The sequence below is a fragment of the Sorghum bicolor genome, chromosome 1, assembly GCF_000003195.3.
Source record: "Sorghum bicolor cultivar BTx623 chromosome 1, Sorghum_bicolor_NCBIv3, whole genome shotgun sequence".
In the NCBI taxonomy this organism is placed as follows: domain Eukaryota; kingdom Viridiplantae; phylum Streptophyta; class Magnoliopsida; order Poales; family Poaceae; genus Sorghum; species Sorghum bicolor.
The window spans coordinates 21876692-22020870 of NC_012870.2; the positions used below are offsets into that span (position 1 = coordinate 21876692).

At 45.5% G+C, this 144179-nt stretch overlaps 6 protein-coding genes, 1 long non-coding RNA gene and 1 pseudogene across 13 annotated transcripts; 2 read left to right on the forward strand and 6 right to left on the reverse strand.

The window, feature by feature from the left end:
* LOC8070518 lies at positions 3415-4649 on the reverse strand. Its single transcript, XM_002467076.2, has 2 exons — positions 4062-4649; positions 3415-3932 (listed from the first exon to the last, which is right to left on the reverse strand). The coding sequence occupies exons 1-2, from the start codon at positions 4586-4588 to the stop codon at positions 3773-3775; spliced, it is 687 nt and encodes a 228-aa protein (XP_002467121.1). The 5' UTR covers positions 4589-4649; the 3' UTR covers positions 3415-3772.
* Positions 8148-9886, reverse strand: LOC8059265 (GDSL esterase/lipase At5g33370). The gene is made up of 4 exons (XM_002467077.2): positions 9597-9886; positions 9371-9498; positions 8947-9189; positions 8148-8854 (listed from the first exon to the last, which is right to left on the reverse strand). Exons 1-4 carry the CDS (start codon positions 9874-9876, stop codon positions 8354-8356), a joined length of 1152 nt encoding a protein of 383 aa, XP_002467122.2. The 5' UTR covers positions 9877-9886; the 3' UTR covers positions 8148-8353.
* LOC8059266 (chaperonin CPN60-1, mitochondrial) lies at positions 12871-19202 on the reverse strand. 2 transcript variants are annotated; one of them, XM_002467078.2, is made up of 17 exons: positions 18942-19202; positions 18372-18503; positions 17944-18103; positions 17035-17210; positions 16858-16953; positions 16352-16456; positions 16173-16259; positions 15993-16082; positions 15844-15924; positions 15686-15754; positions 15510-15587; positions 15333-15428; positions 14345-14444; positions 13879-13982; positions 13693-13798; positions 13501-13579; positions 12871-13284 (listed from the first exon to the last, which is right to left on the reverse strand). In XM_002467078.2, the coding sequence occupies exons 1-17, from the start codon at positions 19008-19010 to the stop codon at positions 13179-13181; spliced, it is 1734 nt and encodes a 577-aa protein (XP_002467123.1). In that variant the 5' UTR covers positions 19011-19202; the 3' UTR covers positions 12871-13178. The 2 variants fall into 2 exon arrangements, with proteins under 2 accessions (XP_002467123.1, XP_021302933.1); XM_021447258.1 differs by having other exon boundaries at positions 16858-17210.
* LOC8059268 lies at positions 23039-39893 on the reverse strand. Of its 2 annotated transcripts, none has more exons than XM_002467080.2 (13): positions 39480-39893; positions 38453-38624; positions 38166-38383; positions 36905-36968; positions 36200-36272; positions 35594-35671; positions 34550-34707; positions 33226-33394; positions 25050-25509; positions 24544-24921; positions 23949-24152; positions 23600-23733; positions 23039-23476 (listed from the first exon to the last, which is right to left on the reverse strand). In XM_002467080.2, the coding sequence occupies exons 1-13, from the start codon at positions 39852-39854 to the stop codon at positions 23299-23301; spliced, it is 2661 nt and encodes an 886-aa protein (XP_002467125.2). In that variant the 5' UTR covers positions 39855-39893; the 3' UTR covers positions 23039-23298. The 2 variants fall into 2 exon arrangements, with proteins under 2 accessions (XP_002467125.2, XP_021306804.1); XM_021451129.1 differs by having other exon boundaries at positions 23082-23476; positions 38488-38624; positions 39480-39676.
* LOC8070519 lies at positions 43260-47434 on the reverse strand. Its single transcript, XM_002467081.2, has 4 exons — positions 47173-47434; positions 45078-45182; positions 44647-44703; positions 43260-43977 (listed from the first exon to the last, which is right to left on the reverse strand). Exons 1-4 carry the CDS (start codon positions 47395-47397, stop codon positions 43648-43650), a joined length of 717 nt encoding a protein of 238 aa, XP_002467126.1. The 5' UTR covers positions 47398-47434; the 3' UTR covers positions 43260-43647.
* On the reverse strand, positions 60730-65640 carry LOC110431823. Of its 5 annotated transcripts, XR_002449288.1 has the most exons (8): positions 65088-65631; positions 64776-64969; positions 64485-64537; positions 64279-64371; positions 62843-62928; positions 61948-62537; positions 61723-61845; positions 60730-61057 (listed from the first exon to the last, which is right to left on the reverse strand). It is a non-coding gene; the product is annotated as an uncharacterized LOC110431823 (long non-coding RNA). The 5 variants fall into 5 exon arrangements; XR_002449290.1 differs by having other exon boundaries at positions 61714-61845; positions 61948-62928; positions 65088-65640; XR_002449286.1 differs by having other exon boundaries at positions 61948-62928; positions 65088-65634.
* On the forward strand, positions 69109-71167 carry LOC8059270 (annotated as a pseudogene).
* Positions 74240-76537, forward strand: LOC8070520 (xyloglucan galactosyltransferase KATAMARI1 homolog). Its single transcript, XM_002464478.2, has one exon. It carries the CDS (start codon positions 74471-74473, stop codon positions 76310-76312), a length of 1842 nt encoding a protein of 613 aa, XP_002464523.1. The 5' UTR covers positions 74240-74470; the 3' UTR covers positions 76313-76537.

Genomic DNA, 144179 nt, shown 5'->3' on the forward strand with positions numbered 1-144179 from the left:
CCAGTATATCATCAATGAATACCACCACAAACTTATCAAAAAACTCCATGAATATCTTATTCATCAATTACATAAAGTACGCAGGTGCATTGGTCAAATCAAAGGACATAACCATCAAGTGTACCACCTTGTACACATGTGTAAGCATATTTTAATAAATATTTTTGAAGCTTATGTTAGCACAATAGATTCTCAATGCATGCAGATGATTAATGACACCTAGTGGCACTCGATGGACCGCTTAGCCAAAGAGTTTCTCTCTTTATAGTACGGCTATCTATCCTAAGTGTGATCACACCCTTTATGGTGTCTTGATCACTAAAACCAAAATTCTATTTATATCTTTGCCTTGATCTCCATATAATTTTTTATTTTTCTCTTTCTTCTCTTCTTTCAAGTTGAGCACTTAATCACCTTGTGGTCACTACCACCATCACCATGGATGATCCTCTAAGCTCCACCACTTGGTATGAGACTTATCATATCAAGTCTACACACTTAGCATAAATGATTAGTTCCTAAGTTTTATCAATTATCTAAAATCAAACTAGGGCTTTTAGTCATATATACGAATCATGCGGGTATCCCTAGCCTATATACCCTACAAGAAGGGAATGGTGAAGAAATCAATAAAGCCAAGATCAAGGTTAGTTGGAGAAGAAGATGAAGCTCATCTCCCTCAAAATTGTAACACCCTAAATTTTGCTTCTTTGAAAATAAAGCTAAAATAATTTATTTTGTATTTCTGTGCTTATGAAAATATAGTAAAATGAAAATTTTCCTTAAATTAAAATTCATCATAGGGTTTAGCAACGTTGTTGTGCATACATGCTGGTACATATGTTTTATGTGATGTTTGTTTGTTGCTCCTTTGTGTGTTGAGACTAAGCAAAGTTTTTAAAATTTCGTTTAGTAGAACAATCTTCGTACATCTTTATCTTTATATACAACCAAATTCCTTGTTTCTAAGCTCAAGTTTTTATTAGGAGCTTCCTAAAATCTTTTCTTTGTCACTCAAAGCACTTCTTTTAGTTCCCCGTCCATCAAGCAGTCTCTACAAACTTTGTAGGAATTTTCCAACTTCCGTTCTCACTTTTCTGTAAGCATAATCTAATTTTTAGATACTCCAAATTATCTTATCATGAGATCCAAATACTTTAATTGGTTTTCTCATGTTCCATAATATCTCCGAGATTTTTCCTTGAATTTCTGGAGTATTTGGAGTATTTTTCATGGCTTAAATCATAATTCTGGACTTTTCTAGGATTATTTTATTCGCCAAATTAATTAATTTTGAAAATAATAAAATCTTTCATTTTATCCCATGCTCAAGCCCATGATCTCAATGGTCAATGTCTTTATTTACTAATGGGCTTTAATAATTAGTTAGGCCTATAGTAAAGATAAAGGTTGCAAATCAATTACTACCATATCGCTAGTTGACGTGGAGGTGGAGAGTTTTTCTCCCTATATATATGTACCAACCCATTAGGCAAAGCACATCAAAAACTATCATATAGGAAGTCTCTAATTTGAGAACTCCTAAGGTAGTAAAATAAAATTTATATTTTCTTCTCTACAACGTGATCGCCATTGTCTCGCCTAATCACGACATCTACGAACGGTCGGCTGCTCCAGCGTTGTTGTAGCTCCAAGAAAGCGTCACTGCCGGTGAACCTACTCCCTGTCCACCAACGTAAGCCCCAATCACTTTGTCTTTCAGTTTGGAAAATACAAACAGCTCGGTTTTAGATTAAAAATACGTTTTCACTATTTACAGAATTGCCACTGACTTTCTTTTGGCCATAAAATATTCATCTTAACTCCGTTTTGACCCATTCAAATTGCGTTGGATTCGTATTAATGAGCTCTACATGTTAGTAACATTGTTTTCTCAGTTTCAAACTTTTTATTTTCGTAACCCTAATTAATTAATTGCTTTTCTATATAAAATTTTAGAAAAATCATAACTTCTCCGTTTTAGCTCCGATTTTTGTGATCTTTACGTCTATGATATCGTAGCGATGCGTAGAATCATTTCACAAACTTTTCATACTGTTTTTATATGATTGCTGTATTGTTCTAATTGTAGCCTTGTTTGCTTCGTGTATGTTGTCTCCGATTGTTTGTGTGTTGATGATCGATGATCGAGTTTAGTCGGTGAACAATTCGTGGTGAACAAGAGTACTTCAGTGATCAAGATCTGAGCCTTGGACAACTAGTGAGACCAGCAGGATAAGCAAGAGCAATTGGATTAAGGCAAGTATAGCATTTGGATTTTATTTCTGTGACCATGATCCTGTGACTAGATTAATATTAAGTAATAAATGATAAAAATGACTTTTTAGCCACTTGATGATTTATCTGTAAGTGATAACTGGGACAACAGTGCAACCATGAGGGCTATAATGGCTCTGGCTTTAGCTCAGTATGAAGACCTTTTCTAGCTTGTTAGAGGTTACCCGAAAGGGCGCTAGAGGGGCTGAACCGACACGGGTATAGTGCGAGCCCCTGTCCCTATGTGTATAGGCTGCGCGTCATTGTGCCATTCAGAAGGGGGGTATCTATATCTGCTCGCGAAGGAAACCTTGCGGCCCTAACATGTTAGACGAACTTTTGAAAGGCTTCATAGTGATCTCTGCCGACCTTCTTTGGAAGTGGGTTAAGAGGCTGATCACCTCGGGCGAAAGGGTAAATCATGACTCATGGGTAAAGATGTGCAACCTCTGCAGAGTGTTAAAAACTGGTATACTAGCCGTGCTCATGGTCAAGAGCGGCCTTGGGGATTCTTGCATCAACGGTGATGATTCTTGTGTGTTAAATATGCTCATTATTTATTATTTAATGCTCTACATTATTTATGTCACATTGATCATGAGATTGTGGGATATATACAATCTAGTTGCTATACTTGTGGAGTTCGACATGGACTCACTCTTGCTATTTCCCCCAAACCTCAGGAGAAGTTTAGGCTTGTGATCAACCAGTCAGTTGGATCCTGTTGAGTGAAGTTAATACCCGAAGTTTGGAGTTGTCTATCCGCTGTTTTCTATCAAAGGTTATCTCTTTTATACTAAGTACGTTATATAATTTATGCATTGTCTTTTGATATTACCCCTTATTTGTATCTATATGTGAGATTTGCCTTTTAAAACTCGCATATGGTGTATATCTGGTTTTGTCCTTAAAATCGGGTATTACAAAAATCCACAATCACAAGTGTAAGCTCAAGTAATCCCCTCCTCTCATTCTCAAGAACAAATTCCAATTATAATCATTGATTTCATCTTGCATGTTGGAAAAAAATGAAATTGCTCCTACCAAATCTACCTCAAGGGGTATCATTCCAGTTCTAGTTTCTCATGAACATTTGATATACGTATAGCTTTTTTTGGTCTTTGTGACGCATGTGTATTTTTGCTAGTATTGAAACATGTGCTTGGCCGCATCATGAAAAAAAAACTGGGGAAAAACAAGGGCATACGGTTCAGCGTCTCGACGCTCTGTTTATGTACTAGATGTCCACCCCACGCGGTAAGCCGAGGTGCCCCAAGTGGTCAGTTAAAAAGAGAGCGGGTGGCGCGAATCACGAACAAATTAAAGCCGGACATTGTTTGTTCCCACCCGCCGGTTCGAGCATGCAAGGATCTAACTGGTAAAATGATCGAAGCAAGCATAGTGTAGGAGCATATGCGCAAGATGCCTAATGTACGTATGTACATACATTAAAACAAGCCTGACCGATCGATCCATGGATCGAGTACATATACGTTCATGCTAGGAGCCAGAAGTTTTTGTGGGTCTTTGTGTTGAGCAGGTATCCGGCATTCTGGCCCTTCTTCTGCACGCTTACGCACAGGCACTTGCTATGCTCGATCAAGAACTCCGCCGTGGTGTCGTGCCCGCGGCTCGACCCGCTCGGGCTCCTTAACCTGATCGATCGATGAGCAAATTAAGTTAAAGATCATTAGTAAATGTGCCTGCCTAATGAGGCCCCATGAATTAATGCGTGACTGTGGAGAACGTTGGTCGCAATGCAAGACGACGCAGCACGTACGTACCCGAGGAAGGACGACACGCGGCGCTGGCCAATGACGAGGACCTCGACGCCGCGTCGCTGGGACTCGGCGAGGATGGTCTGCGCCTTGGCTTCCCGGCCCTCGGTAGCGGGCTCGACGCGCTCCCCGTGCACCCGCGCGCGGGGGTACCGCGCCCTGCACGCGGCGCGCATCGCCTCCACGAAATCCACCGGATGAGGATCCGCGCCGCCGGCGCCCGAGCCACCACCTCCACCTAGGAGCGCGGCGATCGGGGAACCGGTGCTCCCGCCAGACGAGGAGCGTGAGGGACCGGCGGCCCCGTTGTGGGGGTAGGGCATGTTGACGTGGAGGAGCATGATGTCATCGCCCTCGACAATGGCGTGGGAGAGCGCCCACTCCATCGCCGCTGTCGACTCGCGGCCGGGATCGGCGACGATCATCACCAGCCGGGGCTTGGCCGGCGCGGTGCCTGAGCCGCCGCCGCCGCCTCCTCGCCCGAGGTCGATCAGGGCCATGCTGCAGCCGCCGGCCGACGTCGCCGCATGCATGCACGCACGCAGCCTCGCCGGCCTGGCTTAACGGGAGAGAAGCTTTTCGGGGATGGTGCGTTGTTTGCCAAGTTTGGGGAAGATGGGAAGAAGCTTTTCAGGACCACCATGCTGCATGCCGCGTGCTCGGATAATGCTGCAAATGCAGCGGTTGCTTGAAGGGAAAAAACTTGGGTGGGCGATGGGCTCTCCATGCCTTGCGTGCACCCCCCACCTCGATGCTTGCCGCGTGGACACGCTCTTCATCCTAGGACAGCAGCAAAGGACGCGGCCATCTAATTCCCATCGGCTCCATCGGCAGCCGGCTCGGCTCCAAATCGAATCAGTGCTCCCATTCCACGCCCCAGCCGCCGCACTTCCTGCTCGCAACGAGCGCCTCTCCAGCTGCCGCCGCGCTCGTCGGAGACGCTCTTCCGGCGCCGCCGCAGTCCTGTCTCCCGCCCCTCCCTGGTCCCGACTACCGATGCCTCCCCTATCGCCGACGTCATCCCGGCAGGAGCCCTCGCCGTCGGGAACTGCTCTGCCTCGCCTCCGCCTCCCCACCGCCGGAGCACCCCCGCCTGCTCTCTTCGCCGGCTGCGCGGCGCGGTCCGTGGGGCATTCCGGGGAGGAGCTCCATGGATGTGGTAGTTGGGGTGTGCAACCGAGCCTAGGGCTACATGTGCCAGCGGCGGCGGACTCATAAGAGACGAAACGAAGACTTCGAGTGTCTAAATTTTGAGCCGATGGAAGTGAACCCGAGCCGTCGTTCGTTTGGTGCCGGCTGACTTCGAGACGAAGGAATCGTGAAGCGAGTCGACGACATCTATTCCCAGTACTTCCCTATTCCCACGGCCGTCTGATGCAAGGCAGGTCAGGGGGCGCATCTGGGAGGCAATGAGCCCAGAGTCCACCCAAGTTTTTTCCGCTTGAAGCGGCTTAAGGCACGTACAACGGGAGTTTTGAGCTGTCTGTGTCCAGAAAATTTTATAAAAAAGTCCCTCACAAGCGATTGACAGCATAGGGTCGTCGTCTCACGAGACGCCGGCTTCGGCCCGTGCTCCGAGGAATGAAGGACGCACTAATGGATCTCGTGTGGGTGAGGTTTGCTAGCATCTTGTCCTCTTCTAAAGAATACATAAATTTACTAAAACTTATAAAATCCATATAAAATCAAATTTAAATCCAAAAATTATGATTCAAATTTTGTTAGATTCCATCTGGCCAGAACTACAAAACATGTTATATCTTGAAGACTCTATGTATATTTTATTTTGTGGAATTGTTAAAAAAACTATTTTTTCAATAAAATTTTAAAAATTACATTAACCTACTCGTATTAGTATTGCGACACTATGGGGAAAAATATTCATGATTGATTATGTTGCCAAAATTACTAGTCTAACAATATTGTATTAAGTATATTCAACTTAATTATGCTTGATATGTTTCGTATTAAGTAGCAATACACTAGTATACAAGGATCATATTCATATTTAATCATGACTACATACAAGTATTAAACAACTTATAGACGGTTAAATAGACAACCCATTGTACAAGCTGTCTATTTAGCTGTCTGTGCGTGAGTTTCAAAAACTTACAGACAGCCTGCTGTCTGTGGGTTGTACATGCCCTTAGCGGGAGACGCGCCCGCGCGGGGTAAACGGCCTAGACCGTTAAACGCCGAAGCCTATATAGTGGGACGACGTTTCTGTTTAATCACCTATTTAGCCTGTTTAATTTACTGTTTAGTCTATTTAATAGACTGTTTAGCCTAAATAATGGCTAAACGGTAGGTAACCGACTATTTACCGTTTTTTAGAGAACACTAGGTATAACATGGTTAATTATCACTTTTCGGGACATGCTTTTCTCCAACATCGAATCCAACCATGAGAGATTGATTGGGGCCATTCCTAACTCACGTTTTAACTGATGTGGTAAAGCCGGCCCTGTTTGGATCTCATCTTCTAAAATTTAGAGGGTGTTTAGTTTTCCTTCTATTCTAAAAATTTTTGGCTTTTGGTTCATTATTTTGCATAATAGAACTAAATATTATGCAAATTTTTTGACAAAAAAATGGTTATTCTTCATTTTAGATTTTGGCTTCAAGAGACCAAAAAAGCCCAAAAAAACTCAAGAGACCCTCATGAGGGTAATAAATTTTGCATTTTAGATGGAAGTAAACATAATCTTAAAAATTTTGTCATTTTTGCATTTCATCATTCCAAAGTAGTTGGTATTTTGTAGTTTAGATTTTATGGAGAACTAAACACCCAGCTAACTAATATTTAGATTACTTTATCTTTTCATACACTAAACAGAAGGTCTAAACTCTAAAATGTTGTCTAAAATTCAGCTAACCTCAAAAAAATAGACCACATAGGTAAGTTCAAGTGGTCTAAATGTTTTTTTAAAAAAATGATATAAAGTTTTAGTCTCAACTTTAGCCAACTAAAGTTTTGATTAGAGAATCAAACAGGTTCTAAAGCCAGCCACAACACATGTTGTCACTATAATTGGCTTCCGCTTAAAATGTGTTTGGATGCAGGAGCTAGAGTTTAGGAGGTTTTTGGATAAGGTACCGCATGGGGTATTCAGATAGTAATAAAAAAATAAATTATAGAAGTTCTCAGTAATCCACGAGATGAATTTATTAAACCTAATTAATCCATCATTAGCACATATTTATTTTAACACTATATTACCAAATCATGGACTAATTAGGCTTAATTGATTCGTCTTGCAAATTACTAGTATCAGTCTATGCATTTAGTTTTATAATAAATAGTCTATATTTAATACTCCATACATATATCTAAACATCCACGGTGACTAAAGTTGGAGATGGAACCAAACACTCTCTAAGCTGAAGTTTATTCCTCTCACAACGTGCATGCTAATGTTCTAATGCCAAAAAAGGCGACTTTATTTTTGTCAGAACCTCTTTTAGTCCTTCCCTATCAGCTGTGTATGATAGGGTCATAACACCATGTATCACAACGCATAGCAGAGCAAGTCCTTAAACACTACACTACAACCATAAAACAGCGATTGCTTTGGGGTTGTTAAAAGGTCTATACAATGATGGATAGTCAGTTGTTAAATCTTATAGCGACGGACTCCTATTGTTGCTACCAAAGGCATCGCTATAAGTTGGCATGGTCCCAAAGTCCAATTGCCTTGTGATATGGCCACATTAGATTCAATGCTAGTGCTGGCATGGTGGATTTTGGATCGTGGGTGTGCGATGGCAGTAGATTAGGGACTTAGAAAGTTGTTGTTTTTAGTTCAATGATCTAGATGGGAATTGTTTAAAAGTTTATATGCCCAACGTGCATTTTACTCTAATGAAAAATAACACCAAAAATCTATTTTGTTTGACTTTTTCATGATTAAAATATGCTTATCTTTTTAGGATGATGGGAGTATATATTGTGTGTGTATGTATGCTTATCTTTTTCATGAATTATATAGTATCTGAACTCAAATACTATATAATTCATGATTTTAGCGGTCGTTCCAGTTCTTCTCTTTCGACGTGTACATTAGACAGCACTCTGCATTTGACACGTATCGAAGCAAACATGGATATATCAGAACCACACACCCAAACTCACAGTACATATGTTTTTTTAAAAAAAATAATGAACTCATGACAGTATATATTGTTGTTTATATGTGATCATCATACACAAACAAACACACACACACACACGGGGCAGTCACAGTCACAGATACAAACGACTTAGGCATTGGTTGTTTCGTCTGGGGATCGGATCATCAGGCCTCTATCTTGTCCAATGTGGCGTCCATCTGGAGGACGGTGCTGAGGTTCATGGGGCTGACGTAGTCGAGCGAGCCGGACATGAACTGGCTGACGATGAATCGGTTGGCGCGTTCCGTGGGGTGGTAGGCGTCCCAGAAGACGTACTTGCTCCGGTCGGGGCAGAGGTTGGACGCCGGCGTGCACAGCCCCAGCCCGTTGTGGGGGCCCTGGCCGCAGCACGCCTCCTTGGCCGTGGCGAAGCCGAACGCGGCCGGGTCGCTGACGAAGTCGAAGTGGACGCGGAACGCGTTGGCCGCGATGAAGGTGCCGGCGCCGAACCGCGCGTTGAGCTGGTCCAGGACGCGCGCCAGCTGCGGGTTGAAGAGCGACGCCGCGCGCATCAGCTCCGCGGCGCACTCGCCGTTGCGGCTGCGCTGCGCCAGGATCGCCGGCGCGCACCCGAGAGGACCCGTGCCCGTCACCAGCACGCGGCGGCAACCCATCGCGTACAGCCTCTGCATGCAGGTTTGCCGATCATAACGTACTATATATATATGCTATAGTACATATGCAGGCAGTCAGAGATCGAGATGGATCGAGTGCGTACGATGAGTATCTTCTTGTACTCGGAGATGATGTAGCGTACGTAGTCCGGCAGCGAGAACTGGCGGGAGCGCAGCGAGAAAGGGACGAGGTAGTAGTTGTTGACGAAGTCGTTGCCGCCGAGCGTGATGAGCACCAGCGAGCGGCGCACCATCTGCCGCGCCCGGGCCGCGCCCACCAGCGCGCGCAGCTTGCCCTGGTACTCGCCGAAGTGCTGCAGCTGCCGGCTCATCCTGATGATGTTCACCTGCATATATGCATGCGTGCGTGTGCAACCACCTCAAATCAAACATACACACACACACACACACATATATATATATATATATATATATATATATAATCCTGATCCATGCCGTGTATAGCGGCCGTGTGCATGGATATCATGCTTCATGCGCAAGGACGACGAGCAGCATATATATACTCACGAACTGGAAGCCAGTGTCGTTGAGGATCCCCACGCCGGCTGACGCGAAGTTGGCGCCGACGAGCAGCTTCTGGCCGCGGAGCTCGGGGCTCAGGTACGGCAGCGTGGGCTCGGCGCCGAGGTGCTCGCCTGCATGCATGACAGTCGTCGTTAATTAGCGCGCGCGTACGTGGTGTGTGACAGCAGAGCACCACATACGAGAGAGATCGAGAAGCCGGCGGCCGTACTGATGATGTCGGGGATGTTTTTGCCGTTGGAGAAGCGCCCCGTGGGGCGGTGCGTCGGGTAGTCGATCCCATACGGCGGCGAGTCGGCGCGCGCCGTGGTCATGAGGTAGTTGTTGTTGCCGTTGTCCACCAGCGAGTCGCCGAAGACGAAGAAGGCGCGCGCGCACTCCGACGGCCTCGCCAGCATGCCCAGGGCCACCAGCACGGCCGCCAGCAAGGACCAGGAGGCGCTGCTCCTGCTCATCGATCGGTCCTTGGAGTAGGTGAAGCGTTCAACCATGGCTTTCTGCTCGCTTCATGCGCAACGCCACTACCTGCAGGCTGCTGCAGCTCCAGGGCTGTTTATATAGCTAGTAGCATTGGCATTGCCTCATGGCCTCATGATGGGCAGCAGAATGGTCGCATCTGATGGGACGTTATTAATCGAGCCACAATCTTAGATGCTAATCGAGCCACAATCTTAATTAGATGCATGCGCGCCACCGCATGATACTTCATTCATAAACCTCCAAAGCTGCTGCTTGCACGATCCTGCGTACACTCTACCTTTCCCGATCAGTCCATCATCAGCGTTAACGTGGTTGTTTTATTGGTTGTATCTAAGGTAACGGAAAAGTAAATGAAATAAAACTACTTTTGTTACCGGCGGGAGATAATTTGAACTACTAGTTCCCATTTACATTTGTGTTACTGTGCAAGAACCAAACAGCACGTAAGTTGTACTCGTATGCAATCACACATACTCTCTCCCTATAGAATTTAGATGTTGTTTTGGATAAAGTTTGGATCGAACATTATATTATAAATCATCAATAACTTTTAAATTATTGAGTTTGTAAATGTGAAAATTATATGAATAGATTTATCTTTAAAAAAATACTTTCATAAAAGTATACATATATCATTTTTTTAAATATTTTATAAAAATAAGATGTTAAAGTTGTGTTTTGGAGACCGTGTCGCTGTCCTAAACGACATCTAAATCCTATACGAATGGAATATATATATAATTCAGGATTATTTAAGATCGATAATTTCACTCGGAACTTGTGGATTAGAATGCCATCACTCACATTTTTTTATGGAATATAGCAGCTATTTATTTCTACCGTTGCTTCTTTCAGCATTTTTACTTCTTTTTAATAAAATACATGTGAAGACGTGTTAAAAAAAACTTTGGTACTTGCATCTCCTATATATGTCTTTTGACCATGAGATGTGACCGTGGAACAACCCCGTACTACGCACAAATAACCAACTTAATCTCGTGTTTAGCTAAGCATGTTCGTTGATCTGAAAAATCATAGCCGAAAGTATTGTTCGTAGATTTATTATGAAAGAAAAATACTACTAGCTAGAAAAAAATACGACTTATAAAACAAACAAACGGATATATCCCTCGTACGACCCCTCATTAACCTCCGATTGTTTTGTGGTCAGCAGTGATGAGCTTACAAGCGTTAAAGAGAAAGGCCGCAAGATAGGTCGAGGTCCTTAGAGCATCTCCAAGAGACTCTCTATATTCTTCCTAAATGCTAGAAATAGAGATTTTGGTGAAAAACTACCCTCCAACAGCTTCTCTAAATGGTCATCTAAATATAGCCATTGTCTATTCCGGATTTTTCGCTAGCCAAATATAGAAGATGAGAATGACTCTCTAGAGTGTGCATGAGATTTAGCAAAACTGTTGGAGAGTGAAAAAATATAGAAAGCGATTTTTATGTAAATGACTCTCCAAATGATGATTTAGAAAGTGAGATTTAGAAAAGCTCTTGGAGATGCTCTTAAATTAAATACTTGCCAGTTCCGGCAGTACAGACGAGTTAGTTACTCCAGCTTTATCCCCTTAATTTCATTCAGAACACAGAGGGCTTGAGTTCATTGAAAGTGGAAGCACTGCACCACCTGAAGACTGACGGTGCGCTTTCCAAATCCAAGAAGGAAAAGTACGTCGTCACCAGGCGCAAATGGACCAAAGCTGTGATTTTTCATCGGCTTCTCTGGAACTTCATTTTATACTCTGCCCTGCCCCCGGTCGCCGGCGAGGCAGAATGAATGGATCTGGCACGTTGTTGTTGGTGCCATCCATGTATCAGATTCAGATTGGCCCAAATCTAGACGTCCTATAGTACTTGCTAGAGCTGATGAATATTATATAATGCGGCTCGCACCTCAAAAGTGGATGGTGTGAGCATGTCTTGTCGTATTCCTGCATCTCCCAATCTCCCATTTCCCCGAGAAGAGAGGTCTTGAGACGACGGGCATCGGGACATCCGAGCCAGTCAGCCATGCGTGCGTGATCGATCGACAATTGGGCATCCGCGGCCCAGCCTTTTTTTTTTTTGTGTGTGTTTATTCGGAGCAGCTGCTATACCCGGCACAGGCTCGGGAAGGGGTTTTGCGTCCACTGCACCGTGGGCGAACGGAACTGTACAAACCACGCTGCGGCGTAAGTGTAACCCTGTAGACGGCCAGGCCAGGAAGTACTGACGCCTGTCGTAGTGTCGTTCATGGGCATGGCAACTCAATTTTCAGGCCACTCATTTGCGCGCATAGCGTAGGGACATGATCGAACAGGGAAATGGGAGACGTCGCGTTTGCCTCTAACCACTTCGTTTGCCCGCCGCTGCCTACTTGAACCTGATGCCAATTCGAGACGTCGCGTCGCCGACCGGCCGTGACAGCAACACGGTAGCCGCAGCAAGTTAGCCGCATCAGCAGCAGAGATGATCCAGCTAGTTTGGAGACTACTAGAGCCGTAGTTCCTCCTGCTCGTGGAACTGTAGCACATTGTTGTGCAGCGGCGCCGGTCTCGTCTCGTCTACAGTGGATGATTAGGGATGAAAAGTGGCAGAGCCGAAATCATCCACTTTTGAGCTGCATGTGTACAAACCTTAACTCGTACAATACCAGGGCCTCTTACATACTCCAATGCACAATATATTTTTCTTATCAACAAAATAAAACCTTATTTTAAAAAAATGCATGTCATGTTCCTCTTCTCCATAGAATAGGCCTTTCTTTCTCTCCATCCTTTCTTCCTCTCCATCCCGTGTGCCATCGAGGTAGCGGTAATCTTTGTTATGCAGATGCATGTAACTAGCGGTAATCTTTGCTATGCTGATGCACTCTACCAAGTCTAATGACATTGACCTTGTACATGTAGCTCCAAGCTGATCTCTCATCCAGCTTGAAGCTGCTAAATCCGACGTGTCCGACTATTGGATTGTACTCTAGCAAAGAAGCACAAGATCCGGCCTACACTGACAAAACAGAACGGCAATCTGATTTTACCTCAGCCAAAAAATGTAATAATCAGACTACTGTTTGTTCGGCACAAGGTGTCTGAATCCAATCTTGATCTACAGCTTCAGATCTCAAAGAACCTACTGTTCATATATTTATTATTCCCACACTATAGCTCCGTTTGGAGCTATTGAGAGGTCCTACGTCCGCAGACTCAAAATTGTATCCGCCTGACAACCAACTCATCATCGACCAAAATACAGTAAAGATGAACTTGCACCGCCAAAAACGGAAAAAAAAAGTCCCTGCTTTGATGTGTATCATGGGTGTGATGTCTTAGTAATCCATTCCACCCATGCCACCACCCATTGCTGGAGCCGGCGCCTCTTCCTTGGGGATCTCTACAATTATGGATTCCGTGGTGGTCATCAGGGACGACACGCTGCAAGATGTGAGGGCAAACTTGTCAACCAGCATAAAAAGCAAGTTCAAAGTAACAAATTTAGGTCACGTAGACCAGCTGAACAAATATTGTTGCCAATTCAATGGCCATAGAGCAGAGTTTTGAACAATGACAAGCCTTGTGGCTGTTGGCTGAAAGTTTATCCTGGAAACTAGTCAATAACATCCTACTGTTCAAAATAAAAGGTCAGTTTACCTAGCAGCATCCACCAAAGCAGTTCTGATCACCTTTAGCGGGTCAATGATACCAGCCTTCACCATGTCAACGTATTCACCTGTACAATATCATTCATAGAACATATTTAGAATTGTAGAAACATCCACACATTTAGCATCTGCGCACTTTTAACTGTTTGAAAGAATTGGCAGCCATGCTGAGACATCATACCTTTAGCAGCATCATAACCCAGGTCAGTATTTTCTTGCTCCAAAAGCTTGCCCACAACTACTGCTCCCTCCACCCCAGCATTGGAGGCAATGGTGTGTACAGGTGTCTGCTTACAAAATATTCCACGTCAGCTTAGCACACAGGTATGAGTCAAGAAAAAATAATTCCAAGTTTCTTCCCCCAGACCTTCAAAGCATTCTGAATGATTTGCACACCAATCTTCTGATCAAAGTTTGCTGTCTGCAATTTATCAAGCTCCTTGGATGCATAGAGAAGAGCAACACCACCACCTATATATACAATTAAAGATTGACTATCAGGCATACTGACACAACAGGAAATCAGGAGTAATTAACACAAAGGAAATCAGCATAAACATCCCATGAACTCCAAGGTCTTGTTTACTTCCACCCAAAAACCCAAAATTTTTCAAGATTCCCTGTCACATCGAATCTTTAGACGCATGCATGGAGTATTAAATATAGACGAAAATAAAAACTAATTGCACAGTTTAGTCGGAATTGACGAGACGAATCTTTTGAGCCTAGTTAGTCTATAATTGGACAATAATTACCACAAACAAACGAAAGTACTACAGTGTCGCAAAAATTTTTTCCTTCACAAACTAAACAAGGCCTAAATGATACATTACCTGGTACAATACCCTCTTCAACGGCAGCTTTTGTAGCATTCAGTGCATCTGTGACTCTATCCTTCTTCTCACCAACTTCTGCTTCGCTGGCTCCTCCAATCTAGAGGAGGCACACAGGCACAAAATCAGCAAATATCAGACAGCCACAGGTAACAGTTATTACCATAGAAAACAAAACTGTTTGAAACATGTAATCTGTCGTTAGTACTCCCTCCATTCCGATATATCTGGCGCACACTCATTTTTGGTTTTGGCCAAAATATCTGGCGAAGTGAAGATGTCGAGAGCAATGTTTTCCTAAACGCTAAACGCTAAACAGTCGGTCACCTGTCGTTTAGCCATTATTCGGGCTAAACAGTCCATTAAACAGGCTAAACGGTCAATTAAACGGACTAAACAGATAATTAAACGGAAACGGTGTACCATTGTGTAGCGTTTACACGGCGTTTAAACGGTCTGAACGGCCGTTTAGGCGAACAGTGGTCGAGAGTAAATTACTAGTCTGCAGTTAAATGAAGCGGCATGCATGCTAGCTAGCGACGAAGCGTTGCATGCAACCATGTCTTTTTCACCTACCAGCAATGAGATAGGAAGCATTTTCACCTACAGAGGCGCCAACTCTTTTCAGCTGACCAATAGAATTCTTGGCCAGATGGTGTCGCTGTTACTCGACATGCACGCAGTTAATACTTTTCTTGGTCTCTGGAATTAGACTTGTTGCGCCAGATATATAGGACCGGAGGGAGTAAATACTCAATCCATTCCAATTTATAGGACGTTTGACTTTTTTGACACCAAGTTTGACCATTCGTCTTATTCATCTTATATTTAAAAATTCGTGCAAAATTTCATATCGTGGCTTGTTTTATTAATAAAAGTTCTACAAGAATGACTTAAATTTGACTCTGTTTGTACAAATTTTTTGAATAAGACAAGTAGTCAAACTTGAGGTTAATTTGGGATTGAGTACAAAGGTCAATAACCTCACCTTCAGTACAGCAACACCTCCAGAGAGCTTTGCCAACCGCTCCTGGAGCTTTTCCTTGTCATAATCTGAAGTGCTATTCTCAATTGCCGATCTAATCTGCAACATCCATAAACTATCAGAACCAGAAAGTTAGAAGCAATTTAAGTAAGCACACAATAAAAGCAATATTGTATGAACCTGCTCTGCCCTCTCTTCAATAGATTTCTTGTCTCCAGATCCATCAAGAATAACAGTGTCATCCTTAGAGACGGTCACCTGCATTGAAAAGGAAGCATATAAAACAGTATGATCAAAGCACAAAAATAAATAAACATGTCAGAAAATAGAAAATACTATTAAATCCTCTATTATACCTTTTTGCATGTACCCAGCATGTGAGGTTCAACATTCTCAAGGTTCATTCCTAGCTCTTCAGTTATTACCTGAATCATGATAAATGCAGAGATCAGATATGCTATTTTGAATTATACAGAAAGACAAAATGCACAACAGGAACAACTGTGAAACCTACCTCTCCTCCAGTAAGGATAGCGAGGTCCTGTAAGTTTGCCTTCCTGTTTTCTCCAAAACCAGGAGCTTTGACAGCGCAGACCTGAACAGCATTCCAATTAGAACTACAGAAATGGTACCAAACACAAAAACTTGGCAGAACCAACCTACCTTGATGCCTGCACGAAGCTTGTTAATAATCAGAGTGCCCAATGCTTCGCTTTCCACATCTTCTGCAACAATCAGTAAAGGCTTTTGTTTCTGTTCCAAGCAAAGAATGAAAAAAAATGAATCAGTAAAGGCCACAATGATACCAATACTGTTACCACTAAATGAGAGCAAACAGATTACCTTTAGAGCCAATTCTAAAACCTTAACCACAGCATGCATGTTCGTAACCTTCTTGTCATGAATTAAGATCAATGGGTCGTCCAATTCCTGTGACACAAAAAGTATAACTAAGATATTCTTGTGGTGTACACAACCAAAGGTCTCAGTAAAAAACATACATAGAGATAAAGGGCACTTACACATTTCTGGGTTTTTGAGTTTGTAATGAAGTACGGAGAGATGTAACCTCTGTCAAGTTTCATACCCTCCACAACTTCAAGCTCATTATAAAGCGTGTTACCGTCCTATAGAACATTTGAATCAGTAAATTGAAACAGCACAACACAGAAAAGAGCAATTTGGGGAAGCCAGAAAAGACAAGAACGAAGCATGTTGTAGCAATTATCAACATGTACCAAGGATGTGCCTCAAACTTTTGAGAAATATTTCTAAAAACTAACATTGTGAATTGTTAAAAAAGGAAACAATCAAAATGTGCATTTATCAGCACAAGTACACCTCACAAACAGAACCATGTAGAGTTGTAGACAATTAGAATCATTGAAGTTGTGTGCATGAGCCAACTTATCCTCAGTGTTGGACCGTAGATGCTAGTGCAAGTGGATTAATCATTCAGTGGAAACAGAAGGGTGCATAGAGGAATAGCCTAAAAAGGTATCTCAGGTAAGCTTTGGTTTTAACTTACCGCAATAGTGATCACACCCTCTTTGCCAACCTTCTCCATAGCCTTTGCAATAAGCTCACCAATTTCTCTTTCCCCATTTGCTGATATTGTACCCACCTTTACAATATAAAGAAAGAATTGAGAGAGAGAGAGAAGGGATGGACATGATAAGAACAAAATAAATTCTTGCAGATATACCTGTGCAATTTCTTCTGAAGTGCTGATCATTCTGGCCATGTTCTTAAGATTGGTCACAACAGCATCAACAGCCATTGAGATTCCACGCCTTAAATCCATTGCATTCATTCCAGCCGCGACAGATTTGCAGCCCTCAGTAAATATTGCTTTTGTCAAAACAGTGGCACATGTGGTACCTGAAATTTTTGGATATCAGATCAGGTACAGTTAGAAGAAAGCATCAACAAGCTACATACAATTCAACAATACAAGGCATATTTTATTTTAGACCAATCAGACTTTCAACTATTTTTCTCAAAATATATTATTGATAGCTACAAAACCAATATAGTTTGAAACAACTTTCATTAATTGTTGGTCAAAATAGACAAACTTTAACTTATTCCAAGATGCAATATGCCTCTTTTTAAGGAGGGATTATTAGTAGCACAGCAAGAAATTAGATAACCTTATATAATCTTACTATGAAGAAGCAACAAAAAGCTGGTATTCAAACCAATAGAGAAAATAACAGCGTGCACACCACCAGACCTAACAAACTTCACAAAATAGCAAAGGCAACAAGTAGCAATACTCTTGGAATCACATCATACAGTTCCCAAAGACCCAAACAGTCAAATGTGTAGCAAACAGTGGAAGTGAAGAAACAGCAGAATCTGCTCCAGGAACACAGGAATACTTCCACAAGTACTAGCTCCATCCCAAAAATAAAGTATTCCTCTTGCATACCAAGAAGTCAAATGATCTTAACTTTGATCAAATATATACCAAAAAATACTAATATTTGCGATACAAGATAAACATCATTAGATTAATCATGTCATACATTCCCATAGTAAACCTATTTGGAGATACAAATATTTATAAACCTAGTCAAAGTTGAGATTGGTTGACTAAAGGATGCCATACCATCACCAGCAGTGTCATTAGTTGCATTAGCAACCTGTTTCACAAGGCTTGCACCAACATTCTTTACTCTATCCTTAAATTCAATGCTCTTTGCAACAGTCACACCATCCTTTGTGACTTTAGGGGCACCAAAGCTTTGCTCAATAACCACATTGCGCCCCTGCAGAAGGCAGGCAATAAGTTCAAGTACAAAACAAACAACTAATGCAACAGTATTACAGAGTAAAACACACCAAGCAATATTAGAATCAGTGAGTGCAATAATGGGCATTTGTAGCTCCTAGAAATATTGACATCAGGAAGGGAACTGACATATGGAAGTGTTCTGCAAAACTAGAAGGCGATGATGTGTTCTATTAAGAAAATTTGGTAGTCATTCATATTGTTCAGGCAAACTGTTTGCCATCTGTATAAGAACGTGGTTATACCTTAGGACCCATTGTCACTTTGACCGCATCAGCCAACTCCTCAACACCCCTCAACATCAGAGCACGGGCCTCAACACCAAACTTGATGTCCTTGGCAGCATAGTTCCTGCTCCAGGCAAGCCTGCTTCCAACCTACAAAGCATCACACACAACAGCTGAGAATGAGCACATTACACAACAATAACATAACAAATTTCACAAAACGTTGATTTCCGCTGTATCAGATCAAAGTTTCCCAGCTGGCATTCGAGGTCTAACAGCTAACTGGAGCACGGTAGTGACGAGATCACCACCGTAGATTAATGTAAAGCCCCTCGCTAGCGAGCTAGCTTAGATCTTGCACTAGCGAACTACAAATTCCGGCAGATCGCCACCAAAATAAACAGCACCACCATGCAGCAAACGCCAAACCCACTGAATCCTAAGCAATCTAAAGTAGCAGAGAGTCCAAAAGATTCAACTAAGCCCTGCACGCAGAACTACACTAGCAGAACCCTCATTACCAAATCTGAGAGCGGGGTCCTCATCAGACCCATCACAACTTGCGCATCAACACGAGTCTGCTCTCACCTGGCGAGCGGCGGCGCTGCTCCCGGCTTGCCGCGCCTTGGAGGCGAGGCTAGCGGCCGCGCGGTACATGACTGCGGAAGGAGGCGCGGGGACCGAGGCTGTGGTCGGCGAGAGCTTTGGGTGGTGCGGAAGAACGGAGGCGGCGGAGAGTTTGCTTCGTTTCTTTCTTGCGGAGGGGGAAAGGACGCGAGGCGCCGAGGAGGTGGGGGACGGGTGGATTTTAGAGACAGCGCGGGCGAGACTAATGGAGGGTGCGCGGCGGCTCTAGAAGCATCCACTAGGGTTTAGGGTTTTACTGGTGGTTGCTTGTTGGTCGCCTTTGCGGCGGGGTGCGGGCGCGGCAGCCTGTTGTCCAACTGGGCTTTGGTATTTCTGGGCTGCGGCCCGCCATCCGGCGGTGCGATGTAGGCTGCCCATGAAATCTGAATATCTCGGCGTACCCAACGTGCATGCCCTTCTCCAAACTTTAATTGAGGTCTTGTTTAGTTGGTGAAAAATTTTGGATTTAGTTATTATAATACTTTTATTTATATTTAATAATTATTATTTAATTATTGATTAACTAGGTTTAAAAGATTTATCTCATAGATTACAGACAACTTGTGTAATTAGTTAATTATTTTATCTATATTTAATACTTCATGCATGCGTCTAAAGATTCGATGTAAAGGAGAATTTTAAAAAGTTTTTAAATTTTAGAGGAAACTAAAAAAACCTAAAGAAAAAGTCTATTTTTCTTCCTCCAACTTTCATAAAAGTTTCAACTCTAAAATCAGACAAATCACATCTCTCAACTTTTTAAACATGCATTTTACCTCTCTAAGTGATTTCGAAGGCGTTTTGCTACAATGAATAAATCAATGATGGTTTTGTCTTCTTCTTCTTTTAGTTTCCGTTGAATCTTTGAAAATCATAGTAAATCGTACAAAAATCATAAAATAGAGAATCTAATTTACATAGACTCCACATGAGTAGATCTACACAGTAACATATAATATGGTATGCTTTAGTATAAAGTATTTGCTATGAAGGTTTTTTATCTTTTATCTTTTTTATTTACTTGGCTGACTATTTGAAAAATCATAGTAAATTAAATAAAAATCATAAAATAGAAAATCTAATTTTTTGACTTCACATGAATAGATATACACAGTAAAAATAGAATATGGTATGCTTTAGTTTAACAAAATAATTATAGAAGCTGCAGCTATGATATATTTTAATTAATTAAAAAAAGCATCGATATAAAGCTATAACAAAAAAATAAAACAAAGCATATCATATTATATGTTCACTGTGTAGATATGCTCATCTAGAGTCTAACAAAATTAGAATTTCTATTTTATGATTTTTCTGTAATTTACTATGATTTTTCAAAGACTTAGCCAAAATAGATAAAAAGGGAAAAAGACAAAACCTTCATTGCAAAAAATTTCTATTAAAGTATACCATATTATATGTTCATGTGTAGACCTACTCATTTAGAGTCAAAAAATAGATTTTCTGTTTTATGATTTTTTGTGATTTACTTAATTTTTCAAAGATTTATCCAAAATAAATAAAAAAATAAAAAGACAAAATCATCATTCACTATAGCAAAACCATCTTCAAAGCCGCTCTAAAGAGGTAAAATACACAGTCTAAAAAATTGAGAGAGCAAGTTTGCCTGATTTTGAAGTTGAGAGAGAAAAAGCGGACTATTGTAAAAGTTAGGAGAGAAAAAGTAGACTTCTCCTTAATTAAAACTAGAAATTTTACTTACTCTATCAAAACGAGTTACCTATTTGCCTATATTGGAAGCGGTTTTCAAGACTATATTATCTACTCTCTCAGACCACGAAAAAATCAATTTCTAAAATCCATGTCAGTCAAACTTTTTAAAATTTGACTAACTTTATAGAAAAGAGTAACAACATATATGACATAAAATACGCATAAGATGAAAATATATTATATCATGAATCTAATAATACTAGTTTGATATCATAAATCTTAGTATTTTTTTCTAGAAATTTGGTCAAAGTTTAAAAAGTTTGACTTAGGACAACTTTAGAAATTGATTCTTTTATGGATGGAGGTGTATTAATTAAAAATTTTAGTAAATACCTCATAGTCAACAGACATGGCCTTCTTGAAACTTTAAAACTAGACATTTTACCCTATAAAAAATGAGTTACCTTTGCCTAGATTGGAAGCGGTTTTCGAGACTATATTATCTGTTAGTTAAAAATTCAGTAAATACCTTAGAGTTATTTATAAACCGTGAAAATGTCCCTAAGCTTGTAAAAGTTTTGCAAAAAATATTTGAGATTTTTGGTAAACAAAAAAAATCCAAACAAGACCTCCTAAAAATGTTACTATAAGCTTTCAAAATACAGAAAAGTGTGGGAAATTTCCAAAACATTCTATTTGGTGCAACAGCGGGCTATAGTGGCTCACACCAATTACCATTATAACACGTTTTGTACTAAATAATGGGCTATAGTTGGTACTATAGCGGTTGAGAAGGCCTCCGCAAGCCTGCTATTTAGAACATCAATTCTATCTTATATGTCTACATCTTGTGTTTTTATTGTGAAAAGTTTTCAAAACGTGTTAAGATATCAATTAGATTATTTTATGAATTTTCTAGATATTTTTCCTATTTCCTAGAGCTAAATCTAATTTTGTAAGTTGTTGTAGATATATTTTCATGAGCTTTAGATATTTATTTGTTTTGTATGTCCCAATGTATCTTTAGGATTTTTTAAAAAAATTATAAGTTCGAAGACATTTTTGTGGTTTTCAAATCTTATAAGGTATTTTTCATGATTTTTTAAAACAAAAAAATAAAACCACCTTAAAAATTAAACACTTTATAAAAGAGTTAAGGGAGGTAAGATGTCCAATTTTTTTAGTTTAATGATAAACATTAGACCAAAATAATAATTTAGAGCAACAAAGAAACTTTTCACCAACAAATAAGTCAAACAAGTAGAACTACAAAGATTTATAATATTAAATAGACATACTATAAAAGTACATAATTAATAAAGAATCTAATGATATTTATTTAGTATAATAAATATAATTATTTTATTATTATATAAAATTTGGTTAAATATGAGATGTTTTGATTTTCCAAGAAAGTTAATTTGTCTTATAATTTAGAAAAAAACCTACATAACCCCCAAACTATTCAGGTTGGACTACTTCACCGCCTGAACTATAAACCAAATATTCTACCCCATGAACTTTTTAAAACCGGTCAAATAACCCACTTGAGCGGTTTTGGAGGGTGATTTTATCTTTATCTTTTTTATTTATTTCTGTTGAATCTTTGAAAAATCATAATAAATCATAGAAAAATCATAAAATAGAAAATTTAATCTTGTTGGACTCCGCATGAGTAGATCTACATAGTAAACCTATAATATGGTATACTTTAGTACAAAGTTTTTGCTATAGCTTTAGATCTATGTTTTTCTGTAATTAATTAGAATAATTCATATATGCAGTTTCTATGGTCTAATTATGGTGAAATTTTTTTGATGAACTAATAAATGTCTAGTTAAAGCATAGTAAAAAGTTCGCACTCATTGAATCATGTATAACTTAGTTATAGATTTATTTAGCTTTATATTTATTAAATCTATGTTTTATGTATAACTAAGTTATACGTGATCCAATGACTATAAAATTTTTATCATAGTTCAAGCATACAATAATGAGCTCATCATAAAAATTTCACCACAATTAGATCATAGAAACTGCATATATGTATTATTCTAATTAATTACAGAAAAACATATATTTAAAGCTACATCAATAACTTTGCACTAAAGTATACCATATTATATATTCACTGTGTAGATCTACTGATCGGAAGTCCAACAAAATTGGCTTTTTTATTTTATGATTTTTCTATGATTTATTATGATTTTCCAAAAATTTGGTAAAAAATAAATAAAAAGAAAAAGACAAAACCATCTTCCAAAACTGCTCGAGGGGATTATTTGACCGGTTTTGAAAAGTTTAGAGGATAGAATATCTGGTTTTATAGTTCAGGAATAAAATAGACTACACTGTATAGTTAAGGAGGTTATATAAACTTTTTCTTTATAAGTTATAACTTGGAACGGAGGGAATAGATCCTAAGGAGAAGTTAAAAAAACTCTCGAGCTTTTCTCTTGCTTCAACATTCATATAAATATATATTCAACGGACTAGTCAAATACCACACCAGGTATTATACTAACAACTTCGTATCTCCTCTATCGTTGGACATACAGCACCGACAAATTTCCAGAAGCTCAAACGTATGCACTGCATGTGATTTCTAGCGCCACTCAGCAAAAGGCTCGCAGGTCCAAATTGATTACTCCTCTATTGGTGGTGGGAGGACAGAGTTTCCAGACTGTTTGGATGCAAGCACCTTGTCCAAGGTTTCATCTGGCACCTTAAACCCACAAGTCTCCATTTCCGCAACTACTGCAATGGCTGCATCGATTTCTTCAAGATCAAGGCACAGTAGGACTACTTCGTCATACAGTGGGCTGAATAAGGCACAAAGGAAAAGGAAAAAAATGCATTAGCCATGCTACTCGACAACAGCATTGTCTTAGCAAAACCCAAAATTATAGAGAACATAATAAGAAGAAAAATAATCAAAATTTTACCTTCCAAACTTATAACCCAGACTGTGTGTTGTTTGCAATATTGGTATAAAAGCAGATGGGAGTGGTGCTCTCATAGCAGCTCGCAATATAATGGCACAATCACCAATTGTCGGAGTACCACCCAGTTCTATTACCTGAAATTCGATGAAGCAGTGATCGAAAGTTCTAACAACAAATAGTTTAGGTGGAACCCAAAAATACCATCACAATGATAGAAAAATAATGACAAAAATGATATATTTATTCAACTTGAAGGTGATTGAAAAATGTATTTATTTAACTTGTGATTGAATGGAAGAATCTTAAGTCCATACAACAGAACCTGCAGTGGTTATAGAGCTAAGAGTACCTTATGCATTATCTTGATAGCCAACTCAACCTCCCATTCTTGTGACCACTTACGTGGCATTTTATTCTTTATTTCTCTTTCCCATGTCCAACCCCAGGCATCTGCAGTAGTATACATGTCTGATACATCAAACATCCTCTCCTCTCGCATAACTTTAAAGGCTTCAATTGGATCTTCAGGAAACCAGTCTTCATCATCATCAATCTACAGAGTCAGACAGAAAAATGCCTCAAAATCTATAACAGGTACTGAAAAATTCAGCTCTACCGATAAATAAATAAACATAACATAACCAAACATTTTAAACAAAATGGCAAATGCATTCCACTTTTAGGAGTTATCACAGCCTGCATGTTCCAAGAGTATATGCTCCTATCTTCATTAGCCATTTTGAATTTAAAATTACTTAGGATATATACTTGCATCCTGTCCATATTCCAGATCACCCATTTAAGTAATAATTGTTAACACGGAATGCACCATTGAGACGAATGCATGTTTCAAATCAAAAGCAAAAACAACAATAATTTCCCATACCCATGATGAATGCTCAAGATAAAGAAAAATTGCGCATGCCGAAGCATTAATTCCGTACCTCTGGCATCCGCTTTAATTTTTTTGAAGAAACAGGTGTCTTCTCCAGATCCTTCAATAACTGTACCCCTATCATTTGAAGATGATGGTTGGGTCCTTTTGCTGGTTTATCTTTAGTCTCATCACCAACTTGATTTTCTGTTTGCTCAACAACCTCTTCATCATCTATCTCATCTTCTGCTTCTTTTACAGATTCATCGTCATCCTCGTCGTCGTCATCATCATCTTCCAATTCATCATCCAAATCTTGATCGTCTTCTTTACTATCTTCTTCACAAAGATAGTTTCGAGTTTCTCCCAGAAAACGGCGTTTCCAGAACTCTGTGTTCCCATCTTCTGGCTTGATTCGTGAGATCAGCTCATCTAAACCTTGATCAACCTATCAAGAGAGCCATGCTTACAATCTATACATCAAATTTGAAAAGGAAAATGTTGCAAGTGGTAGTAACACTATCGCATAGTGTGCCATTAGAAAAATATCAAAATAAACATTGTCGCATTGCATACCTCTTCCTCATCTTCTATAGGAGGAACCCAAAGTGGTATACCACGCGAACGATTGATTCTCCTAGCCTTTTGAACTCTCTGGTAAAGCACTTGTCTAGTTCCATCAGTAGGTAATCCTTGAGCTTCAAGCTCAGTTTTCAGTTCAGATACTACCATTTTGCTTGCTGCCTTGGGCTTAACAACATTTTTCTTTGGCCCTACAACTAATTTTTTTAGCCTTTCAATAACTCTGCGTACATCTTCTTCAGAGACATCACCCAAAATACCAGGGCCTTCATTTCTCAATGTAATTAGGAGTTTTCGATGATATAACTTCAATTCCTCAAAGCAACGCTGTTTAAAGGATGTTTCTATTGGATTTGAATAAGCAAATCCAAATTCATCTGGATCCAAAGGAGTTTTTCCTCTGCGAGGCACCCAACGTTTGCGCTCTCCTGTAAGACCTCCTTCTTCAATATATCTGCAAATGTAAAGCCAGCATGAGCTGAAGAGCCATTTCAAGTATGCAATACAAAAGGAATTATACAGCAAAACATGGCGTTCATATATTCAGATCTCTGACTATTTACAGCCGTACGAGATTGTCAGGCATTACTGCCGTTGCTTGATAAGGTGGCAGACTATCTACCAGGGTGGAAGGCTTCTCAGTTGAACAAGGCTGGGAGGCTGGTTTTCGTTAGAGTGGTCCTGACAGCTGCACCAATTTACCTCCTGATCGCCATGGACTTTCCTAAATGGTTCTTCAAAGCAATTGATAAAAGGTGGGGTTTCCTTTGGAAAGGACATGAACAGGCAAATGGGGGCAACTGCCTGGTAGCTTGGCAAAAGGTGCAACGTCCCTTAGAATATGGGGGCCTTGGGATCCATAACCTCGAACTCCTTGGCTGGGCTTTAAGGATCAGATGGGCAGGACTCCCAATTCAAGTCCCTCAAAATGCCCAAGCTCTGTTTAATGTTCATTAGATGCCATTGTGGGAAATGGCGAGAACATTCTGTTTTGGAAAGATCGGTGGTTGGATGGTCACGTCATAGCTGAATAGCCCAAGCTCAGTTTAGATGGAAGTTTACACAGTCTGGCTTATATAATTAAGTTTGGTTCCTGGCGAAGGATTTGGAAAAGCTGAGCACCACCACGCTGCAAGTTTTTCATATGGCTGGTGTTTCACAACCAGTGCTGGACAGCTGATTGCCTAGCAAAGCATGGCCTGCCCCACCTGGAGGCTTGTCCTTTCTGTGATCAGGCCGAGGAGTCGATTCACCATTTGCTGGTGTTAGAGTATATGAGTATGAGGCCCATGAGGCTAGGCCCATGAGGCCCATGTATCCCTAATTATATGGCCACCCTAGTTAAGGTTAGCCCAATCAATGAAACCCTAATTCTAACATGGTATCAGCCTAGGCTTTCCTCCTCCTCCTCCTCCTCCTAGCCGCCTGGGCGCCGCCGCCGCCGCCATGGCAGGCCGGGAGCCTCCTTCTCCTCCCTATTTCCAGCAGTTCCCAGCGCTACCCTACCCGACTTGGGCCCAAGCCGCCGCCGCCGCCGCGGGTGGCCAGCCCCGACCTCCCCTGCCGGCCGCGGACCGCCCTCCTCTGCTCTTGGCGGCCGTCACGGGCGCGGAGCCGGCGGCTGCTGCGGACGCCGCAACGCGTGCGGCGGCTGCTGCGGACGCCGCAACGCGTGCGGCGGCTGCAGCGCGCGCGAACGCAGAGGCCCGCGCGGCTGCAGCGCGTGCGGCGCGAGGGGAGCGCGCGCCTGCGGCAGATCCCGCGGAGGACGTCGCGGACGCCCCTGTGCTCCACCTGGGCACGAACGACGACGCGACCGCAGCAGCCTACGCCCGGGGAGCTGCTGCCGCCATTGCTGTAGGCCTTGGCATGCCCAGGACGCTCCTCACAGCCGGGGGCGCCCTGTCCAGGGGGCTTGCTCCCGGCCCACGTGCAACTGTGGGCGCGGCCCCCTTCCCTGCACCGCCTCCGCCGCCCGTGATGCATCGTCCGGACTCCACCCTCATCGCCGCTCTCGCCACTGCTCGTGCTGCGGCTGCGGAGGGCCGGGCCCGCATGCGTGAGGCCGCTCTCGCTTGGGAGCGCGAGCGTGACGAGGCTGACGCCTTGGCCCGCCAAATTGCCGACGCCGAGCAGTTCCTCGGCCTTCCAGCCTCGCCTGACATCGGGACCACGTCCTCGGGATCGGCTCCGGTCGTCTGGCATGATCCGGCCGACCTCCACGTGGTGCAGCTCCACTAACAGGCAGGGGGCGTCCAGAACATACGCCTCCTCGTCCTGGTCGTCCTCGAGCCCGAGTCGCTCTCCTACGCTCGCTGGAGGGACTTGGTCCTCCTCACCCTCCGCCGCTACGCCCTCGACGACCACGTCCTCCTCGACACCACGGGGGCGGTCCCGACCCCCTCTTGGCTACGCCTTGATAGCGTCGTCCTCTCATGGATTCTAGGAACGATCTCCCTGGACCTACACGACCTCGTCCGCAACACCCCAAGTGCTCGCGGGGCCTGGCTGGCACTCGAGGGCCAGTTCCTGGGTAACGCCGAAGCCCGGGCTCTGCGACTCGACGCGAGCTTCCGCACCTTCGTCCAGGGAGACCTCTCCGTCAGCGAGTTCTGCCGCCAGATGAAGGGCATGGCGGACTCTCTCGGCGACCTCGGCTGGCCCGTCGAGGACCGCATCTTGGTCCTCAACGTTCTCCGCGGGTTCAGTGACCGTTACTCCTACCTCCGGACGTGGATCACCCGGCAGCGGCCCTTCCCCACCTTCTTGCAGGTCTGTGACGACCTTGTCATGGAGGAGCTTACTCAGGGTCTACAGCCTGGGTCCACCTCCGCTCCGGGGTCCTCGTCCTCCTCGACTGCTCTTGCTGCCACTCCTCTGCCCCGTCCCGCCACACCACCACAGTCGTCACTTCTTGGTCCTCTTCCCCCCGGGCCGAGCGGGGGTGGGGGGCCATGGCGGCCGCCGTCGCCGTGGTGGGGGACGTGGAGCAGGTCGTGGGGGCCCCACGACGCCGCCACCTCCACGGGGTGCACCCTGGCCATCCTACAACAACCCATGGTCAGGGCGCATCTCCATGTGGTCGTTCCAGGCTTCCGGTGGCGAGCCTCGCCCGCCGGTGGCTATGCTCGTGGGTGCTCCCCCGGGGTTCCCCTCAGTGACCCCGTGGGCGGCCCCGTTCCCCGCGTCCTCGTGGGCTACTCCACCGGCGACCTTGCCCAGGTCTGCCGGCTGGGACCAGGTGGCCTTGGCGCACTCCTTCAGCACCATGGCCCTGACTCCTCCAGTTGGGCCGGAGTGGGTCGCCGACTCTGGGGCTACTTACCACACCACTCCTAACCCCGGTATACTTTCTTCTGTTCACTCTCCATCTCCCTCTCTCCCTTCGTCCATTATGGTCGCAAATGGGTCTTGTCTGCCTGTCACCTCTGTGGGTGCCGCCGGCTCCCATGGTTCCTTTCATCTTCCTGATGTTCTTGTTGCTCCTTCTATGGTTCACAATCTTCTTTCTATTCGTCGTTTTACAGCTGACAATTCTTGTTCTGTTGAGTTTGACTCTTCTGGTCTTACTGTGAAGGATTTGGCTTCCCGGCGTCCTCTGCTCCGATGTGACAACACGGGGCCCCTTTACACTCTTCGCTTTCTGGCATCTGCCTCGCCTCTTTCGCTGGTTTTGTCAGCTGCCTTCGCCACCACTACCTCCACTACTTGGCACCGGCGTCTCGACCATCCTGGACATGATGCTTTGATGCAGCTTAGTCATAGTTCCGATATTCAATGTACTCGGGCTCACGATGAGCATTTGTGTCATGCATGCCAACTGGGCCGTCATGTTCGTCTTCCTTTTCATAGTTCTTCTTCTCATGCGGCCCACATTTTTGACCTTGTACATTGTGACTTATGGACCTCTCCTGTCATCAGTATTTCTGGATACAAGTACTATCTTGTGGTGGTGGATGATTATTCACATTATTCCTGGACTTTTCCTTTACGTGCAAAGTCTGATGCTTTCCCCGCGCTTGTCCACTTTTTCGCTTGGGTGTCCACACAGTTCGGCCTCACTGTCAAGGCTGTCCAGTGTGACAATGGTCGGGAGTTCGACAACTCCACCTCCCGCGCCTTCTTTCTCTCTCACGGTGTCCATTTGCGCATGTCTTGCCCGTATACCTCCTCTCAAAACGGCAAGGCTGAGCGCATGATTCGCACCACCAAGGACACCGTGCGCACTCTCCTGCTTCAGGCCTCTCTTCCTGCTCGCTTCTGGGCCGAGAGCTTGCACACCTCCACTTACCTCCTTAACCGCCTTCCTTCCACTGCTTGTCCAGCTCCCACACCACACCACGCTCTCTTTGGTACCCCTCCTCGCTATGATCACCTTCGAGTCTTTGGGTGTGCGTGTTACCCAAACACCACTGCCACCGCTCCTCACAAGCTGGCACCCCGTTCGACTCTCTGTATCTTCCTTAGGTACTCCCCGGATCACAAGGGGTATCGATGCTACGACCTTACCTCGCGTTGAGTCCTCATATCTCGCCATGTGGTGTTCGATGAGTCGATCTTTCCCTTTTCCACCACTACCACTTCTGCTTCCACCTCGGCGCTTGACCTCTCCTCTGTGTTTCATACTGACCCGGTGGTTGAGCCACCTTTGCCGGTGTTTCCTGCAGGTACTGCTACGTCGCCTGTCGCCCGTGCCACCTCGGGGCCTCTACCCTGCCCGGGTCCTGAGGGGTCACCTTCTGGCCCGGCCCCTGCGCCTGACGTGGGTCTCGGGTCGGCAACTCCGACACCGGCCCCACCGGCACGCTTCGCCCAGCCGGTGCGTGTCTACCAGCGACGTGCTCCCGGCGTGGGTCCTGGGTCGGCGTCTCCGACTCCGGCCCCACCGGCACCCAGCCGGTGCGCGTCTACCAGCGACGTGCCCGGCTGGCGCCGCTGCCTCCGGCGGCGCCGGTGGCCCCCTCTTCGCCGGGTTCACCTGCGCCACCGGTGACATCTTCCCCGCCAGCGACACCGACCCCGCCGCCGAGGCACCCAGCTTCCCGGGTCGCGACGCCGGTGTACCACCCTCCGCTCCTTCACCGACACCCGCGTCATGTTCACCCTATGGTGACGCGACACGCGGCTGGGACCCTGCAGCCCCGAGCTCTTGCGGCGATGCCCGGGGACTCGCAGGTCTCCCTAGTACCCTCTTCCGTCCGCGAGGCCTTACTGGACCCTCACTGGCGCCGAGCGATGAAAGAGGAGTACGCGGCCCTCCTCGCCAACCAGACTTGGGATCTGGTCCCTCGTCCCCCGGGCTCCAACATCGTCACCAGCAAGTGGATCTGGACCCACAAGTGCCGGGCTGACGGCACCCTTGAGCGGTACAAGGCTCGCTGGGTTCTCCGGGGCTTCACTCAGCGGCCCAGTGTCGACTACGACGAGACCTTCAGCCCGGTGGTGAAGCCGGCCACCGTCAGCACGGTGCTCTCGCTTGCTCTCACTCGCGGGTGGCCCGTGCATCAGCTCGACGTAAAGAATGTCTTCCTCCATGCCGTTCTTACTGAGACAGTCTACTGCAGTCAGCCGGCGGGGTTTGTTGACTCTTCTCGTCCCGACATGGTGTGTCGACTCAACAAGTCTCTCTACGGCCTCAAGCAGGCCCCCCGAGCGTGGAACCATCGGTTTGCTGCTTTTCTACTGACTCTGGGGTTTGTGGAGGCCAAGTCAGATACATCTCCGTTCATCTTTCACCATGGGGCTGAGACTGCATATCTGCTGCTCTATGTTGATGACATTGTCCTCACAGCCTCCACTGAGTCACTCCTTCGGCGGATCATCGCCTCTCTTCAGCAGAAATTTGCTATGAAGGATCTGGGTGCACTACATCACTTCCTCGAGGTCACTGTTGAGCCTCACCCTGCTGGATTACTCCTTCACCAGCGACAGTACACTCTTGATATCCTGGAGAGAGCTGGGATGACTGACTGCAAGCCCTGCTCCACTCCAGTTGACACACAGGGCAAGATCTCGGAGGCTGAGGGTACACCTGTGACAGATCCTACTGCATATCGGAGTCTTGCCGGGGCACTTCAGTACCTCACCTTCACCCGGCCGGATATCACCTATGCAGTTCAGCAGATCTGTCTTCATATGCATGATCCCCGGGAGCCACACCTCACCGCTCTCAAGCGGATCCTACGCTACATCCGCGGCACCGTCGACTTCGGTCTCCTTCACCGACGGTCGCCCTCCACCGAGCTCGTCGTCTACACTGACGCCGACTGGGCCGGGTGTCCGGACACCCGCCGCTCCACCTCCGGCTACGCCGTCTTCTTAGGTGGCAACCTGGTTTCTTGTCGTCCAAGCGCCAGCCAGTCGTCTCCCGCTCCAGTGCCGAGGCGAAATACCGCGCTGTCGCCAACGGCGTGGTTGAGGCTTCCTGGCTCCGGCAGCTCAGTCTTCAGCAGATCTGTCTTCATATGCATGATCCCCGGGAGCCACACCTCACCGCTCTCAAGCGGATCCTACGCTACATCCGCGGCACCGTCGACTTCGGTCTCCTTCACCGACGGTCGCCCTCCACCGAGCTCGTCGTCTACACTGACGCCGACTGGGCCGGGTGTCCGGACACCCGCCGCTCCACCTCCGGCTACGCCGTCTTCTTAGGTGGCAACCTGGTTTCTTGTCGTCCAAGCGCCAGCCAGTCGTCTCCCGCTCCAGTGCCGAGGCGAAATACCGCGCTGTCGCCAACGGCGTGGTTGAGGCTTCCTGGCTCCGGCAGCTCCTCGCCGAGCTCCACAGCCCTCTCTCCCGGAGCGCACTGGTCTACTGCGACAACGTCAGTGCGGTGTACCTCTCCACCAACCCGGTCCAGCACCAGAGGACCAAGCACGTGGAGATCGACCTACACTTCGTCCGGGACCGGGTCGCTGTCAGCGATGTTCGGGTCCTTCACGTCCCGACCACCTCCCAGTTCGCCGACATCTTCACCAAGGGTCTCCCGTCCTCGACCTTCACCGAGTTCCGCATCAGCCTCAACATCACCAGTGGCTAGTTGTGTCTGTGGGGAGGGCTTGTGTGTTGTACTTCTTTTCTTTCGTGTCCAGTCTGTAAACTTCGTTGCGATGGTAGTTCAGACTGCGGGGGGATGTTAGAGTATATGAGTATGAGGCCCATGAGGCTAGGTCCATGAGGCCCATGTATCCCTAATTATATGGCCACCCTGGTTAGGGTTAGCCCAATCAATGAAACCCTAATTCTAACAGCTGGTTGGATGTGTTTTCACTCGCCAAGTCTGGGTCATGATTCTTCAGTACCTAAGCCTATTTAACTTGGCACCAGGAGGCGCAGTCCTGTTTCTCTGGGTAGTGGAAGAAAGCAAGCTCAGTTGTACAAAACACTTGCGGAAGGGTCTCAATTCTCTGATAATCCTGGTGGCTTGGGAGATCTGGAAACACCGGAATGCATGTGTATTTGAGAAGTTGAGGCCAATGTGCAGGATGTAATTAGGGTTGTTAACATGGAATGTGGTTTGTGGTGCATGGCGGGGGCCTCTAAGCTCCGTGATCTCCTGGCCAGGTCGTTGTTGGAGTTTAAGCTCCCAAGAGGCTCTCGTCATCTGTTTTTTAGTCCTGGCGCGGCTGTTGTTGCCAGACTCGTGTACTACTTTTTTTATCTACCTTATTGAAATGGCACACGGTTCTCCTGCGTAGTTTGAGAGAGAGAGAAAGGACAGCAAAAACTAATCTTAGAAATGTAATTCAATCAGATTGTGTTCTTACTCAATTGGTACCCTGACCCTGAATCAACATTTACGCCTGAGATAACTCTTGTTAGAAGTACCAGAGACATGGAAGACAACACGATGAACTACAGGGAAAGCAAGAAGGTGGTACCAACAGAGTAACTAACATGAAGAAGACTCTGCACATGCATATGTTATGTAACTGTGCACTTCTCTCTCCATGTTTGTTCTCCCTTTATACTAGCCCAAAGGAAACATCGTGCATAAGTATCACATGTTACAGGATGAGGAGGCAAGTTTTGCCCTATGCCTCACCAAACGTTAAAAGTATATTTGTGTCATTTCATCATTAGAAGGAACAAAAAACATGTCATGTGAGCAACCAAAGCTGATATGCTTGAGGTAACAACCTTAACAACCTTAAACTTCACGGACTCATACCTGGCCACATAATCAATTTCAAAACCAACATCAGCTTCTTCTTGTAATGGTTCTATCCAGGAGCTCACCAATGTGCGATATTTTCTGTTTAAGATCATCGCTCGAGGTGTGATACTTTGGTTATCATTAGCCATTGCTTCTAACGCCTCAAGCAACTCAACAGGCCTTCCTGGTTATAAAAATTAAGTTACCTGCTCAGGAAAGTGCTAAAGAACTTCACGAAGGGAAACAAATCCAAACGGAGTAATCAAAAGGAAAAGGTCCAAATTACTCCCCCTAAGTTTGGCTTATGTCTAGATAACCCCCTAAAAGTAACATTTGGTTCAATTTACTCCCTCCAACTATTTCAGTTGGTCTAGTTTATCCCTTAACACAATTTGTTATTTTTGTTTCTCCATGTATAAGTTGAGTTTTAATATCAAATTTTGTGATGTGATAGAGGACATCATAAGTTATGTTATAAAAATATATCTTAATTTTTTGCCACTATTTTGATAGCTTAAGAAATTTAATAATAAAATGATACTAGAGATACAACATCATACGAAACATAATGATGGAAAATTTATAATATATTTTTCTAACACAAAATATGATGCCCTCTGTCACCTCACAAAATCTGAAACTAAAACACAATTTGTACATAGAGAAACAAAAAAAACAAAAATCTCTTTACAGTGTAAATTGGACCAACCGAAATAGTTTGAGGGAGTATATTGAACCAAATGTTAGTTTAGGGGTTATCTGGACATAGGCCAAACTTGGGAGAGTAATTTGGACATTTTCTAATTACTAGAGCTATTTCATAGGGGGTGCTTTTACTATTTAAAAAAGGGATTAATTCTAGTAAATTACAGGTTCAATAGAAAGCTGATTTATATCATATTTCTCCATAAAACGGAACCTTTGAAATGTCATGATAACAATTCCTTAGGTTGAAGAATATAAGAAAAAAAAGTTTCCTCTCCTTTATTGATAAAACAATGCTAGGTCCTTGTATCAGGCTAAAGGTCTCTTTAGTAGACTTCCCCCTGGAAGTGATACTGTGGATAGTGATACTGTGGTCAAAAAAGTGATTGTCTAGGATAAACTCCATGGAGGAAGAGAATAAGCAGCTGTTTTTTTTCAGCTCCCATCATCTTAGTTCATTTCAGGGGACCACCCCAAAAAAATCACTCTACAACTGCCATTTGGCAGGGCTCCCATTGGAATCACTCTAGAAGCTCTACCAAACAGGCCATAACTCATAATCAAATAACTCAACAGTCAACACAATCAGTAACTTTGCCACTCTTATCTGATGTATAGAAGAGTGAAAACTCACCATCAAGGCACAACGATCGTAGATAGAGAGAAAGTGGATCACCACAATTTCCTTCATTGTAAAGGACTTTTGTTCCTCCAGGGATTCTTTGTAAGGCACGAAAATGCCTGATTGATTCATTAACCATACAGTACTTTGTAAAGCATTCCACTAACAACCTGAAAACAATACCTGATCATCAGTTCATTGCTTTCGAAAGAAAAACAGTAGTTACAAGAAAAACCAGAGCTGGCACAGAATAGTATGTGACAGTTGACATCCATAAGACATTTATTGCTGCAGCACGTGGTATACTCCCTCCATACCTAGATTAGTTGATGTTTAGGACATGATTGTGCTTACCAAGGAGTCATTAATTAGGGGGTATTTTTTCTTGTCTGCCCCAATTAAATAGGGTATTGGGTGCATTCTATACGAGAAAACTACTCGGTTCAGACGGTTAGTACAGCGAGCGTTAGGGTGGCCACATATTTTTGCGGGAGTTTTGATTTTGCATGGCAATGTTTGCCTGCACAGCCGGCGCTCACGTTTCGCCTGGTCGCTCGCGTTTCGGCTAGTCATGGGTGTGGCGTGCGCTGAGCCGCTGGCCCTCATTTTTGGGCTGTTTTTTTTTTACGGTGGCGCGCGTTTGGCGCATGTGCTCATGGATTTTTGCCAATGGCGTGTGCAGGCGCTCGCGTTTCGTCCGTTTTTTTGTTTGGTTTCACTGGCGCCCATCTTGTTCAATCGTGTGCGCGCTTGTTCAGGGATTCCAAAGGTCCAACGCTTGGACTGCTTCGACGCGAGCGCTGACTGGGTGGCGACAAAGCCAACCAAGGCAACGTGATTAATTGCGAGCGAAGCGAGGAGTTGGCGAGTGCAACAAACGGTCAAGGGCAAGGGCAATTGCGTCCTAAAGATAGCAGACAGGCGAGCGACAACAGCTTTTGCGAGAATAGGCCTTGAGCCTAGGACATCAACTAATCTGGGTATGGCAGGAGTACTTGCTTCCACATGGGACTCGAATGGTAAACACTGGCATATGCCAATAGGTAAGGTTCTTACGCATAAGTTCTTGCATTAGGCTGAATACGTTTGTGATCTTCCACCATCATCCCGAGTAATTCTGCCACATCCGCTGCCCTGAATACCAAACACATCATAGAACATGAAAAGAGTAATGCTTGTAAGTTGTAATCACTAACTACATTTGAGTTCAAATACAGAGTCAAATGTAACAAGCAGATATGAAGTTATCTGTTGAAACACAAGCTGGTAAAGAGAAGTTTTTTTTAAAAAAAAAATGGCTTCTTTGCTCTGGTGTCAGATTTGATTCTGAAAGAACAGTCATATGAGAAAGTCACTCCTGAAAAGATCATATAATAAGTCTATTTTGGTAGGGCAGGGCTTACTGTCTTATGTTATAGAAGGGAAACAAGAAGTAACATTACATATTGTAGAATTTTCCCTGAATGAATCGTGGGCTATAATTATCTATATGTTTCTTTTACACACTAATTGGGCCCAAGAGAGCAGATTTGATTATAACAAATAGACATGAATACATGATTGTGTTGACTAGAGAGCTAGGTAAAAAGGAAGAACAGAATAAAGCAAACAAATATGGCAGAGCTATATGTAGTTATATATGGAAGTAAATATTAAGTATACCTGTCATAGGACGTTGCTCTAGTAAATGCTTGTATAACCCAATTATAAGACTCAGTATCAGGTTTCATGTAATCTGGAAAGGGATGGGAAAAATCAGTATCCATTTAGCAAAGTACCAACAACGAATAACAGCACATAAGTCAGCCAGATACTTTTCTTTCTAGTTTCTAGTAAGAGAAGCATGAAGTACTGTTTCAGCGCTCCGGAGATACATCAAACTTGATAGCAAAGGGCAATGCCATTAGGAAAAACAGAGTACAAAATGGCTACACTCAAACAGGCAAACCCCAAGAAAGAATGACTATTTTCCCTGTTGGGGATATTTTGCAATAAGGTCAAAAACCCTAAAAGAACATGTGCTGCATTCATTTCACTATGTTAGCAAAATATGAAGGTGGCAGCATTCAATAGCCTCATTACGAAAGAGCTTCTGACACCAGCTAGTTTTACACAAAACATGCTCAAAGCAAAACAGAATATCTATCCAATGAAACTACTAGTACCACACCCACATGAACACAACTTGGTTTCACACATGCAACACCGGGTAGTAAAATCGCATCAGCACAAAAAAGGATGGTGGCTGCCACAGTCCCAAGTCTTAATATATGTATGTGGAATCATTATCTAATAACAAACTAGCACATCTTAATAGGAAAATGACAGAAGACCATAGCATAAAATTGATTTAAATGATGGCCATACCTTCACCTCCATATTCCATGTTTTCAAATGTTGCAAAAGCAACTTCAGGAATTCCACAAGTGGCCTGACAAAATGGGCTTTTATTTAAAACGAGAATTATGAATTTATGATATTGTTATTATGTACATCCAAAAACTGAACCTTAATGCTAATTCAACAGACCATGCTCATAAGGTTCTGCAGCTTAACATATCTTATCTAAAGTGTTCCTAGTTTCAAACTTTGCTAATCCAGTGTTCAAAGGTTGCTTAATAAGCTGATACCAGCAGGATTTAGGTCCAGCGTCATTACAGGGTTTCACTTAGTTAAATTTGCCATCTCGATAATGTATTGCGTCTATAAGAAAATTTAAAAGCTGCATATCATGCTACAACCACCATGTGATGAAGCGAGACACATGAATGCAAAAATTTCTGCTCCAATAATGTAAAATGCAAATAGTTAATAAGTCCAGAACAGAATATACATGATGTAAAAGTGATGATAATGGAGATACCACACACTGCCTAGCAGTTCACTCTCACTCCTAGCCAAATATAAATCTGTTAGGACATTAGGAAAGTTTCCAATACGTTACTTTGACTAGCAATATCTGTAGAATCATTTTATGATAGAAGGTTTATGAAAATAATGTTGAATAAAGTAACATCAAGTTGTCAATCTATATGTTTCTTTTAGAAATTGATGGTCAAAGCTATAAAGTTTGACTTTGAACAGTCCTAAATGAACATATATTTGGGATCAGAAGAAGTACATAAACTGACAGCCACCTATAGTAGAATTTAGAGAACGATCAAAGCATCAGCAATTAGCAGACATTCATATGATGTATCAGCTCCAAGATGTGCTTTCCATGACCAACATAATCTTCTCATTATATAATTGAATTCTTGAAATAGGGTTTATTTCTTTGTTCTAGGTATTGACATAAATAAAATTGCCTCCTGTGGAGTCCTCTACTAGATCAAGTGGTCAGTGAAACAAACAAAGGCAGTAATAAAGAAGTATTAAAGCCTTAAAGCGCAATTATCCACGGATGCACAAATAAAATTTGCAGGCTAAGGGATTAGCACATCTGGAAGGTAGTTGCCAGGTAGTTGGCTTGTAAGTGTTCGGGTTTGGTCATGTTTTCAATGTAATGGGCACGAATACAACTAAGAGTGATTTGTGTGTGGGTGTGGCGTGTGTTGCAGTTTTCTTCTTCTTAATGCAATGATACACAGCTCTCCTGCGTATTCAAGAAAAAAAATTGCAGGCTAACCTGCACGCTGAGAAGGCAATTAAAATGGAATGTGGTTGCCATTCTTCCAGAAGCTTCCATTTGGTATGCAACTGTCAAAGCATTGGAGTGATCTCCAGCTTTGCAATCTTCTTCAATCAGAAGATCATAAATTTCATCAGTTCCTCGTAGGCCGCCTTTTGCCCCTTTCAGAAATACTGTATTGGCATCCTCCAAATAATGATTCTTGACTAGTTCCTCTGTTTCAAACAAAGACTACTATCATATTTCCAATATAGCAAATATGCAACACAAATCAGGTTTCATACCTACAAGAATTAGCCAAGCCTTGCGAATATCATACTTATATCTCTCCATGGCAGCAAGGATCTCCATGCCCCTGGTAGAAAGACCCTTCTTGGCAAAAACACGGACCAGAGCCACAAAAGTCTCATGTAGAGGGCGCACACCAGAACTGAGTTCCCTTCTAAGAGATTGCATCTGCATTCAGAAATGCATTCAGAAATTTAAATTGTTGTTAGACCAATGCATTGAGTTTGATTTTTACAATAGATACATCCATACTTACTTTTTAAAACTACAACTACAGCACGTAACTGTAGCTCCAGCTTAAAATAAACTTACGGTTAAGGAATCAACTTATGTATATTTGTTTGATTTTCCCTTCTTTTTAATATGAAGCCGCCATAGATAGGTTAGAGACAAAAATTTTCTAAGTGAACAAGAATCAGAGGATGCAGTAAGAAAAAAATGACAAAAAGAAAAATGCAGGGCTAGATCTTCCATATCTCTGCCTCACTGATTTCCAGAATTGAAAAAACACCCATGTTCAGACTAAAGGCTTGGATTGTATCACCACTAACTAGCCTTGTTATATCTAGTAAGGTGAGACTACAAAACATAACAAATACTTGCATGCATGACCATACTGCATCATATAATTCATGATACATCAGACCCAGGACCAAACAACAAATTACTGCTCTGATGTACAACAGTTACGCTCTACCGCTCTCCAGGCTGCAGAAGACAGGGCTAGCAACATTGCAACTCTGAAATGCCCAAGGACGACACAGAAATATTACACTCAGGTATGAGGTATCTACTCTGAACATTTTGACTAACTAAATCAAAAGCTCGTAGGATGACAATTCCAGTAAAATAACACCAGCCAAGCCAACAATCCCCGGGCACTCACCAATGCCGACTTTACTACCTAGCACAGGCAATCAGGCACCCGAAATGGGTATGCGTGTTTAATCAAACACCTCATGGGGACTTCCCTACGCGTGCGGCAGTCCAGTGGAAGCAAACTTGAGAGGAGGAACAACTTACGGCGCCTTCAGCGTTGCCAGCGAGGACGTGCGCGGCGACGAGGCCGTGGAAGGAGCGCGGCCCGGGCGAAAGCCCCGCGGCGACCATGTCGTAGATGGTGTCGGCCACGCCAGCGGCATCGGCGGCCCGCGCGCGCTCCGCGAGCTGTTCGAGGAAGGCCAGGCGCAGGCCCTTCTCCACCGCCCCGGCGGCCGCCGAGCGGTCCCCACCGGCGCCCCCACCCTCGGGCGCCCGGCGCCGCCGCGTGCGGCGCCGCTCGGCGAGCGCGGAGGCTCGCACGGCGCAGGCGCAGGAGCGGGGGAAGCGTGCGGTGGTGGTGAGTGGGAAGGCGGAGGACGGCGACGGCGCCGGAGCGGAGGTGGAGGGGGTGGCCATCGTGGCCGGGGTTTAGCGGAATGGTGAAGCGTGGGGTTTTGGATAAGGCTAGGTGGATTTGAAGTTTTGGAGGCAAGGTGCTGAAACGGAAATATTGATACGGTTAGTTTTTTCTTTTCTTTTTTTTTTTTGACAATGATTACACACAATAGTTGGAACTGGGGATAAATCTAGTGGGTTATTAATTAATGTGAAATGCCCCCTATAGAAGTTTAAATAGAAAATAGAAATTGGTACGCAGATCGAACCGACTTCAATTTCAGCCTATAAAAGATTGGAAAAAGCTCTACTTTTTAGATAGATTAGAAAAAGATCTAATTTACCTCCTTTAGTTATCGTGTAGTCCAATTTTCCTTCCTAATTTACAAATCAGTGTTTTGACCTCTTTGTCTCTTGAAAACCGTTCAATTTTACACCCTAAGTGGTTTTAATGGTGATTTTACTGACCTAACATCACATCAGAGCGAATAAATCGTACTAAGTTGAAAGTAAGGAAATTGGACTATAAATACTTTTATAAAAAACTACATATTTATTAGAAAAAATAAAAAAAATCCAAAATACATATTTATATATAAAATAATGTAATTAAAAATCTAAAAACCTGGTCTAATCTTAGGATTTTTGTTGTTTTTTTAAGCATGCTCTATGTCACGGTGCCTAGCTTGAAATTATTTGAATTTTGATAAACTCATTTCGGTTCTTATTTGCTAGTAAAGCTCTCTTTATCTATTAAAGTTAGTTGATCGTCCCGACTATATAAAAGTGTTAGTGGAGCATCGCCATGATAATAGTGGGCGCTGTCTCAAGTCTTGGATAAATCATCTAGAGTATAATGCATGGATAGTCCATTGGGTGTGTCGATTTGGTCCATCAAGTTTAAAAGTGTATTTTTGGTCCAAAATCTTGATCAGTGGTGTATAAGTAGTCTATATCCTTCTGAGCCTATTTGTTTGTCTAAAGCCATGACTAAAAGCACTGTACATCGCTGAATGCCTGACAGATTCATCAGATAAGCTCAAGTGAACAGGCTTATTATATTTATAGAACACAAACTTACCCTTTCTTGTGCTAGGCGCTGAGGCCGAGGTTGTGCTCTAGCTCATCCAGCACGTTGCTCCTACCTGCAAGCATGTAGAAGTGCTCTAGCGTCAGTTTGAAGTCCGACATGTAGGGCTTCACTTTCATGGCTCCGCGGGCGACGCGATGGAGTAGCACGACGGCTAGGAACTAGAGGTGCTCGAACATTGGGAGTATGATTAGAACGGGCCCAACATGGTGATGTTGGAGCATAGTGCGTCGTCGGTCATGGACATGAGCCCTAGAGAACAAAGTTGTTGCGGCCTACGCTATAGCTACACCACAACCCCATGCCATGTTTGACATGCTCGGCATCGACTCGGCGCTCCGCGATGGCATTCGCATGGACTTGCTCCGCTTCGTGCAGCAGAAGGAGCACTATGTGCACCGGTCGTACCTAGAAGCACGAGTACCTACTCCACGACCCATCGACACTGGCAAGACCGGCCTCATCACGCCCATTACCAACCTCCTCGAGTTCAACATCTATGACCTAGAGATCACCACGGTGCAATCCAACACCGAGGAGTGGAGTAGTGCATCGCTGTCGCGGTGGCGTTTGCGATTGGGAGCAATTAGTTCGACATCTGATAGTGGAGAGGGTAGCACCCAGAGCGGAGCAGAATAGTGGCGTCGCAGTTGCGGTGGCCTCTGCGTCTAGAGAGGTGGCGTTTGCAGCTGAGAGCAGAGAAGAGTAAGTTTGTGAAAGAAAAATAAATATAGATGATTTTCTACAAATATAAACATAAACGAAGAGGTATAGACTATTTATGCACCACTTACCAAGATTTTAGACCTAAAAATGTACTTAAACATGATAGACCAAATCGACACATCCTCACAAACTAATAGACTATCCATACATTTTACTCAATCTTCCATGTAGCCGAGTTAGCTTGTGTGGCTACATACATCCTTGGTTTAACATGTTTAAATAAGTTTGAGTGCAATGAATTATGAAGCGTAACATGGCAAGAAAATCCAGATGGTAGCATGGGGTTATGATGTTTGTATACACAATATGTCCATACTAGATATTAAGTATGATACGTACATGACACGTGTGTTGTCATCAAAAATCACTTGGTTGTTAACGCTTATTGGCATAACTTTTAGCTCTGAACTTTTGTATTTTGGGTATAACTTTTAGCTCTGAACCCCGATTTTTGATGATCTTGAACTTTTTGGAAAGCTATTGAAAAGCTCTAAAACTTTGAACTGATATCATATAAATTTGAGCAGATCCAAAATCATGAGATAGACTGATTTATATATTGTACTTAGAATGCAACAAATAATTGTGCTATATAGGAGCTTCTTTGTGTTGCTTCATTCAGAAGTTCTGTGTTCTGCATACTTTGTTTTGTACACATTTTCTCCTTTCAGCATATTGTTCTGGCTGAGTGAAACTGAAAAGCTTATTGAAACATCAAGAACAGAAAGTTGGAAAAGGTCGCAGCTGCCACCTGCCCGATCCAAAGTTCGCTTGAAGCCGTACTTTTTCTCCTAGTCAGTAGTGTTTTTCTCTCATAATAAATTAACGAACATTATTTTTAGCCATGCATGGCGACCAACGAACAGGCTATGGTTCCATTTTCTCCTACCCGCATACAGTTCTTAGACCCTTTTTTTTTTAGTTTGATCCAGCCAAAAGTCAGAGTTGAAAACAAACAGTCTAGCTGTTTAGTTTTTTAAAACTGGAAAGTTAGCTTTCTGAAGAAATGAATTAAGGCTGGAAAACATGTTTTGAGTAGCTTTCCTATTTTGTTTGTGTTGAGAAGTTCAAACTTTATTATAAAAAAGCTAAGATAAAAAAAAACTACAACCAGAAGCTAAGCTGGCTTTTGAGCCAAAAGCCAAAAACTGCAACTCAAACAAACAAGTCGAGTGGGTGGAGCCGTCCATGAGGTCGAAGCACCTACTCGCTTCCCCCGCCACCGCATCTTCTGCTTCACCATTTTCCTTACCTTTGAAGTAGCACAGTGGTCGTTGCCTCGTTGGCGTTAGAATACCAAAATTTGGTGCCCAACCGAGAACAATAGTCAGGTTTCGTTGGCGTTAGAAATATTTGGCTGGGTAGCAAACAACATGGACGGTGGTGATGCGAATATGCATCACGCTATGCACTTTTATGTTAAAACGCCGACAACATATGTTCCAACTATTATTCCTTCTGGTCTAAATTACAAGTCATTTTGACTTTTCTAAATATATATTGTGTTTATATATATAGTAAAAATTGTGTATATGCAAAAAACAAAACAACTTACAATTTAGAATGGATGGAGCACTAAATAATAAAAGCATCCACAAACATACAAGTACTAAGGCCAAACACACAGCATTTGTTGCATACTTGCACTATTTTACAACACACCCACAGGTACGTAAGTGTTCAGGCAACGCAAAAGTCTACTACCAAACCATTACGAAGGGTTTATCATCATCACAGTGCCATAAAACACACGCACACCCACACGTGCCCCACACACATATAATACATATATAGCTTGTTTAGGCGCTTCTATATTGCATACACACCAAACCTTAACCTCCCTCGGCATACATACTTAAGCTGCCAAATACAACCTCCTGATGCCACATTCCTTGTCAGTTGTCCTCAGTTACGAACAGTCTGGCAAGCTTGATTTCTACTAGCAGAAGACTGCGACAACATGAGCCGTGACTGCTGATTACTACCACAGAAGCGCATTCACCAAACTGGGAACAGAGGACCAGTGCATACTTTCTTGTTGGAATCAGGTATGCTGTTATAGCGGTAGAGGTGGTTCGATAGCTCCCAGCTCCAGTCATCCTTCCTTGACACCTTCATTGGTGGCCAATGGTTGATCCTCACGTAGTGTTCCCTGATCTGGCCATCATCGACAAAGCTCGTTATGACCGTGTAGGTGCACTCATGGCCACCCCACACGGCGTCATGAGGGTCTGCACTGTGGTAGCCATCAGGGTGGAAGTAACGTCGCATAGGTGGACCAGTGTGCTTCCATGATGGATCAAGGTTCCTCCAGTAATCAGGTGCTGCCTGCAAGAGCAGAAGAATAAGTGCTGCAGGAATGCAGCATGGTGGAGATATTCCTCATCTATGCAACTTGTCATAAGCTTAGAATTCCTCTCTAAAACATATTGAAATGCTACTAAAACTGTAGCATGAAATTCCTATGTTTTAAAGCCTTCTTTAAAAAATTCATGATTTCTTTTGAATAAACAGAAAGTTGTAATTCAAATGACAATATCAACAATTTAGCAAGATTACATACTTCGAGCGACAAATGTGCACACACATTGTCATAGCGGCAGACCAAAAAAAAAAATAAATCTGTGCTCATATGATACATATTTGTTGTATGGATCTCAACTATTAGATGTGTTAATCAAAAGTCATCCTTGAGACATTGACCAAATCAGTGTATCAAAGTTATAACCTTTAATTGCCACCATGAAGATATATGCATCAACTCTGCCTCAATGCGTTTGGAAGCTACAACATCTGAAGAAGCTAGAGAGACGCTGACAGTTGTCATGATCCCATGCATCCATCAGACTGTTACTGACTAAAACTAGTTGAACTCAAAACTAGCAGAGTCAGTTGTACAGTAGCAACCACAAAAAGAATTTAAATATGCAATGCCATATAAGCCCATAGTTCAAAATTCAAACAAGAAAAAGGGAGGCAATTTAGAAAAAAACTTACTATAGTGAAACGATATTCCCATGCATGATCGCAGAGATCCTCTTTTGTGATCCGGCTCTGAATAAAAGAATGATGTAGTTTATGTTGAGAGTGATGGAGAAGTGAAATGTATGTACTTAAGAATTTACTTTCAGCTTCAGGATAAATCAAAAAGATGAGCAAAGAGAACTTCCCCACAATTACCACTTTATATATTTCTCGTACAAAATACCACTGTATATATAAATGAAACAAAGTAAAAGATACGTGTAAACAATATAACTAGCGTTATTCCCAGAATCTGCAATATCAATGATCTAAAATGATCTTTTCAAGTGCCATGGTAAAAATACAGAGAGTACATCAGCACAATACACTCTGCATCCTATTGATGTTCATCCACTGCACTGTTAATCCTACAGAGTACAGATGAAAAAAATGCTTGTACTCACCCGTTTCCCGTCCATAACAGCCATTGAATATGTAGACAACTTGGATCCAGTGCGGATCAATGTTAAACGTGGGATATGAGCCTTTCCCGCCATCAATTCAGCACACTACAAGCAAAATGATTAGGACCTGCTGTGTATCATGAGCAAAAAACATACAGCTATATACATATTGCCACAGTTTTCTTCTGCCCCCTCTTTTTCCTCCAATATGGTCTGCCTAGTTTCAGTTTTGATATTTAACATTTTTGTTTCCTTGCTCCAGAAGGACTATGTTGTATTGGAGATTCGACTTTTGTTAACATCAGTGACAGTTGTGCCATTCGTCAGAGTGAAAAATAAAGAAACTGAAAAGCACATTTCAAATTTTGATATTTCAGTCTTTTTTCAGGGCAGCAGAGATTTTATAAAATTTTAATATGTCAAAGTTTCATAGTCATCAAGATAACCAAGAATACAAATTATTTGGCATGGTCAAGTGAAATTAGTCATTTTTTTCACAAAAAAGGTGAAATTAGTCATTTAATAACTACTATTATTGGTGTATTATCAAACCATATCCCATGAACAGTTTAACAAAGCGGTGGATATGGGTCCATATCAACTTTTACGACCAGTGGTATAAACATGATTAATGTCTTGGACATCATACATTTTGTTGAAAACCCATATGATTCAGAAAGGATATATCTAGGTGACATTCGGTTGTTTTCGCCTCTCTTGTCAACTGAATTTTTTTATATACTTACACTGTCTTCTAGCTATATTTACAATGTCTTATCACTATATTTACAATAATTTCTTCAGTGCAATTTATTAAATAGAGTGATGTAAGTTGAGGATATGACATGTACACACCAAAAATTTCAAACAAATTTACAAATTATTTCTATGGAATACAAACATCAAAGAAATATATGTCAAATTGTTCACAAATTCTTCAGAAATTTAAAAAAAACAAAATCTTCACGAAATTTCAAAATGTCATGCCACGCTGCCGCCACCGACGCTGACACCGGGGAAGGCATAGCATCCGGCTTCGGCTAGTACTGCAAGGCATGGTACTGACTACTGCCACATCTGCTGCTACTACTTTGGCATGAGTTGCTGCAGCAGCTTCGTCATTATTGCCGACGAGGTCGCAGTTGGGAGGCCAGCGCGCGGGCCAATCAGCCAACAATACTTCCTGTCATGGCTTATCAGCCAAATGAACAAGGTGTACTGTGGGCTACACGTAGTGTGGTATCTACAAGTCCACCCTTTCACAAAGAGAAACGCGATCGATTAGATGCAACACTCGAAGGGTGGAGTAAGATCCAACGCTTGAAAATTCGGTTGACAGAAGCAAATAAATCATGCGGTTGACATATAGCATTTCTCATTCAGAAAATATTACAACGAGGAGAAAAATAGAAATTTATACATGAAACAAAAAAAACGTAAAGATAGATTCAATGGATATATTTCCTTTCATGCCATTTCTTATGTCTATATCTGTGAAATTATTTTGGGACAAAAGAAGTACAGTCACGCATGGTCCATAAAACAAACAATTGTTTCTCCACCATGTCAGTGTCACTCAAACCTTCTTTCTTTGGATACATTAACGTCACATAGGTTGCTTGGTTTGTCAAGTTATTTGTACCACTATGGACTGAATCAGCACCAACGTTTTTGGAAACTATATAATTATATTGGCACCGACAGTAGATCCCCGGAAAGGAGTGGCCTACGCAAAAACTACGAAACCAAAAATAACGCCCGGTAATACTTGGCCATGTCAGTAAGCAGCTGTGCAGGTCATTCAATACTCAACAATGCATGTCCTTTGCGCTCCTAGCTACGAAATTTGGGGATTTTCACCCCAGACCAGCAGTACCGTCAGTCTCATTCCTAACCCAGCGAACCTGAGCACTAAGGTGGTCGAGGGAATTGAAGGCTTCGTATCCCCCTCGTTACGGAGCAATTCGTCGAACAGGAGCAGGAGAACCACGAAGAAACAACCAACTTGCGTTGCGCGCGCAAAAGCGCAGGCCAACAGACGCGAGATATGAGGAGTGCGAGAGGACAGTGGAAGAAGGCCCGAACCGAAGCGAACCTTAGGTGCCCAGAGGCGGTTGTCGGCCGCGACCCCGCGCCATGCGCAGGAGACCGCGGTGCATCGTGCCACGCTGCGCGCGTCCAGGAACTCCATCACCCGCCCCATCACATCTTCCCCGAGCACCTCCATGGGGTCGCTCGTCTGCCTCTCCCCCTGCCTCTTCCTGCCCCTCTTCCGCCTCACCCACTCCTCCGCCGCCCGCTCCCGCTCCGGCTCCGCCATGCGGTCGCCTCGAGGGGACTGCGGACTTGCGGGCGCCGCGGCCGGTGAGAGTGGCCGACTCCGAGTGAGCTCAGGTGTTTGTGTGTGGGGGGAGGGAGAGTGGGAGGGCCGAGTGATCGATCTACAACTCCTCCTAGTACGGAATAGCTGAATAGGAAAGAACCGTGCGGAATCAGCCTGGTGGGACCGGACCGTGCCGTCATCGCATCGCAAAGCTCTTTCTAGGAGGCGTCTCCCATCGTGCAGCTCCCTTGGTCGCGTTACAAGCCCCTGGCTCCCTGCCACGTCGGATTTGGGTGATGCCACGGCGCATGTAAGGCATGGCATCCTCACCCTCACGTGACAGAAAAGGCAATGTATAGATTACACCAATTCCATAGTACTAAATATTGTTGTAAAAAAAGTCCGTGTATTGTTTTCTAAACTCAACTCCACTTAAAAAGTCCTAAGTTAATGCTACTAGTTTTATCTTTTCCCTACCTGTTTAATGCGACATTAATTTAAACAAAAAGGCTATGAGTTCATACGAATGACTGATCTTCAAATCCATAAATTCAAACACACTAATTCAAATTTAAATACGGTAATGATAGTGTCAGGGCGTCCGGCCGCATTGGATGGACCAGAGACTCGACCAAACATGCGATGCGGACCAGCGACTTAACCGAGCACGAATGTGGGCAACACTTCGCTTTCTCCGCCTATTCTCGTCTGCATCATTCCTTCTCTAAGCACCTCCTCACTCGCTCTTCTCGCGTCGCTCTCCTTCGATCTCGCTGGTCTCGCCATCACCGAGACCGAGGAGCACCGCGTCCGCAGGCTCGTAGAGCGCCCCTGCGCCGCCCGTGCTCCCTCCTCTCCTTCCCTCGTGCCACCGCGCCCTCCACGCGCCCCTATTGTCCTTGCGACCCAACTCCATGCACACCACCGGAGATGAGGATGACGACGGCGGCTCCAACGAGGTAGGTTGTGAAGGGATCTGGATCTGAGGCCTCCTCTTCCTAGATCTGAGCTCTCCCCCCTCGTTCTCCTCTAGATCTGGCCTTTCTCCTTCTCTTACTCGTCCTCCTCCTCCTCTCCCCTCTGGATCTGAGGGATGTGGCGGTGGCTGGGGTTTCGGCGAGCTCTTGGGGTTTGGATCTCGCTGTGTTGCAATAGTTTTCTTTGGGTGTGTAGAAGGGTTTCAGTTGATGTTGCAGTAGTACTGATTTTCAAATTACAACATGTTTTCAGTTGATTCAATCTGCATGTCTGCAGTAGTTGTTGCATGTTGTTGCAGCAGTTGTTTGGTGTTTGTTGTACTATTATATTCATGGTGTTTCAACATGATGTTTCCACTATTTTTTCTTTGTTGTTGTAATAATATGTTCAAGATGTTTCAATGTCTTCATCCCAATGTCGCAACTATTTATCCCTTTATTGTTTGTTGCAATACACGTGTTCATAGTGTTTCAACTGCTTCAACCTATTGTTGCAGTAGTTTCTTCGGTGTTGTTGCAACAACATGCTCATGGTGTTTCAGTTGCTTCATCCTACTGTTGCAGTGCAAAGGGGAGGGGTGAGCTGAGGGATGGTTTGTGGGGGGTGAGCTGGCGCTGGGCGGAGGTGTTGGGGGCCAGTGAGGTTGGGGGTGGGCAGATCCCGTACACGTGGGTGGCGGTGGGGGGATTTCGTGCGCGAGAAACGGAGGAAGGGCCTCTCTACTTTTTTCTTCGTGTGGCTCTGTGCGGCGTGGGTGGGGTTGCGATTCGATGTGGGAAGGCAAGGGTGGTTTTCGATCCGTACTTTTTGTTTTATGCGGAATAGGCAGAGAGAGCACGATTCGGTGCTCGCTCAGCGTCCGGATGCTAGCGCCTGGATCGGACGTCCGAGCACTAGCAGTACCGATTTAAATAACATGGTTGATCGCAACACACTACTAAAGAACAAACTTTTGATCCGCTCTAGATTTTAGCTTTGATCTCGACAATCATAGCGTCCAGGACGAAATGTATAATTATTTCCGATTTGAGAAACCAACCACAACTAAAGGTACCTGGCCAACGGCTCTGATAGCAGGCTTTTGCAGCAGGGCATCTTTAGTCTCGGACGGTATAACCAACCGGGACTAGATGTCATCATTTAATCCCGGTCTTGATTGCTATCCGGGACTAAAACTTTAGTCCCGGTTTGTAATTCCAACCAGAACTAAAAAGCTACGTTTAGTCTAAGTTGGGAACCCAAATCGAGACTAAAGGTCCCTTGTTATATATCCTGGGTCTTCTTCTTCCTCCAGCCCAAGCCATTCGAACTCAAATTCTAGCTTGCTTCATTTTTGGCCATCACAAGACTACTCCCCCTTTAATTCTTCAGTTGTAAAGTTACTAACTTCATCCTCTCATGATTTATTAGTAGCATATCTGATTTCATGGTCTAGATATATGTAAATTCTATGGTGTTTTTTTATTATTTGTGCAACATTTGAACTCAAAGTCACTTGATGGTAAGCTTAAATTAGTTCATCAAAACTAGTATACATCTTTTTCTGCTAGTATGCATACCACATTTCATAGTTTATGTATGTTGAGAGCAATAGAGGATTTTAAGGGTTCTTTTATAATTTGATTTGTACGTTTAGAAACTGAGAAATCTATAGAAGTTTACAAATTAAAAATGGATGTATAGAGAGTAGATGGCAGCTGCTTTCGGTTCCTCGGCCTCTCATCGGGTTCAAAAATGAATGAGGCCAGACCTTCCTCTTATTGCGTGCGGTGAATGTGAGCGGAATAATGTGATGGAGTATCGAGTGAAGAAGAAGTGTTCCAACAAAGGTCGTATCTTCTACAAGTGTCCGGATCGCAATGTGAGTTATTTTGTCACATTCGATGGTTATGACTAATTTATACCTATTTTGCGACAGGAACCAGGGAATAATTTATGTGGATACTATTTTTGTGAGTTCATCATGGCATTCTCAAAAAGAACTACTAAAGAGATCCTCCAAGTATGTCAAATATATATATTCTCATTCTTTTATTAGTATTGTTCATATATATAATTAATTATTTATATATTAATACCGTTTTTCCTTTATTTCAAACTGAAGACCAAATGTTGAAGGAAAGGGTCATGCGAAAAGATAAGATCAAAGCAATTCAAGAGATAATAGCTGGATTTCTTAATGACCAAGTCATAGATCCCAAGGGCGAGCACTACTACATCCACAAAGTACAATTGAAGCCAAACATCGATGAAAAATAATTCAGATTAAATGTCATCCGAAGGACATGAATATAGAATGCAAGCTTCCGTATAATTTCATACTTTATATATATATATATATATATATATATATATATGGAAATTCCTTTATACTCCTACGTGTAGTTACACGCAAACGGGCCGATGACGGCCGGCGTTCACCTCGCGTTAGCGATTCTGGCCTATCGGGTATATACACGCAAACGGGCCGATGACGGCCGACGTCCACCTCGTTAGCAGTTCTGGCCTATCGGGTGTACTACCGCATATTACATTACGATTTAAATACTTTTTTTAGAGTCAAACAAATCATTATACCAGTTGATACTTTCTTCTACACCAAATAAAGTATCAGTTTATACTATTATATATTAGAGTACGTACTCATACTCCTACAAATATACTTTCTGATAATGTGTATGTACTCATACTCCTTCGGTATAGTATCTGAGAATATGCGTAGGATCTCATATAATTTCCATGTATCTATACATACTTTGTAACATACTCAGATATAAAAATCTAATCCTTTTTAAAAGAAGTATGCATACATACTCGTATGAATATGTACTCCCTTCATGAAAAACAGTACGCCTATATACCCTATTTACAAAGTATGAATATGTACTCTCATGAAAAAAGTATGAATATGTACTCTTATATTATTATATAAAAATAAAGTACGAATATATATGTACATACTTTCTTTTTACATACTTTATTTGGACGTATATGTTCATACTTTATTCACGGAAATCATGTATTTGTCAAAATAATAAAATAGTATGTACATATACTCACTTGTAGCGAAAAGTATACACATACACTCCAAGTATGAATGCCTATATACCTCCTTCGAAAAACTATAGTGTGCACACATTTACACTCCCAGCGATCTGATGCACCTCCGGTGATCATTAAATAATATGCACGTGTATATACTTGCCTTCAAAGAAGTCACGTACACATCAACAGTACCCATAGCTACCATAAACCAATCCTATCCAAATCTGTTACGAGAGTAAACGGGCCACACCCCACCCTCGACGTCGACGTCTCCGTTCAGTTACCTCCCGCGACGTTTCCCGTGTGTGCGTCGGTGCCTATATATCAGATGCGTGTAGTTACTCGTACGTGTAGAAAAGACATATATATATATATATATATATATATATATATATATATATATATATATATATATATATATATATATATATATATATATATATATATTGCTCCATCAATACATATAGTTTCATACTTTAATTGTATAATGCTTCAAATGTATTATCATAATATGTGCGCATATACATATAGATTAGTGTCGTATAATGCTTATTTGAAAACCTGTTTTAAACCCAAAACAAATAATAAAATAAAAATGAAACCAAAAAAGGAAAAAAAGATAGCTCTTTAGTCCTAATTTGTAACACCAACCAAGACTGAAGGAGTGCTACGTGGCGGCCTAGGGACACGTCTGGCGCAAACCCTTTAGTCGCGGTTGACATCAAGAACCGGGACTAAATGTTCACCTTTAGTCCCGGTTCCTTGACCCGAGACTAAAAGGTGTGCCTTTAGTCCCGAAATCATTGTCCCAGTTGGGAAACTAGGATTTAAGGGGTTCCCAACCAAGACAACTGCCCCGCCTACACTAGTGACATAGTCCACCATAACATTAGATCTCATATAATAACATAAAACATGGAATGTATCAATTGTCTCCTCTATTATTAGCATCAGTAGCCTCACTATCTATTCAATGCACCATTTGATCTACCGAAGCTATTGTTGAAGGCAGCTATCTATTGAGCTTCAAATTGCGTCCTTATTGTCATCATATATGCTCTCACATCCGACTTCAACGTGTTGAGGTTACAAGAATGATCCATATCAACCTTCGCTCCTCAATGTTGGCCTTGTGTTGCGCCATCTCCACCTTGTTCTCCTTTAGTGAGACCTTGCACTCTTGTATCATCTTGCTCTCCCTCTAGCTCTCCTCTTCAATTTTTCTTTCTCCAAAGTGAGGTTTTGGAAGACCTCTTTGTATGGTCCTTCTGGCTTCAACCTTTCTGCTCTTCATTTTTCTCCTTCATCTGCTTTCTACCAATTGGCCTCTTCTTTTGCACTTGGCATCGATGAATAAAGAGTGGCATTCTTCTCACTTGCCTCTCCTTCTTGTCCTAGGCTTCTTGAAATTCTCAAGAGACATGAACTTGAGACAATACCATACCGTCAACCAATAATGAAGATATGCGAAGACCTTGTACTTAGGATTCTTTGACGCATGTGTTGATTGTGCCTCAAGCAAACACACCAAAGTATATGTGTCAATACAAAAACATTATGCTCTCAAACTAAATGAGGTATACATGTTCTAAATTACATGTATAGATGACCAACGGGCCGACCTAGCACGGCATGGCACGACATCAGACTGACATGGCTCGATGGGGGTCGGGCTGCCACAGGCCGTCGTGCCTCATAGGTCGTGCCACCACGTGCTTTCTGCCTAGCCTTTGGCCTAAGGCATGGCCCATGGCAATTTCTGTGCCATGTTGGCCTGAGAAGCATGGCATGGCCCATGATGCCTGATGGACTTTTTCTATTTGCAAAAGGCTGTTGGGCTATTAAGCAGGCCAGTCCACCAGGGTGATCATCAGGCCGCCACTATGCCTACACCATTTTAGGTCATGCCCAGGCCATGTCACGTGCCTGGGTGGTATCCCATGCACGACCTGGTCTCTCGAGTCGTGCTCTGGTTGGGCCAAAATAGTGGGTCGTGGGCTGGGCTACCGGTCGGGCTATGAGAGCGCGGGCTGCATGGCCATCTTTAATTACATGCTTTTTGTTATGGAACACCACTAGAATGGTGATGCTCAACGGCCTCAAAAGTTGGCTACAATTTTTGACACTTCTTCTTGATGGTGTCCCAATGATGCTCAAGGGAGTTTGCACTCCTATCAATCAGTTTTTTGTTAGCATAAAAGTTGAAATGAATTCTATTCCAATATGCCTTTGAGGATTGCTCTTGCTAGTGATAGGATCAGCCTAATGTTCTTCCATGATTTGCACATTTGGATTTCCTCTCGCTGAGTGTAGTTCCTTAACTTTTACTAGCTTTGAAGAATTAGGTTGGGGATCTAACGACTCAAGAAGGGCATCATCTTAGAAAAACTGCATGATGCCATTACAAGATAGTGGCAACCAATTTGGAATGTGACATTAGACATAGAAGTTGACATAGAAACCTAAGGAGACATTGGCATGGAAATTGACATACATCACTCTCATATTTGACAAACAAATTGATACATAAATTGACAATGATTTGCATAGAAAGATGTCACAAATTGATAAACAAATTGACAATCACTTAACCTAGAACCATCAAAGATTTGGTTTAATTTGTTTCATAAATGACTCAACCACTATGCAAGAGAGAGAAAATAAAAAATCTTATTAACAAGTAATCTACCCATATACCTTAAAAAATATTAGGAATAACCTTTAGTTACCTTCAAATGTCTCCTCTAGAGGAATCAAAAGCAGAACCTCCCCCATTATATTTGTATTTTTTTTGGAAAGTTGTCTAGGCTCCCCCTTCCTTCCTCTTCGGGCTACAATATTTTTCTTGAGGTGAAGTCGAGGGTTATAATTTATACAACAAACATTTATAGATGTGGCTCTAATTACAGCAGCCTTTGAGGCGGTGGAGAAGTGAGTTGTCTCTAGCCTAAAGTAGGGCCGTTGCTGGAAAAACAATTATGTAGTGTGGTTTAGTCAATCTCAAAGATTTGGTTTAATTTGTTACATAAATGCCTCAACCACTATGCAAGAGAGAGAAAATAAAAAATCTTATTAAACAAGTAATCTACCCATATACCTCGGAAATATATTAGGAATAACATTTAGTTACCTTCAAATGTCTCCTCTAGAGGAATCAAAAGCAAAACCTCCCCCATTAGATTTGTATTTTTTTTGGAAAGTTGTCTAGGCTCCCTCTTCCTTCCTCTTCAGGCTACAATGTTTTCTTGAGGTGAAGAAGAGGGTTGTATTATACAACAAACATTCCTAGATGTGGCTCTAGTTATAGCAGCCTTTGAGGCGGTGGAGAATTCAGTTGTCTCTAGCCTAAAGTAGGGTCGTTGTTGGAAAAACGATTATGTAGTATGGTTTAGTCAATCTCCTATCCGTTTTTTCTTAAAGGTCAATTCTTTATTGTACTAGTATTTATTATGTATTATGTTCCTTATGATTTATTTTGATTTAATCAAATTAAATACAACAAAAATAGCTAGCTTATTATTATTAGAATGAATTACACTGCAATGCGTGGAAATATTTGCTAGTAAAGTGTCTGGCAGAGCTTCGCTTCATGATTCTTAAACTCTAGCTCACTGATTCTTTAGTGGAGTAATTACCGTTGATGGGAACAGTTAAAATATTATTCTGAAGTGATTTAGTGAGATTAAATGGGAAGCGGTAAGGAGCAAGTCCGCCCGTAATGTCAATGAATAAGTGATTCTTATCTGCCGTTAGAATCTACGCTGAGTTTTGTTATATACTCCCTCCGTCACTGAAAGCTGTAATTTCTAGAGTTGTCCTAAGTCAAACTTTTACAACTTTGATCAAATTTATAGAAAAAAATGCTAAGATTTATAGTACCAAAATAATACCATTAAATTTATTATAGAATATATTTTTAAAATATACTTATTTTATGTCATAGATATTGATACTCTTTTTTATAAAATTAGTCAAAGTTAAAAAAATTTGACTGACACGGATTCTAGGAGTTGAAGCTTTCGGAGACGGAGGGAGTAACTAATTAAGCAGAGGAGTGATTCCAAAAGAACAAAAAAAAATTAATCAGTAACGGTGAGATGCCCCGGTGGCTCTCGCCTGTCGCCTGGCCGCCGCTGCCGACATTCGGGTCCCGCAGACCGCGGGTGTGAATGGATGCGAACGCATCTGTCACTACGGGCCTTTTTTTATGGCCCGCAAAGCCAGGGCCGCCCCCTGCACTCTTGCCTCCAGGCGTGACCGCATCCGCATGGGTTCCGCTTTCACGCTTTCATCCTCTCCTGCTGGTCTCTCAATCTCCAGTACGATGAGAAATCTGATAACTGAGGCCTTGTTTGGTTCAAAAAAAAAATTTATAAAATTTTTCAGATTCTCTATCACATTAAATTTTACGGCATATACATGAAGCATTAAATATAAATAAAAGAAATAACTAATTATACAGTTTATCTGTAATTTGCGAGACGAATCTTTTGAATCTAGTTAGTATATAATTAGACAATATTTGTCAAATAAAAAAAAGTACTACAATATCTATTTTACAAATTTTTTGGAACTAAACAAAGCCTGAGATGGTGGCATGCTGTAGACCGTTGCTGCAGTGTGACATGGGCGTTTCCTGCTGATTGGCTGTGGGCCACTTGAATATCACACCTAGGCCTTGTTTAGTTCCCAAAACCCAAAAAGTTTTCAAGATTCCTCGTCATATCGAATCTTTCGACACATGCATGAAACATTAAATATAGATAAAAATAAAAACTAATTACACAGTTTACCTGTAAATCGCGAGACGAATCTTTTGATCCTAGTTAGTCCATGATTGGTTAATATTTGGCACAAACAAATGAAAGTAATACAGTAGCGAAATCCAAAATCTTTTCGCATCTAAACAAGGCCCTAGCATATGATATGTCAGTATCCACCCATTCGTCCCACTTTTGCTACGACGGGCAAGTAACTGTATTAGTTAAATTATCTCAAGCTTGATTAAATTTATAGTACATAATATTAGTATTTGTGTCTCTAAATGAATTTATTATAAAAATATATTCTATAACTAATCTAATAGTACTTATTTTGTCTCTTGAATGTTACAATTTTTTCACATATTTTAATTAAAGTTTAAATTGTTTGACTCCTTAAAATGTGATAATTGTATTCTTTTGCACACAGAGGGAGTACTCTACTTCAAACGTCACAAGTTTTCCCGTGTATTGAAATTGGGATTTTTACTCTGTTCAAACATACCATGCTTTGGCTAAAATCTGCTCAAACATTTAAAATTTGACCAGTCATAGATCTCAACGTATTTGGTCAGGAGATTCAAAAATGATATCGGTAGATTCATCTTTAATAACACATGTTTATAGAAAAAATTATGTCAAAGTTACATCCCTAAGACAAAAAAAGTAAAAATGTCATATCCTTTTTAACATGAGGGGGTAAAAAAAACTAGCGCTAAGTACACCAAAACACAAGCAGATATTCCTTCCATCCCAAAAAAAACAAAAATATTTTAGTTTTGTCCTACGTCAAAATTTCTAGAGTTTAACCAAAGTTATAGAGAAGACTATCAATATTTATGACACCAAATAAGTATATTTTGTAGACAAACTCAATGACAATTGTTTGATAATATAAATATTAGTATTTTTATATGAGGTGGATCAAACTTTAGAAATTGATTCAAGACAATACTAGAACATCAAGTTTTTCTTTGAGAGGGAGTAATAACTAATTGTGTGGAATGACATAGGAAACAATAATACTTCCTCCATCAATAAAAGAATACAATTCTAGCACAATACAATATCTTAAGTTTGACTAACTATAAATAAAAAATTATCAATATTTATAGTATCAAATACTTTCTCTATTCTATTTTATAGGTTGTTTTGCTTTTCTAGATACACAACTTTATTATGTATCTAGACATATTATTTATCTAGATGCATAGCAAAACAATGTATCCAAAAAGGGTCAAAGCGACCTATAATTTGGGACAGGGGTGGTAAATATCATTAGATCTATCATGAGATATATTTTCATATTTATTTATTTATTTATTTGGTGTCATAACTATTATTTTTTGTTGTGAATGACGACAGATAAACGACGAAGAACACAAGATCAAAACACAACGAAGACACAAGATTTAATGTGGAAAACCCCTCTAATGTGAAGGGAAAAACCACGGGCGCCAGCTAGCAAACACTCCTCACTATTATCAAGAGTTGGGTTACAACGCCGTGCGGCGGCTTACAAGATCATACGTTGGGTGGAACCCTAATTTAGAAGTTGGCCTTTATAATGTGCAATTGAATTTGGAACATATTCAACAAACTCCACCTTGAGACAAATTCATCTTGTAGCATAAATCAACACCCTTCATCCTGAACATAACAAAGAAAATACCACTGGCGCCAAATAGCCTCTTGGGGCCAATCTACTAAGGCCCTGTTTAGATTGGAAATGAAATTTTTTTGGGTGTCACATCGGATGTGTCAGAAGGATGTCGGAAGGGGTTTTTAGAAACTAATAAAAAACAAATTACATAGCTCGTCAGGAAACTGCAAGACAAATCTATTAAGCATAATTAATCTGTCATTAGCATACGTGGGTTACTGTAGTACTTAAGGCTAATCATGGAGTAACTAGGCTTAAAATATTCGTCTCGTGATTTTCAACCAAACTGTGTAATTAGTTTATTTTTTTATGTACATTTAATGTTCAATGCATGTGTCCAAAGATTCGATGGGATGGATAAAAAAATTTTGGGTGGGAAACGATGGGATGGATAAAAAAATTTTGGGTGGGAAACTAAACAGGGCCTAAACCAACTAAGCTTGAGCATAGCTCAAACTTAGCTACAAGAACAGATTTAGTCATTATCATATCAGCAGAATTATCATGAGTATTGATCTTGCATACCTTTAACTTACCATCATCGATCACATCACGAACAAAATGGTACTTGATGTCAATATGTTTAGTTCTCTCATGAAACATCTGATCTTTGGTAAGGTAAATGACACTTTGACTGTCACAGAATAAATTAATGCAAGAATCAACTCCACACAGCTCAAATACAGACCTTTCAGCCAAATTGATTCCTTGCACGCTCAGAAACAACCATGTACTCTACTTCAGTAGTTGACAAAGCAACAAGAGACTGCAATGTAGCCCTCCAACTTACAACACAACTGCCAACTGTGAACACATATCCAGAGATGCAGAGAGTGACCTACGTCTGTCCAGATCAGCAGCATAATCTGAATCCACATAACCAATAAGTCATTTCTCATTTCTGCCAAATTTCAAGCAAGAATCTGCTGTGCCTCTGAGGTATCTGAAAATCCACTGAACTGTCCACCAATGTTCTTGGCCCAAGCCTCCGGCGACGGGTCTCCGCTTTGCTCCGTCAAAAGTCGGCCTTTATAATGTGCAATTGAATTTGGAATATATTTAATATTTTTATGTATATATTTGGTCAAACTTTAATTAAGAATGCACTTAGAGAATTGTATTCTTTTACGAAGAGATGTAGTATACAATACAATGAATTTGCTTTATGTATTTATTTACTGGCCCCACGAGAAAAAAGCGTTATGAGCAATTGATCGAGCATATAAATTTTGAGATGTATGAATTATGAATTCATGATAGACTGTACGGTATGTTACCCACACATCTCGATACAGATTTCCCTTTCACGTTGATTATGTGACCACTATGGTCTAGTATGTATGGTTGTCTGCTCGTAATATGGCTCACCGTACCGCCTGTCCCGATCAGCAAAAGCGTGACTGCGTGAGACGTATGTAATAGCAGTATAGCCGTGGGGCTGGGCCGCCGGTCACGTGCCATTCCCAGTTTGGCAGATTCTGAGCAGTCTCGTCTCCACTTCTCCAGCGAGCTCGCTTGCCCACGACGCATACTTCATGCACAAGTAAACCCCCCCTCCTCCCCGAGGAAACTTGCCTTAGGCTTTGTTTAGTTCTTAGAAAATTTTGCAAAATTTTTCACATTTCCTGTCACATCGAATCTTTAGACGCATGCATGAAGTATTAAATATAGACAAAAATAAAAACTAATTGCACAGTTTGGTCGGAATTGACGAAACGAATCTTTTGAGCTTAGTTAGTCTATAATTAGACAATATTTATCAAATACAAACAAAATTGCTACAGTGTCGATTTCCCAAAAAATTTCGGAACTAAACAAGGCCTTACTCAGGACTCTGGAGGCGAGATAGCGACAAGCGGCACAGTTCGACTCTATCCGGATCCAGGACGATGACAAAAGGGGCTAGATAATGAAGATTTAAGATTCCCTATCACATCGAACCTTGCGGTACTTGCATGAAATATTAAATATAGATAAAAAAGATAACTAATTACACAGTTTACCTGTAAATCACGATACGAATCTTTTAAGCCTAGTTACTCAATGATTGGACAATGTTTGTCAAATAAAAACGAAAGTGCTACAGTGTCAAAATTCAAAAAGTTTTTGAATCTAAACAAGCCCTTAGAACGACGATTTAAGGCAGAAACCAGGCTCACGTGGTGTCTCTCCTTCGTGGATCCGCCTCTAACCATATCCACCATGCCTGTCGATAAACTGTCCTGAACAAACCTAATAATAATAGTCTAAAATTTAGACCAAATTCACATTAGACTATTTTATTTAAGACTTGTTTAGACACTTATATATTCATGTTAATTCACATGTTTTAAGGTAGATTCAGTTAGATTGGTTATAGTTCGAGTATTAAGGAACTCACTTTTTAATTGTGGCTTCAGCCGCAGTGACCAAGGGGAAAAAAAACTCTCTTGCCTGCTCTATATTTAAAGCACAGGTTTGTAACTAGCTCATCTCACAGAGCTACGGTGCTGCTATGTATAGGTGGGGCAAGGGTTTCGAGGTTTTTCTGATCTATATGAGAAGGCTCTCTTCTTAAGCCGGCATACTTAGGGGAGTAGCCACCACAGATCGAGTTTTTTATCACATGTTTTAAGGTGAATTGGAGCGTAAGTTAGTTTAAGTTCTATTTCAATATATATGGACTAAGATATATATAAGAAATTAGACCAAACCAAACGTGAAATGAGGCTAGATCACACCAAATCAAAGCTCGACCTCTAGTGATGCAGCGCTCACGCTCACCTAAATTTAGTTAGGAACTAGTAGAGGGGCGCGCGCCATCGCACGCACATGTATCTAGAATTCTGAAGATCGAGTTAATTGAAGATGTGATGGAATCGTATATTAAGATTCAGTTTAAGATAGACAAATATCTAACACGACAGATTAGACATTAAGCATTATACATGTAGTTCTAATATTACATAGATGAGTTTTACGGCTGCAGTAACATCTTAATTGTACATGACATGATAGTTTATAGGTGGCACGGGTACGGTTGGTACCTGATGTTTTTCAACAATGTGCCATGTTTTAGGTAGCAGTGGCACATTAGTTTATGTACAAAGTGTTTGATACAATAAATATACATATTTGTTTCATGAACATTGATTGCGATTCCAGTAGCTTTGGTCGCTTGCCTCAAACATTTGTGTCCATGGAGAATCAGTTGGCGCCGGAGGATGAATCTCTGAGTGAAATTGAGTGTGTTAATATTTCTTTTGTGAATAGGAAAGAGGGAGGTAATGTAAATGAGTGACGAATATGCTTGAGTCCTAGTAGTGGCAGTCAAATTTGACAAGAAAATTTGAGCACTTGTGCCACCAATGAAATTCATGTTTAATAAACAAAAAGCTAGGGATGATACAGAAGCATTAGGTCCATGCAAATTAACATCAAGAACCAGTAGCAAACGACTGTTCTATTGGGGCTTATCCGTTAATTATAAGCCAATAAGGAATAATGCAAGTAATAATATAAATATACAAATGAGACTAACCTTTGCATTCACAACGATATGGTCTTACAAAAGTAACAATGATGTCTAGATATAGAAAAAATATCCAAACTTGAGTAGAAGGCAACTCCAGCGAAATATCCAATGAGTTGCAAAACATAAAAATATTTAGACAAGATCTAGGAAATGCTAGAATCCCTACACGTAGCCCACAAGCCGGTGAAAGCATGACACTTTTTATGTATCCAAATTAGAAACCATGTCTAATTCATGGTAAGAACAGGAAAACTGGAATAGAACAGAATATGATAACTGAATCATAAAATCTCCAAATTGGTACATAGGTTTTATAAAAGGTTGTGCTAATGGTAGGTAAGGAAACACTGCACCTGACATACCTTTCATAGCGCCAACACCTTATCCAAGCTAGGGCACTAACTGTTTGACCAATCTAAGCACCTGAGAGATCACCTTGTTGCTGCCAAAGCCTGAAGATGTTGGGGCTGCATCAGGCATCATTTCTGGAAAATAGTTGTGTCAATAATTTTAGCAGCAACAGGGAGCGCCTTATGAAATGATAAAACCCTAAGCATATCATGACAGAAAATGCACATGGAACTTACTTATGTGTCAGTAAAAGTATAAGAAACACTTGAGTGACCACCTTGTACCTGCCAAAGTCCAAAGATGTGAGGGCTGCATCATGCATCATTTTTGGATTTGATATGTGTTGCATTAGCCTTATGAGAATGGGTAAAGAAAACAGGCCGAAAGAACATACATTTCGCATCAGGCGCTAAAAGGCGTGTATCAGAAGATAGCAAATATACCAGATACATGGGAGATAAATATGAGGCAAGCAAAAAGCATTTGGTGCAACTGTGCATGTGAATGCATATATCCAATTTAGGATTTGTCTACATTGCAATTAGCCTATTAGGATCTAAAGCTCATATTACTCTTATGGCCCAAACAGGTAGAAGATGGTGGGTGTTCAACGAAGCCTATGAGCAAATGAATAATGGAGCGTTCAGCCCATACCAGTTGCTCTATACGACTAAACCAAGGATACAAAAATATTGGAAATTCTTGATCTTAACTCAAACACTAAAGGTGTGGAGAGTTTAACTGTGGAGGGACGAAAAGTTAAATACAGCATGAAAGAAATTACAATCTTACGACGGAGGTGGGGAGGAAAACCTAGAAAGGGAACCTACAAAAGAAAGAGCAAAAGTTGGTATACAGGACATTACATTATAATTAGACAGTGTAAATAGGCAGTGAAAGACAAATGTGTTGTGGCTGCGTGGTGCCAAAAATATAAAGCACAATAGCATAGATGATGAAATTGGATGAATGGCAAATGATTTCTAGAACAAGCAACCTGGCTAGTAATTATAAAACCCAAAATAATCACATTAGAAAATTGGAGTTAATCAAGAGAAGAAATCTAGAAAGCCAAACTATATTTTTGACATCAAAAACATAATATCTGTATGTCGTCTTCAACCAGCATACCATGCAGACAATAGGAAGTTCTATCACAGTGCCGTAGAACAAAGGCTCTGAAACCATGATAACATGCCATGGTAATAGCCAACGAACTGAAACAAAAAATATCATATCTGAGGTGTGAAATTTGCAAGTTGGTCACATAAAGCTAGACTATAGAGACACTTCAAATTTCAGATCGAGTCCAACTCTAAATTTCAATTTGAGGCATATAATGCATGGTCATACATACAGGCGCGTGCCCCCCCACCCCCCCACATGAGGCTAAATAAACTGGATTCAAAAGACAGTGAATCGAACTTTAGAATGGGAGGCATCAATTCATGACCCATTTGTTGCATAAATTTTTCTGTGACAATAGAAAAGGCCACCACATTCAAATCTTTTTTTTGTAACCTTGGAAAATGGAAACACAGGAAGACCTAGGTTCAGAAGGGATGCATTCATAGGACTGCTTGAATCATAGCTGTAATTTCCCTTGCCAATCTGCTGCCTTTCTTGGAGGATGTGAAAAACATAATTTGAAAAGTTTAGGCATGGTAAAACATATCTGAGGTGTGAAATTTGCAAGTTGGTCACATAAAGCTAGACTATAGAGACACTTCAAATTTCAGATCGAGTCCAACTCTAAATTTCAATTTGAGGCATATAATGCATGGTCATACATACAGGCGCGTGCCCCCCCACATGAGGCTAAATAAACTGGATTCAAAAGACAGTGAATCGAACTTTAGAATGGGAGGCATCAATTCATGACCCATTTGTTGCATAAATTTTTTCTGTGACAATAGAAAAGGCCACCACATTCAAATCTTTTTTTTGTAACCTTGGAAAATGGAAACACAGGAAGACAGGTTCAGAAGGGATGCATTCATAGGACTGCTTGAATCATAGCTGTAGTTTCCCTTGCCAATCTGCTGCCTTTCTTGAGGGATGTGAAAAACATAATTTGAAAAGTTTAGGCATGGTAAAACAGGAGGAAATTTATATATGGCGAAGTATTTATTGAAGTGCTCTAAGCATCCATGGTTCCGAGCATTACTGCCGCCATGTAACCTGAGGGTCGTTGATTTGTGTAGAGAAAGGGATAGAAAGGATGTGGTGGCCACTTTAAAGGATATACGTAGGATTAGAAAGGGAATCATTCAGTTAAACATATGTATATAAAGAATTAGATAGCATTCGCGAGGCTAACAACTTTTGAAAACATAAACTACTTCCCTGACATTGATGTTTGGTTGGTAAGAGTAAAATTCAGTCCAAAACCAAGCACCTTACTATGAAAAACTATCTGTAGTACGTAATTGCAAAGCTTGTTATTACTACAATGTAATATAAACTGTAGGCATAGCCAAGGTTTACTTCTCTTTAATGTCAATGGATGCAAACACCTTTTCACTCTTGAACAACTGATGATCTAAAGAATAATCACTTTTACTTACCTTCAATATATTGACATAGCATATTTGAGTTGTCTAGGCATTCCGTCATGAGTCCCTTGTTGATCAATCGTCATGGTTCTTCTTCTTTCTTATCTGTGACATGGTCTTACTGAATCAGGTTTAATAACAACTTGAAAAGTATCTTGTAAGCAATACGTGTGACATTTTTGCATGATAGAGAAAATGAAAATGCAGCAGGTAGTAACCTCTGAATTATGGAAGACAACATCCAATGGTGTGTCACATTTCTTGGTATATGCTGAAATTGGTACAACATGAGAAATGGCAGACACCTATATATACTGAAAAGACTATACCAGCAACACAATGCATCGAGACATGTTTTTTTGGTTTTTGGCAGAACAGCAACCCCATGTATAATGAAAAGAAATCCATACATAGAAAACGAAATTAAAGTGTCAAAGACATAATGTGCCAAAGGAGGTAACTTTATTTTTTAGGTTGGAGTTCAGGGAGGAAGAAATAAGAGGAGTTACCCTGAAGAAGCCAACAAGCAAACAGAGCAGAAGGGCGCAACTGTGCATGAACAGAGTGCAGTGCAGAGGACCGTCGGGACTATCCGCCTGTGGCCAGCAGTGACAACCATTGCGAGCGGTGGACTCCGGCCAGAAACCCACGCCGTGGGGCACCCGTGCAGGAGCTGCTGCGCTGGGACAGCCGCAGTAGGGGCCTGCTCATGCCACCGCAGATGGGGGAGGTGGACGACCAGTTAGCTGTGCAAAGGGAAGGTGGAGGGAGAGGGGACCTTAAGGAAGAGCCATGAGATGGAGTAGGAAGGGGCGAGTTACCAGCATATGGGGCTCCCGAGCTGAGCCGCAGCCGCCAGCGAGGAATCGCCGAAACCCTAGGTCGTCATCACTGTCGTGCGGGGGTGTCCGTCACCGTCGTGTGTGGTTGTCCGCCCAGGACGACGTTCTTTGGGCTGGAGAGGGGGTCGAGGAGCCTGGAGGTGGCGACCTCACTGGGGAGCGATGGCGGCGCTCTCACCCTCGCCCCGCGCCGCCGCCATGGGAGAGAAACCGAGGAGAAGTCGAAAAGGTGAAGAGAATTAGGAGAAGCCGCTTCCGGTAGAATCCGATTGAAGAGATCTAGAGCGTTCAACAGCAGATCGGATGGACAGAAGAATTCGGAGTGACGTGGACAAAGTTTCTAGCCGTGAAGCTGACGGTAAATCTAGGGAAGAAAAAATTAGCTAGTTGTTTGCATCGGCCACACGCTCGTCTTTACTGGCCGATCCGGTAGGGGTGGCACTGCTGCCTTCATCAGCTTAATTAACGTACGTGGTCAGCAAACAAGAAGTCATTGGGTTCTTGCTCACCACCGTGTATCGCCTCGGTGGGAGCCGACTCTTCTGCCAGCGGGCATCTTGGTGTCCAGAGGCGTGGAGAGCAAAACTAATATACAACCAACTGCTCGCTGTATGGAAATATACAGCCAATCTTTCAGCCTATTTATATATATAATAATAACCAGCTATATAGCTTGTCTATCTCAAGAAATTTGCTTCTCTTCTTTCTCCTTCTCTCTCTTCTCCATATCGGTATACAGCTCACTTACCTTCTCTTATTGTACTTGCTCTGATACAAATGGCAACGAGCGTGTCGAACCGGAGTGACTACCTTCCTGGCTTCTTGCTCATGGTCGTACGTCGCCTCTGCAGGAGCCTGCTCTAATGCTGGTCTAGATTCAAGGTAGTCGGACCCACTAATTGTACTCCCTCTGTATTTAAAAACTTCAATTTCTAGAATTTGTATCAGTCAAATATTTTTAAGTTTGACCAACTTTATAGAAAATTATACAAAAGAGTACATAAAATGAATACCTTGAAAAAATATATTCTATGATAAATCTAATGGTATTAACTTGTGGTAATATAAATCTCATTATTTTTTCTTTCTAGAAATTTGATTAAAGTTTAAAATATTTAATTTAAGATAACTTTAAAAATTTAAGCTTTGAGATCGAGGGAATAATAACTAACGACCGGGCAACATGATGTTGTACGCCGGCATGACGGCATGGTGCATACCTGTTGTGTGCCGGAGGATACGATTAAAAGGTCACGTGTCCACACAAGCAGGCCCGTTAAACCCCGGCACCCTCCTTCCTTTTATTTGGGACGTCGGTCCACAAATCTTCACCAAATAAGTCCACAACCTAGCCCAATAAGGGCCCTCCTTCATCTCTGGCCGCTGACTGCTGTCAATCCGGTTCCGGTCCGACCTTTCACCTTATGGCCATGTGTGAGCCTTTGATTCTGGATGAAAGGATACGATTAAAAGGCCACATATTCTTAAACTGCCACCTATACTTTTCATAATGCGTCACGTGGAGCCCCGTTATTGCTATGTCAACACAAGAATCATGTCTTATGCGAACGTGGCTCGAAAGAGAAGCTGCACAGTCAAAACTCGTTTACCAATTATCTTTTATATATATCCATCATAACAAATAGTTTTATCAGGATTTGATCTCATAAAACTCAATATATGTTTGTATGTGGTATAAACAACCCATTTTATATGACTTGCATAAGGTCAAGCTCCATAAATTTTATAGAATATCTAATTTCCATGTAGGTCACTAAAATGAGTTGTTTATACCATGTACAACATATGTTTATTTTACTGAGAACAAACGCTGATAAATTATGTGTTATAATGGATAAAAAAGATAATTAGCTGTCAATCCGATCTAAATGGAGTGACGTGAGAAAGCCGATTTCTTGCACCAAACAGAGTGGTGCGAGTGTGCGAAAAGCAGTACAATAACTTTATCGTGACCACGTGAACTGCTATGACCAAATGGTTAGGTGTAAACTAATTCGGATATTATTTTAAAATATTTATTAACAATATGTTGAAAAAAAAGGGGAGCTTTGGGAGTTTTAAGAATCTTGTTGAGACCGTCGTGTACGCGCCGCGCTAAGGCACTTTCAGTTCTGCACAGAGCAAATCATAGAAGAGAATTGAGAGTTTGCCTGATTGGTAACTTGTGAGATGCATAGTTTATGCTACTCTCTTCTTGTATTGGTTCAGGAGTGCTTTTCATTTAGTGGTAATCAACTAATCATGATGTCAGGTTGTGTGCTTACGATAGTCGTGCCATGATATTGCTACACCTAGAAGTACATTATTATGTGACTCCTCCCCGAGGGAGTGCATATTTCAAGATTTAACAGTATTATGATTTTATTGGTGTGTGACGTTCCTGTCGATAACGAGATGTCTGTGGTGAATTCATCAATCCGAGGATTGAGTCTTCGAAGACGTTCATATGAGTAGAGTTTGCATGCATGTGTTTGTAGAGTTGAGTGTGTGGACGTTGTAATTGTCTGTGTTGTATGTGTAGCAAAGAACGGGTCCACAAACAAGGAGGTTGGAGGCTTGGAGCCAAGCACTGGCGGAGCTCAGGCCAGGGCAACCTGGGCCTTGGCCCCCCTTGCTATAGGCTAAGCACTAGTTGATATATAGGCTAATAATCATTGTTCAATACTTTGTAGTTATATAGGCTAATAATCATTGTTCAATGTTTTTTTCTTCTAATTTTTATACTCATCTGCAAAGTTATTTGCTATATGACATACAAATATTAAATGTGACTTATAAATGATAATCTGTACTTGATAGTCTATTTGATATTTTTGTTGGGTTTTTATAGTATTAATTAGCAGCATATTTGTGATTAGTGATTATTTGCTCTAGCATCTGTATACAAATTGATCTTCATAAGACAAAATTGGCCCCTCCTTAAAGTTGCACCTAGCTCCGCCACTGGAGCCAGGTGAAGTTTCTAGTCCTCTTCATGCATGCATGTGGATGTTGATTCAAGGCGCTCCACTTCCGATTCTCCATGGACCGTTTGGTTGGTGAGACGCAGAAGCTACTTAGCTTCCGAAGCGGCTCATGGAGCTGTATGAAACGTAGAAGCTACTTAGTCAAACTTGGTTAGATGGGTAATACTAATTTAGGCCTTGTTTAGATGATATCAAAATTCCAAAAGTTTACAAGATTCTTATCACATCGAACCTTTAGACACATATATGAAACATTAAATATAGATAAAAAATAACTAATTGCACAGTTTATCTGTAAATTGCGAGATGAATTTTTTGAGCCTAGTTAGTATATGATTAGACACTACTCTCTCTGTCTCTGAAAGCTTTAACTCCGAGAATCCGTGTCAGTCAAACTTTTCTAACTTTGACCAACTGTATATAAAAGAGCATCAATATTTACGACATAAAATAAGTGTCTTACGAAAATATGTTCTATAATAAATCTAATGGTATTAATTTGGTACTATAAATTTTAGCGTTTTTTTCTATAAATTTGGTCAAAGTTGTAAAAATTTGACTTAGACAACTCTAGAAGTTGCAGCTTTCAGAAACAGAGGGAGTAATTACCAAATACAAACGTAAATACTATAGTAGCCAAATTTCAAAAGTTTTTGGATTAAGCAAAACCTATGTTGCTCCCGCGAATATGATGAAAAGAATTGACCAATTGCATGCCCTCAATGCATCAGCAGTAACCACGCAAACCATTAATTCCCTGTCCCCATAGGCTGGCTCGATGCCTGGATGCAACTCCGTTGACGTCGGTGGTCGAGCTGAAGCTGACATGGGAATCCTCAGCAGCACGTGGATAGCCATTTTCTCCAGTTTGCATCTCCAGACAGCCGGCCAGTCTTGGCCAGACCAGATACTGATAAACAACCCTCATTTGGTAACCCAATGGACTGTACGGTATAAGATACAGTAGATAGATAGATTCACTCGATCGATCGAGATCCCCGTCCTTTCCAAGTTCATCGGTGACAGTGAGCTGTTTGCCGACCACGGCCACCTGGAGCGGCAACTCGCGCGCTGAGCCCAACGCAAACGCATGGCTTTTATCATACCTTCGAGATCGCCAGGCACAAGCCACTCCGACCCGACGAGCCGTGCCCGTACCGCCGCCGCAGCCAGCCCGCATTAGCATTAGCAATGGTCAAACCCAGCGCCGCCGTCTCCCGGCCTTGCTTCCTCCTCGTCACCGCCGCAGCGTTGTGGGCCTTGACGCTCTACCTGCGCCTGCTCGCCCTCATGAGCGTGCCCGTCGCGTTCACGGGGCGCGTCGCGTCGTTCGTCCCGGCGCCGGCTGCGGACGACACGACCAATGCCAGCGGCGATCCCTGCCGCGGCCGGTACATCTACGTCCACGACCTCCCGCCGCGGTTCAACGCCGACGTCGTCCAAGGCTGCGCGGCGGCCACCGACCGGTGGAAGGACATGTGCGAGGACGTGCGCAACGCCGGGCTCGGGAGGCCTCTCTCCGGCGGCGCGCTGACGGGCGCGAGGGTACGCCACGCACCAGTTCGCGCTGGACGCCATCTTCCACGGGCGGATGCGGCGGTACGGGTGCCTCACCAACGACTCCTCCGCGGCGGCCGCCGTGTTCGTCCCGTTCTACGCCGGCTTCGAGTTCGCGCGCCACGTCTGGGGGTACGACGCCGCGGCGAGGGACGCCGCCTCGCTGGACCTGGTGCGCTGGCTCGTGCGGCGGCCCGAGTGGCGCAGGGCCGGCGGCCGCGACCACTTCCTGGTGGCGGGGCGGACGGGGTGGGACTTCCGCCGTGACGTCGACGACCGCAACTCCACCTGGGGCACCAGTCTTTTCCTGCTCCCGGCCGTCAAGAACATGACCTTCCTCGTCGTGGAGACGGCCACCATGGGCTGGGGCAACGACCTGGCCGTACCTTACCCTACCTACTTCCACCCGCGCACGGACTCCGACGTCCTGAGCTGGCAGCAGAGGATCCGGAGCTCCGAGCGCTGGTGGTTCATGTCCTTCGTGGGCGCGGCGCGGCCGAGCGACCCGCGGTCGATCCGGTCGCAGGTCATGGCGCAGTGCGGCGCGTCGCCGGCGTGCCGGCAGCTCGGGTGCGCCTTCGGGAGCGCGCAGTGCCACTACCCGGGCGACATCATGGTGCTGTTCCAGAGCTCCACCTTCTGCCTCCAGCCGCCGGGGGACTCGGCGTCGCGGCGCTCGACGTTCGACGCCATGGTCGCGGGCTGCATCCCGGTCTTCTTCCAGCCGCGGTCGGCGTACCTCCAGTACAGGTGGCACCTGCCGAGGGACCACGCCACGTACTCGGTGTTCATACCGGCAGAGGACGTGCGCTCGGGGAACGTGAGCGTCGAGGCGGAGCTGAGGAAGATACCGCCGGCAGCGATAGAGAAGATGAGGGAGGAGGTCATCAAGCTCGTGCCAAGGCTGGTCTACGCTGACCCGAGATACAAGCTGGAGACGGTGAAGGATGCGTTCGACGTCGCCGTGGATGGCGTCTTAGAGAGAATAGCGGAAACAGAGGAGAGCAAAACAGGGTCCTACTGGCGGTGATTGAACTGAACACCAGTGGAGGCGACTCACAGATATATCTGTTGAGTGATGATTTCATTCTTGGGCAACAAATCATTCAAATTTCATATGTCTTATTTGGGTCCTCTTGAAGGTGTGTTTAGTTTAGGGTCACGGATTCAGCAACAAGCTCCTGTCCTTAGGCAACCTAATTAAACAGGGTCTATTTAATTTAGTACTGGTGGGCGGCATACAGGAAGACAAAGAGAATAGGAGATGGGGATGTCAACGACCATGGTGCAAGACGACTCCCCAAGCCCCAATGAGTTTAGGTAAGAACTACGGCCGGAGGAAATGAATAGCAACTACCGGGGCAAAAGGAGAAGAAGCGGGATAGCGACCGACATCTCACGATTCATCAGTCACGGAGGAGGGACGGGACAGGGGCATCTCACTGTCACTGATGGAAGGAAGAGAGGCACATGGAAGATGAAAACTTTTCAGCGAATGAACACTATTTCCACATAAGCATGAGCCTTGTTCTGTTGCACTACTTTAAGCTGTTTATGAAAATAATCTGTTTTTTTTGTAGCCCTGTTTTTTAGAGATGGATTATACATTTAGACCTTAATTTATTTTTTCAATGGCTTTAGTTGTGGGTTCTTTGGCCTTTTAGATGAAGCCTTGCTAATCACTGACTTAAGAAACACCTTCACGTGAAAAGGTCACAAGTGGTCGAAAAGCCATTTTTCATTCTACAAGGGTGAAGCCATCTTTACGTGTCTTCTCAAACTTCTTGGGTTAAGCCCATTGCAAAGAGTCATGCCCAATTGTCTACCATGACCTCACTTATAGCCTATTTGTTTTTTTATAAAAAAATAGGAGGGGTTATCTCCTACTGAAGTTTTTGTTAAAACAGAAGGTAAGGAGCTCATGTTACAAGATCATAAAATAAAAAGGGAAACAAAGAAATGTAAGAAAACTACACAATAGAGTGTAACCATTGATCTATGTTTGATATTGCCCTTAGTATTAGCTAGAGTAAACTCTTTCTTGAGCTTTAACTTTTAGGCTTTTAGTTTAAAAGTTGGCATTTTGATTTTTGGCTTACTGTTATTATCTTTTTGCTACTGACTTTTGGCAAAAAGTCAGAAAAACTCCTATTAGCTTGCTTTTTAACTTTTGATATATTTCCTCAAAAGTCACTTTTTAACTTTTTGAAAAACTAGCTCAATATTATTTCATCTTCTGGCTTCTAGCTGATAGAAGCTAGAAAAATGCAACCCATAGAAATCAATTTTCAGGAGTAATTGATGTTACAGACCACCTCTGAAACTGTGTTTATTTTCAAGGTTGTTAGATATAACCAACCGTCTATAGAAATATTAATTTTAGAGATGGTTTGTATTAGAAAACCATCCTTGTAAATAGAGACATTTCTAAGGGTTGTTGGTTAGAAGTCAATTTTCATCTATGATTAGTAATGCGAATCACGACTAGAAATAGATGAGGCACAAAAAAATTCACTCCTTTTCAAATCACGCGGGTGTTTGAATGGACAAATTGAATCCAACACTCCTGGAGACCTCTCAGGCTTGCCTTTCTTCGTTTTTTCTTTGTTTCTTTTTAGCAAAACTTGCCTTTCTTTGTTGAAAGGTGAAAGCTGACTGACTCCTTCGGCCCATGGATATTGCTTTTTATTTTGTAGCATGGGCCATTGGGCCATAATAGGCCACTACAGATTGGGTCTTCTCAATTTTTTCTTATGCTTGCATAAGGGGGCTGCTTGGTTCTTTTGCTATCCCAAGCTAGCTAGCCCAAGATTGCTCAGCCACGCTAGGCAACATTTTTTTTTGACAAAGCACGCTAGGCAACATTGATACGTGGTGTTTGGTTTGCCTAGAAATAGAAACTAGAAAGTAGCTTCGATTTGGTGACTGCAGAAGTCAGATTTGGGTCACCAGCGAAGCAGACGAGAGAACCCAAGCGACGAAGAAGCCAGGAGCAAGCGCCATTCTATACGAGTCTTATGTCGTTGATAAATCCTGTAGCTATGTCATTGAGACTTATTTTGGATGTATTTTTTATCCATCTCAATTCACGTGAGTTGGAATACAGAATAGAGTAAAAAATAGTTTAATTTTCACCCCAAATTCACACCAACATATGTCGGTTGAGAAGGATACGAGCATATCCAAATAAGCCCTAAGGATAATGCACCTTCCCTCGGTGGCGAAGCTAGAACAAATTAGAGAGGAGGTGCACATGTCTTATGGGTGTCTGGATATGTATTTTAGGAGGTGCATACATGCTGAAATTTTAAATTGCTTTTACAATTTGTGTGTGTGTGTGTGTGTGTTGGGGCTGCCTTCCCTTAGTCATTTGCAATTGTGCCTTAACCATCTCTGTTCTTCAAATCCTAGACCTACTTCTACAGTGCCAGATGCTACAACTATGGCAAGTAGGATATACATTTACTGGAGTGCCGTGTATTAAATCACCTTCAATCAGATGTTTGATAAATTCTTGAGATGGTTCTAGTGTACTTACAGTGTCTCTATATATTTTTTACACTAATGTATGCACTGTAACTTATTTGTTATAGTGGTGTAAGTTTTTTATTTTGTTACATTTTGTATGTTTTCTCTGTTATGTTCATATGATCATTCTTTTTTATTTGCCTTTCATAGAATAAATCTGGTTGAATTTATTTTTTTATATTTATGTTCTTTGAGAATATTTTTAAATTTGCTTTTTGTATTATGGATCTGATTTTATTTGTATAGATATGATTAAATTATTTTGTTTATGTTCTTTTATCTATTTCTGGTGTCCTTTTTGTTTGGTACATTGATTTGAGATCTAGTGGTTTTAGATTTTGTGTGACGGAAGCCCTAGAATTACTCGTTTTTGGGGTTTTGTTTGATTTGGGTGATATTTGTTGTTCGATCACACGGGTGACACAAGGATGAAAATCACCCAAGTTTTGAGTAGACAGACCCCTTTTAAAATGACATATCAGATAAATATAATAAAACATGGAGGAAATCAGCACTCTTAATGCATAATTTTATTCAATTATTTTATAAACATTTAATTTCACCACTCATTGGCAGAGAGTTTCCTCAATCTCAATTTTTTCTCTATTCTTAGTAAACCTATTGTCATGTTAAGAGATGCTTATGTGTCAGGCCATGAAAAACGGATAAACCTCTCCTGACACTCAAGTGGAACTAAACAAAAATCATGCCCGATTGCCGTGGAAGCATCTCATAGGAATCAGAGAAAAGAAATGCACAGGCGGTATGACAAAATACATGGATAAGCCAATGAGCTGAGCTGATGAGAGCCTAAAGCAGCCATCTGCATGCTAGTCAGCACGCCATTAACTCTCCATCTCCGATCCACATACTGCCGGGATGCATCTCGTTGACATAGCAGCTGGTGAGCTGACTTCGGATTACTCTACTCACTCGCACGTGAATGGCAAAGCTCTCCGGCCTGCATCCCCAGACAAACCAGGCAGGCCTGCTGTCACGCAGCTTAATTAGCCTTGATTTAGTAGTCCAGTCGGAGTAATTCACCAGAGATCCCCGCAGTTTCCGTGTCAGTGACAGCCACTGGCAGCGTTTTGATTCGCCCGACGCAGCCGCTCGGCTTTTCATGCCCCCTCGCCCCGCGCGCGCTTCAAACACCGGCACCTCGGATCCCACGCGACCCGACGCCAGCCAGCCTCCGCAGCTCCACCCTGACCGCCACCGGCTCCCCCGCCGTGCCACCTAGCTCGCTCGCTCGTCCTTGTCCCGGGGCGCGCACGTCGGCCGTGCGGCATGAAGCGGCACAACGCGGGCGAGTTGCCGCTGTCGTCGCCGGCGGGCGACGGCAAGCGGCTGCTGGCGAACGAGGAGGAGGCGGAGGACAAGATGGACAAGTACGACAAAGGGCGGGTCCGCTGTTCCCGGCTCTGCTTCCTCTTCGCGGTCGCCGCCACCGTATCCATCCTCGCTCGCCACTGCTACGACGCCGGCCTAGGCCGTGGCGATAGTGCCGGCGTGGTGCGCATCGAGGCCGTGCCCCACGGTCTGCCGCCGCCGGTGCATCGGGAGCGGAAGATCGTTCCGATCGCTCGCGGCGGCGAGCCGTCGGAGTCCCGACATTCCACCTCGTCTCCGGTGGACGCTGGCGATGACGCTGACACGTCGTCGAAGCCTTCGGCGTCACGGTCTGACGAGTCCGCCAATGGAGGCAAAACATCGTCGAAGCAGAGCTCGCCCTCGGGGGCTCATGCTCATACCAAGCAGCTCGGCAGCCACCCCTTCGCCCGTGCGCTGGCCTCGGCCGCCGACAAGGACGACCTCTGCGGCGGTCAGTACATCTACGTGCACGAGCTGCCGGCCCGCTTCAACAAGGACATGGTCCAGAACTGCGACAAGCTGTCGCCGTGGACGGACATGTGCAGGTACACCACCAACGGCGGCTTCGGCCCGCTGCTCCGCGGCGGCAAGGGCGCGTTCCAGGGCAACGGCGCCGGCTGGTACGACACCGACGAGCACGCGCTGGACATCGTCTTCCACGAGCGGATCAAGCGGTACGAGTGCCTCACCGACGACCCTTCCCTCGCGGCCGCCGTCTTCGTCCCGTTCTACGCCGGCCTCGACGTCGCGCGGCACCTCTGGGGTAACAACGTCTCGGCGAGGGACGAGATGGCGCTGGACCTGGCGAGCCTGCTGGCCAAGAGCCCCGAGTGGCGCGCCATGGGCGGCCGCGACCACTTCTTCGTCGCCGGCCGCACCACGTGGGACTTCCGGCGGAAGGATGACGCCCATGCTGAGTGGGGGAGCAGGCTGCTGAATCTCCCCGCCGCCAAGAACATGACCGCGCTCGTCGTGGAGGCCAGCCCGTGGCACCTCAACGACGTCGCCATTCCCTACCCGACGTCGTTCCACCCGGCGAGCGACGAGGACCTCTTCTTCTGGCAGGACAGGGTGCGCGCGCTGAACCGCTCGTACCTCTTCTCCTTCGCCGGCGTGCCGCGCCCCGGCGACGACAAGTCCATCGAGGGCCACCTCGTGGACCAGTGCAAGGCGTCGGACTCCTGCTCGCTCATGGAGTGCAGCACCACGGGTCCGGACAACAAGTGCGAGTCGCCGGCCAGCGTCATGAAGCTCTTCCAGAGCTCGACGTTCTGCCTCCTGCCGCGAGGAGCCACCGACACGCGCCGTCACGCCTTCGACGCCATGCTAGCCGGGTGCATCCCGGTGTTCTTCCACCCCGGCTCGGCGTACGTGCAGTACGTCTGGCACCTGCTCAAGACCCACACCGACTACTCGGTGTACATCCCCGAGGATGACGTGCGCACGAAGAACGAGAGCGTGGAGGAGAAGCTCCGGAAAATACCGCCGGAAACGGTCGGGGCAATGAGGGACGCCGTCGTCGGCCTCATCCCGTCGGTGACCTACGGCGACGCGACGTCGAGGCTTGAGACGACGGTGAAGGATGCGTTTGACATCGCGGTGGCCGCTGTCATCAACAAGGTGACGAAGCTGAGGAGGGGCATCGTGGAGGGTCGAGCGGAGGAGGAGAAGATGGAGAGGTATAGCTGGAAGTACCCGTTGTTGGCAGAAGGGCAGAAGGCAGAGGACCATCATGAATGGGACCCCCTGTTCAATTAGCTCGTCATTGTCGCAACCATTATGCGTGGCATTGTTTGACGAAGAATTTAGGGTCGTTTGGAACGCGAGAATTTTTCTATTCGTGATTTCTGCTGGAATTGAGTTGTTTCTTCACGAAAAATTCTTGTCTCCCAAGCATCGTTCTCTTACATTTTATACTCGGTTGTAGAGTTCTGTATTATCATTATATATGTAGTGAGAACAAGCTCACGGCTGCAAAGTGAACATTAAACTAGATACCTCGTTTTGTTTTAACAGGAGCGGTTTCCCATGATTATCTATAAATAAACGAGTAGCGATATACCTGTCCAAACGGCTACACATCTACAGGACCGTACAGCTTCCCAGCAAGACGGCTAGAGGGCCGTCGCCCGTCGGCCCGTGCCGTGCTTAGATCTAGCTGTTGTGCTGGGGCTGTAAACTAGTGTCGTGATCAGGCCTGATATTAGACCTATCGTGCTGCTCCGAGCTTGGTCTGTTTAAGAACTAGGCCCAACGCCGGCCTTGAAGAAAAACCCTAGATATCAATAAAAACTGGCTTATTTTCATTGGGCTGCTTTCTGTTCGCCCGCCCCACCACTGCTCATTCACCACTCCAACGATCCTCACTTGATTGTTCACACATGGTTTTTAAATATTTTTAATAAATATTTTAATAATAAGAGCACTAAAAAAGAATAAGCAAATCTAACCCATTTCATCGCACTAGCTACCAGGTTGTCAAGCCACAAGAGGAGCCTCTTTGGCCTAGACTTAACTCGGGCTGGCGTAGCGAGTGATGGGGCCCACTCTGTCACGCCACTGGCTCCAGCGCGACAATGCTGTCGCGTTAGGCTAGTTGGCACGACATGGCCCAAAGGGGGTGGGTCCAGCCCCTTGCTTCTATGTTCTTTCTCCCTCTTTCTTATGAGCTTGTGAATGGGTTTTGGAGGGCTCTCTCTCTCTTTCTCTCAAGTTTGGATTTTGATTTTTGTTTGCAACGATCTTGTGTACGTAGGAGGTATGACTCTCTCACCCTTTGATGTTTATGTGTTAAGTTAATGTTTATAGATTGCTATGGTTTATACTGCTGTGTTCAAGACTGACTTTTGTTTGGTTAATTGAAAGTTTGTTTGGCTAATGACATGTAATATAATTCCAATTGCATGTGTACTTGTTATACAGTTCTAGTGTTTGGACTGGTGTCTAGTTTGCACTGTTCTAGGACTTGCTACTGGGTTAGACTGTTGTAACTAAGGTTAGCTTTAGTTGAAGTTAGTTTGTACTGATTAGATGCATGGTTTTCATGTGTATCTATAGAGATGATTTGCATGATTACGTATGCTTCTAGGGTTTGACTTGATGGGTTTACACGATTATATAGATGATTTGTAGGTCAGGGTGGATATTGAGCCAGCTCGGCACGTTAGAGCTTGGCTCTTTAAGAATCTAGCTCGACTCGGCTCGTTTCACTAACGAGCTAGAGGAGCAGCTCGGCTCGGCTCGGTAAATAGCTCGAGCAGCTCGTTTTGGCTCGCGAGCCAGATGTCAAAAACACATTACAGGGAATTTTTTTCATGAACAGGAAGCTTTGACAAACACTAAGTACATATAAATTTAACAAAGTAGAATATAATTCATCCATGATTGATCCACAATTCATCAAAGACTCCTAAGTTTAAAGGCAGACCACAAGTCCACAACGATAGTTATACTCATACAGTTTAGACTTTAGATATCATCAAAAATTGACGAAAAACCAACTTCACTAATATTAAAGTAACACTGGGTCCATCCACTCTCAATCATATATTCAGATAAAGTTGGAAGAGCATAATAAAAATGTATAGCCTTCGATGCTACAACTATTTGCTTCTTGCCTTCCTCATAGCTTCATTTGTGGGAATGGCATCTGCATCAAATGCTAATGTTAGCACACGTACAACATATTCATTAACAGCTCTAGCTGTTGGTGTACATACAAATTCGAAAGGAAAAAAGTTTGTACACAGAATATTTCCATTTTTGCAAACAATAACTACAAAATGCAGTGCAAATATTTGCTCCCAATTGCAATTTATTAAGACAAAAAACATAAACATAAATTCTTCTAGCAAATCGGTCATGTCTAGAGGCTGTTTGCTTCCTGGCCACAAAATGCTATGCTGAATTGTGGTGGCACCTAACCTAAGTTGCTACTGTTTGTTGACAACATGCCTTTAACCAGTCAATGTGCCAACCAGGCAGAAAATCCAAAGGTTCACACATATAAATGAGTTAAGGCAGATCTGTTGTGCATTGTAAAATAAACTTACTAGTTGCTTTCCACCACACTGTTGGGAAGCTCCACACTCTCATGTCACCATCATCAGCATCTTCTCCCTGTAAAAACATTAAAAGAATTAGCATTACACATTTACTGATTTACATTACACAAATTTTGGAAAAATAGAGTTGAAAAATAGACTAAACAGTAAACATCACATACCAGAATAATAGGAGGACTTTTAGAACCTCGTATCCAACTAGATGCACAAACTAGTGCTTGAACTGTCGCCGGCTTTAAAAAACTCCTATAGTCATCAAGAATTCTACCTCCACAACTGAAAGTGGATTCAGATGATACGCTGCTAGCTGGGACAACTAAGAACTTCTTTGCTCACAATAGGAAATCTAAGAGCATTCACCTTCCAGTAGTGAAGTAAGTTGAAATTCTTATCATTTAATGGATGGTTTGCTTCATCTAGGTAGATAAGTAACTCAGATTTTGAAGTTCCTGAGGCACTTGACTCTAGAAATGACTCAAATTCTCTTGAAACAAGGCAAGCCATTGAGCTGGTTGTTTGATTTGATGATGAGGCTGATTGAGTGGTTGATGAGCTACTACTGCCACCCATTTTACGGCGTTGGTCCAACTCATGCTTCTTGTATAGCTCTTCTAACTCATTTTTTATATCAGCAACCTCTTGTTGACACCTTGAGGAGCTATAAAGCTCTCTAAAATAGAACTCAATATATCTCATTTTAAACCTAGGGTCAAGGATTGTAGCAATAACCATTACATTGTTCTTCTCTTCCCAATATTTATGAAATTTGTCTACATTGCAGCACCCATGTTCTTCAAATAAAGGTCCTTAGAATTTTTTGCATTCAACAATGCAAGCTTGACTTTCAAAATATAAGGGTAGAAGACATTAGCAGTCGGGTAAATTGAACTTGAAAATGCAGTGGTTGCTCTAGCCATCTCTCCTAGAATTGGCCTAATCTTCTCATACATGTCCCATTGAGAATCATTAGGTTTCCATGCATAGTTCTGGTCCACTTGAGCATAATAACCAAATGCGTACCTATACTCAATGCAAGTGTTAAGCATTTTATATGTTGAGTTCCACCTTGTTTTAACATCAAGAGACGAACATTTTCCAACTTTGGTAGCATAATCATTGCAAACCTCCACAAATTTGTATAGATGACTTGGAGACCTCTTGAAATATTTCACATTATTCCTTAGATCACTTATGAGACCTTCTATTGGTTCTAGACCATCATTAACAACCAAATTGACTATGTGAGCAGCACAACGAACATGAAAATATTTAGGATCAAATCCATTCTTTCTAGCAAGCAGTTTGGCTGACAAATTTGTAGTAGCAACATCATTGTTTGAAGCATTATCAAGGGTGATAGACATAACCTTATCTTCTATTTTCCATTCCACCAAGCACTCAAAAATAGCATGAGCTATCACCAAACCAGTGTGGGGAGGATCTAACTCAATAAAGTTAAGAACACGACATTGTAAAACCCAATCACTATCGATGTAATGTGCCACCAAACACATGTACTGAACATTTTGATTAGATGTCCACAAATTAGTAGTCAAACTTATTGATTCAGTCTCTCTAAGACTCTTCTTTAACTGCTCTTTCTCAGCTTCATAAACTTTCATGCATTCATTTTTAATAGTCTTCCTACCAATACTTTCATAGTTGCTATTCATCCATTTCATCAAGATATTAAACCATTTATGCTAAACCATCCTAAAAGAATACTCATTGACAATTATTGTCGGCGTCTAGACTCGCCGTCTAGACACTAACGAGTATAAGTCTGCTACCTTCCTAAACCCGGATGGTGATGCAAGTGGAACACAAAGAATTTATACTGGTTCGGGCTAAGGATGCCCTACGTCCAGTGTGAGATCGGGGGTCTGTATTGCCTTGCACCCAAGAGTGCTTGTAGTAGGGGTATACAAGCAGGCTGCGAGAGAGGGCTAAGTCCCAGGTCTTGACTTTGTGTGGTGGACAGAGCGCGGCTTGCTATTCTGTGCGTGAACTTGCTTGGAGTTCTAGTTTTATGTGTGTGTCTTGAGTCTTAATCGTGTGTCTATCTTGTGAGTCCTGGCTCCCCTTTTATAGTTTCAAGGGGACACAGGGTTTTTACATGTGTGGCCGGTGATCTTCCTCTGGTGAGTGGTGAAGCCACAGTCCCGACCCTGTAGGGGCTTGCCATCTCGTCCTTGAGGTATGGCTGACAGCGTGGTTGCTTGTGGAGGTTCGCCGAGCCCTGTTGAAGTCGTGGGGGTCGGATCGATGACACTGCTGCATGTCCTATAATAGTAGGAGGAGACAGCCAATAGTGACACTGGTTAATCTCTCCCATACCTCTTTTACTGTGAGGCGGTACACCACAGTGAAAGAGGTAAGGCTGCATAGTGAGAGAGGTAAGGCTATAGTGGCCGGGGTGGTTGGAACAGTCGCTGCCATGCCCTACCATGGTATGGGGATCACAGCGTCCGTCATGTCGAGGGTACGGCCACTGTGCGTTGGAAGCCTGGCTCCGAGATGGGGGCTCGGGCGAGGCGGCGTTGGCGCCCGAGCCCAAGAGGGGTCGGGTGAGGCGGAATTTGCGCTTGAGGCCAAAGGGGTCGGGCGAGGCAGAACTCGCGCCCGAGCCCTGGCGATCTTGAGTGTTCTGCTTTATCTCATTTTTTGCGACTTTTATTTCTCTGATTTGGGTATCTCTTTTTATGGTACCCAACAGTAGCCCCCGAGCCTATGGAGGGGTGAAGGCACCCCTTCAGAGGTTCTCTTTTTAAAGGGCAATTTTTGTTGATTCAGAGCTTCTTATTTCCTTCGGGGGGTGTAGCCCCCGAGCCTTTTGGAGGAATGGTGTTATTCCTTCAAAGGCTTTTACCCCTAAATATTGTAGTCGGGAGTATTCGAGGGATAGGTTGCGTGTTCTTTACACGTAGTGCCTGTTCCCATTATGCGAGGAAGCCCCCGAGCCCTTTCCCCACAAGGGTCGATCAGGTTCTCTCTCGTCTTGTAGTTACGTTCCTCATTCATCCTTTCGCTCGGAGGAGGGGTGGGTAGCGCCGTACTACCCTCGATGGGCGAGTATCGACGTTCCCCGAGAGCTGCAAGCGGGTAAATCCAAGTGGTGGCCCTATGGGCACATCTCAAAATACCTGAGGGCAGTCACGGTGGATGTCGGAACCGTTCGCTAGGTTCTGAGGGCTCGGTGCCTCCCTCGATGGGATCCCACTCACGTGACACCCGCATGGGTCTCGGATACGACTGGCAAAGATGCGCCGATCCCCTAGGGGGCTCGGACCATGGCCTCTATTGTGCTCATCCTCAGTCATCCCTCGCTCGGTCATCCTGAGGCGACTGTTCGAACCCACTTTGTAGGTCAGTCTCACAACCTCTAGAACGTAGGCGGCCATGGCCTAGGGATTTTTACCTCGGGAGGATTCAGATTGATTGCAGTGGCGGTGTCGGGTGAGGCAAAACCTGCGTCCGAAAGAAAACCGCCCTGCTGCTCAGCTCGGGCGCAGCACGGGGTCGGGCGCCGCTTGCACTGGAAGGAACCGCCCTTTTGAGGCGACTTGCGTGGGGAGCCAGAGCGACCGTGCCGTTGTGCCCTGGCCGGATGTGATGCCTCACGTGCAAATTTAATGCGTGCGTGCAGTGGGCGTGGGAATCGGGAGAAGTGGGCGTTTCGGTTTTTCACCTGGTCAGGGAGCGGGTGACAGTTGCTCTCTTTCCCGTTGATCTTCTGCGCGGGAGGTGTGGCCGCGGCACGCTTCTTCTATAAAAGCAGCCCGGGGGTCCTGCTCCCATTTTACCTATCTTTGCTCCCAAAAAAGCTCTCGCCTCCCAATTCCTTTGTCGCCGCCTTTTCCGTCTTACCCCGCAAGCATCCTCCTCCACTCGCAGCCATGGCCGGCGACGACGCGTGGTACCCCTGCAACGTGACGAGGTCCGCGCTGGAGGCGCATGTGAAGAGCGGACTCCTCCGCCCTATCTCGGGTGAGGGCGCGCCGGAGTGGATCGCTCCCCCGGTGAGCGATAGGGAGCCAAACCCGCCTCCGGGCTATGTGGTTTGCTTCCTATCATTCCTGGAGCGGGGGTTTGGAACACCCGCCGGCTGGCTCATCCGGGCCATCCTGCACTACTACGGGGTGGAGCTACTGAAAGGTCCTAATATGGCTAGAGGGGGGGTGAATAGCCTATTTAAAAAATCTACAAAAACACTAGAGCAAGAGGTTAGTAAATAACAAAGCGAAGCTTTTTGCTCTAGCTCTAAAAGGGGTGTTTGCAAGCCACCTATCCAACAATTCTAGTTGATATAATCTCTAGGCACACAAGAGCTATGTCACTACTTACACTAGAGAGCTACCTAAAGTTTCTATACAAGTAAGAAAGCTACTCTAGTTTGCGGGAAAGTAAAAGGAGATGGTTTGATTTTTATACCGCCGCGTAGAGGAGATGAACCAATCAATAATATAAAGTCCAATCACCGGGAGAAATCCAATGAATAAACACAATGGAGACAAACAATTTTTCTCCCGAGGTTCACGTGCTTGCCGACACGCTACGTCCCCGTTGTGTCGACCAACACTTGGTGGTTCGGTGGCTAAGAGGTGTAGCACGAACCTCGTCCTCACTAGGACACCACAAGAACCTACCCACAAGTGAGGTAGCTCAATGACACGAGCAATCCACTAATGTTGCCTTTGGCTCTCCGCCGAGGTAGGCACAAACCTCTCACAATCATCGGGAGATGGCCACGAACAATCACCAACTCGTACCAAAGCTCCTCCGCAGCTCCAAGCCGTCTAGGTGGCGGCAACCACCAAGAGTAACAAGCAAACCCGCCGCTCAACGATCACTAGTGCCACTAGATGCTCAAACTCTAAGCAAATGCAACTAGGATCTCTCCCAATCTCACTTTGGATGAACAAATCTTGAACAAGGTGAGTGGGAAGTGTGGGAGTATGCTCACAAGGTGTATCAACAAGTTAGAGAGTCAAGAGAGTGAGCATGAACCAGCCAAGGCATATAAATAGAAGCCCCAAGCTTCAACTAGCCGTTGGCAGGAAATCCCACTGTCTGCGTTCACACCGGACGCGTCCTAGTTCACACCGGACGCGTCCGGTATGAGCCAGACCAGCATCCGGTGCTCCTGACCGTTAGAAAAGTAGCCGTTGCCTCTGACACTGTCAAGGCACCGGACGCTCACTTTTGAAATACCGGACGCGTCTGGTGTCACACCGGACGTGTCTGGTATGCACCGGACCCAAACTCAGAGAGCGTCGCAAACTTGAGTCAACACCGGTCGCCACACCGGACGCACACACCGGACGGTCCGGTGTGCACCGGACTCACACCTAGAGAGCTCTGCAAGAGGAGTTTGCACCGAAGCCAACTCGGACGCGTCCGGTGTGCACCGGACGCAAACTCAGAGAGTTTCACTGAGAAACGAACTCACCGGACGAGGCACACCGGACTCTACGCGAAAACTGTTTCCGCGTCCGGTGCCTCAACTCGGACACGTCCGACCTCATACCGGACGCGTCCGGTTTGAAAGCACTGCGCGAAACGATCTCCAACTTCTTCCCTTGCTTCCAAGTGCCGACACCAAAGTGTCTCTACACTTGTGCACGTGTGTTAGCATATTTCAAAACATTTTTCAAGGGTTACTTAGTTAGCTCACTAGGTCCTAATGCACATGCAAGGAATCCAATCACCTAGTGGCACTTAGACAACCGTTTTCACAACGAGATTAACCCTCTTAATAGTACGGCTATCTACCCTAAATGTGATCACACTCTCTATGGTGTCTTGATCACCAAAACCAAAACCCTAGGCAATACCTTTGCCTTGATCTCCATAGGGTCTTGTTTTTCTCTTTCTTCTTTTCCAAGTTGAGCACTTGATCATCTTGAGGTCATCACCATCATCACCATGATCATCTCTTGCTCCATCACTTGGCATGTACCAACCTCATTAAGTCTACACACACTTAGCATAGAGGTTAGTACTAGGGTTTCATCAATTATCCAAAACCAAACTAGGGCTTTCAATCTCCCCCTTTTTGGTACTTGATGACAACCCTTTTTACAAAGATTTTCTATAAAAATTTCTTAGATTCATGTTGCTTGTCCAAGCATTTTACCATGTGCAAAGGTTGTGGACAAGTTTCATAAACCCAAATTGGTAGCAATTGCTCCCCCTACATATGTGCTAAGAGTTTGGATTTGAAAGCTTGCACATATGCTTGAATAGGAGATATAGGAGTCAATTTCTACCAAATGATGCTAAGGTGTAAAGAATGGACCTTTGAAGCGTGATACCAATCGGAGTTGCCAATGTATACCATCCTTAGCACCTTTAGTAACTAGACATTCACAAAACTAGAACACCTCGTGAGATCAACATTATAAACAAGGTTCTAGTACCACTTGTGAAACAACTAAAAGTCTAGTTACACTATCTATGCATGCTAGTTCTTCATTTCATCAATCAAGCCTACAACTAGCATACACCACACAAGCAAGGCATCGGAGAGAAAGCTTCTAAAGCTAAATGCAAATGCAAGCAACCATATGTGATGCACATACAAATGCAACATACAAGTTTATGAGCTTGCTCCCCCTACTTGTGTGCTTCAAAATTTTAATTGATCCCTTTCTTTTATCATGTTACTTCCCTATCTTAAATCTTTGGGAAAATCTCTCTCCCTTTGTCATCAAAGACCACAAAAGGTGAGCTCAAATTTTAGATAGGTTAGTGTGAGACCATGTGAAGTGACAACATTTTACCAAATTGGTCCAATCTAGATTACTTGCCTAAGACATTTAACTCGGTTTGATCCAAGGACAAGCTTCTTCACACCTCCAAGAAGGGTTATCTTGTACCATGTTGAGTTAAACACTTATAGCTCATATTCTAGATCAAACACTAGGATTGCAAGCCCATAAACATGTCATATGCTACCACTAGATCAAGTCAAGCATAAAAGCAATAGTGGTACCATACAAGCATCAAATTCATTTGATTTTCATGAATGAGCCTAAGACATGTAAGGAATGACTAGATGCACTAAACAAGTCCTTAGCAAAGATGGATGACATGTCAAACAATTTTACCTTGCTTTGCTTGAAGGAGAGGCATGTCATAGAATGGGGGTGCATCAACACATATTTGAGAAGTCAAGTATGTTCAATTCATTTCTTAGCTTGCAAAACCTCTTCTCATCAAGTGGCTTGGTGAATATATCGGCAAGTTGATCATTAGTGCCTATACTCTCAATGCAAATGTCCCCTTTTTGTTGGTGATCTCTAATGAAATGATGGCGGACATCTATGTGCTTTGTTCTTGAGTGTTGAACCGGATTGTTAGTGAGCTTCACGGCACTTTTATTGTCACATAGCAATGACACTTGCTTGAAGTTGATTCCAAAGTCCTTCAAAGTTGCCTTCATCCATAGGATTTATGCACAACAACTACCGGCCGCAATGTACTCCGCTTCGGTGGTTGATAGTGCAACACTATTTTGCTTCTTGGATGACCATGAGACAAGTGATCTACCCAATAGTTGACATGTGCCCGATGTGCTTCTTCTTTCAACTTTGCATCCCGCATAGTCCGAATCGGAATATCCAACAAGTTCAAACTTTACACCTTTGGGATACCACAAACCAACATTTTGTGTATGCTTCAAGTACCTCAATATTCTCTTTGTTGCTTTCAAATGACTTTGTCTTGGTGAGGCTTGGAATCTTGCACACATGCATACACTAAATATGACATCCGGTCTTGATGCGGTCACATAGAGTAGGCTTCCAATCATAGACCGATACAACTTTTGGTCCACCATGTTTCCACTTGTATCATTATCTAAGCTTCCATTTGTTCCCATTGGAGTGCTAATTGACTTTGCATCATCCATACCAAACTTCTTGAGCATTTCTTTTATTTACTTGCCTTGACTCACAAATGTGCCATTCTTCAATTGCTTGATTTGAAGACCAAGGAAGTAACTAAGCTCTCCAATCATTGACATCTCAAACTCATTAGCCATCATGTTGCCAAACTCCTCACAAAATTCTTGATTGGTTGATCCAAATATGATATCATCAACATAGATTTGCAACACAAACAAGTCCTTTCCAATCTTCTTGGTGAAGAGAGTGGTGTCAACCTTGCCCATCTTGAAACCTTTAGAGAGTAAGAAATCTCTCAATCTCTCATACTATGCTCTTGGTGCTTGCTTTAAACCATACAATGCCTTTCTTAGCTTGTAAACATGGTTGGGTTTCTTGTCATCTTCAAAACCGAGAGGTTGCTCAACATAAACTTCTTCATTGATATAGCCATTGAGAAAAGCACTCTTGACATCCATTTGGTATAGCTTGATATTATGAGCACAAGCATATGCCAACAAGATCCTAATTGCTTCCAATCTTGCAACCGGGGCATATGTTTCACCAAAGTCAAGACCTTCAACTTGAGTATAGCCTTGTGCTACCAATCTTGCTTTGTTTCTTACAACTATCCCATCTTGATCTTGTTTGTTGCGAAAGACCCATCTAGTGCCAATGACATTATGATCACTAGGCCTCTCAACTAATTCCCATACTTGATTTCTCTTGAAATTGTTAAGCTCTTCATGCATAGCATTAACCCAATCAACATCTCTCAATGCTTCATCAATCTTCTTTGGCTCAATGTGAGACACAAAAGAGAAATGCTCACAAAATGATGCTAGTCTTGATCTAGTTTGCACTCCTCTTTGAATATCACCTATGATATGATCCAATGGATGATCTCTTGCAATGTTTGTTGGTTGGAGTATTTGCACTTGATTGCTTGCACTTGGTTTATCATGAGATGATGTACTAGCTTGTTGATCTTGCACTTGTGCACCACTTGTACTAGCTTGATTTTGATCATGAGAACCACTAGCTTGCACATTAGAGGTAGGAAGCACTTGATTTTTGTCATCTTCAACATCAATCACCTCTCTTGGCCTTAAATCACCAATGTCCATATTCTTCATTGTATCGGCCAATTGAGTGCCTCTCACATCATCTAGATTCTCATCTTCCTCTTGGGAGCCATTGGTTTCATCAAACTCAACATCATGCACCTCCTCAAGAGTACCACTAGCCAAATTCCAAACTCTATAAGCTTTGCTAGTAGTGGAGTAACCAAGCAAGAAGCCTTCATCACATTTCTTTTCAAACTTGCTTAATCTAGTGCCTTTCTTCAATATGTAGCATTTGCAACCAAAAACTCGAAAGTATGCAATATTGGGCTTTCTTCCATTCAAGAGCTCATATGGTGTCTTCTCCATCATTGGGTGACAATAGAGTCGGTTGCTATAGTAGCAAGCCGTGTTGATTGCTTCGGCCCAAAAAGAATGACTCACATTGTACTCACTCAACATTGATCTTGCCATGTCAATCAAGGTTCTATTCTTCCTCTCAACAAGACCATTTGATTGTGGAGTGTACTTGGCCGAGAATTGATGCCTAATGCCAAATTCATCACAAAGCTCATCAACTCTAGTATTCTTGAATTCACTTCCATTGTCACTTCTCACTTTCTTGATGGTTGTTTCAAACTCATTGTGTACTCTCTTGACAAATGATTTGAAGGTTGCAAAAGCGTCACTCTTGTCACTAAGAAAGAATACCCATGTGTATCTTGTGAAATCATCCACTATCACAAATCCATATTTGTTTCCACCAATGCTTGTGTATGTGGTTGGTCCAAATAAGTCCATGTGCAACAACTCAAATGCCTTGCATGTACTCATGATGCTTTTCTTTGGATGAGTGTTGCCGACTTGTTTTTCGGCTTGACATGCACTACAAAGCTTGTCTTTCTCAAATGTGACATCTTTGAAGCCTCTAACAAGATCATGCTTGACTAACTTGTTTAATTGTTTCATTCCAACATGACCAAGCCTTCTATGCCATAACCAACCCATGCTGGATTTAGTGAGCAAGCATGTTGACAATTGAGCTTCACTAGCATTGAAATCAACCAAGTATAGATTCTCATATCTAAAGCCTTTAAAAATCAAGTTAGAGCCATCTACACTTATGATCTCTACATCATCAACTCCAAATATGCATTTGAAACCAAGATCACAAAGTTGAGCTACGGATAGTAGGTTGAAGTTCAAGCTCTCTACTAGTAGCACATTGGAAATGCTCAAGTCATTAGATATAGCAATTTTACCAAGCCCTTTGACCTTGCCTTTGCCATTGTCACCAAATGTGATACTATCAACACCATTTTCATCATTTGGATTGATTGAATTGAACATTCTTGAATCACCGGTCATGTGTTGTGTGCACCCACTATCAAGCACCCAATGTCTTCCTCTGGCTTTATAGTTTACCTACAAAACAAATCAATGTTTCTTAGGTACCCATACTTGTTTGGGTCCTTGGAGGTTAGTGACTAAGCTTTTTGGTACCCAAATGGCCTTCTTCTTTGGACCCACAATTGGTGTACCAACAAACTTAGCATGCACACCCTTCTCACCCTTGGTAAGCACATAACAAAGAATCAAATGGAATGTAAGGTACATTAGCAATTTTCTTGTTCTTGTTCATTTTATTGCAATTAAGCTCTAGGTGCCCAACTTGCTTGCATTTGTTGCAATACCGACCATTGCTCTTCACAAAGCTAGGCTTGTGAGTTGCAAAAGCTTTCTTGCCCTTCTTGGGGGTATAGCCTAATCCCTCTTTGTTGAGAGAAAACCTTTGGCTACCCAAGCACTTTAGCAAGCGGGCCTCACCACCATAGGCCTTGCCTAGGGCGTGAGTGAGCTCATCCACCTCTCTCTTGAGAGTCTCATTCTCAACCTTTAGTTAAGCATCACAAGCGATACCAACACTAGAAGTAGAGGTAGAGTTGGTGGTGGTGGATGAAGACCTACAAGAAGAGTTAGTGGCAACAACAATAGGTAGGTTAGGTGATTCTTTAATTAAGTCACATGTTGTGCCCACATCACATGATACAACAACCTTTTCCTTGTTCTCTTCTAACAACAAGGAGTGAGCTTTCTCAAGCTTGGTGTGAGCCTTGCCAAGCTTCTCATGGGCTTCCACTAGCCTCTCATGATTAGCATTGAGCTCATCAAAAGATTGTTCAAGAGCTTTTAACTTCTTGGCCAATTATTTGCACTTCTTGTTTTTAGATTGAATAAGTGAATCGGCTTGTTCTAACATATCCATGAGTTGTTCATTAGTGAATTCATTTTCATCATCACTATCACTATCATGTTCATGTTCACTTTCATTTTCACTCTCATCATATTGTACCTTGTGGCCCTTGGCCATGAAGCACGAAGGAGTGTCGAAGAGTGATGGCTTGTTGTTGATAGCAATGCTTGCAAGCGCCTTCTTCTTGGATGACTTGTCATCATCACTAGAATCATCATCCGAAGAAGCATCACTATCCCATGTCACAACATAGGATCCACCCTTCTTCTTCTTCTTGAAGACCATCTTCTTCTCTTTCTTTTCTTTCTTCTCCTTCTTATTCTTCTTGTCATGCTCATCATTGTCACTATTGTAAGGACAATCCGCCACAATATGATCGGGGCTCTTGCACTTATAGCATAGCCTCACATGCTCCTTGTTCTTGAAGTGATCTCTTCTCTTTCTTGTGTGATAGCCCTTCTTCTTCATCATCTTGCCAAACTTGCGGACAAAGAGTGCTAGTGCTTCATCATCACTATCATCATTGGAGCACTCCTCATCACTTGATTCTTCCTTCTTGGCTTTGCCCTTGTTCTTGCTCTTGGATGAAGAGCTAGCTTTGAATGCTACACTCTTCTTCTTCTTGTCATCATCATCCTTCTTCATGACCTCATCATCATCATTATCATTGTATTGGTCTTCGGTCATGACATCTCCAAGTACCTCATTGGGAGATACACCCGTCAATCCACCTCTAAAGATGATTGTTCTCAATGTCTTGAACCTCTTGGGCAAGCACATCAAGAACTTGTGAATGAAGTCCTCATCCTTCACTTTTTCACCAAGGCCCTTGAGATCATTGATGATAACTTGGAGCCTATAGAACATCTCCGGTATAGACTCATCATCCTTCATCTTGAAGTTGGATAGCTTGTCCTTGAGCATATACAATTTGGCACTTTTTACCGTTGTAGTGCCCTCATATGTTTCTTCTAGCCTTGTCCACACTTCACTTGCCTTCTCAAGATCTTTGACTTGTACAAACACCTTTGAATCAATGCCATTATAAATTGTGTTGAGAGCCATGGTGTTACATTGCTTGTTTGCTCTCTCATTATCGGTGGGGTTGGCGGGGTCAAGGATCACAAAATCATTCTCCGTGACTTCCCACACTGTGGGGGGATAGACCCCTATACTCTTACGGCTAGACTTGGGCCAGGAGGCTTGGCCCATTACGAGACGAGTTCAAGGCTTGATCCGACAGCCTGGAGTTTCGCGCAAGGAAGCAAGATGTGGAGATCAAGCAGGATTCTAGTCGGTTAGAATAGGAATTGATATCGAACTATCTATGACAATTGTAACCGACTAGGATTAGTTTCCAGATCTGTAACCCTGCCCTTCAGACTATATAAGGAAAGGCAAGGGACCCCCCTAGTACATCATATTCTCTCAACACAAATCAATACAACCAGACGCAGGACGTAGGTATTACGCCAACTCGGCGGCCGAACCTGGATAAAAAGCTTGTCCGTGTCTTGCGTCACCATCGAGTTCGTAGTTTGCGCACCGTCTACCGATAAACTACTACCGTGGGTATACCCCAAGGTAGACTGCCGACCAGCTTTCGTCGACAGTGGCGCGCCAGGTAGGGGGTGTGCGTGCAACTTTTCCGGCGAACAAGATGGTCACGATCCCAGCTTCCGCGACCGTGCCTGAAGGCCTCACGTTCACCGTTGGCCAGATCACGTGGACGACGTGCAGCGGCGGCCTCACGACCACGGTTTCGAAAGAGACCCAGATCCAATCTGAGATCACGCCGTCTCCGACCACACACGTGGCGGCACCGAGCGCCCGACCACCGTTCCCGCTCTACAAGGGAAAGAAGATCGACAGCTCGGACCTTCTCCAAGCGCTTGATCGCGCTGACTCCAAGCTACTCGAAGTTTCCCAACTAGTAGACGGAGTTCTGCGTCGGCCCGACCAAGCTGCTCCAGCGGATTTTTTCAAATCCCGCCGGCCAACTCGTGTCGCCACACACGAACGGCTGGGAACGTCTCTGACAATAACCTCAACACCCTCAGGACGATCCGTCGAGCTCAAGAAGGAAGATTATCCTTGCGGCCTGAACAACTCGGCCTCTGTTTACTCACAGCACACCCAATCCATTTTCAGCAAGGCGGGTTGGTCGCCGACAAGGAACGATCGTCACTACGTCAACATGGTGACAATCCGAGAACTACGGGACGGCCAGGTTTCCAGCACCAACTCAAGCACCGGCTCCATCCCCACCGAGGTTATAAACACCGAAGACGAGGACTACGACCTGGATTTTCCTTCACACCCTCCAGGTTTCAACCGATTCCTGATATTTCCCCCCCGGCGAGAGGATATTGTGTTCAATGTCAGCGCCGAAGAACCGGTCGTTGATGGAGAAACAGATGACCAGAGGCAACTCCGCGAACAGCGCAACGCCGATCGCGCCCGACGACGCGCAGACGAGCAACAACAAATGCCACCAAATAATCTCAACGATGCCTTTGACATGGTCGGGGACCAGCCAGTCTACAAAACGCCAAGCGCCAACGTGGCTGTCGCCATGGCTAACCTAGATCGGCTTCCTGATACCCCCGAGTGCCAGGGAGTCCGGACCAGCATCCGAGCACACCTGATCGCTGCAATGGGACAGACAGCCACTCTGCTCAAGAGAGTCCAGGACGTCTCTTATACGGAAGCCGCCTCCGACCGGACTAATCGTAGCCGGGCCTCACCGTCTCCCAGCAGGCGTCACCGCAGCCGCTCCCCCGACAACCGTCGAGGGGACTCACGGCGCGACGATGGTGGTTGGGACGCCGACGGTCGCCGCAAGCAGAACTGCGTACGCGGCCAAGAAGTAAACCAGCACAGGGATCTCCGCCACAACATCCCTCCCGAAGATGCCCGGGACCGCATCAACAGGCGCGCCGCAGAGAGAGCAGTCCACGAAAACCTGCGCCGCATCGAGTACGATGCAACGCACGGTCCTCCGGGCCTAAGACAGTTCTCCTCACACCTCCGCCAGGTCGTGTGGCCCCGCAATTTCAAGCTCGAAAAACTTAAAAAATACGACGGCAAGGAAAATCCAGAGAACTGGATCACCCTCTATGAAATCGCCGTCCGATCAGCGGCAGGGGATGAGCACGTCATGGCTAACTACTTCCCCGTAGTCCTCGACCAGGCTGGTCATCAGTGGGTTCTCGGCTTGCCCGAGGACTCCTTCGACTCTTGGGAAGAGCTACGCCAGGCTTTCATCGACAACTTCATCGCCACATGCGAGCAGCCTGGAAACAAGTATGACCTTGAAAGGATAAGGGACAGGAAGAACGAACCTCTGCGCGATTACATCCGACGATTCTCGGATATGCGCCTCAAAATCCCGAAGATTTCCCACGATGAGGCCATCTCAGCCTTCATCAAGGGCCTGCGTTTCCACGAAGCACTGAGGAACAAGCTGTTGCGTAAACGTCCAACAACGGTAGCAGAGCTCCTCGCCACGGCCAAAAATTACGCCGATGCCGATGACGCAGAAAAACTAATCCGAGACGATGCGAGAGGTCCCGACCAGCCTCCCCAGCGAGATGACGGTCGTGGTCGCTACGACAGCAGAAACCACCGCCGCTCCAACAACCGCGATCACCGAGAGGGTTGGGATCGGCGGCGCGACAACCGCGACGATTTCAGAGGAAAGCACCCTCACGACTACGACCACGAAGTAAACACGGGTCAAGCGTCCCAACGGACGACGGGACTACCAAGAAGACTACAACAAAACGTTGAAGGGACCATGCCAACTGCACCCAAAGTCTAATCATACCATGGAAGAGTGCCGTGTCCTCAAAAGCATCTATACACGGCGGGCCGCCCAAGACGACTCCGCCAAGAAAAACAACAAGCGAGACGGGCACGACCACGAAGATGAGGACGAGGACCAAGATAGGGACCCCCGACACCAGTACGTCAGCCCCACCGACGTGGTCCACTCCATTTTCGGGGGCAAGGTCTCCACTGAATCTAAGCGAGAAAGAAAGCTGTTAAAGAGGGCTTGCCTCAACATAGACAGCACGGACGGGCTGATCGCAGACCCAAAATTCCCCCCGTGGTCCCACAGGGAGATCTCGTTCAGTAGGAAGGACCAGTGGGCCGCTATCCCAGAGCCGGGTCGTTTCCCCCTGATTCTGGACCCTTGCATCAACAGCATCAGATTCGAGCGCGTGCTCGTGGACGGGGGAAGCTCCATCGACATCCTCTTTCGCAACAGCCTGCCCGCCCTCAAGATATCTCCTGCACAACTAAAACCTTACGATGCCCAATTCTGGGGGGTTTTGCCGGGTTAAAGTTCAGTGCCTCTCGGACAGATAACATTGCCTGTCCAATTCGGCACACCCGACCACTTCCGGACGGAGTTCATCAACTTCGTGGTCGCCGATTTCGACGGGACCTATCACGCTATACTGGGCCGACCATCGCTGACAAAGTTCATGGCAGTCCCGCACTACTCATACCTGGTCCTTAAGATGCCTACGGAGAAGGGCGTCCTAACCGTCAGAGGCAATGTTTACACTGCGTATACCTGCGAAGAGGAGAGCTTCAAGGTCACCGAAGCAATCGACCTCTCAATCCGCATGGCAGAAACAGCAACTCAAGCCGCGCAGCTGCTTCCCGACCAGCTCCAATTACCTGAGCAGGAGACAGCCAGAAAGAACTCAAAATCCAAGGAGCACAAAGAAGTACAACTGGTCGATGGCAGCCCCGAGAAGACGGCCCTCATCGGGGCCAACCTGGATCCAAAATAGGAAGACGCGCTCGTCAGGTTTCTAAGGGACAACGTAAGCGTTTTCGCATGGAAACCCGCAGACATGCCCGGCGTCCCACGAAACCTGATCGAGCACTCCTTAAATGTCTCGAAGACCGCAAGACCAATCAAGCAAAAGCTGCGACGGTTCACTCATGACAAAAAGGAGGCTATTAGGACAGAAATCACACGGCTTCTAGCAGCCGGATTCATAAAAGAAGTGTATCACCCCGATTGGCTCGCCAATCCGGTTCTTGTACGCAAAAAGAATAATGAATGGAGAATGTGCGTTGATTACACTGATCTCAATAAACACTGTCCTAAAGATCCTTTTGGTCTCCCTCGCATCGACGAGGTGGTCGACTCAACGGCCGGATGCGAACTCCTCTCCTTTCTAGACTGCTACTCTGGTTATCACCAGATTTCGCTAAAGGAAGAAGATCAGATCAAAACGTCTTTTATTACACCTTTCGGCGCATACTGCTACACGACCATGTCTTTCGGACTCAAAAACGCCGGAGCCACTTATCAAAGGGCCATCCAGCAATGCCTCCACGACGAGATTCGTGATGACCTCGTCGAGGCCTATGTGGACGACGTGGTCGTAAAAACAAGGGACGCGAGCACCCTAATCGACAACTTAGACCGAACTTTCAAGGCACTCAATAGGTACAAGTGGAAGCTCAACCCCAAGAAATGCATTTTCGGCGTTCCTTCCGGTCTACTGCTCGGCAACGTTGTCAGTCGCGACGGCATACGACCAAACCCTTCAAAAGTAAAGGCGGTACTCGACATGCGACCACCGAAGAACGTAAAGGATATCCAAAAGCTAACCGGATGTATGGCCGCCCTCAGTCGCTTCATCTCAAGGCTAGGAGAAAAAGGCCTCCCTTTCTTCAAACTATTAAAAGCGTCGGAAAAATTTTCTTGGACAGAAGAAGCCGACACCGCATTCAACCAGCTTAAGACCTTCCTCACTTCACCACCTGTCCTTACAGCGCCTCAGCCCAATGAAGACCTACTCCTTTACATTGCTGCAACCGACAGGGTTGTTTCCACGGCAATAGTGGTCGAGCGAGGTGAACCAGGTCACGCCTACAAGGTCCAGAGACCAGTTTACTTCATAAGTGAAGTCTTGAACGAGTCCAAGGCCAGGTATCCACAAATACAGAAGCTCATATACGCCATTCTAATAACGTCAAGAAAGCTGAAGCACTACTTCGACGGCCATCGAGTCCTGGTGACAACTAGTTTCCCTCTCGGGGACATCCTGCGCAATAAAGATGCCAATGGCAGAATCGTGAAATGGGCAATGGAATTATGTCCATTTTCCCTAGAGTTCCAGAGTCGCACCACTGTCAAGTCTCAGGCCCTGGTCGATTTCATTGCTGAATGGACGGATCTCAACGAGCCTTCCGTTCCCGATGTCTCAGACCACTGGTCAATGTTCTTTGACGGGTCCTTGAACATCAACGGTGCCGGCGCTGGGATACTGTTCGTATCACCCAACAAGGACAAACTGCGTTACGTCCTTCGGATCCTTTTTCCGGCGTCAAACAACGTCGCCGAATACGAAGCATGCTTGCATGGCATAAGACTAGCCGTTGAGCTGGGAGTCAAGCGCCTCTATGTTTATGGCGACTCCGCTTTGGTCATCAACCAGCTCAACAAGGAGTGGGACGCAACCCACGAGAAGATGGATCTCTACTGCAAAGAAATTCGCAAATGGAAAACCAACTTCTACGGCATAGAGTACATCCACGTGGTCCGGGATAAGAACCAAGCAGCAGATGCATTGTCGAAGTTAGGCTCATCTCGGGCCCAGATCCCGCGGGGTATTTTCATCCAGGACATCCACGAGCCGAGCGTAGGCTCCTCCCTGGTCGACAGGCAACCCACCGAGGCAATGCTCATAGACGACGCCACTCCGACAACCGGTGGGCGTGACTGGCGTACCCCGTTCATCAAATACATATCGGACGGGACAGGCCTTCAGGACAAAACAGAGAACGAGCGCCTCATTCGATGATCAAAGAACTACATCCTGGTCGACGGCAAACTCATGCGGAAAACGCAAGCTCCGAAGTACTGCTCAAGTGCATACCCCAAGATGATGGTATCAAGCTCTTAGAGGACATACATGCTGGATCCTGCGGCAATCACGCCGCATCCAGAACGCTGGTCGGAAAGGCTTTCCGAGCAGGTTTTTATTGGCCAACCGCGGTCGGCGACGCAGAAAAACTGGTTCGACACTGCGAAGGATGTTAGTTTTTCGCTAAGAGGACCCACGTACCTACCCACGAAATTCAAACCATCCCGTCGTCTTGGCCCTTTGCTTGCTGGGGGCTTGACATGATCGGGCCATTTAAACCAGCCCCGGGCAATTTCAAGTTTGTTTTCGTGTTAATCGACAAGTTCTCCAAGTGGATTGAATACATGCCTCTGGTCAAGGCAACCTCCGAGAAGGCTGTGGAGTTCCTCAATCAAATCATACACAGATTCGGCATCCCGAACAGCATAATCACCGACCTGGGCACTCAGTTTACTGGCACCACTTTTTGGGACTTCTGCGATGACAGAGGCATAGTCATAAAATACGTGTCAGTGGCACATCCACGTGCTAACGGTCAAGTTGAACGTGCTAACGGAATGATCGTTGACACCCTAAAGAAAAGGTTGTACACCGAAAACGACAGAGCACCCGGTCGATGGATGAAAGAATTGCCGGCAGTGGTCTGGGGCCTCCGAACTCAGACCAGTCGAAACACAGGGGTGTCTCCCTACTTCATGGTGTACGGTTCAGAGGCGGTCCTGCCGTCTGACATACACTTTGGATCTCCTAGAATCGAACACTTCGACCAGGCGACCGCCGACAACGCCAGAGAACTCGAAATCAATTGCATGGAGGAAAAGCGTTTAGATTCTTGTCTCCGAACAGCAAAATATCTCGCGGCAGTCAGGCGATACTACAACAGGAACATCAAGGACCGTTCCTTCGTGGTCGGCGATCTGGTACTTCGATGGAAAACAAACCAGGAGGGAATGCACAAGCTATCCACTCCCTGGGAAGGACCCTTCGTGGTGACCGAGGTCACACGACCTACGTCCTACAGATTGGCATACCCAGACGGAACACGAGTGCCTAACTCTTGGCACATAGACAAACTGCAACGTTTCTATCCATAAAGTTTTAATAACTTTCCTTTGTAAGTATCTTATAATTGTTGATAATGAAATTCTCTATTTTTTGCCTATACCTTGTCGCACACAGCACTCGGCAAGACTCCTGCAATGGATGCTCTTAACGACTACCAAGACGAATACGGTGACACATCACTCAGATAATCTTACAGCGCTCAAAACAACAGTCATGACAAAAAGCAAACTTTATTACAAACTTTACATACAAAGTTTACAATAAATACCCTGACGGGCAGACACTAGTCTATTCCTACAGACTACTCTATTGGCCTAGCTGCTCGGGCTGATCACCCGCCTGGCCCTGCTGCCCGGACGAAGGGGTCGGGGCCACCGGCGCGTGGCTGGTCGAGACCGCAGGCGTCGACCGCCCATCTCCCGCAACGGACGCGCCCGACAACTCCCTGGCCGACCTATCTGAACTCGGCTGGTCTGGGGGAGTGGCCGTTCCGCACAGATTGATGTCGCCGATCACTGTCGACGACAAGTCCAGCAGACTACCCCGAAGCTCGTCCGCTTCCTGTGGGCCGACCTCCTTCGGGTACCCCTTCTCCAGCCTGCTCAAGTCGACCAGGGGGTAGTGGGCGCGCACCATGCTGAGGATGTGCGCGCCGGCAAACTCCCCGGCGTCCTTCACGAACTGCTGGAGCCAGTCCCACGCCCGTTGCGCCTTCTCGACCGGGGTCAATTGTGGCGCGCGGGGCTGGCTCTCCGGGAGCTCGGGACTGATCAGGTCTAGGACCGGGGACACTCCTTTCCAGATCCTGCAACAGTTGACCTTCCAGGAGTCCCGGTCCTTGATCAGATCATCCAGGTGCTTCTTGGCGTTCACCTTGAGCACTGCAAACGAAACAAAGCGTTATTTTCGGCATACCAAACAAACAAAGGGGCGACAAGCAGCAGCTAACAAGGCGGCACCCATTACCAGATAATTCCCGGTCCTTTCGACCCAATTCCTCTCCTGCTCGCCGCCCGGACTCCAGCGCACCGGCGAGCTGTTGGCTGAGCTGCTCCTTCTCTTGTCGGAGGCGCGCCACCTCCTCCTCCAAGTCTGCGTGAATCATAAACTGGTCAGTAAAGCAAACTACACAAGTACGCAAAGCTGCTCGGAGCGTGCGACTAACCTTCTCGCTGCCGATACTGGTCGGCCAAGCGACGAGTGAGGTCGAGACGACGCTCCTCTTGGGCGCTCATCTCGGCCACCTTCTCCCCGACTTCCGACCGCAGCTGGTCTACCTCCGCGGCCAGGGCCTTGTTCTCGGCCACGACGCCTTCTATCTGGTCAAAGCACCGTTTCCGGTACTTTGCCGTTTTCATTGCGCCCTACAAAGCGAACATATAACGACCATGCAAGACAAGGCATAGAATGTACAACAGTACAAAAAGTCGCTTACCTTGACTTCGTCGACGAGGCGCTTGGCTGCGCGCTCCACCCTGGCGGCCTCCTCGGTCTCGGCGAGCTCTTCATGTCCGATAAAGTGATCCCCGCGTTGGCGCCACACATACACGTGTTGGCGGCCATCACGGGGACGACCCTCAATCTCCTCCACCTCGTCCTCGGAGACCGCCTGAGCTTCCTCCTCCCGCGCTGCGTTGCTTCCGGTAGCGGTCCCAGGCATTACTGGTCCCTGGACCAGACCTGGGGAGCCTGCAGTCGAAGCGGCCCCTGCTCGGGGCGGTGTAGAGACTTCACCCTCCCCGGCGGGAGGAGGGGTCGGGGCCCTTCCCTCCCTTTCCGTGGTACTGGCTGGGGGAGGCGTCCCCGTAGCCTCCTCAACCCTGGTCGGGCTGCTCAACGTAGCCGGTGCCGCGGCCGGGGACTCCTCGGCGCTCTCAGGCACGGCCGCAGCCGTAGGCTGCTCTGCGGTTTGCGGGGCCGCGTCTTCAGCAGCGCAAACCGGCTCACTCGTCCCCTGGCCAGCGGCATGGCCGGGGTCGACATCCGACGCCGCGCTAAAGGAACAAAACTACAATAAAAAAAAACATCGGTGAAATACGTAAGTTGAGCACTTACAGGTTTGAGCGGCGGTGGGTCGCGGTAAACCTCCTTCTCGTCCGACCAGTCGGCACCTGTGCTCCCGACTCCCCAGCGCGAGGCGCAGGTGGATCGACGGCCACACGGTCGGCAGTGGTCGCCCCGCCGTCCGGACGGCTAGAGGGCCTCCGGACCAACGACGGAACGGCCTCCTCCTCCTCCTCGTCGTCGTCGATCCGGACGAACCGACGCCGCTTCGGCGCTCGGCTGCTCTCCGCCGGCAGTGTCGGCATCGGCGACGGATCCACAGGCATTGGCCTTTTCCCCGACACCCTTTCCTCGGTGGTTGGGACGGGGCGGGCTTGTTCCTCCTCACTGCTGGTGTAATGAGCACACCGAGCAGCGTCCTCCTCTAGCGGGTCTTCTCCCGCAGGATTCTCCATCCCCGGTGCCAGTGATACATACACTGTGCACCGGTCGACATCGCCGATCTGCAAAAAGGAACAAAGATGAGCCAGCCACATACGATATACGAATACTAAAACAAAATAATCTGCAACATACCTTTGGTGCTGGTCGGCCTAACTTGAAGGCTTGCACCCGATCACTGCCACGGATTAAGCCTCCGTCCGCGAAGTTGAACAGCTCGTTCAACAGCCGTTGTACCTCCGCCTTCTCCAAGATCTCCGGTCGCATCCTGGTCGGGTCCACGCTTCCGGCATACTCGTACGCCGAGTGCACCCTCTTCTGGCAGGGCATCACCCGACGACAAATAAAGTTGCCGACCACGACAAGCCCATCCAGGCGCGACCAGTCGATCAGCTTCATCAGATCCGCCACTTGACCGTTGAACTCCGGGCGGTCGGTCCAGCTCACCCTCTTCTCGGGAATGTACCCCACGTCGCAGAACGTGGAGCTGCCCGGTTCCTCCCTGACGTAGAACCACTTCCTATACCATTCGGTCAAGGAAGTGTTCCATGGACAGTGCAGGTAGTGATTCTTCATTCCATCACGAAGGTTGAGGTATACTCCACCTGCAACCTTGGAGCCTCCAACTGCTCCCTTCTTCCTCAAGCAGAAAAGGTAACGAAAAAGATCGAAGTGCGGCTCTATGCCAACATAGGCCTCGCACAGATGAATAAACGTGGAGATAAGGAGAATTGAGTTCGGGTGCAGATTGCAAATCCCGATCTCATAATACAAAAGAAGACCTTGGAGAAAAGGATGGACTGGAACCCCAAATCCCCTCTTAACGAAATCTTCGAACACGACGATCTCACCGGCACGAGGGTCGGGGAAGCTTTCTCCTTCCGGCGCTCTCCAGCCGCCAAGCTCCGAGCTGTGCAGGAGTCCCATGTCGACGAGGTCACCGAGGGATTTGGTGGTGCTGCGGGACTTCTTCCACTCCTTGGCCATCAGTTCGGCCCTCTTCTTGGAGTCGCTCTTCGCCATTGGAGGTGAGAAGTGGATTTGGGTTACGAAGATGCAGGTGATTGAAAGAGGCGAGAATGGAAAGCTTGAGGGCAATGGCAGGGTAAGGAGTACAGGCGGAACTGTCAGGCTCTTATAACCCGCAACTCCACCCCTCCCATTTCCTGTATTCTCGGGAAGTGGGCGGGCCATGCGGCGGATGCGGCGTTTCGGTTTACAATGATTATAGACAATTAATGCGGCGGAGTTTTCGTACCAATTGATGGTTTCCTTTTTCTCAAACCACGCAAAGGGCGGCTGCACAGTTGCAAGGCGCAACTTTTCATGCGTCCATCTGACAACCCATCAGGAGGTCTCGTCATGACAACTTTAACTGAAAAGATCGTTTCAATAAAAGGAAGACAAATATGCCAGAGAGTCAACAATCTGGGGACTGCACCGACCACCGAGCACTTGATGCTCGGGGACTGGTCGACGAGTCCATCAGCTCGGAACTTCAAAGACTGCACCGACCACCGAGCAATTGTTGCTCGGGGACTGGTCGCCCAGTTCATCAGCTCGGAACTTCAAAGACTACACTGACCACCGAGCACTCGATGCTCGGGGACTGGTCGTACAGTATAGCAACGCAGAATACTAAGCAGCGCACTTGGCGCCTGGGTACTGGCCGTCATACTATTATTTACGTTCCCAACCGCGCTTGGGGACTTGTCCAACGGAACCTACACCATGCTCGGGGACTGTACCGACCACCGAGCACTATACGCTCTGTTGATGCAAAAACTGATCTGCAAACACAAAGGGCTAATACCCGATTCAAACGTTAAGGCGTGCCAGCCGATTTGACCTTACTATCGGCAAAGGTGATAGCTCGAATACTTTAGTCCTGACAACAGCGATGCGCCCGGATGTCACGGCTAAGAGGTACTCGCGCGGAACTCGAGAACACGCCGAGCTTAAGTCGACGAATTCCTAAGAACTCGTAATAAAAGGAAAAAAAAGGTATGACGAAGTCGTCGAAAAGTAGATACTGGAATATGAGTAAAAACGTGTATTTGATTGATTTCTTGATATCTTGATTACAAGGTCCTAGGGTTTATATTTATACCCTGCTCAAAGAGCTACGACCAGACACGATTAGAATTCGAATTCCAAATTACACGGAACCCGTATACAAAACGATGCGAATAACTAAGGAAATAATAAAACTATCCTTCGTGACAAACCGAAACTCCTCCACATGACAACTGGCAGCTTCCGGACTCCTCTTTCGCGTCATCGGCAATCCCCTTGCCATAGTCATCGGCAGACCTTTTTACCTGGTCATCGGCAATCCCCTTGCCATAGTCATCGGCAGACCTTTTTACCTGGTCATCGGCACCATATTACTGCCTGAGGACTTAGTCACATTCAACCTTTCCCTCATCGGCAACCATCCTTATCAGCAACCCGCATCGTACTGCCACCCTATCCTGCCATCCTGGACACGTGCCCAAAAATGGTGTCAACACATGCCCCCCAGTTTCGGAGTATAAAACTATTAATGCTCCGAAATTCTCTGCAGTAATGATGTCTTCTCCGCAATTAATGCTCCTAACCTGGTAACCGACAACCTCAATCTGGACAACTCTGATCCTAATCCTCCGCAGATCCCTCGAAATCCCCAACTTCCTAAACGGGCATCTCTCTTAGTCGTACATCGGCAACAATACCGTTACAAAGATCTGCCGATGCTCTGCCCAGGAGATTCGCAAAAACGGTTACCTCCCCTCTATCCGCCCATCGGCAGGACGACCGTTATAGAATATCACCGATGGACCGACCAGGAGATCGCGCACAGTAAAATATCTTTAGATAATGACCGCTTCCTGTCAAATCACCTGCACAATCCCTGGATTATCGTGCGAACAGTTACCATATCCACTTGAGTACCCTCGGGCTTCTCGGATGCGGCAAAGAAATAAGTCAGATTTGCCCTTGCCCATCTTGTCCTATAAATAGTTCCTTCTTGGGTACTCCTCCCCCATTACACCATTCTGCCATCCAACTTCACTTTTCCAGCGGCGGCGCCATTCACAACCCTCAAGATCTCCGACAAGCATTCCTCTTCATCAACTCCGGCGCCCTCCAGCGTCCTCTTCACGACAAGATGGCCGTTGGCTTCGTCGTCCCTGAGGTCAGACTTCCATCTCATCTGCTGTACCCTTTTTTTGCATTCCTGTTCATCTGCGATTCATCTTACCGAATATTTTCCTTTTCCTTTTTCTTTGTATTTTTATTCCCCAAAACACTAGGAGTTGTCCAACAAAATTGTCATCCCTACCGATCAACCACACCTTCAATGCCTCGGCCCTCTAGGGGATCCAGATCCAACCGACCTTATCAATGCAGAAACCAACAGGATTCCCTTTAGAGCTGAAAACTTCGCTTTAGATCTATGGAAAGACACCTTTCGCTCTTGGCCCAGCCCTACTGTAGGGTGGAAAGATTGGTTTTTGAGGGTCAGCAACTCTTATGAAGTTCAATGGGGTGAGAGGAAGTTAGCTCAATGCATTAGGCTGTCCATTGCCGATATGCACAGGAACGAGTCATTGCTGATAGCTGCATCTTACTTTTGGTCAGACACTCTCAACGCTTTTGTTTTTGGCCACGGCCCTGCTTCTCCTACCCTTGCCGATGTAGCCATGCTTACTGGGTTAGATATATCTTCTGCCGATAGCACCCACTTTTTTGATACTGCCCCCAGTGCCAAAGTGGAGACTCGCGCTATCGGCGGTTGGTCAGGGTACATCCAGAAGTACCGCGGGAGAGGGCCTGTCACCATAAAGGAGCAAACCACCTTTCTGAACATGTGGCTAGACAAGTTTGTATTCTGTGGTCGATCGGCAGGACCGACTTCTGTCTATCTATCGGCAGCAGAAAGACTGGCTAGCGGCGGCCAATTTCCTCTCGGCCGTTATTTGCTCGGCGCTGTTTACCACCTTCTTCATCAGGTAGTCCAGAAACTCCTGCTCGGCCAACCCATCGGCAACTTGGGAGGCCCTTGGTGGTTTATTAATATGTGGCTCAATCTGCACCTGCACAAGCGCCTTGATTTCAACTTGTTCTCACAGCACTTCCCAAGAGATATAGCCGAGAATCATGTGTTGGGTGAAGAGGAATCGGCAACGCGTGCCCCCTTGAACTTTGGCGAAGCCGTTATAGTCTTACCCGGTTCAGGGAACAATCCGGATCAGATCGGCCGATTCTTCGAGACTCTGTATGAGGGTCTGGCCAGAGATGAACGACCATGGCTGGCTTATGACGACCCAGACAGCATGCTCCCTCTGACCTTCAATCCATTTGATGAAGCTCTTGACAGGGACAATGAGGTGATGATGGCAATCGTGACTCCCAGAGCCATACCAGTGAATTTCTTCGGCAGCACGAAAACCTCTCCCCAAACCTATGAATTTTATAATCCATCGGCATTAGCTCGCCAGCTAGCTTTCGGCCAATTGCCGATTGCACTTCCTTATGCCGATGTAATAAAGCCCAGAGAACCCATCGCCAACCTCCTCGAGTGGACTCGAGTAGCCCAGCTACCACCAAATGCCGATACAGATGTAGATCTGTCAGAATGGGTTCCAGCCGCCTTTATTACTCAGACATACAAGCTATGGTGGGCAGAATGGAAAGAGAATCTGTTCTGCAGATCAGCCCTCTCATACCGCGGCATGATCGACCCCGAATACGAAGTCCCTGATGACACTGTAAGTATTTTAAACCGATGTCTCATTTTCCAATATCATTCCCATCGGTAACTTACCCCTGTATTCCTTTTGCAGATTGACAACACCCCCCCATCGGTTAGCAGGAGTGGCAAGCCGATCGACTTATTCCCATCAGGCCCGATCTCCTCAATCGGCCATAATGCTCCCACTCTGGCTTCCATCGTGCACCGGGGTGCGCGCCTCAAGAAAGTTACCACCAGGAAAACTCAGACATCACCAACGGTAACTGCTTCCACTCTGGCGCAAGCTTTCAAGGCAATCTGTTAAAACCTTTTTCATTTATGCTGACTATCTTTGTATCGGCTATCTGTGCTCATAAACTCCTTTTTGTTGTTGCAGCAAACTGGTGCATCGGCAAAAGTCAAACGCCAAGGCGCCGATGCCCCCCAGTCTAGCCAGCCAAAGAGGAAGGGCATCCAAGGTGCTAAGGCTGGAACAAAGCGCCAGAAAGTGGCAACTCCTCCTCCTCCTCCGGTGTTTCCAATCCCGGTGGAATCTTCCCCTTCTTCTCCAGACGTCCAGGCACAGCAAGTACTATCTCCACAACCAACACAGGAAGCACCACAGATGGAAGAACCCCAGCAGGAAGAACCTCAAACGGCAGGTATATCAGCTGACGTAGGTGAACAAACAACTGGCCCGGCAGGTCCAGTTATATCATCGGCGGTTTCCTCGATTCAGGCAACTGTTGTTTCTCCTCCGGGTAACATATCTCAACAATACTTCTACCGATAAACTTATTCTCATTTAGTCTTATAATCCTTCCAGTCTTCTTTCAGGCGATACCGCTCTATCGGCAACATTTGCCGATCAACCTGCAGCTCCATCGGCATCTCTGAGTCAAAGGCAAGAAATCGCCTTGAAGCAAGTAAGTCATCCACTTTTCCATCAGTATCGTCTGCCGAAGTTTTGACCATAAAACTGACCTATTTCATCTTCATTTTCAGGAACAAGATTCTCCCAACAGCTTGTTCTCCTTCGCCATTGATATCTTCGAAGAAAAAGGCGAGGAAGCAAGCTCCTCTCGGGTAGTTGGAACTGTATCGGCAGAAACCAGAGCTAAGTTGGAAGAGCTATCGGCCATACTTCATCAAGACACAACTCAACTGGTCAACGATTCTGACCCAGCCAAAGCCCTGTTCAAGACCCTTAGAGGCCAAATTCCTGCCGATGCTGAAGAAACACTCTTCCATGCTGCACATCTAGAAAGCCGCCAGCTACAGTACCAGAGAGCTGCTCGACGCCTTGCCGATAGAGCCGCTCAAATCCAGCTTTCTGAGGAGATGATGAAAGAAAAACTCTTAGCCGATGAGAAACATAAGAACATCGGCACCTTAAAGTCCTCAGGTGATGCACTGAAGCAGAAAGTGTCTGATCTATCGGCAAAAAGAGAAGCTCTACTGGCCGAACTCAAGCAAGTAGAAGACGCTCTGTCCCAAGCCCAGCAAGAAGAAAGTCAACTGCCGGAGACCATCAAACACCTTGAACAAGAACGAAACGTCCATGGTCGCAAAGCGCTGCAACTGAAGAGGAAGCTGAAGCCGATAGAAGGTTCTGCCGATGATGATATCAAAGAAATAGAGACAGCCAATCAGATTCGGCTGCGTGCCATATCAGCAATCCAAGCGCTGCTGAACATCTGAAGCTTTCCTCGGCAACACACTTTTGTTTTTCCGCTTTTAGCTTTTAGTCTAGCCGATAAGACTGTTATCGGCATCTTTTGAAACATTAAGTCTGCCCCCGAACATTTAAATCCAGCCGATAGGAATGTTATCGGCACTTAAACCTTTATGCGTCGACCCATATGCTGGGGTAGTACTTCTTTAAATATTTGCCATTTAATGCTCTGGGAAATTCAACTCCTTCGAGAGTTTCTAGAATATAGGCATTACCAGGAGCTGAGTGTCTTATCCGATAAGGACCTTCCCAATTAGGAGACCACTTCCCAAACTTCGAACTTTTAGTCCCGACTGGCAAAATCAACTTCCATACTAAATCCCCATCGGCAAATTCCTTAGCCTTTACTTTTTTATCATACCATCTAGCAACTCTCTTCTTATTTTCTTCTATACTCATTAAAGCCTTTAACCGATGCCCTGCTAAATCATCTAACTCATCGGTCATCAAAGTGGCATAATCATCGGCAGCCAATTGATCTTGAAAAGATAATCGCCTAGATCCAGCCTTAATCTCCCAAGGCAATACTGCATCATGTCCATACACCAATTGATAGGGTGACACCTTGGTTGATCCATGACAAGCCATCCGATAAGACCACAGTGCTTCATTTAACAATGTATGCCACCGCCTAGGATTTTCTTCAATCTTTCGTTTAATAAGCTTGATAATTCCTTTGTTAGACGCTTCGGCCTGCCCGTTGGCTTGAGCATAGTAAGGAGAAGAATTCAACACTTTAATTCCCATACCGATTGCGAATTCATCGAACTCCCCCGACGTGAACATGGTGCCCTGATCGGTAGTAATCGTTTGGGGAATCCCAAATCGGTAAATAATATGCTCCTTCACAAAATCAATCATATTGGCCGATGTGACTTTCTTCAAGGGAATAGCTTCGACCCACTTAGTGAAATAGTCAGTGGCAACTAGAATGAACTTATGCCCTTTGCTAGATGGTGGATAAATCTGGCCGATCAGATCGATGGCCCACCCCCGGAACGGCCAAGGTTTTATTATAGGATTCATAGCCGATGCGGGTGCTCTCTGGATATTACCGAACTTTTGACAACCTTGACATCCCTTGAAATATTTAAAACAATCTTCAAGTATGGTTGGCCAAAAATATCCATTCCTTCGAATCATCCACTTCATCTTGAAAGCTGACTGATGCGCTCCACACACTCCTTCATGGATTTCCCCCATTAAACTTCTGGCTTCATCATCACCCAAGCATCGGAGAAGAATTCCGTCGATAGTTCGATAATACAATTCATTTTCAAGGAGCACATACTTGGTCGCTTGAAATCGAACCCGTCTTTCAACTTTTTTAGATGGATCTTCTAGATAGTCGATAATTTCTTTCCTCCAGTCACCGGCACTGACTGCCGATGTTGCATTAATCATTGGCTGATATCCTGAGGCATGCTGGGCTAACCGATTAGCGTCCTCATTATGCAATCGGGGAACATGCTCCAATCGGAAGTTCTTGAATTCCTTTAACAGTTGCATACTTCTCTCGAAATAGGTTATGAGAACTTCACTTCGGCATTCATAGCTTCCGGCCAATTGATTTATAACCAACATGGAATCCCCAAATACTTCAACAGCATCAGCACGAACTTCTCTTAACAACTCCAATCCCTTGATCAGAGCTTGATACTCAGCCTGATTATTTGTTGATGTAGCAACAATCGGCAAGGAAAACTCATACTTCCTCCCCTTAGGAGAAACTAACACAATGCCGATTCCTGCTCCCCGGTCACAGGTAGATCCATCAAAGAAGAGCGTCCAGGGTGCAATTTCCAAGGTTTCCACTAGGCCGCAATGCTGAGTCACAAAATCGGCCATAACCTGCCCTTTGACCGCCTTAGCCGATTCGTAACGCAAATCGAACTCCGACAGCGCTAAAATCCATTTACCGATCCTACCACTCATAATCGGCATAGATAGCATGTATCGGACCACGTCATCTTTGCAAACAACAGCACATTCGGCCGACAACAGGTAATGTCTTAGCGTGATACATGGAAAATATAAGCATAAGCACAGCTTCTCAATGGCCGAATATCTGGTTTCAGCATCAATCAACCTCCTACTCAAATAATAAATTACTCTCTCTTTCCCTTCAAATTCCTGAACCAAAGCTGAGCCGATAACCGATCCATCGGTAGATAAATATAATTTGAAGGGTTTCCCTTGTTGAGGTGGAACTAAAACTGGAGGATTTACTAGATACTTTTTGATTTCATCTAGAGCCAACTGCTGTTCTTCTCCCCAAACAAACTCCTGATCGGCTTTCAATTTTAGAAGAGGACTGAAAGCACGAATTCTCCCAGATAAATTCGATATAAATCTTCTGATAAAATTCACCTTGCTGATCAAGGACTGGAGCTCGGTTTTATTGGTAGGGGCCACTATTCTATTGATGGCATCAATAGATCTTCGACTAATTTCAATACCCCTCTGATGTACCATGAAACCAAGAAACTGCCCTGCCGATATGCCAAATACACACTTGTTGGGATTCATCTTCAATCCATGCTTCCTTGTGCACTCCAACACTTCTCGTAAATCGGCAAGATGCTCTGAGAAATCTCCAGACATGACCACCACATCATCAATATAAATTTCTACAATCTTGCCGATGAATTCATGAAATATAAAATTCATAGCCCTTTGATAAGTAGCACCAGCATTCTTTAATCCAAAAGTCATGACTATCCACTCAAATAATCCAACATGACCAGGACACCTGAACGCGGTCTTTGGAATATCCTCCTCTGCCATGAATATTTGATTGTAACCCGCATTACCATCCATGAAGCTGATGACCCGATGGCCAGCCGCAGCATCAACCAGTAGATCGGCGACAGGCATTGGGTATCCATCCATCGGCGTAGCTTTATTGAGATTCCTGAAATCAATGCACACCCGAAGCTTCCCGTTCTTTTTGTAAACCGGAACAACATTGGAAATCCATTCGGCATACCGACATTGCCGGATAAACTTAGCTTCAATAAGTTTAGTGATTTCGGCCTTAATATCAGGTAGAATGTTAGGATTACATCGGCGGGCTGGTTGCTGATGTGGCCGAAATCCAGACTTGATGGGTAACCGATGTTCAACAATTGATCGGTCTAAACCAGGCATCTCTGTATAATCCCAAGCAAAGCAATCTTTAAACTCCTTTAACAAACTAGTCAATTGTCGCTTACACTCAGGATCTAATTTAGCACTAATAAAAGTAGGCCTAGGCTTATCACCACTACCTATATCTACTTCTACCAAATCATCGGCCGATGTGAACCCCTGGCCTAATTTTCCATCATCGGCGAATCTATCCATTAAAAACCATCGTCAGAACCGACTGCTTGGATCGGTGGAATCTCATAATCGGTAACTTTGAGAAAATCTTTCTCCCAAACTTCTCCTGAAATGCACCTAGTCTTTTCATAAGTATCCGCTTCTGCCGATGCGATAACATAAGAAGAATCCCCTGGGACGATCTCAATCTTGTCACCTACCCACTGAACCAAGCACTGATGCATTGTAGATGGGACACAACAATTGGCATGAATCCAATCTCTCCCCAATAATAAATTGTAGGCACCTTTTCCGCTGATCACGAAAAAGGTTGTCGGCAAGGTTTTGCTGCCGATGGTCAACTCTGCACATATCGCCCCCTTGACCGGAGACACGTTTCCCTCAAAGTCTTTGAGCATCATATCGATCTTGGTCAAATCTTGATCCCCTTTCCCAAGCTTCCGATATACTGCATACGGCATAATATTAATAGCAGCTCCACCGTCAACTAGGATCTTAGTCATTGGCTGCCCATCAACCCTTCCTTTGAGGAACAAAGCTTTAAGATGCTGCCTCTCGTTATCGGCAGGTTTCTCAAAGATAGCCGTCATCGGATCCAGAGCCAACTGAGCTATCTGATCAGAAAATCCCAACTCATCGTCACTGGCTGGTGCAAGAAACTCCATCGGCAACATGAATACCATGTTGACGCCTGCCGATGGACCTTCCCTCTTAGTGTCTGCCGGCTGCCGACTTTCAGAACTCTCTCCTTTATTTAACTCCTCTTGCCTTTCTCGTTGCAACCTCCTTTTCTGTGTCTTGGTTAATCCTTGAGGGCACCATGGAGGAAGTGGCCTTTGCCTTACTGCCGGGCGTCGGTTCTCCCTTGACTCCATACGATGTGTGTTAGCATCTCTGCAAAATATGAACTCATCGGGAACCCGCGCATTAGCCATCTCCTCAAGCTCTTCCTGGTTCCTGGGAAAATACTGGACACGGTCACCGAGCCGATCGCGAACACTAAGCCTGCCCCCCAGCCGATCATGAACTGACGCCCTTCCTCTGATTGGCCCATTAAATCGCCGTTCATCATCATGATAACGCCGATCGTTCCTATCGTACCGATCATAACCGTTGCATTCAGGGCAGTCTCTGACAGTAGGAAGCTTGATATTTTCCTCCCAACAATGGATGAAGAATGGGCAATTCCAATGATCCCTGTGCCGATTCCACTCCTGTCGGCGTCTTTCTTCTTCCCGTTGATAATCTTCCTGCTGGCGCCGATATCGATCTTCCCGTTGTTGCCATCTCTCTCGAGGCCTTCTATGAGTTATGACAATACCAGATCGAGGAAGTCTTCCTGAGCTAGCTTCTTCCTGGACCAAGCCCTTACTTCTTGCATCGGCGGTAGTAACTTGATGCTGAGGATCTACCGATGCACTCTTCTCAGCTGTCTCTGACGTTAAGACCTTAGCCTTCCCCTTAGCGTCCAACATGTTTGTCGGGAAAGGATGTTGGTCTATCTTCATCGGCTTCTGGGCTTTAGAACTGTCAAACTTGATTCTCCCCGACTCTATAGCCGATTGCAGCTGTTGTCTGAATACTTTGCACTCGTTGGTGTCATGTGAAGTTGCATTATGCCACTTGCAATATCTCATCCTCTTCAACTCTTCTGCCGACGGGATCACGTGGTTAGGTGACAGTTTGATTTGACCTTCCTGAAGTAGAAAGTCAAATATCCTATCGGCCTTGGCGGTGTCAAATGCAAACTTCTCTGGTTCCTTCTGCCCAAAAGGACAAGACATCGGCTTCTTATTTTTTACCCACTCTGCCAAACCGATTACTGGTTCTTCATCGGAATCTGAGCTTGTTGCTTCATCAACAAATGAGACTTTCTTATTCCATGCCCTCTTAGGCTCGAAAGGCTTGATGTCTTGATCAGATATCCTCTGCACCAAGTGACTTAAACTTTCGAACTCCTGAGAGGCATACTTATCCCTGATGTGTGGCAACAAACCCTGGAAAGCCAAATCGGCTAGCTGCCGATCATCCAGAACCAGGCTATAGCATTTATTCTTGACCTCTCGTATCCTTTGCACAAACCCCTCAACCGACTCATCATTACGTTGTCTCAACTTGACCAAGTCGGTGATCTTCTTCTCATGCACCCCCGAGAAGAAGTACCTGTGGAATTGCTTCTCTAGATCGGCCCAAGTAATTACTGAATTGGGAGGCAATGATATGAACCAAGTAAAGGCCGATCCGGACAATGATGATGAAAATAGACAAACCCTCAATTCGTCCCTGTTACCAGCCTCTCCACACTGAATAATGAACCTGTTGACATGCTCCATGGTTGACGTGTCGTCCTGTCCGGAAAACTTTGTAAAATCCGGTACTTTGTACCGATGTGGAAGTGGGATCAAATCATACGCTGGAGGATACGGTGTCCGATAAGAATAAGTGTTGACTTTGGGTTTTATCCCAAATTGTTCCCTCATTACTTCAGCAATCTTATCGGCCCAATACGCATCGGCGTCTTGCCGATGAGGCGGCTGCGGATCTGGCATTTGGTGGCGAGCCTCCACGTGTCTGTTCGGGACGTGACCTGTATGGAACATCGTATTGGTCACCTGTCCTCCAATCTGCGGACTACCAAACTGCTGTCCACCGATTGGCTGTCCTCCGAGTTGCTGTCCAAAATTTATTGGCTGGTTGGGAATTCCTTGACCTTGGAACCCGGGATAAACCTGCCCTTGCTGGAATCCCGTAGTCTGATAACCTTGCTGGGGCGATTGTGGAAAGGCTTGCTGTCCAAGCCATCCATTATTAGCGTTCATCGGCATAGGTGCTGCCGATGATTGGTAATTGGGTATCGTCGTTGAATTGACATACCCCGACTGGGCCATAGACCTTTGTTGCATCAGCATTGACTCTGCCGATGCATTGGGCATCTGGAACATTGAGTCTTGAGGATTCCCAGTGTAAGGCCTTGCGGTAGTAGTTGTGGTATACCGAGGACTCTGGTTCACCGGCGCATTGGGAGGTGCCGATGTCATAGGAGTTTTGCCCCTCATGTCAGTTATCTGTGATGTTCCCGGCGTCAACTCTGGAGGCATACCATAACCCCACCAGTTGGGAGGAAGATTTAACCCTGACATTGCCGATGCCAACATATCTGTTGTCAGTTTATGCTGCCCAACTGAAATCTGGGGGTTGGTTGCCATCGGCATAGACAGTGCACCAGTAGTCCCCAATGTACTTGGAGGGACGGCAGGCTGTGCACTTGCGTTCGTCAAGGCAGCTGATGGAGCCGTGACCTCTGGTGCCGTTGGCTGATGATGGGAGGGCCCCACATAATCTGGCGGGATTTGTCCTTCCTTGAAAGTTCTTGCCACGGCGTTGAAAACCGTATTAGACAGTACACCGGCTTGGTTAATCAACGCTCGATTGATGGCATTGTCAACCATGTCTTGAAGCTTGCCAGGATTGGCGTCAAAGGTGACCTGCCGTGGTGCCGGCAGTGCATCTTTCTGGACCACTTCGCCGCTCCTGTTTATGCTGAAAGACTTCAGGCATTGCTGCTTGAACTCTTCCATGGCTTGGGCAATAGCTTGCTTCTGCTCATCCTTGAGGTTGGCTTCCGTCACGGGGATGACGTTGTCTTGATCGAGGTCAGAGATCGACATGTTGATCTTGATCTTGAATCTGTCCCACTGGGCGTGCCAAAAGATGTGTTGATGCAAAAACTGATCTGCAAACACAAAGGGCTAATACCCGATTCAAACGTTAAGGCGTGCCAGCCGATTTGACCTTACTATCGGCAAAGGTGATAGCTCGAATACTTTAGTCCTGACAACAGCGATGCGCCCGGATGTCACGGCTAAGAGGTACTCGCGCGGAACTCGAGAACACGCCGAGCTTAAGTCGACGAATTCCTAAGAACTCGTAATAAAAGGAAAAAAAGGTATGACGAAGTCGTCGAAAAGTAGATACTGGAATATGAGTAAAAACGTGTATTTGATTGATTTCTTGATATCTTGATTACAAGGTCCTAAGGTTTATATTTATACCCTGCTCAAAGAGCTACGACCAGACACGATTAGAATTCGAATTCCAAATTACACGGAACCCGTATACAAAACGATGCGAATAACTAAGGAAATAATAAAACTATCCTTCGTGACAAACCGAAACTCCTCCACATGACAACTGGCAGCTTCCGGACTCCTCCTTCGCGTCATCGGCAATCCCCTTGCCATAGTCATCGGCAGACCTTTTTACCTGGTCATCGGCAATCCCCTTGCCATAGTCATCGGCAGACCTTTTTACCTGGTCATCGGCACCATATTACTGCCTGAGGACTTAGTCACATTCAACCTTTCCCTCATCGGCAACCATCCTTATCAGCAACTCGCATCGTACTGCCACCCTATCCTGCCATCCTGGACACGTGCCCAAAAATGGTGTCAACACGCTCGGGGACTGGTCGACCAGCCCACCAATTTGAGAATTCGGGGACTGTACCGACCACCGAGCACTATACGCTCGGGGACTGGTCGACCAGCCCACCAATTTGAGAATTCGGGGACTGTACCGACCACCGAGCGTTATATGCTCGGGGACTGATTGATTAGTCTATTCAATTGCAGACGGACTGGTAAATTCAACTTTTTAGACCTTGCTACAAGGCTCATACTTCGCCTTCCAGCAAGCTCGGGGACTACATCGGTACGATGCATCTGGCGATGCATCTCAGTTTCAGAATTTCTTTAAGAACTTTTCTTTTGACCCTGGCACCACGTGTCTACGTCACCTACTACCAGGCTCGGGGACTAAGTGGGCACACTTCACCTTGCGGTGAATATGCTTGCTTTTCGAAAGACTATACTTTTCAGAAAAGTAAAGTGGGCACACTTCACCAAGAAAGAAATCTTTTTTAATTTAGAGCACCATGCATTCTTCAAACAACCTGCTTCTTCGATGTCAATGTTGATCAACTATTTTTTGAGTTGGTCAAATACTGTTGCAACTGTTTGGACGACTTTCCTGCTTATTGAAGACGTCAAGCCTCACTGATCGAAGAAGCTCAAGACGGCGTGTTACATCACAATACATGGTGCTCGGGGACTAGCTGTGGGGGGATAGACCCCTATACTCTTACGGCTAGACTTGGGCCAGGAGGCTTGGCCCATTACGAGACGAGTTCAAGGCTTGATCCGACAGCCTGGAGTTTCGCGCAAGGAAGCAAGATGTGGAGATCAAGCAGGATTCTAGTCGGTTAGAATAGGAATTGATATCGAACTATCTATGACAATTGTAACCGACTAGGATTAGTTTCCAGATCTGTAACCCTGCCCTTCAGACTATATAAGGAGAGGCAAGGGACCCCCCCTAGGACATCATATTCTCTCAACACAAATCAATACAACCAGACGCAGGACGTAGGTATTACGCCAACTCGGTGGCCGAACCTAGATAAAAAGCTTGTCCGTGTCTTGCGTCACCATCGAGTTCGTAGTTTGCGCACCGTCTACCGATAAACTACTACCGTGGGTATACCCCAAGGTAGACTGCCGACCAGCTTTCGTCGACACACACCCTATCATTGATTGATCCAAGGTACATCTTCATTTTTCTCTTCCAATAGTCAAAGGAACTTGTGCCATCAAAGAATGGTGGTTTGCCCCCAACATGGTTGAACACTATTTGAGCCATAATTTGAGCACCGAGGTTGTTAAGCCTTCACAAAACGGTGACCACGGCTCTGATACCACTTGAAAGGTCCTAATATGGCTAGAGGGGGGTGAATAGCCTATTTAAAAAATCTACAAAAACACTAGAGCAAGAGGTTAGTAAATAACAAAGCGAAGCTTTTTGCTCTAGCTCTAAAAGGGGTGTTTGCAAGCCACCTATCCAACAATTCTAGTTGATATAATCTCTAGGCACACAAGAGCTATGTCACTACTTACACTAGAGAGCTACCTAAAGTTTCTATACAAGTAAGAAAGCTACTCTAGTTTGCGGGAAAGTAAAAGGAGATGGTTTGATTTTTATACCACCGCGTAGAGGAGATGAACCAATCAATAATATAAAGTCCAATCACCGAGAGAAATCCAATGAATAAACACAATGGAGACAAATAATTTTTCTCCCGAGGTTCACGTGCTTGCCGGCATGCTACGTCCCCGTTGTGTCGACCAACACATGGTGGTTCGGTGGCTAAGAGGTGTAGCACGAACCTCGTCCTCACTAGGACACCATAAGAACCTACCCACAAGTGAGGTAGCTCAATGTGTTGACACCATTTTTGGGCACGTGTCCAGGATGGCAGGATAGGGTGGCAGTACGATGCGGGTTGCTGATGAGGATGGTTGCCGATGAGGGAGAGGTTGAATGTGACTAAGTCCACAGGCAGTGATATGGTGCCGATGACTGGGTAAAAAGGTCTGCCGATGACTATGGCAAGGGGATTGCCGATGACGCGAAGGAGGAGTCCGGAAGCTGCCAGTTGTCATGTGGAGGAGTTTCGGTTTGTCACGAAGGATAGTTTTATTATTTCCTTAGTTATTTGTATCGTTTTGTATACGGATTCCGTGTAATTTGGAATTCGAATTCTAATCGTGTCTGGTCGTAGCTCTTTGAGCAGGGTATAAATATAAACCCTAGGACCTTGTAATCAAGAATCAAGAAATCAATCAAATACACGTTTTTACTCATATTCCAGCATCTACTTTTCGACGACTTCGTCATACTTTTTTTCCTTTTATTACGAGTTCTTAGGAATTCGTCGACTTAAGCTCGGCGTGTTCTCAAGTTCCGCGTGAGTACCTCTTAGCCGTGACATCCGGGCGCATCGCTGTTGTCAGGACTAAAGTATTCGAGTTATCACCTTTGCCGATAGTAAGGTCAAATCGGCTGGCACGCCTTAACGTTTGAATCGGGTATTAGCCCTTTGTGTTTGCAGATCAGTTTTGCATCAACACATCTTTTGGCACGCCCGGTGGGACAGATTCAAGATCAAGATCAACATGTCGATCTCTGACCTCGATCAAGAGAACGTCATCCCCGTGACGGAAGCCAACCTCAAGGATGAGCAAAAGCAAGCTATTGCCCAAGCCATGGAAGAATTCAAGCAGCAATGCCTGAAGTCTTTCAGCATAAACAGGAGCGGCGAAGTGGTCCAGAAAGATGCACTGCCGGCACCACGGCAGGTCACCTTTGATGCCAATCCTGGCAAGCTTCAAGATATGGTTGACAATGCCATCAATCGAGCGTTGATTAACCAAGCTGGTGTACTGTCTAATACGGTTTTCAACGCCGTAGCAAGAACTTTCAAGGAAGGACAAATCCCGCCAGATTATGTGGGGCCCTCCCATCATCAGCCAACGGCACCAGAGGTCACGGCTCCATCGGCTGCCTTGACGAATGCAAGTGCACAGTCTGCCGTCCCTCCAAGTACATTGGGGACTATTGGTGCACTATCTATGCCGATGGCAACCAACCCCCAAATTTCAGTTGGGCAGCATAAACTGACAACAGATATGTTGGCATCGGCAATGTCAGGGTTAAATCTTCCTCCCAACTGGTGGGGTTATGGTATGCCTCCAGAGTTGACGCCGGGAACATCACAAATAACTGACATGAGGGGCAAAACTCCTATGACATCGGCACCTCCCAATGCGCCGGTGAACCAGAGTCCTCGGTATACCACAACTACTACCACACGGCCTTACACTGGGAATCCTCAAGATTCAATGTTCTAGATGCCCAACGCATCGGCAGAGTCAATGCTGATGCAACAGAGGTCTATGGCCCAGTCGGGGTATGTCAATTCGACGACGGTACCCAATTACCATTCATCGGCAGCACCTATGCCGATGAACGCTAATAATGGATGGCTTGGACAGCAAGCCTTTCCACAATCGCCCCAGCAGGGTTATCAGACTACGGGGTTCCAGCAAGGGCAGGTTTATCCCGGGTTCCAAGGTCAGGGGATTCCCAACCAGCCAATAAATTTTGGACAGCAACTCGGAGGGCAGCCAATCGGTGGACAGCAGTTTGGTAGTCCGCAGATTGGAGGACAGGTGACCAATACAATGTTCCATGCAGGTCACGTCCCAAACAGACACGTGGAGGTTCGCCACCAAGTGCCAGATCCGCAGCCGCCTCATCGGCAAGATGCCGATGCGTATTGGGCCGATAAGATTGCTGAAGTAATGAGGGAACAATTTGGGATAAAACCCAAAGTCAACACTTATTCTTATCGGACACCGTATCCTCCAGCGTATGATTTGATCCCGCTTCCACATCGGTACAAGGTACCGGATTTTACAAAGTTTTCCGGACAGGACGACACGTCAACCATGGAGCATGTCAACAGGTTCATTATTCAATGTGGAGAGGCTGGTAACAGGGACGAATTGAGGGTTCGTCTATTTTCATCATCATTGTCTGGATCGGCCTTTACTTGGTTCATATCATTACCTCCCAACTCAGTAATTACTTGGGCCGATCTAGAGAAGCAATTCCACAGATACTTCTTCTCGGGGGTTCATGAGAAGAAGATCACCGACTTGGTCAAGTTGAGGCAACGTAATGATGAGTCGGTTGAGGGATTTGTGCAGAGGATACGAGAGGTCAAGAATAAATGCTATAGCCTGGTTCTGGATGATCGGCAGCTAGCCGATTTGGCTTTCCAGGGTTTGTTGCCACATATCAGGGATAAGTATGCCTCTCAGGAGTTCGAAAGTTTAAGTCATTTGGTGCAGAGGATATCTGATCAAGACATCAAGCCTTTCAAGCCTAAGAGGGCATGGAATAAAAAAGTGTCATTTGTTGACGAAGCAACAAGCTCAGATTCCGACGAGGAACCAGTAATCGGTTTGGCAGAGTGGGTAAAAAACAAGAAGCCGATGTCTTGTCCTTTTGGGCAGAAGGAACCAGAGAAGTTTGCCTTTGACACCGCCAAGGCCGATAGGATATTTGACTTTCTACTTCAGGAAGGTCAAATCAAACTGTCACCTAACCACGTGATCCCGTCGGCAGAAGAGTTGAAGAGGATGAGATATTGCAAGTGGCATAATGCAACTTCACATGACACCAACGAGTGCAAAGTATTCAAACAGCAGCTGCAATCGGCTATAGAGTCAGGGAGAATCAAATTTGACAGTTCCAAATCCCAGAAGCCGATGAAGATAGACCAACATCCTTTCCCGACAAACATGTTGGATGCTAAGGGGAAGGCTAAAGTCTTAACATCGGAGACAGCTGAGAAGAGTGCATCGGTAGATCCTCAGCATCAAGTTACTACTGCCGATGCAAGAAATAAGGGCTTGGTCCAGGAAGGAACTAGCTCAGGAAGGCCTCCTCGGTCTGGTATCGTCATAACTCATAGAAGGCCACGAGGAAATTGGCAACAACGGGAAGATCGGTATCGGTGCCAGCAGGAAGATTATCGACGGGAAGAAGAAAGACGCCGACAGGAGTGGAATCGGCACAGGGATCATTGGAATTGTCCATTCTTCATCCATTGTTGGGAGGAAAATATCAAGCTTCCTACTGTCAGAGACTGCCCTGAGTGCAACGGTTATGATCGGTACGGTAGAACCGATCGGCGTTATCATGATGATGAACGGCGATTTAATGGGCCAATCAGAGGAAGGGCGTCAGTTCATGATCGGCTGGGGGGCAGGCTTAGCGTTCACGATCGGCTCGGTGACCGTGTCCGGTATTTTCCCAGGAACCAAGAGGAGCTCGAAGGAATGGCTGATGCGCGGGTTCCCGATGAATTCATATTTTGCAGGGATGCTAACACGCATCGCATGGAGTCAAGAGAGAACCAACGCCCGACGGCAAGGCAAAGGCCACTTCCTCCATGGTGCCCTCAAGGATTAACCAAGACACAGAAAAGGAGGTTGCAACGTGAAAGGCAGGAAGAGCTAAATAAAGGAGAGAACTCTGGAAGTCGGCAGCCGTCAGACACTAAGAGGGAAGGTCCATCGGCTGGCGTCAACATGGTCTTCATGTTGCCGATGGTTTCTTGCACCAGCCAGTGACGATGAGTTGGAAATTTCTGATCAGATAGCTCAGTTGGCTCTGGATCCGATGACGGCTATCTTTGAGAAACCTGCCGATGACGAGAGGTAGCATCTTAAGGCTTTGTTCCTCAAAGGAAGGGTTGATGGGCAGCCAATGACTAAGATCCTAGTTGATGGTGGAGCTGCTATTAATATTATGCCGTATGCAGTATATCGGAAGCTTGGGAAAGGGGATCAAGATTTGACCAAGACCGATATGATGCTCAAAGACTTTGAGGGAAACGTGTCTCCAGTCAAGGGGGCGATATGTGCAGAGTTGACCATCGGCAGCAAAACCTTGCCGACAACTTTTTTCGTGATCAGCGGAAAAGGTGCCTACAATTTATTATTGGGGAGAGATTGGATTCATGCCAATTGTTGTGTCCCATCTACAATGCATCAGTGCTTGGTTCAGTGGGTAGGTGACAAGATTGAGATCGTCCTAGGGGATTCTTCTTATGTTATCGCATCGGCAAAAGCGGATACTTATGAAAAGACTAGGTGCATTTCAGGAGAAGTTTGGGAGAAAGATTTTCTCAAAGTTGCCGATTATGAGATTCCACCGATCCAAGCAGTCGGTTCTGACGATGGTTTTTAATGGATAGATTCGCCGATGATGGAAAATTAGGCCAGGGGTTCACATCGGCCGATGATTTGGTAGAAATAGATATAGGTAGTGGTGATAAGCCTAGACCTACTTTTATTAGCGCTAAATTAGATCCTGAGTGTAAGCGACAATTGATTAGTTGGTTAAAGGAATATAAAGATTGCTTTGCTTGGGATTACACAGAGATGCCTGGTTTAGACCGATCAATTGTCGAACATCGGTTACCCATCAAGTTCGGATTTCGGCCACATCAGCAACCAGCCCGCCGATGTAATCCTAACATTCTACCTGATATTAAGGCCGAAATCACTAAACTTATTGAAGCTAAGTTTATTCGGCAGTGTCGGTATGCCGAATGGATTTCCAATGTTGTTCCGGTTTACAAGAAGAACGGGAAGCTTCGGGTGTGCATTGATTTCAGGAATCTCAATAAAGCTACGCCGATGGATGGATACCCAATGCCTGTCGCCGATCTACTGGTTGATGCTGCGGCTGGCCATCGGGTCATCAGCTTCATGGATGGTAATGCGGGTTACAATCAAATATTCATGGCAGAGGAGGATATTCCAAAAACCGCATTCAGGTGTCCTGGTCATGTTGGACTATTTGAATGGATAGTCATGACTTTTGGGTTAAAGAATGCTGGTGCTACTTATCAAAGGGCTATGAATTTTATATTTCATGAGTTCATCGGCAAGATCGTAGAAATTTATATTGATGATGTGGTGGTTAAATCTGGAGATTTCTCAAAGCATCTTGCCGATTTACGAAAAGTGTTGGAGTGCACAAGGAAGCATGGATTGAAGATGAATCCCAACAAATGTGCATTTGGCGTATCGGCAGGGCAGTTTCTTGGTTTCATGGTACATCAGAGGGGTATTGAAATTAGTCGAAGATCTATTGATGCCATCAATAAAATAGTGGCCCCTACCAATAAAACCGAGCTCCAATCCTTGATCGGCAAGGTAAATTTTATCAGAAGATTTATATCGAATTTATCCGGGAGAATTCGTGCTTTCAGTCATCTTCTTAAATTGAAAGCCGATCAGGAGTTTGTTTGGGGAGAAGAACAGCAGTTGGCTCTGGATGAAATCAAAAAGTATCTAGTAAGTCCTCCAGTTTTAGTTCCACCTCAACAAGGGAAACCCTTCAAATTATATTTATCTACCGATGGATCGGTTATCGGTTCAGCTTTAGTTCAAGAATTTGAAGGGAAAGAGAGAGTAATTTATTATTTGAGTAGGAGGTTGATTGATGCTGAAACCAGGTATTCGGCCATTGAGAAACTGTGCTTATGCTTATATTTTTCATGTATCAAGCTGAGACATTACCTGTTGTCGGCTGAATGTGCTGTTGTTTGCAAAGATGACGTGGTCCGATACATGCTATCTATGCCGATTATGAGTGGTAGGATCGGTAAATGGATTTTAGCGCTGTCGGAGTTCGATTTGCGTTACGAATCGGCTAAGGCAGTCAAAGGGCAGATCATGGCCGATTTTGTGACTCAGCATTGCGGTCTAGTGGAAACCTTGGAAATTGCACCCTGGACGCTCTTCTTTGATGGATCTACCTGTGACCGGGGGGCAGGAATCGGCATTGTATTGGTTTCTCCTAAGGGGAGGAAGTATGAGTTTTCCTTGCCGATTGTTGCTACATCAACAAATAATCAGGCTGAGTATCAAGCTCTGATCAAGGGATTGGAGTTGTTAAGAGAAGTTCGTGCTGACGCTGTCGAAATATTCGGGGATTCCATGTTGGTTATAAATCAAATGGCCGGAAGCTATGAATGCCGAAGTGAAGTTCTCATAACCTATTTCGAGAGAAGTATGCAACTGTTAAAGGAATTCAAGAACTTCCGATTGGAGCATGTTCCCCGATTGCATAATGAAGACGCTAATCGGTTAGCCCAGCATGCCTCAGGATATCAGCCAATGATTAATGCGACATCGGCAGTCAGTGCCGGTGATTGGAGGAAAGAAATTATCGACTATCTAGAAGATCCATCCAAAAAAGTTGAAAGACGGGTTCGATTTCAAGCGACCAAGTATGTGCTCCTTGAAAATGAATTGTATTATCGAACTATCGACGGAATTCTTCTCCGATGCTTGGGTGATGATGAAGCCAGAAGTTTGATGGGGGAAATCCATGAAGGAGTGTGTGGAGCGCATCAGTCAGCTTTTAAGATGAAGTGGATGATTCGAAGGAATGGATATTTTTGGCCAACCATACTTGAAGATTGTTTTAAATATTTCAAGGGGTGTCAAGGTTGTCAAAAGTTCGGTAATATCCAGAGAGCACCCGCATCGGCTATGAATCCTATAATAAAACCTTGGCCGTTCCGAGGGTGGGCCATCGATCTGATCGGCCAGATTTATCCACCATCTAGCAAAGGGCATAAGTTTATTCTAGTTGCCACTGACTATTTCACTAAGTGGGTCGAAGCTATTCCTTTGAAGAAAGTCACATCGGCCAATATGATTGATTTTGTGAAGGAGCATATTATTTACCGATTTGGGATTCCCCAAACGATTACTACCGATCAGGGCACCATGTTCACGTCGGGGGAGTTCGATGAATTCGCAATCGGTATGGGAATTAAAGTGTTGAATTCTTCTCCTTACTATGCTCAAGCCAACGGGCAGGCCGAAGCGTCTAACAAAGAAATTATCAAGCTTATTAAACGAAAAATTGAAGAAAATCCTAGGCGGTGGCATACATTGTTAAATGAAGCACTGTGGTCTTATCGGATGGCTTGTCATGGATCAACCAAGGTGTCACCCTATCAATTGGTGTATGGACATGATGCAGTGTTGCCTTGGGAGATTAAGGCTGGATCTAGGCGATTATCTTTTCAAGATCAATTGGCTGCCGATGATTATGCCACTTTGATGACCGATGAGTTAGATGATTTAGCAGGGCACCGGTTAAAGGCTTTAATGAGTATAGAAGAAAATAAGAAGAGAGTTGCTAGATGGTATGATAAAAAAGTAAAGGCTAAGGAGTTTGCCGATGGGGATTTGGTATGGAAGTTGATTTTGCCAGTTGGGACTAAAGGTTCGAAGTTTGGGAAGTGGTCTCCTAATTGGGAAGGTCCTTATCGGATAAGACACTCAGCTCCTGGTAATGCCTATATTCTAGAAACTCTCGAAGGAGTTGAATTTCCCAGAGCATTAAATGGCAAATATTTAAAGAAGTACTACCCCAGCATATGGGTCGACGCATAAAAGTTTAAGTGTCGATAACACTCCTATCGGCTGGATTTAAATGTTCAGGGGCAGACTTAATGTTTCAAAAGATGCCGATAACAGTCTTATCGGCTAGACTAAAAGCTAAAAGCGGAAAAACAAAGGTGTGTTGCCGATGAAAGCTTCAGATGTTCAGCAGCGCTTGGATTGCTGATATGGCGCGCAGCCGAATCTGATTGGCTGTCTCTATCTCTTTGATATCATCATCGGCAGAACCTTCTATCGGCTTCAGCTTCCTCTTCAGCTGCAGCGCTTTGCGACCATGGACGTTTCGTTCTTGTTCAAGGTGCTTGATGGTCTCCGGCAGTTGACTCTCTTCTTGCTGGGCTTGGGACAGAGCGTCCTCTACTTGCTTGAGTTCGGCCAGTAGAGCTTCTCTTTTTGCCGATAGATCAGACACTTTCTGCTTCAGTGCATCACCTGAGGACTTTAAGGTGCCGATGTTCTTATGTTTCTCATCGGCTAAGAGTTTTTCTTTCATCATCTCCTCAGAAAGCTGGATTTGAGCGGCTCTATCGGCAAGGCGTCGAGTGGCTCTCTAGTACTGTAGCTGGCGGCTTTATAGGTGTGCAGCATGGAAGAGTGTTTCTTCAGCATCGGCAGGAATTTGGCCTCTAAGGGTCTTGAACAGGGCTTTGGCTGGGTCAGAATCATTGACCAGTTGAGTTGTGTCTTGATGAAGTATGGCCGATAGCTCTTCCAGCTTAGCTCTGGTTTCTGCCGATACAGTTCCAACTGCCCGAGAGGAGCTTACTTCCTCGCCTTCTTCTTCGAAGATATCAATGGCGAAGGAGAATAAGCTGTTGGGAGAATCTTGTTCCTGAAAATGAAGATGAAATAAGTCAGTTTTATGGTCAAAACTTCGGCAGACGATACTGGTGGAAAATTGGATGACTTACTTGCTTCAAGGCGATTTCTTGCCTTTGACTCAAAGATGCCGATGGAGCTACGGGTTGATCGGCAAATGTTGCCGATGGAACGATATCGCCTGAAAGAAGACAGGAAGGATTATGAGACTAAATGAGAATAAGTTTATCGGCGGAAGTATTGTTGAGATATGTTACCCGGAGGAGAAACAACAGTCGCCTGAATCGGGGAAACCGCCGATGATATAGCTGGACCTGCCGGGCCAGTTGTTTGTTCACCTGCGTCAGCTGATGTACCTTCCGTTTGAGGTTCTTCCTGCTGGGGTTCTTCCATCTGTGGTGCTTCCTGTATTGGTTGGGGAGATGGTACTTGCTGTGTCTGGACTTCTGGAGAAGAAGGGGAAGATTCCACCGGGATTGGAGACACCGGAGGAGGAGGAGGAGTTGTCACTTTCTGGCGCTTTGTTCCAGCCCTAGCACCTTGGATGCCCTTCCTCTTTGGCTGGCTAGACTGGGGGGCATCGGCACCTTGGCGTTTGGCTTTTGCCGATGCACCAGTTTGCTGCAACAACAAAAAGGAGTTTATGAGCACAGATAGCCGATACAAAGATAGTCAGCATAAATAAAAAGGGTTTTAACAGATTGCCTTGAAAGCTTGCGCCAGAGTGGAAGCAGTTACCGTTGGGGATGTCTGAGTTTTCCTGGTGGTAACTTTCTTGAGGCGCGCACCCCGGTGCACGATGGAAGCCAGAGTGGGAGCATTATGGCCGATTGAGGAGATCGGGCCTGATGGGAATAAGTCGATCGGCTTGCCACTCCTGCTAACCGATGGGGGGGTGTTGTCAATCTGCAAAAGGAATACAGGGGTAAGTTACCGATGGGAATGGTATTGGAAAATGAGACATCGGTTTAAAATACTTACAGTGTCATCAGGGACTTCGTATTCGGGGTCGATCATGCCGCGGTATGAGAGGGCCGATCTGCAGAATAGATTCTCTTTCCATTCTGCCCACCATAGCTTGTATGCCTGAGTAATAAAGGCGGCTGGAACCCATTCTGACAGATCTACATCTGTATCGGCATTTGGTGGTAGCTGGGCTACTCGAGTCCACTCGAGGAGGTTGGCGATGGGTTCTCTGGGCTTTATTACATCGGCATAAGGAAGTGCAATCGGCAATTGGCCGAAAGCTAGCTGGCGAGCTAATGCCGATGGATTATAAAATTCATAGGTCTGGGGAGAGGTTTTCGTGCTACCGAAGAAATTCACTGGTATGGCTCTGGGAGTCACAATTGCCATCATCACCTCATTGTCCCTGTCGAGGGCTTCATCAAATGGATTGAAGGTCAGAGGGAGCATGCTGTCTGGGTCGTCATAAGCCAGCCATGGTCGTTCATCTCTGGCCAGACCCTCATACAGAGTCTCGAAGAATCGGCCGATCTGATCCGGATTGTTCCCTGAACTGGGTAAGACTATAACGGCTTCGCCAAAGTTTAAGGGGGCACGCGTTGCCGATTCCTCTTCACCCAACACATGATTCTCGGCTATATCTCTTGGGAAGTGCTGTGAGAACAAGTTGAAGTCAAGGCGCTTATGCAGGTGCAGATTGAGCCACATATTAATAAACCACCAGGGGCCTCCCAAGTTGCCGATGGATTGGCCAAGCAGGAGTTTCTGGGCTACCTGATGAAGAAGGTGGTAAACAGCACCGAGCAAATATCGGCCGAGAGGAAATTGGCCGCCGCTAGCCAGTCTTTCTGCTGCCGATAGATAGACAGAAGTCGGTCCTGCCGATCGACCACAGAATACAAACTTGTCCAGCCACATGTTCAGAAAGGTGGTTTGCTCCTTTATGGTGACAGGCCCTCTCCCGCGGTACTTCTGGATGTACCCTGACCAACCGCCGATAGCGCGAGTCTCCACTTTGGCACTGGGGGCGGTATCAAAAAAGTGGGTGCTATCGGCAGAAGATATATCTAGCCCAGTAAGCATGGCTACATCGGCAAGGGTAGGAGAAGCAGGGCCGTGGCCAAAAACAAAAGCATTGAGAGTGTCTGACCAAAAGTAGGATGCAGCTGTCAGCAATGACTCGTTTCTGTGCATATCGGCAATGGATAGCCTAATGCATTGAGCTAGCTTCCTCTCACCCCATTGCACTTCATAAGAATTGCTGACCCTCAAGAACCAATCTTTCCACCCTACAGTAGGGCTGGGCCAAGAGCGAAAGGTGTCTTTCCACAGATCTAAAGAAAAGTTTTCAGCTCTAAAGGGAATCCTGTTGGTTTCTGCATTGATAAGGTCGGTTGGATCTGGATCCCCTAGAGGGCCGAGGCACTGAAGGTGTGGTTGATCGGTAGGGATGACAATTTTGTTGGACAACTCCTAGTGTTTTGGGGAATAAAAATACAAAGAAAAAGGAAAAGGAAAATATTCGGTAAGATGAATCGCAGATGAACAGGAATGCGAGAAAAAAGGTACAGCAGATGAGATGGAAGTCTGACCTCAGGGACGACGAAGCCAATGGCCATCTTGTCGTGAAGAGGACGTTGGAGGGCACCGGAGTTGATGAAGAGGAGTGCTTGTCGGAGATCTTGAGGGTTGTAGATGGCGCCGCCGCTGGAAAAGCAAAGTTGGATAGTAGAATGGTGTAATGGGGGAGGAGTACCCAAGAAGGAACTATTTATAGGACAAGATGGGCAAGGGCAAATCCGACTTATCTCTTTGCCGCATCCGAGAAGCCCGAGGGTACTCAGGTGGATATGGTAACTGTTCGCACGGTAATCCAGGGATTGTGCAGGTGATTTGACAGGAAGCGGTCATTATCTAAAGATATTTTACTGTGCGCGATCTCCTGGTCGGTCCATCGGCGATATTCTATAACGGTCATCTTGCCGATGGGCGGATAGACGGGAGGTAACCGTTTCTTGCGAATATCCTGGTCAGAGCATCGGCAGATCTTTGTAACGGAATTGTTGCCGATGTACGACCAAGAAAGATGCCCGTTTAGGAAGTTGGGGATTTCGAGGAATCTGCGGAGGATTAGGATCAGAGTTGTCCAGATTGAGGTTGTCGGTTACCAGATTAGGAGCATTAATTGCGGAGAAGGCATCATTACTGCAGAGAATTTCGGAGCATTAATAGTTTTATACTCCGAAACTGGGGGGCATGTGTTGACACCATTTTTGGGCACGTGTCCAGGATGGCAGGATAGGGTGGCAGTACGATGCGGGTTGCTGATGAGGATGGTTGCCGATGAGGGAGAGGTTGAATGTGACTAAGTCCACAGGCAGTGATATGGTGCCGATGACTGGGTAAAAAGGTCTGCCGATGACTATGGCAAGGGGATTGCCGATGACGCGAAGGACGAGTCCGGAAGCTGCCAGTTGTCATGTGGAGGAGTTTCGGTTTGTCACGAAGGATAGTTTTATTATTTCCTTAGTTATTTGTATCGTTTTGTATACGGATTCCGTGTAATTTGGAATTCGAATTCTAATCGTGTCTGGTCGTAGCTCTTTGAGCAGGGTATAAATATAAACCCTAGGACCTTGTAATCAAGAATCAAGAAATCAATCAAATACACGTTTTTACTCATATTCCAGCATCTACTTTTCGACAACTTCGTCATACTTTTTTTCCTTTTATTACGAGTTCTTAGGAATTCGTCGACTTAAGCTCGGCGTGTTCTCAAGTTCCGCGTGAGTACCTCTTAGCCGTGACATCCGGGCGCATCGCTGTTGTCAGGACTAAAGTATTCGAGTTATCACCTTTGCCGATAGTAAGGTCAAATCGGCTGGCACGCCTTAACGTTTGAATCGGGTATTAGCCCTTTGTGTTTGCAGATCAGTTTTGCATCAACACAATGACACGAGCAATCCACTAATGTTGCCTTCGGCTCTCCGCCGAGGTAGGCACAAACCTCTCACAATCACCGAGAGATGGCCATGAACAATCACCAACTCGTGCCAAAGCTCCTCCGCAGCTCCAAGCCGTCTAGGTGGCGGCAACCGCCAAGAGTAACAAGCAAACCCGCTGCTCAACGATCACTAGTGCCACTAGATGCTCAAACTCTAAGCAAATGCAACTAGGATCTCTCCCAATCTCACTTTGGATGAACAAATCTTGAACAAGGTGAGTGGTAAGTGTGGGAGTATGCTCACAAGGTGTATCAACAAGTCAGAGAGTCAAGAGAGTGAGCATGAACCAGCCAAGGCATATAAATAGAAGTCCCAAGCTTCAACTAGCCGTTGGCAGGAAATCCCACTGTCTGCGTTCACACCGGACGCATCCGGTATGAGCCAGACCAGCGTCCAGTGCTCCTGACCGTTAGAAAAGTAGTCGTTGCCTCTGACACTGTCAAGGCACCGGACGCTCACTTTTGAAATACCGGACGCGTCCGGTATGCACCGGACCCAAACTCAGAGAGCGTTGCAAACTTGAGTCAACACAGGTCGCCACACCAGACACACACACCGGATGGTCCGGTGTGCACCGGACTCACACCCAGAGAGCTCTGCAAGAGGAGTTTGCACCGGACGCCAACTCGGACGCGTCCTAGTTCACACCGGACGCGTCCGGTGTGCACCGGACGCAAACTCAGAGAGTTTCACCGAGAAACGAACTCAACGGACGAGGCACACCAGACTCTACGCAAAAACTGTTTCCGCGTCCGGTGCCTCAACTCGGACACGTCCGACCTCATACCGGACGCGTCCGGTTTGAAAGCACTGCGCGAAACGATCTCCAACTTCTTCCCTTGCTTCCAAGTGCCAACACCAAAGTGTCTCCACACTTGTGCACGTGTGTTAGCATATTTCAAAACATTTTTCAAGGGTTACTTAGTTAGCTCACTAGGTCCTAATGCACATGCAAGGAATCCAATCACCTAGTGGCACTTAGACAACCGTTTTCACAACGAGATTACCCCTCTTAATAGTACGGCTATCTACCCTAAATGTGATCACACCCTCTATGGTGTCTTGATCACCAAAACCAAAACCCTAGGCAATACCTTTGCCTTGATCTCCATAGGGTCTTGTTTTTCTCTTTCTTCTTTTCCAAGTTGAGCACTTGATCATCTTGAGGTCATCACCATCATCACCATGATCATATCTTGCTCCATCACTTGGCATGTACCAACCTCATTAAGTCGACACACACTTAGCATAGAGGTTAGTACTAGGGCTTCATCAATTATCCAAAACCAAACTAGGGCTTTCAGCTGCACAACCTCAACCCAAACTTTGTGATGCAGGCGGCCGTCTTCGCGACGGTGTGCGAGGGGTTCCTGGGGGTCTTGGCCCACTGGAACCTCTGGCTCCACCTCTTCCAGGGGGATATGTCTTCCCGTCACGAGAGAGGGGAGAAGAAACCCCTACGGGCTGGCGGTTGCACGTTGCAACTCCGCCAGTCTCGCTCCCACCTGTACATCTAGAGTAATATGCCAACGTCTAACTGGGGGTGGCAGAACGGGTGGTTCTACCTCCGGAACGATGGCGGGCTGCTCCCGGAGTACACCGGCAAGATGGTGGTCGAGTGCCCCGAGAAGTGTGCATGGGGCGCCCTCGCGGAGGAGCAGAAGAGGCTCAGTCCACTTCTTGCGGGGCTCGAGAAGCTTCGTCAAGCCAGGGTTACCGCGGCCACGGTGGCGATGGCTTTCCACAAGCGGAGCCTGCTACCGCTGGTGCAGCGGCGGGCCTTTATGTGGAAGATGACCCGGGCGGATGCGGGAGGAGCCAGTGTCGGCGATGGACATAACCACCCGGGTCTCGAGGACCACGCACCCGGATCTGAAGGATTCCCGGGTGGTGCCGATGCACCCCGAGAAGGGCTACATTTCTCTGGTAAGCCACCACTTTTGTCTTTGATTCTGCGCTCGTTTCCCTTCTTCCTTGCCTTAGCCCTAATTGCCGCCCGTTCGCAGGGGATGGGGATCATCAAGGACTCTCTGCCCCCAGTCCGAGAGGACGAGGAGCTCCGGGCCAAGAATCGTGCCTGGAACGAGGAGCAGAAGAAGGCCAAGGAGGATAAAAAGGTGAAGAGCACGAGGAAGGCGCAGTGCCATGAGATCGTCGACAAGAACCGCCGCGAGGCTGAGAAGAATCGGAGGCCCCCGAGGGGTCTCAGGCACCAAGGGGCAAGAGAATCGCCCCCTACATTATTGTGGATGATGAAGAGGATGGTGCCCCATGAGAGGGCTCTGTCCACTCAGGTCCCCAGGAGGGGGAGAGGGCGCCAGGCGGTGGACCAGAAGTGCCCGCACAACCGGCGGTGCCGGAGGGCCCGACTGAGCCCCGCCCAGCGTCCGGGGCGGAGGTGGGAGGCTCGACCGAGGCGCCGCGAGCCGAGACCACTGTCGAAGCCCCCGCGCCAACCGCTGGGGAGACGGGGGTCCACCCAAAGACCTTCGGCGCTTCGCGAGGCGCTAAGGGAGCTCCGAGCATCGAGAAGGGTGCTGCCCCCCGGGCAAGGTACGTACTGGCTTCTTGACCTTTCTTTTGATTTTTTGTTTTTCTCTTTATTCTAACTTGCGTTATCTCCTCATCAGCCGGAAGCATAAGGTGGCTTCAGTGGGGCTCGCACCCCTGAAGGCCGTGAAGAGGGGGGCTCAATCCACCCCTGGGTCAGCGAGGCCCAAGTCGCCACCCCTTGAGCTGCGAAGAGGGCGAGCCCCACCACGAAGAAGGGGGGTAGGATATGAGGGGGACGACGCCAGATCCCCCGGCGAAGGAGGTGGGGACGCCGAGGCCCCAAGAGCCAGAGGGGACGGTCCTGACCCTCGGGGCTATTCCCCCTTTGGGGGATGCTAGCCAAGAGGGCCATGGTCATCCTGGACAGGCCGAGGTGGCGCAAAGTGTGGTGCCTCCCGAGAGGTCCCATGGGAAGGGTCCGGCCTGACCCGAGGCCCCTGCAAGGGAGGGGGGAGGGAGCATGGCCTGGGGCCAGAGTCCCGTCGTCTCGCCCAACCCTGACGATCCAGAGCGGAGGGCCAGGTTTGTGCTGGACGACCCGTCAGAGGCCTATCTCTAGCGGGGTCTTGAGGAGTGCGGGCGCACCAGCGTCGAGGCGCTTAACCGGGCGTCCGAGCTCGTGAGCCGGGATATGTTCAAGTTCGCCCAGGTAAAGTCTCTGTCCCCTTTTAGTAAAGTATTTTGCGTCTTTGGGCTTGTTCCTTGCATAATGTTTAAATTTGCAGGCGCTCCAAGCCGCTTCCTTCGAGAAGTCGATGTTCCTCCGCGAGGAACGGGACGCCTAGGCGGCTTGTGACGATGAGAAGGCAGCAGGAGAGGCGGCCGAGGGGGAGCTTGCAAAGGAATGCGAGGTCTCTGCCGAGCTTCGGCAGAAGTGCTCGGCCCTCGCGACTGAGGCTCGGGAGGCCCGGGAAAGGGTTGCTCCCTTAGAAAAAAGGGTTGGCGACCTCACCCAGGAATCCCAGCCGCCGAGAGGTACAGGGGTGAGGTCACTCAGTTGGAAGCTTTGCTCACCGAGAAAGACCTTCCCCTTAACCAACCTTAGGCGGACCTTTCTACTGCTCAGGGCGAGGCGGCCCACTGGCACCGGAGCTCGGCGGAAAATGGAAAGCGAGCCGAGGGTAAGAACTGAGTCTTTTACCTTGGCTCTTTAGTATTTGGATTTATTTTCCTGACTTTTGTCTTCTCGTTCTGTTTTTCAACAGAGCTAGAGAGGAAGGTGGCTGAGGCAGCCTTTGCCGCTGATGCCCTGTAGAAGTCCTTCGACGCGAGGTAGCGGACCGCTCGGCTCTGGAGGTCGTGGTCGCCTCGGCATGCGAGGGGCTCGGGGTATCAGCGGGCGCATCGGGGTCATCGCTGCAGAGCCATATCAAGGCTCTATACTCCCGGGCCGGGGAGAGGATGAGGGAGGCACTCCATGCCGGGGTGAAGAAAGCCCTGGCGGTGGTGAGCTCTCATTACGTCGGCATCGATTTACCGGCGGTTTGTGAGGGCTATGTCCTCCCTGACGATGAGGCGGAGGCCCAGGAGGAGCAGTAGAAGCTTGGAGACGCCGCGGACATCCCGGGAGACGCCTTGGCTGCCTTTTTTGACGCCGAAGTGGAGCTTCCCCCCTCGGCGCGCATGGACCTGGGCAATCAGGGCAATAGGGCCCTTGTAGTTAGTTATGTTTTGTTTTGTGATCATTAATGGACAATGGGCCTTGTTTTCTGTAAAACTTTGATGTCGAATACAGATGTTTATATGACTGTTTCTTTTAAGATATGTCTTTTTGTCATCTTTTTCCCTGTGCCGACCCAACCTCGGCAGCGCGGGGTCGGGCGAGCCACTTAGGGTGTGCGTTAGCCAGAGCGTCCCAAGCCTAATTCTTTTTCTCTTCCTTAGTAATTAGAAGTCCGGATCCATCCCCCGAGCCAAGGGGGTGAGTGGAGGTCGTCCTTGCCCGTGGGCGCGGATCTTTCCTCGGGCTCACGCCTTCTTAAGATTTAGGGGATGGATTTGCGGCCTCCTAAATTCTTTTAGGAAACGAAAGAAAGGCCTTGGGTCGGGGCGCTTTGGCTTGCGCGAAAAAGAAGGAAAGAAAATTTGGAGTTGTCACAGGGGGGGTTCCCCCCGTGTAGCCCCCGAGGGAGGCTCAGACTCTACAAAGCAGAGCCGAGGCTTACTCTCTAGAAAGAAACAATCCACATAATTTGAAGTTCCATTATTCTTTCGAGGAAATGAACAAATGGATATTTTTACAAAATTCTAAGGGTAGAAGCGACGTAGCTGTTCTATGTTCCACGCATTCTTGAAGACCTCTCCTGCTTCATTGGCGAGCTTGTATGTGCCGGGTCGGAGGACTTCGGCGATGACGAAAGGCCCTTCCCAGGGAGGTGTGAACTTGTGACGACCCTTGTTGCTTTGCCTGAGCCTCAGCACCAAGTCGCCGACTTGAAAGGCTCGGCCTCGGATACGTCGGGCGTGGTAACGTCGGAGGGCCTGCTGGTACTTGGCGGAGTGTAGGAGAGCTACATCTCTGGCTTCATCCAGCTGGTCCAGCGCGTCTTCTTGGAATGTCTTGCAGCTTTTTCGTCGTAGGCTTGTACCCTTGGAGACCCGTACTCCAGGTCTGTGGGAAGGACAGCTTCCGACCCATAAACCATGAAGAACGGGGTGAAGCCTGTGGCTCGGCTTCAGGAAGTCCTTAGACTCCAGATCACGGCCGGCAACTCCTTGAGCCACCTTTTTCCGAACTTGTCCAACCGGTTGAAGATTCTGGGCTTCAGACCCTAGAGGATCATGCCATTGGCACGTTCCACCTAACCATTGGTCTTTGGGTGAGCAACTGCTGCCCAGTCCACACGTATGTGGTGCCTGTCGCAAAACTCTAGGAATTTCTGCCCGGTGAACTGTGTGCCGTTGTCGGTGATTATGGAGTTGGGCACTCCAAATCGGTGGATGATATCCGTGAAAAACAGCACTGCTTGTTCGGCCTTGATCCTTGTGATGGGTCGGACCTCAATCCACTTGGAGAATTTGTTGATTTGCGACAAGCAAGTGGGTGAAGCCCCTGGGTGCCTTTTGCAGAGGCCCGACGAGGTCGAGGCCCCAGACAGCAAAGGGCCAGGTGATGGGGATCGTTTGCAGAGCCTGAGCGGGGAGATGAATCTGCCGAGCATAGAACTGGCATCCCTCATAGGTCCGCACGATCTGCGTGGCATCGGCCAGAGTGGTAGGCCAGTAGAAACCTTGTCGGAAGGCGTTTCCCACTAGCGTCCGAGGTGCGGCGTGGTGACCCCAAGCCCCCGAGTGTATGTCCTCAAGGAGCTTGATTCCTTCCTGACGGGTGATGTAGCGCATGAGAATGCCCGAGGGGCTGCGCTTATACATCTCTCCATCGAGGAGTAGGAAAGTCATGGCGCGACGAGCTACACGCCGTGCCTCAGCTTGGTCTAAGGGTAGAGAGCCGTCGACGAGGCGTTGCAGTAGCGGGTAGCGCCAGTCCGGCAAGTCGTCGGGTGTAGGGGGCTCGGGCTCAATGTCCATGGCCTCCGGCTCATGAGCCACGGAGACCTCAGGATCGAGACCTGAGCCGCCCAGTGATAGGGGCAGGACGGTGCACTCCTCGAGAGTGTGTTTGGTTGGTCCCCTATGATAGGGGCATGGCTTCTTCAACATTTCGTCGAAGAGACCGGGGCCAGCAGGAGCCCGCTTGGGGTTCTTGCGATCCACCGCGGCGACCAAGTTGTCATCCGACCGACCCTGCTTCCCCTTGTGACCCTTCTTCTTCAGCTTGGGGTCGCGGGAGCCCAAGGCCTCGGTGGTCTCGACCTTTTGTTTCCCCTTGGTCGCGCCATCGGAGAAAATGGCACCAACTGCCTCTTCGCCTGAGGCAAAGTTGGTGGCGATGTCGAGCAATTGGCTGGTGCTTGTGGGGGTCTTGCAACCGAGCTCGTGTACCAGCTCCTTGCAGGTGGTGCCGACGATGAAGGCCCCGATGACGTCGGAGTCTGTGATGTTGGGAAGCTCAGTGCACTGCTTGGAGAATCGCCTGATGAAGTCTCGGAGGGACTTATCGGGATTCTACCGGCAGCTCCTGAGGTCCTAGGAGTTTCCAGGACGCACGTATGTGCCCTGGAAGTTCCTGACGAAGATCTTGACTAGGTTGGCCTAGTCGTGGATCATGCGCTCAGGGAGATGCTCAAGCCACGCTCTAGCCGAATCGGCCAGGTGGAGTGGCAAGTTGCGGATGATGAGCAGGTCATCGTCCGCTCCGCCTAGCTGGCATGCTAGGCGGTAGTCCGCTAGCCAGAGCTCAGGGTTGGTTTCCCCTGAGTACTTGGTGAGGTTAGCGGGCTGTCGGAATCGGGCCGGGAACTTGGCCTTGCGGATGGCCTCGCTGAAGACGCGGGGACCCGAAGGCTCTGGCGACATGCTGCGGTCGTGGTCGGGGTCGTACCTCCCACCTCGGCGCGGTCGGTAGCGCCGAGACTCGGCCTCGTCCCTGTCATGCCGTCTGGCCTCAAGAGTGGCCCAGGCGTCCACGTTGGTCCCGACGCGTTCATGGACAGATGGGGCCTTGTTGCCCCCTTGCGGATTAGGGGGCGGTGGACCCTGCACCATTGGTGCCTTGTTAGGAGGGGGTTGATCCCTGGGCGTCTCGTACCGTGGGACTGTGATGCAGAACTTTCTGCGTTTTGTACCACAGCTTGCTCCAGGAGGCCATGTAGCCCCTGGCGCACCCTTCTCCTCTCAGGAGTCGACGGCTCGGGCATCGCTCTGAGGAGGAGTGCGGCAACCATTACGTTCTGGCTGGCCGTGCTGAAGACTGGGGGATTGTCTGCCCCTTCGTCCTCGATGATGCGGCGGTTGACGTCCCGGCCGCGGCGTCTAGCTTCGCCTCCGTCCCCACGGGCAGACTGGTCTTGTACCAGGGTCTCGCGCAGTTGGTGGAGGCGTACGCGCTCTTCTTCGAGCCTGGCCTCCAGCTCGTTGAGCTGCTCGAGGTCGGGGCGCCGACCTTCTACGGGGGCTGATGTGGCCCCGCGTGCTCCAGGATGGATCCCGGGAGTCGTGTTGGGAGGTGAAGTGGCGTTCCTTCACTCAGAGGGCCCCGCACCCCCTTGAGCATTGGGGGGCGCCCCTCCGACCTCGAGGTTGAAACACTCTCGCGACGGATCATAGCCGCCGTCGTCGGAGTCGGAGTAGCCGAGGCAGTAGTTGCTAGCCTCCAGAAAGCGCATGAATGTTTCCGGGTCGCCACAACCGGAAAAATCAGCGCCAGCCCATTCATCTTCTCCTGAGGTAGGATCCTCAGGGTACGACGAAACGGGTGGTGTAGTAATAAGGTCTAGAGTAGACCTTGGGTGATGCCTCGGAAGGTCCGCGTACGCACTTAGTGAAGTGCTTGCGGAAGAGGCGTAAGTGGCGGCTGTGCTTCTGAGCCCAAAAGGGAGCTCGGGAGGCGCTGCTGTCTTTCCTCCATCCGTGGGTGGAGGGTGACGAGAAGCCGAGGCCCCCTGGTCCCTCTTCTGAAGAGGAGGCGGGAGCCGTGCTTTGCCCTTTGTCCGGGGCGGAACAGGAGGTCGCGAAGTCCCCCTGTTGGTCCGTGGGGCAGAGCTTGTTGCTCCACGGGCCCTTCCTCTAGCACCTGGCGGGCCAGAAGAATGGGCGATCTGGTGAGGGATATGTGGGGGGAGGGCCGGACGGGCCCTTGCCTCGGTGGTAGGGTCAGAGATCTAGACCTCTGACGCCCCCGCCGGGGACCCCCTCCATGGTGCCCCGAGCGCCTCCCACGCACTGGCTGTGGTGGGGTCGGCTCGGGGCAAGGCTCGGTGTCACCACGTGGCGGGAGGAGGACCACGTCATAGCCAGAGCAAAGCGACATGAACTCCAAACTCCCAAACATCATGATGGTACCGAGGCGTAGTGGGTGGAATCCGTCTGCCATCCGGACTTTCCCTGATAGGGAAAGGAGAATGCAACGCAAAAGGCCCCTACCTGGCGCACCAACTGTCGGCGTCTAGACTCACCGTCTAGACACTAACGAGTATAAGTCTGCGTGCCTTCCTAAACCCGGATGGTGATGCAAGTGGAACACAGAGAATTTATACTGGTTCGGGCTAAGGATGCCCTACGTCCAGTGTGAGATCGGGGGTCTGTATTGCCTTGCACCCAAGAGTGCTTGTAGTAGGGGTATACAAGTAGGCTGTGAGAGAGGGCTAAGTCCCAGTTCTCAACTTTGTGTGGTGGACAGAGCGCGGCTTGCTACTCTGTGCGTGAACTTGCTTGGAGTTCTAGTGTTGTGTGTGTGCCTTGAGTCTTAATCGTGTGTCTATCTTGTGAGTCCTGGCTCCCCTTTTATAGTTTCAAGGGGACACAGGGTTTTTACATGTGTGGCCGGTGATCTTCCTCTGGTGAGTGGTGAAGCCACAGTCTCGACCCTGTAGGGGCTTGCCCATCTCATCCTTGAGGTATGGCTGACAGCGTGGTTGCTCCTGTGGAGGTTCGCCGAGCCCTGTTGAAGTCATGGGGGTCGGATCGGTGACACTGCTGCATGTCCTGTAATAGTAGGAGGAGACAACCAATAGTGACACTGGTTAATCTCTCCCATACCTCTTTTACTGTGAGGCGGTACACCACAGTGAAAGAGGTAAGGCTGCATAGTGAGAGAGGTAAGGCTACAGTGGCCAGGGTGGTTGGAACAGTCGCTGCCATGCCCTGCCATGGTATGGGGATCACAGCATCCGTCATGTCGAGGGTACGGCCACCGTGCGTTGGAAGCCTGGCTCCGAGATGGGGGCTCGGGCGAGGCGGCGTTGGCGCCCGTGCCCAAGTGGGGTCGGGCGAGGCGGAACTTGCTCTTGAGGCCAAAGGGGTCGGGCGAGGCGGAACTCGCGCCCGAGCCCTGGCGATCTTGGGTGTTCTGCTTTATCTCCTTTTTTGCGACTTCTATTTCTCTGATTTGGGTATCTCTTTTTATGGTACCCAACAATTATCATCTTTGCAATCAGTTTTCTAGTGTGCTCATGGTCATATTCAGTGGGATTAACAACAAGACAGCCATCATCTGCTACATAATTGAGAGTACCTTGAGCAAGTTGTCGTTTAGCCTGAGTAAGCTTGTTCTGAAACTGTGTGCACTTAGCCAGGTGACAGTTCAGCTGTGAAGTTGCACCCCCTTGTTGGTATGCATAACTCTTAAGATAGAATCTGCACTTAGCCTTTGACGCCATAACACCGAACTCCTCAGATTGAACATGTATCTCCTTGAAATACTTCCAACAACCAGCCCTCTTTCCTCTCTTTACCTTGGTCTTAGTAGGGGATAAAGAAATACCAGCCCTCTTTCCTTTCCGCCCTCTGGTTGACTTAGAAGGATTTGATGGAACGCTAACAACATCTCCACCCTCCACCTGACTTGCATCATCATCTGTCAGCACACTTATAGATATATCAACATTCATATCAAAGTTCTCTGTATGCTCTACATCCTCCGTCAAAGGCTCCACCAAGTGCTACACATAATGACATAACAGGTAGTCAAAAATCAATTATGCAAGATGAGTCGAACAAGATTAATCAACGAGTCCATCAAAGATGTAAATAATGTGACGTACAGATCAATGCATTAACAAACAAATACTATAAATGATAGCTCACGCACTCAAACATTTCTTAATCTTGGATCCAAAGGAATACAAACGAACATACTGTGTTTGTTGATATTGAGGCCGATGGAGCAGTAGACTTCGCAATCGCAGCTATGGATCCTCTACCTCGGCCACGGCCACGGCCACCACGAATCCCTATCGAAGACGGCATCTTCTTGCGGTTGCTCATCGATTCAAGACTAGGCGCCACCGGAACGGAACAGGAGGAAGCATCGCTGGGGACTATTCCTCATCCTCCATGACCTGCTTGTGATGGGATGGAGATATGTGAATGTGAGCTGCATGTGGAGACCGAAGAGGAGCGGCGTGCCTACCTTCACGCGATGTGCCGACGGCCGACCTTCACGCGGCCACGCGGGCGTGGCGAGGAACGGCGGCAGGCAGCGGCTCCGGAGCGACGTCTTCTTGCGGTTGTGCGGCGTCGGCGTCGGAGCAGAGATGGGAGGGGATCAGGGGAAACAAGAAGGACTTGTGCAGTTGTGCGGCGAGCGTCGTCGCGTCGGTGTTGCGAGTGACGTCAGCCGTCGGTGCGTGGCTGCGTGTGGCAGAGTCGGGGACTCGGTCACTCGGGACAGGAGTCCACTCGACTAGACTGCAGCCACCCTACTAGGGTTTGTGATGACTGATGACTGAGCGGATGGGCCGAGATGACTTTGGGCTGGGGTGGGCCGAGGCAAACGATTAAACAAGGGATGTATGGGCCGAGTTGTGTTTGGCTTGTGATTTTTCTGGCTCGTTCGAGCTAACGAGCAGCTCACAAGCTGGCTCGTTATAAATCGAGCTAGCTCGTTTTAAATCGAGCTGGTTTGTTGTAAAACGAGTCGAGCACGAGTCGAGTCATTAACGAGCGAGTCGAACGAGCTAGCGAGTTTCAAGTTTTTCGTCCAGGCTTACAGGTGATGAAACAAGATAAACAAAAACCATGTCATCTTTCTCTTCAAACAGGTGACCATGTGTGCCTGTTTTTTCTTTGAGTTAAATACACTGATGACCCTTTAACTTTTATGGAAATGCCATTTAGGTCCATGAATATGCAAATTCATATTCAATGTCACTTAGGTCCATGAATATGCAAACTCATATTCTTTTAGAGAACGTTGACTAGAATAAAATTTTACAAAACCACCTGTACAGTATCTTCTTCGGTACTCCTTTTCCACCAACGTCGGCATCTGCGCGTTGCTCTAAAACTGGCCTACTGTGCCCTCGCCGCACCCGCATACCAGCCCGCTGCGTCCCTTGCCTTGAAAATCTTCCGGTCTAATGGTTCGGAGCGGACGATCCCCGCGTATATTCACGCAGTGGCTCACGGCAACAGTCACATCCATCCCTGTTTCCTGCATGTGCGTTTCTTTTTTTCGTTTTCTTTCCCCTATAGTAGGCTGATAGTTGGTGTTTTTTTTCAACTTATTTTTTCTTTTAACTCCAGCTAGGCTGTTACGTCTTTTTTATTTCATATGTTTCTTTTTTTCTTTTCCTTTTTTATTCTGGATTATATTATTTTTTATGTACATATTTATTTTTCATTATTTTTCTATATATTTAACATTTGTTATTCATGTTCTTTGTGAGTTTTTCCTTCTTTGTTATTATTTTTATCTTTATATTATTATTGCTTTTGCCATAATTGATAATTTTGTTTGTTTTATTTTATTTTCATATTTTACTCTTTTTCTATTTCATTCTTTTCCTTTCCTCTTTTATCTTTATTGTTTTCTAATTTGATTTATTTTTGTCTTTTACTTTTTTTGTTCCCTTTCGTTGCTTCTTTTTATTTTCACTTTTTTCTTTTTATTTCTTTATTCCCTCGTTTCCATTCTTGTTTTAATTTTCTATCTATATATTTCTTTTATCATTATTACTTATGTACATATTTCTTATTCTTTTGTTAATTATTATTTATTTATTTATTTATTTATTTTCCTTTACTTTTATTTCTTTTTATTGTTTTATTTCCTTGCTTCTTTTTGTTCTTCCTTTTTGTATTTTGTTTTTCACTGTTTTCATTTTTATTTTATTTTCTTTTCCTTTCTTATTCTTTTCTTATTTATTTTTTACCTTTACTTTTATTCTTTCTTTTGATTGCTTTGTTCTTTGCTTCTATTTATTCTTTATTTTTTTATTTTTTATGTTTTTTCTTCCTTAATTTATTTTTTATTTTCCTTTTAAATTTATTTTCTATTGTTATTTAGGTTATTTATTTACTTTATTTGTTTTATACATTTATCATTTGTTAATCATGGTTTATGTACATTTTTCTTCAATGTTATTTTACTATAATTAATTGCTTAAATAAATTTATTTGTTTTGCCTTTTTTCTCTATACATATATTTTCATGGTATAAATTTAATGTTCTATGTTGTGTTGTGTCATACTTACGTAGTATACGTGCTTTCACGCAATCTATATGTGATGTTCTAGGATGTATTTAGTGATGTTGTATAATGTTTTAGTGTTGTTTCACGTAATATATATGTGATGTTTTAAGATGTATTTAGTGATGTTCTACGATGCATTCTATGATGTTCACTTAGAATACATATGATGTTCTAAGTATATTTTAGGATGTTTGAAAAGTTTCTATATTGTTCTTTTAAATTTTTATATATTGCGTTTTTTCTTATGTTTTGCTCTAATTTTTATTCTTTTTATTTATGTTAGGTATTTATTTATCTTCACATAGTATACATGTGATGTTTTATAATGCATTTTTTGATACTGACGTAGTGTAGATGTGATGTTCACGTAGTATATGATAATGTTCTATGGTATTTTTTATGATATTCTCGTAGTATATAGGCGGTGTTTTATGATGTTTTATGTTCTCGTAGTATACTGGTGATGTTTTTGTGATGTTCACGCGATATACATGTGATGTTCTATGATGTCTTTAGTGATGTTCATGTAATATATATGTGATGTTCTATAATGTTTTAAGTATTATTTTATAGTGTATTTAATGATGTTGACTCAGTATATATGTGATGTTCTATAGTGTATTTTAGAATGTCTAGAAAATATCCATGAGATGCTCTTTTAATTTTTCTATTATATGTTTTTTAATTTTTTTTCCTTACGCATTGCTCTAGATTTTATTTGTTTTTATTTTATGCTATGTATTTATTTATTTAGTTATATATTTTGTAACTATAATACCAGTACGGTGCTTAGAATATTTTCTTATAAAAACGGAACATTATCTTTTAAACTTAAAACATCGTCTCAGCTAAATATAAAAGTATTCTATATTTATTAAAATTTTAAGTAAATATATCCATATGGGGTCTTGTTTTGAAGGATTTATTACAAGAAACCTAACAGTGTAATCAGAATTTAATTTAGATATTTCAGTGAAAAGTTATGACTTTTTTTTAACGTTGAAAGTCATTGCGTGCATGTGTCATAGGTGACGTAGATATGCTGATGCACTGTCTCATCGCACCAGCTACGCGCAGGAAAGAAAAGTTACAAGCCAAAATTAATTAGCATGGGCTAGAAGAAATACGTATGAGCACATGCCGTAGAAAAAGTAAAAGACAAAATCTAATTTAAAAATAGTATACTGAAAAAATAGTATCAGTGACACGTGCTACCGAGGCAGTAATTTTTGGCACCAAAAACGCAGCAACCATCGCGCGGGAACCGCCGGACAGTGGCTTGTGTCGGAACATCCGGACTCCAAGAGGCCCCGTCGCTTGGCGCGACAAGGGTGGTGCTCAGTGAGGTCGTGGACATATGGATCGCGGGGTCATGGTCGTCGGTGAAAGATGGAGATATCGTGGTAGTCAAGGCAACAAGGCCTACCACAATGACATGGGAAGGATGGCCTATCCATGGTGCGGACTATATGAAGAGATATGGATCTCTGGTGCACGACTAAATAAGTTTAGAGAGACAGATTTCGACTTTGCAAGTTTTTGAACCTAAATAGCACAGACGCATAATTTAAAAGGGCCGCCCATATATTTAACTCTTTTTCTTTCGTCTAAACTATAAAGATTAATCTAGAAATGTGTTTGTACATACAGAGAAACAAATCCACCCGGTTCGTGCCCTCAACTAGACGATCCTATGATGAATATTTGTTGCTCCTGCTATGTCTGTCTGATTCCCCCTTTATGTGAGCGACTTAAATGCTTTTCCTTCTTTATGAACACAAGGAGGCCACTGTGAATGGTGCTTAATGTGGAATATGAATATTATCATTTTGAAGATGGTTATATCCTGAACTGAGAATTCAGTGGAACTTGAGAAAGTCCAAGATTTTCAGTTTTCCTTAAGGGGGTGATATGATATACTGGAGACAGGGAAAACCGGAAATTTTTGGTTAAATCTATGTACAATGCAATTACTCCAAATATAATTGGGACTTGTCACAAACACATTTGGAAAGGGAAAATTCCTCCAAAAGTCAAAATCTTTGTATGGCTAATGGAAAACAATGCAATTCTCTTCTTTCGAAAAAACAATGCAATTCTCAGAAAGGATATTCTCAGATCCAGTTAAAGAATGATGTGCCTACCACGCCACAAACATGAGAAGAGAGCAAGAAGAAGAAGGAGAAGAGAGATCTGTCTAGATTTGGTGACTCTGTATCTCTCATCTTCAAGCCAGTGTTTGATCTATCAAGATGGTCTGAGGATTGGTTGAGCAAAGCACCATATTTGAGAGGTGTTTACTCAGTTTGGGTTCTTATAATTTCAGAATAAAGTCATTTTGGTAGATGGTTTATTTGGGTGGTGAAAGGTGTATGATTGAGATGAAATTTGGTCAATGGTTAGAGGACTCGTGGATCTACATGTCTACCAAATTCATACACAATGGAGCTGTAATTTTTGAGATATGAACTAATTGTCGAGGAGGCCAAAATCTGTGACTTCTCTCTTTGACTATTGTTTTTTCTCTTATTAGAATGTTGTGGTTGTAGTTGATGCCAAGTTTGTAACTTAATGGATGTGTTGATGCTGGTGTAGTTCTCTAGATGCTATAGAAAACACTCGTTGTGCCCATTGTTGATTATAGGGGAAGCTTAGAGTGGACCGGTTAGTCACAAGGCTTTTACTCCTCACCTTGAGGAGTTTTTCACGTAAATCACTATGTCTATTGTGAATGTCATTTTTAATTTTGTTGATGATCTGATAGTAGATGTTCTCCTCATGATTCATCATAGTGGGATTAATTGTGTATTGTTCCTGCCATTTTTATCCCAACATGTTTCACCAATGCGGGGGGGGGGGGGGGAGGTGGATCTGATTTCAATTCGTTAATAATAAAT

Bases quoted from the DNA above. Each gene is read 5' to 3' on its own strand.
- LOC8070518 (XM_002467076.2), bottom strand. From the start codon at position 4,588: ATGCATGCGGCGACGTCGGCCGGCGGCTGCAGCATGGCCCTGATCGAC. The intron at 3,933-4,061 runs GTACGTACGTGC...TCGATCGATCAG, and splicing joins CGCGTGTCGTCCTTCCTCGG to GTTAAGGAGCCCGAGCGGGT.
- LOC8059265 (XM_002467077.2), bottom strand. From the start codon at position 9,876: ATGGTTGAACGCTTCACCTACTCCAAGGACCGATCGATGAGCAGGAGC. The intron at 9,499-9,596 runs GTACGGCCGCCG...TCATGCATGCAG, and splicing joins AAACATCCCCGACATCATCA to GCGAGCACCTCGGCGCCGAG. The intron at 8,855-8,946 runs GTACGCACTCGA...ACCTGCATGCAG, and splicing joins AGTACAAGAAGATACTCATC to AGGCTGTACGCGATGGGTTG.
- LOC8059266 (XM_021447258.1), bottom strand. From the start codon at position 19,010: ATGTACCGCGCGGCCGCTAGCCTCGCCTCCAAGGCGCGGCAAGCCGGG. The intron at 16,260-16,351 runs GTAAGTGCCCTT...TTTGTGTCACAG, and splicing joins ACTCAAAAACCCAGAAATGT to GAATTGGACGACCCATTGAT. The intron at 13,580-13,692 runs GTATGATGTCTC...GATATTGTACAG, and splicing joins GGGTTATGATGCTGCTAAAG to GTGAATACGTTGACATGGTG.
- LOC8059268 (XM_002467080.2), bottom strand. From the start codon at position 39,854: ATGGCCACCCCCTCCACCTCCGCTCCGGCGCCGTCGCCGTCCTCCGCC. The intron at 34,708-35,593 runs GTAAGAACCTTA...TATTGTTTTCAG, and splicing joins CCTAATGCAAGAACTTATGC to GTTGTTAGTGGAATGCTTTA. The intron at 24,153-24,543 runs GTACGGAATTAA...CTGACTCTGTAG, and splicing joins AATTAAAGCGGATGCCAGAG to ATTGATGATGATGAAGACTG.
- LOC8070519 (XM_002467081.2), bottom strand. From the start codon at position 47,397: ATGGCGGAGCCGGAGCGGGAGCGGGCGGCGGAGGAGTGGGTGAGGCGG. The intron at 45,183-47,172 runs GTTCGCTTCGGT...TTTTGCTTGTAG, and splicing joins ACCGCCTCTGGGCACCTAAG to TGTGCTGAATTGATGGCGGG. The intron at 43,978-44,646 runs GTAAGTTTTTTT...CTGCTCTTGCAG, and splicing joins GGGAATATCGTTTCACTATA to GCAGCACCTGATTACTGGAG.
- LOC8070520 (XM_002464478.2), top strand. From the start codon at position 74,471: ATGAAGCGGCACAACGCGGGCGAGTTGCCGCTGTCGTCGCCGGCGGGC.